Here is a 142,766-nt window from a genome sequence, read left to right on the forward strand (position 1 = left end):
GGATTGAAGACACAGTTGCAGCTGTCTTTGGCTATAGGTAATGTTGGTTTCTCATTTGCGCTTCCCTGCATTTGCCACATTTTGTACACTACGCATGTGTTATTTTCATCATCAGAAAAAGAAAGTGATTAAAAGAAATCTGGTGGGGGGGGGGGGGAGCGGGGAGGGAGAGGGGGAAAAATGAAAAATGAGGAGTTGACTCCAGGAGCCCAAGTGGAAAGCGAGTGTTTTGAGAATGATGAGGTCAACGAATGCAGAAGTGTGCTTTACACAATTGATGTATGTGTGGATTGTGCTAAGTTGTATGAATTGCATGAGCCCCAATAAAATGATTTTAAAACATTATGGTATGCACCAGCATAGGTCACCATCAGTACAAGAGAACCTTCCACAGAATTTCAAACTCTCATGGAATCCAGGCTTCCGGGAGTCCTTGAGGTGAAAGGAAACCCAGCACTACTGCCCTGAGATAATGTTTAAATCGTCAACCCCGAACATTCACCCCGTGTCTTCTTTAAAACAAATGATCCTGACATTTTATTAGGGAATAAAAAGGGGAAAAAATCTCTGTCCGGAGAATTTTGTGCTTTAAAAATCTTATCTATCCAGGATCAAATTGACAACAAAAACTCAAGGGTCAGCTATGATGCCGAGTGGGCACGAGCGAGCGAGTGTTAATGGGGGAAGAACAACTGGGAAGGGGAGGCCGAGCACACCTGCACAGCTTGAAGAACGCAGTCACTGAGCTGGGTGTTTGAAAATTGTTGAATTGGTTTAGGTTCTCTGTGTGGACTTCCTTCCAACCACAACTTACAGGAGGCTCCAGTGGGCTGAGCCTTTCTGCGGCTGCCTGCCTTTCAATGCCACACCTTGTTCTTGACGGCCTCTCAGGAGAGGGCTCAAAAAGAAGCTGTCACCTCACGGAGCCATTTTCCCGAGGGCCTGGCGCCCACTGTGGCCTGGCTTTCCTGAAATCAATAAGGCTCTTTTCTTCAATGCTGTTGTTTTGTTTTTTTCCCTTTGAAGAACCAAATTCCTTTCACAATGGCCACAGTAAAAGTCTGCGTGCTGGTTTACGTGAGCCAATATTCGTTGAAGAGCTCTCTGGCAGGAGAACAGTGCTATACGGTTGAACAGCTGACCCGTGTGGTGTTTAATAAGCACCTATTATGTTAGACGCAATATGCATGGCAGGGATGGCGAAGTACACAGAGAGGATTTGCTGCCTTCGGGGAGCTTATGTTGGTGGAGAGAAACAATCATTACCAGATACCAAGCAGAAGGGGATCAACTTGACAATCGATGGGTCGCCATAGCATGGCAGGGACCCAGAGTTTGGCCAAGGGCTTTGTGGAGGATACCCGGTTTAAGCTGCATTTTAGAAGGAAAAAGCTTGATATGAGACCAAAGACTTCCTGGCTGCAAACACTGTGTGAAAACAGGCGGCCCTTTAAAAAATACCGTGTGGAAAAGAAGCCAGGGTGTACAGACTAACTCCCAATGGAACTGCATCCTAAAGACCCGAAGGGTGAAGAATTGGAGCCCACTTGGATTTTTGCTGTGTTTCACAGGATAATCGTTCAGAGGGGACCCTGGGGCCGGGAGGTAGTTAGAACCTGTAACCATAAAAAGGAAGGAGGTGGGCTGACTATGGCGATGCTTGGAATCCCGGGCTGTGACTGAATTGTGGGGTACAGAGAGGAAATGAATCCAAAGTTTCCCAACCAGTAAGACTAGGAGGCTGGCATTCCCATCAAGCCAAGAGCAGAGGCTGTCTTTAAAGCTGTCTGAGGTGCATTCAGTGTTTAGGGCAGGTGGAGACTGGCACAACTGTCCTGTGCAGGTGTAAGTCACAGAACCCACTCCGGGAGGGAAAGGTTCTTCTTAAAGGGGCCAAGGCAGGCTGAGAGAGGTGGTAGGGGGACGACGAGCTAGAACAGAATTGAGAATGGAAACATCCATGTCGCATGCAGCTGAGCTCGTCCGGTCAGACCGAGTCGTGGCTCCTCCTGCTGTCCGGGTGACCCTAGCTGGAAGGTGATGCTGTGTGGCCACTGCGCAGGGTCCCGTGGAGCGCTCCCGTCAGCGACTGCAATGGCCTCTGTGCTAACTCCGCAGCCACAGGCTGCAGCGGCACCCTCCCTCCCTCCCTCCCTCAGAAAGGTGACCACTTTAGAGCCAAGCCTCTAGGACGTTCCACACAGCTGTGGACAGGAAGACTGGGTTTAAAATGTGATTTCTGCTGATGGTCACTACTGCCAATAGCAATTTAAAACAGTTCTCAACCTGTGGGTCGCGACCCGGGGGGGGGGTGTCTAACGACCCTTTCACGGGGGTCGCCTGATTCATAAAGTAACAAAATGACAGTGATGAAGTAGCAATGGAAATCATTTTACGGTTGGGGGGGGTCACCGCATGAACTGTGTGAAAGGCGGGCGGCATAGGGAGGTTGAGAACCACGGAGTTAAAAGCTTGCCTGGCAACATTCAATACAAATGCTCCTTAACTTTAGAACAAAGGCCTGTTGAAGGGGAATTTCACCACCTGCGGGGCCACTTGAAGCACTGGCAGGCCAGCGGCTGGGGGTCAGTCATGGTGCTCAGTGCTTCATGCTGGGTGCCCTCTTCAGAATGGCTCCTTTGGCTGTCCCATCAGCTCTGTTGTCTGCTGGACACCCCCCCCCCCAGGTTTCAGAAGAGGGTGTGCTAGAGGGCGGGGTTCAGCAAACATCGGCCCTTTCAGTGTGCGCCTGTGGCTCTGAAATAAACCTGTGATGAGTTCGTGTGTTTGTAAAAACATACTCATGGCCCTCAAATCGTTTTTAAATTGATCAGAGGGGCAGGATCGGCTTTCACCTGCAAGGTCTGCCGACCCTGCTGTATAGGGTTTGCAAGGCTGTGAGTTTTCGGCCAGACCTTTCATCTGCATGGAGCACCTCTGGGTGGATTTGAACGACCGAATCTTTGGTTTGTGGCTAAAGACTAAAGGTGTTTGAGCCACAAGGGGCAACTGCATTGTTTGAATTGCGGAGAATTCTGAACGCACAATGCATTTTAAGTGTATTTCCTGATACTGCCCCCCTCACCAGGACCGCCCTTGGATGAGCTGGACAAGAGCTGTTCTGGGGCTAGGCCCAGGCCCACGGGCTGCAGAGATGCAGACCCCAGAGATGCTTCCCGGCACGTTGAGTCTCTGGCCCCGGCAGCCCACCGGTCCTGCTCCCGGCCTCACCACATGGAATGGCCGCGCTGGGTCCTCAAAGCCAAGGCTCTGGTATTCATTCCACGGCCACACGGCTCCTGTCCCGGAGAACTGGCTTACACACAGCAAGAGCTTAAAAAATCCAAAATAATTTTATTCACTTTCCCAGACTTTTGCTTCCACGAGGTGTTTAGCAAACATGCTAAGGCGACAGAAGTCTCGCTGGTCACGACATGCGACGCTGACCGTGGGGCTGCTGGCAGCGGCAGCGAGCACGCCCACCGAGTCACGGCCCCACAGCGTGAGGGGGGTTGGCGGGGAACGCACGGGACCACCCAGCAATCGGCAACCTGAGGTAGGTCTCTTTACGGTACAAGAAACTTCTATGCCGGTGTGAGACACTGATTAGCTAGAGCTGCTCTAAGTCGTACACCTTAGAGAGGGAGGGGGAGGGGGGGAGACAGACAGACAGCAGCAAGAAAGAAAAAAACGGACCCACAGCATCTTGACCCGTCACTGAGCTGTGGAGGTGTGGGCACCGACAAATGAAAAAGTACCACCAAGGGGGCCGCAGGCAGCCGGGGTTGCAGCCTGCAGGTCAAGGCGCCGAGGGCTCTGTGCAGTAGCCAGCGGAGAGCCTGAGGCAGTGGGGCTGGGGGCACGGAGTCTGGTTTAGAGACGGCAGCGGGGCGGCAGAGGCAGGAAGGAAAGGCCCTCGCGCCCATCTCTGTGCTGCTCCTTCCGGGGGCAGCGTTACCCGGGGTCTGGGGCCTCGCCCCCTGCTCTCCTGATGAACAGGGCAGAAAGCAGGAGCCCTGAGAGTTCACGGCGCTCGGCATGGGCTTCACCAGCCTGGGCCCTGAGGGGCTGCCGAGGGCCACGTCTTCCTCGTGGACACCCCGAACCCCTGGCACCGTGAAACCCCCAGCTCGGGAGGACATGGCGCTGCCTTTCCTGTGATCTCAGCACCACTGGGCCACGGGTATAGCCAACTGTCCAGCCACGAGAAAGAGAGAGAGAGAGAGAGAAAGAGAGAGAGAGAGAGAGAGAAGTAGCGCTGCTATCGCTCAGTGCTCATTTTAATATAAAACAAACGGCTCACTCCCTCTACTGTGAGTGTAGGCTCTGTACAGTGACATAGAGATAGAGCTACGTATAAAGCTTCATTATAGGCCTCTGATACATTTTATAATAACGGTTCCCTGAACCTTTTGGGGTGCAATTAAGAACAAAAACTAAATTCTGTGTACATGAGTTGGGAATAAATGCCATAATCAAAATAGGACTCTCCCTAAAAGTGAAACACACAAGCCAACCCTGAACTGCCGTGCGAGGGAAAGCCAGGCTGGGACCAGGCTGTGGCTAGAGGCCACACTGAGGGGCCTGCCGCGGGCACAGCCGCCAGCGAGGGTGGCGGGTCTCGGCCGAGGGTCCTGGGCGGGGGCTCAGCCCTTGACAGCAACCTTGTTATCCGCGGCAGCAAACATGGCGTAGAACCTGGAGCTGTCGTTGGAGAGAAGGACCGATGGGGTGTCGAACTCCACCACCTGCAAGAGACGGGGAGTCGCATGAAGGCGGGGCATTGAGGAAGGCTGGCCGTCGGGGTGACCAGCCAGCAGACCCTGCCCACATGGCTTTCCCAAATGGTCTCATGAGCCACCGGGGTCGAAGGGAGAGGCCAGCCCCAAGCATGTCTGCTGTAAAGGCATGAATAACCAGGTCCTACAAGCTGGAGGGGGAAAGACACTCTCCAGGGACAGCTTCTTCAGGTGGCGATGGGGTCTATGCACGGCACAGCGGGAACAGTAGCTGCTGCGGTGGCTGTCATCACGCACAGAAGACCAGTGAATCCTGGTAAAAGACTTGCGTGTCGTCAAATCCAGGGCAGGCACAGGGAGGGGACACCCACTATGTACCAACGGCTGCAGTACTGCCGAGGATGCAGAGGTGGGCACCGGCCCTCAGCGAGGTCATGCACACTAACTGGGTAGCTAGGACACGCACAATGTTTCCTGCCAGACGGGACAAGCCCCACACCAAACTCACTGCCACCCAGTCCGCCCGACTCCTCGTGACCCTACACGACAGGGCCCGCCCCCGCCCCTGTGGGTTTCTGAGACGCAGACTCTTAACTCTTCACCTGGGTAGAAAGCCTCCTCTTTCTTCCGTGGAGTGGCTCGTGGCTTCAAACTGCTAACCTCATGGTTAGCAGCCAATGCGTAACCCCGTATCCCCCAGAGGGCCCCTTCCTATGAGACAGACAGGCTAGGAGAGCACTGAGATCAAGTTCAGAGGCTGGATGGTGATTTACAGCCCACAGCCCCGGCAGTTTGGGGAGGTTGGCTGGGGCACAGGCAGCTGGGAAGAGGACCACTACAGGGCTGCAGAAGGCAGAGAGCGGGCGGCAGCGGGGGCCTGGGAGTGTTCTCAGCCGCCTCTAGCTACTCTCCTGTGTGTAAATGAATCACCGAGAACCAGGGGATGTCAAAAAGCTCACAGAAAAATGGAATTAAGAGACAATGGGATGCTCTCATGAACTTTCTGGAGCTCCCTGGTTCTAAGGGTGTAGGGGATCTCAGAGTGAAATCAGAGTGTGTCTGCAGAGAAGAAAGCAAGAGCCCAGTAAGCACGCTTCTGGCCCAGTCTCTTGATTGACAAGGCTGTCTGGGACAGAGCTGCCGCGCCGCTTGTCCGAATGCTCAGAAACACTCAGCTCCTCCCTGCTCGGGGCCAGCTTTCCTCCTGGAAAAGGCCACCTGCCACGCCAGGGTCCCTCCCGGGCTCCGTACCTGTCCCTGGGCCAGCACCATAATCCTGTCGGAGCCCAGAACTGTGTGTAGGCGGTGAGCAATCGTCAGCATGGTGCACTCTGCAAATGCTTCTCGGATGGTCTCCTGAATCAGTAAGTCTGTCTCTGAGTCCATGGCCGCAGTGGCCTCATCCAGGATCAGTATCTGTCCAGGCAGAGGAGAACGCTGTTGGTAGCTGCCCGGAGCCCCTGCGCTCTCAGAATGAGGCGCTGCCCGGCTTGGCACTTCTTCACGTGTGAGTCTAGTCAAACAGTGTTAGCAGGAGAGGGAGGGACTGCTTGGCTCCTGATGCATTCTGGTAATTCCAGGCTTTACTAAGCATCGTTACTTAGACGCTATCCTGTGCGTGGCTTTGTAGACACATGCCTATGTGAGAGGGCCATTTCACTTATAATTGATACAGCCAAAGGTCTGTCTCCATTTCTAAGAGAACGAAAGGAGGGTCCTTGTAGAAGACTGACTTATTAAGACAATTGTCCCCACCATGGCTGGGCAGAGCCAGCGAGCCTCCTGGAGGACCTGGTGGATGACTGGGTGCCTGTGACCGTTTAGCACTTTTCTCTAAGTCCAAGGTCGCTAGGACTACATGTTCACTGGCCGGAAACAAACGAAGTCCTTGGGAATGAGAGGCTCCAGGGAGTGTTAAAGAGAAACCCCCTCACACCCAGATCCTGCTGGAGAAGAAGCTAACGTGCCGCGGGCGTGCTCTAAGGGAGCGCCTCCTGGGTCAGAGCCAGTGCCTCACCTTGCAGTGCCTCACCTTGCAGTGCCTCACCTTGTAGTGCCTCACCTTGCAGTGCCTCACCTTACAGTGCCGGAGCAAGGCTCTGGCCACACATAAGAGCTGCCGCTCCCCCACCGAGAAGTTGTCCCCATTCTCCATCACTTCAGACTCAAGTCTCAGAGGTAGCTGAGTAATCTGGGGAGAGGAAAGGGGAGATCAGACCACGAGTCCTAAACCGACTTGGCCTACTTCCCCCTTCTTAGGAAAAAAAACAAACCCCAAACCTCGGAGCTTCCCCCAGCCGTGAAAGAGCTGTGTGCAGCAGTCCGTCAGCCGGGGTGAAGCGGAGGTCTCTGATTTTGCAGCACCTGCCCCGGCCCCCACCTCCAGGCGATGTCACCCACTTTGGGAAACTGACCGGAAGGGTAAAAGGCTCAGTTTTGTCAAAAATGCAAGGGCGGGAAAATGAATTACTCTCGGAGAGAAAGGAGTGACCAGCCACGCCCGCGTGGTGAAGATGTGATGCTGTGCCTTGCTGCTGGCTGGTGCGAGGGCAGGAGTCCTCTGACTCGTGGTGGGCGGGCGTGCAGAGCAGAGGTGCTCCACCATCACCTCTTCCAGAAGCAGAGCACCAGGACTGTCTTCCCGGGAGCCTTCGGGTGGAGTCGAGCTAGTCACCTTGTCTAGCAGCTGTGCCCGTCTCAGTCCGCATCCCGGGACCCACTCCTCCTATGTCAGTGCCTACCGCCAACAGCCTATCCTGCTAGCTTCACCCCACCCAAACACAATGAGATGCGATCATTTTTATGCCCCCAGATCCTACCGGGTAGTGGCCCCAACTTTCAACTCTGAGTCTGAGCATGCTATAGAAGACAGGGCGAGTGCAATCACTCTCCCTGGAAGGCCAAGCTGCAGACCCACGCTGTCCTCATCAGATGTGAAAGTGATTCATCAAGTAAGCTCATTAAGAGGAGACCCAATAGAGAAGAGATAAAAATCAGAGCAGATCTGATCAACCAGGGCAGAGAGGCTGGCACCACGCTCCGCCCGGCGGGACCAAGCCGAGGTCCCTCAAGAACGGTCTATGGGCACGCCCTGAGTTTTCTGCAGGCCCAACACATTCCCTGTCCTTTGCACATGGGTGGCCGTTTCACAAGCGTGCTATCCTGTGGCTAATAAACTGAAATTACGGCGTTACTGACAGCTGGGCCAGCTCAATGCTGGCTCCCAGTGTGCCACAGAGAAAAGCCACTTTGCAGGGCGGTAATCGTTGTGAAAGCACATGACCAGGTCTTTCTTCCGCGGCACCACGGCGTCGCTTCAAGCCACCCACCTTGGGGTTGGTAATCGGGTGCAAACTGCTCTTGCCACCCAGTGGTGTCCGAACCCCAAACCCAAGCTAACTGCCACAGGATGGCTCTGGTGCACAGCGACGCTACAGGGCAGGGTTGAGCGGCCCCTGTGAGTTTCACACACCGTCACTCTTTACGGAAGGAGAAAGCTTGTCTTTCACCTGCCAGGAACTGACCTTGCAGTGAGTCAGTCGCCCCGCGAATAACCCACAATGCCCTGAGGGCTCCAGCAGATGGTCATCATAAGGCTGGGGACAGATCAACGTCTGCAGCACGTCTGAAATGCCCGACGCCTGCTCCAGTGCACCTCAGCAGACATGCTGGAGACCAGGACAGCAGGCCAGAGCCTGCACCTCCCTGCGCTCCCCACCTGGCCGGTCCTGCCAGCTCAGCTCGAAGGTTCACTTACACACTCTTTCATGTGTGTCCTCTCTAGGGCGTCCCAAATCTGGTCCTCTGTGTACTGGCTGAAGGGGTCCAGGTTGTATCTAGGGAGAGGAAAACGTAGCAGGAATTTCTTAGTGGCCCAACATTTACATTACCTGTACAGCCACCACCGCTGTCTCTGAGGTAAAAGCGGAAAGATGCAGGGGCAGGGAAGACACCAAGCCCACAAGGTCACGGATGGTCCCATCCCCCAGAGCCATGGTGGGGTGAACGCTGAAGTGGAGGGCTGGCCCACACGAGAATATCTCAGGACAGGGCCTGGGCGCTGTTCTTCTTCACAAAACTTCACTTATTCTAATGAATGTGTGCTACTGCTGTGGTACCAACAATACGTTACAGAAAACTTAGTTAAGACAAAGACAAAGCCCACTGGCCATTGCGTGGGTTCTGACTGGTAGCAGCTCTGCACAGGGTGTCTGAGACTGAAAATCCTTACGGGAGCAGGCAGCCTCATCTGGCCTCCAAGCAGCAGCTGGTGGGTCTGAACCCCTCGACTGTGCGGTCACAGGCGAGGGAGTAACCCACAGCACCACCAGGGCTCCTGGAAATACAAATTAAGACAAACCCCAAACCACATTAACCAGACCACAAGAAATAAGCAGTTAGCATTTTGGAATGATTACCCTCTCCAGATTTGTTAAGTGTGTACACATGTTAAAACACACCTCTCTGGACACACAAGCGTACAGAAAGTGCCCTCTCTTGTCTTACTGCACCAGGTGTGAGCCCTGGCATCAGACAGGAGCGGGCAGCAGCCGGTCTGCCCTGGGAGGGAGCAGCCCCGGCAGAGATGAGGAGAGCGTAGGGCACGGGAGGGAATCTCCTGGTGCAGCAGACCTTTTGGGGGGAGGACTGTGGTCAAGAGCAAAGAAGCAGATTTAGGAATTTCTGAAAATGCTAAAAAATCAACCAAACTCACCACCATCAAGTCAATTCTGACCCAGAGTGACCCCGTGGGGCAGGGGAGAACCAGGCCGGGGATGGGGGTGTTCCCGGACTGTGAATCCTTATGGGAGTAGAAAGCCTCATCTATCTTGCACAAATGTCCGAAGACAGGAGAAAAAGATGCTTGCAGTGGAGGGTGAAGGGGTGGTGGTGAACCAGGTGCAGAGGTGTTTGTGTAGGTACGCTGCTGCGTCTTGCTCTGGGGCTAGTCACCTGAGAGGCAGTAGGTGTCATCTGCTTGGTGATTCAGAGACAGGGAGACAGCAGCTTTGAAAAATGACTGCCAAGTGCTGACGAAGGAAGCCACTGTCTTTGAGGGGCTGCAGGGTGACAGGGGTTTGTGACAGGCGCTGAGGGCATGCTCCCTGGGCAGTGCTCGGGGGTGCAAGCAGTGCTGGGCCACATGTGGCTTCGCATCTAGGCTTACAAAGTCTGGGCCTGGAGCACACCAGCAGGTCGTGCCCACAGGAAGAGCAGGCTGCCCATGGCCCTGGGCACATCCTATGTGTCAACTAGGAAACTCCCAGGAGACTCTAAGCATGGGTTGTCCGTGCCCTGGGGTCACCTTTGCTCAGTGCTTTCTCTGCTCGTGGGGGGCCCACCTCCAAACTGTCTGGTGTCTGATGCCCCCCCAGCAGGACCTGGCTCAGGGTGAGCACGGGTATGTGGAGCAGGTGTGACACTGGCTGCCATCACGCTCACCCCAGCCAACCCATCTCTCCCTGCACACTGGCCAGGTTGCTGTCTGGACCTTACCCACCACGGGGCGTCTGCCGCACACAGCATCACCCGGCCTGGTACTTTCTGAGGAAATAAAAGAACGCATTTCCCCAACCCTGACTTGACTTCCTCGCAGGGTGTGCACTTTGCACTGGCCAGCTGAGCGCTGTGGAGGGAGAGAGCATGCACAGAGGGATCAGGCAGGCTGGGCATGGACTCACACTGCCTCACGCCCCAGCTTCCCCTACAAATGGGCGTAAAGTGACACAGAGCGGTGAGTGGCTGCAAATGCTAAAGAATGTGTCTGCAGAGCCGACGCAATGGCAAACCCGCAACCCAAACTCAGGGCCATGGAGCCATTCCGACTGGGAGCGACCCTAGGGCAGGGTCGAGCAGCCCCTGTGATGGAACTGTTTCTGGGAGCAGAACGCCTCCTCTTCCTCACGTGCATGATGGACACACCCACTCACCGGTCCTTTTGCCAAGGCACACACAGACCCGCGAGATGCCAGGTCCTAATGTTTGACTTGCACATCCGATGCGTTTTCCAAGTGGGTACAGTCCTCACCGAGGGGCTGAATGCCAGGACGGGGCAGTTCTGGTAACACCCTATCCATGGGAGGTGGGGAGGCGCTGTCGGGAGGGCAGTGGTCTGACGGGGTTGAATGCATCAGGTGACAGACCACGGGGAAGGTCTCACGGGAAGACCACCTGTTGCTAATGAAGACGCCAACCCCAAGAGTGCGCTGTGCTTTCCTGGCCCCTCCCTCTTGTCCCTCTTCCTCTGCACATGCCTTTGACTGTCCTCCTTCCCGGCTCCTGCCAAGGACGACTTTCCACAAGGACACACCAGCAGAGGAGAAGCCCGTGCCCTCCATATCTAGTCAAAGACTAGACGGAGAATCCCACTGTTGCCTGCTGGAATAAAGATGGGGGGTGGGGGGCATTCCTGCTGGGGCAAGGTCAGCAAGGTCATCACGAGTGGCACTGCACGCCTCCAGGATACAACCTCCTGCCTGTGGGCTCTGCCTGTGGCAAGGGACTGCCTCACACTTTAGATGAGAAATGCCACCATTTGGGTGTTAACAGGGGTCTCACTTCTGAACCGCAACCCTTGGGGGTCTTAAAAATGCTTTCTGATATTACAATGATCGTTATTTTAATAGCACCATCCCTTTAACAGCTCCTTATGAGCTTTTTAACAAGGTTTTCTGCAGGTGTAGACTCAGCAGAAGTAGGAGCAGGCTGGACATTCAATGCCCCACCCGCTCCCCAGGCCTCCCTGCCCCTTCAAGGGCCCCAGGGGCCCCAGCAGAGAAACGGAATGGGTTCCAGGTACCCAGAAATCTTCACAATCACAGGTAGGTGCTGAGCATATACATCAAGGCAGACGACTGAGCTCAGCAGGGAGCTCAACGAAGCAGAGGAAAGACAGGACCCCATGAGAGAACCCGGACGGCCTGGGTCTAAGCCAGACAGAACCGCGTGCAAAGTTAAGCACCGACTGCATCCAGCGTTGGAAGAATGGGGGAAGTGCAGTCAGAACATGCGGGCACTATTTCGTTACAGTCTCAATGCGGCCTCTTTCTGCTGTCTTTATGAAAGCCCATTCCACTCAAACGCACAGCCGCCTGCCAGGCAACGCCGGCTCACAGCTGCCCCGCAGGACAAGGGAGGAGAGAGCCCTGTCTTTCTCCATGAGAACAGCTGGCGGTTTGGGACCTCTGACCTTGGGGTCCGCAGGGCAGGACACCCCTGGGGTACTGGGAAGTCTACAGGACACAGCCACATGGGGGCCCCGCAGAGCTCCTGGAGGAGGGAGAGAGCAAGCAGCTATTTCCACTCTGGGCACCTCCTCCATGGCCGTGTGGGACTCAGACGATCGCTGAGGAGGAAGGCTTGCTTCATGTTCAACTGCTGGACCTGACTGCTTCAGTCCCCGCACACCAAGTGCGGTCCCTATAGCACGGGCGAATTGACATGTGACATGCCCAAGCCCTTCCATTGGCGGCTGCTAAGCGGACTCTGGCCGAGGAACACGGCCCCAGAGGGCTTTCCAGGCTAGAGCGTTTACGAAGCAGAATGCCCACAGTGCCCACCGAGGAGCCAACAAGCTCTCGGCGAGCGGTCAAGTGCTTGCCGACGAGCCACTAGGCTCCTTCAGGTTAGCGGCTGTCACTGCTGTTCCTCTTTAGAGTCCCAGTGTCTGGCTGAAAGGAGTTTTCAACCAGTGTTGGTGTTCATCGAGGGCTCTTTAACTGGAAGCTTCCGAGCTGCCCCAGGGCCACAGGGACTCAAGATTCTGAGGAAGGAACAGACACCAGGGTAGTTCAGAGAGGCAACCAAGGGATCTTGAGATGCCAAGAATCTGTTTCTGGACTCTGGAGCAGCTGCCTCCCCCGGGAGGTGTTTGGGGCCCAGCATTAGCTACAGAGCCTGGCGGTGGGGACTCGGTCGTTTTTGCTTCCTTTGGGAGCTGAGAGCTAGAGAAAGTGCCCTGAATGGGCAGTTCCAAAGGTCCAGAGGACTTCTGGACAGGTAAGACAAGAGGACTACTGCTTGCTGATGAACAGATGCCAAGCAGAGCCGCCCAGGTGCCGGGAGGAGACCTATCACCCCCAGAGAGGCCGAGACTCGGACAAATGCTGAGGGGTGGCCAAGGGCAAGGCGTTCCCCGAGGCAAGGAGAGAGGAGCCGCGCCAGGCAGCAGACTAGCCACAGGACGGACGGAAAGCACCCGCTGGGGGCTGGTTGGTGCAGAGAAGGGATGGATTTCCTGGGTGTGTGAGGAGAAACAGAAAGGCCCACTGCCAGTGTTTAAGTTCAGGGTGAGGCAGAAGCTCACCTTCAGGGCAAAAGTGAGGGTGTGGTGGGCGGGGGCTGGGGGGAGGAGGATTAGACACAGCCCTGCAGGCCCTAGAACTGACTCAGCTGGTGGGGAGGGATGCGGCTATCTAAGGAGACTGCAGCCCCAAAGGGTCTGGTGTTGAGTTGAGATTGTGTGCGTGTGTGCGAACGCTGGATCACCTGTGCAAATCCATATCTCACTGCCTTCTCTGGGCTTGGTTGACTTGGGTTAAACTTGCTTCCCCACTACGCGTTTCCCTCTGGTTCTAACTGCTTGTTGGCACTGCCAGGTGAAGGTGAGCCCTGCCCGGCGCTGTGAGGGCCGAGAGGCAGGCCCACACGTAGTGCTCCCAGCAGGGAGCGGGAGGAGCAGCCGAGGGTGCTGTCCATGCTGTGGGGTAGTCACTGCACACGCTGGTCTTCTGGGAAGAGCGAAAGAACTCCTACAGCAGGATCTGAGCAAGCTCACGCAGGGGGCCAGCAGGTTTATTTCTTAAACCTGTGCCTGCAGTTGGTTTCAGAAGCCCAAAAGCCAGCAGAAAAGGAACCTTGCCTGTTCTCCAAACTCTCCCAGCTCCCCAGCCAGCGGCGCTGCTTGCTTAGTTAGTCACAGGGCCGCAGGCGTGTCCACAGAGCAGCACACTCTTCTCTGGAGGGATCAGAGGCCCCAGGATGGGTCCCTCCCAGGACATCCTACAGACAACACCCCCCCCCCCCGACCCCCCAAGCTGGTCAACGCCAAACCGCTCACGCTGGAAGTCCTGACTCAAAACCCAAGAGTTCTCGGTGAGCATTTTAACATGACAGTGGAGGCTTCTGGGTGGCAGCATTTCCAAGCAGGGCAATCTGAAGTTTGCACAGGCCTGGTTTCTGGATCCTCCTCCAGCCAGTGATGACAACAAACAAGATGATCCACGGGTCTCTGGTCTTGAGCTACAAATGCCAAGGCGGATTTTCTTCCCGGAGATATCCCGGGGCGTCTAAAAATAGAGCTGGTGTTTGGAAAGGAAGAACGGGCTTGGCAACGGCGACACATGACTTAATTTTAGACTGGCGTCCTCAGCGGCCTCTTCTCTGGCCTTGGAATCTCCCTGCCCAGAGGGAGTGTCTACCATGGCCAGCGGATCTTGTCTCCCTGTGCAAACCTGCTGGGGTTTCCTGAGAGCCGCCAGAGCACACAGCTTGCACACTGGCAGGCCAGAGATGCAGGTGAGGGTGCAGTCCATCTGCCAAGCTTCTTCAACCAGGGGAGGAGGGGGCCTCGCAGGACTTAGCTCTAAAGGTGAGTGCAAACACTGGTCGTGGGCATTCCCAATGATGTCATTACCAATAGCTTTTGAAATTCCTAAAGGAGAAAACCCTAGTATCAAACGACAGTACTCTTTTCAGAGTGGTAAAACCTTCCTAAGGGAAAGAGAGAAATCATTTTCAGGTAAGTGCCATTGTTGACCCTGGTTTTATTTTCAAAGGAGGCACTGACTGGACACGGGCACACAGTACAGGCGTCCATCAGCGCCAGGGGCAGAGCTCCAGGCTAAGGGTGGCCTGAACCCAAGGCTAATCTGTTGCTGGTGCATCGATGCCCGCTCCCGGTGGGTTTGTGTGTGTGTCAGAGAGACACATGCCCCATGGGGTTTCCGACGGCTGGTGTTACACAGAGGATCCCCAACCTTTCTTCCAGGGCCTCCTCCAGGTAGGATGAAGTGTAGGAAAGGATGATACGATCAAACACATCTGCTGTCCAGCTACTAGTTCAACGGGCCCAGCAGAGAACTTTGCCTTTGGCATCGTGTAGCGAGAAGAATCTCTCAGCAGGCAGCACCTTGGGCACAGATGCTAGGCTCCGAGACGGCATGAGCAGTGCTGCCGTCTGGTTTGCAGGCTTCCACTAGAACTGGCAGCGTTTAGCAGACCCAGGAGGAGGCTGGAAACGACGGAGGAAAGGGCCACGACTGCTGGTAGAATGCTTGCGCTTGTGTGTCACGCCAACGGTTTGTGTTCAACAGGGAAGGGCTTGTGGATCCCATGCACGCAGTGTGCCACAGAAGAAAGGCCTGGTGCTCCACTTCTGTTAAGATTTTCAGTTCCACACCGACAATGTGTGGGCTCATCATGAGTTTGAGCCCACTCGAGGGCCACAGGGTTGGTGTTTGGGTCTATGCTCGGAGGAATCTTTCTTTGGTCTTTGGAAGGACGCCCAAGACTAGTGCAGGTACGTGCTTTGTCTCTCTTCCCTGCTCACCGACTGTGTGAAGCCCGGAAGGGGCTGCACCTCCTGGCATTCAGCTCTGGGGTTTGATCTAGATTTAATAGTAGCTCCAGTTTCCAGCGGAGGAACAGGTGACTGAGGAGTAGAGGACTGAGGACAAGCAAGGGCCCCCTTCCCTGTTTGTCAGCTGGCGGGGTGGACGGAGGAGCCGCCTCTCACCACTGCAGGGGGAAGAACACGGGGCCCTGCGACCACACGGCCCAGAGGCCACTCCTGGGCAGCTCCCCACGCCGTGGCCACACCAGGCCTCCAATGAAGGCCGGTGCCATGAAGTGCCCAGGTATGGGAAACAGATTTCTCCCAAGTTGTCTCCCCCAAATATATGCCAAACTTAGCTGCTTGCTACACATGGTGAATGACCATACACCTCCTTAAGGGTTATCAGTCATCTAGAGCAATTAGACTGTACAGTCTGTCCCACTCCCTTCTGATAAGGATAATAGTAGATTGTTTCCCTGAAGGAGAACCCAGGGAGCCCACTCAAGGGTAACCAAGGTTAGGCCGCCATCATGAATCTAGGGTCTGCCCTTGTCACATGTATGCCCTTGTCCCTCCCCTTCCTATTATGTGTACACCCCCAGCTCATCCCTTTCCTGTTACCCTTATGCCTATTATACAACCCCTTCCTTTGACGTATGTCTTTACCTGTAATTAGGGGGCATGCACGCCCCCAAAGCTATATGAGCCTGGGTTAGCAATGAATCGCCTTCTCTCTCCTGCCCCCATGACCTGTGCTGTGCACGGACCTGGCTGTTGAGATCATGACTGTCCAGGAGGTGAGCATGCTACCAAGAAATGTGTCTGACTTCTTTATTTTACTATCTCTCCCTACTCTCTATGACGTTACTATAATCTTTACATAGCTCAACCGTACAATTGCACCTATCGAACCATGATTAATTGTGGGGGACTGGCTTCCCCAACACCAGGGCCTCACCTGACTGTGCCGCAGAACAGCACGGGCTCCTGGGGGATGATGGAGAGCTTGGTTCTGAGGTCGGCCAGGCCGATGTCACTGATGCGCACCCCGTCGACTTTGATGCAGCCTCCAGATAACTCCACCAGCCGGAAGAGGGCCATCCCCAGAGAGGATTTCCCTGAAAAGGCAGAAAATCAACTCAAGTTAGCAAATCAAACACTGGTTTGTTCTCAGGGAAGAAACCTGCTACCATTCTCCTACTCCTCAGCCAGTAATTCTGACAGCTTCACGGCTCATGATGCTTCCGAGACTCAGCATCTGTCCCCATGGTGCTCTACACGACGCCGCCCTCCAGAGACAGAGTCCGCTCCTTGTTTTATATAGAATAGCTAAGAAGCAATGTATTTGCTTATTATTACCGATCTTATTCTCCTTCCCTACACTTTATCCAGCCTTGAGGACGCCCCGGCTGGCACAAGTAGTTAGTTGCTCCACTGCTGACTACCCAGAGACGCCCAGGAAGGAAGGCCTGGTGATCTACTCTGTAAAACCCGCTGTTGCCGGGAGGGTGGAGGGCGGGGGGCAGTTGGAAAGGGGGAACCGATTACAAGGATCTACATGTGACCTCCTCCCTGGGGGGGGATGGACAACAGGAAAGTGGGTGAAGGGAGATGTGTAACAGGTCAAGGTATGACAAAATAATTTATAAATTATCAAGAGTTCATGAGGGACGGGGGAGCGGGGAGGGAGGGGGAAAATGAGGAGCCGATGTCAGGGGCTTAAGTGGAGAGCAAATGTTTTGAGAATGATGAGGGCAGTGAATGTACAAATGTCCTTTACACAATTGATGTATGTGTGGATTGTGATGGGTTGTATGAGCCCCTAATAAAACGATTTAAAAAAAACAAAACAAAAAAACCAGCTGCTGGAAACCCTAACAGGCTAGGCAGGAGGGAGTCAAGGTAGCCAGACACCGAGAAGAGTGACTGCCCTCCACTACCAAGCACGTGCAGTTAAATCACACAGATGCAGCCCGCGGGAGCGCAAGGGTCTGCTGCAAAACGCCGTCTTTCCAGCATAGGGCCAGGCCCCAGAATGAAGGCTTCACCAGTCTGAGTTAGGAGGAAAGATCTCCCAAAAGGGAGCCAGGGGCCACCTAGGGGACAAGATGTCTCTCCGGCCTGATAGCTGGAGCAGAGAAGAAAGGGTTCACTGCCGCCCCCCAACCGCTGGAGAACAGAAAGAGTCATGGAGGCAAATGTGCTGTGGGGGGAGGAGGAAGACTCTTCTAAGCCGGCTTCCCAAGTTCCTGAGCGATTGTTTGCAGGTGGAGCAGTGGGGTTTGGGGATAAAGAGATTAGGCTCACAGCATTGTAGTGAGAGAAGCAGAACACATTTTCTTAACTGAGTCTTAAGAAGTCAGATAAGGACACAAGACCAATCTCCAAGAATCTCACTACTGCTATTTTTAGCACATTTCCTCGCAAGTCTTTCCCTTCCAGTTGAGAGGCCACAGTGACTTTGCTCTTCACTCAAGGTTATGTAGTGAGCACCCAGCCACTTACTAGAGTTCCGCAGATAAAATGTTAGTGGCTACAACATACGCCATCACGTGGATGTACTCTTGATCATTTAACCAGGACCCTAATGCTAGATAGGGAGTTTATTTAAAACCTACTCCTTGCCAGCCAGCTGTGCTTGTGGCTCACCTCTCAAATTTTACTGCTTCCTCAGATGGCTCCCTGACATAGCGACCCTAAAGGGGACAGGGTGGAACTGCCCCTGTGAGTTTCTGAGACTGTCTTTCTCCCAAGGAGCTGTTGGTGGTTTCAAACTGCCAACCTCTGCAGATCGCAGCCTAAAGTCTAACCACCACAGCACCCGGGTTCCTTCTGACCGAGTCCAAGAACACGCTCGTGTGACGACATGCAACAGAACATGGCCCAATCCAACAACTCCTACAATTAATCTCCCCCTTCTTTTCGAGTTGTTCCTCCCCCACGAACACAGGCTCACTGTCCCCCCCGCTAAGGGTGCTGTCTAGCCTTCCCAGCGGCTGATGTCACCTTGATTTCCAGTGGACAGATTTTAGAAGCGCACAGGCGCTCCTGGCACACACTCTTGACTAGTTCGGCTGACCCGTTGTTTTAAGACCTCAGCCTTTCTGCCTGTGGATGCCCGGGAGGCATCGTTCGGGTTCCCAGCTCCCCCTGCTGCCGTCAGCTCCAAGTCAGAGTCTCCGAAGGGCCGAGCAGCTGTGGAAACCTTTCAGCTGGAGCCCGAGCTTGGACACACAGATGGAGAGCCTGGGAGCTACTCGGAGCAACGGGGGAAGCTCATGGACTGTGGGCCGTGTGGTGATGAGACCCCCAAACACCAAGCCCTCTGGGGGGTTCCTCCTGCACTCCGCCGCCATGAATCAAGGCCACACAGGCGGACGGCGCAAGAGCTGTGGAACCAGTAAGGGCTGTCTCCCGAGAAGATTCCCATTTAACTGTGGGCGAGCTCTGTGCCGGCGGCAGCAAGGCCGGTGCTACCGCCTGCGCGATTCTCACCAGCAATAGGGGAAAACCGACGTGTCCGAGGTCATGGCTGGTGGGGCCGACGCGAGAAGAGGGGCTCGCTTCTCTGACTTTTGCTGACCATGACTCTGTGGCTGAGACTGCCATTCAGAAATACCATCCTGCGGAGGACCACGACTGTGAAGGGGGGTTAGGCCCATGGAAGCACGGGACAGGCAAGGTCTCTTCCAAACAAAGAGGCCACCACGGATCTGGACACCTCACTCGGTGGTGGCCGAGGAGGTGGTTTGGTGGGAATGACAACTCTGGTCGGGCGGAAACGTCTGTGAACGTGGCTTTGGTGGCAGTCGGGGTGGTTATAACGGATTTGGTAACGATGGAAGCAGTGTTGGAGCTGGTGGAAGCTACAGAGGTTTTGGCCATTCCAACAATCACTCTTGCAATTTTGGACCAATGAAGGGAGGAAACTCTGGAGGCAGAAGCTCCGGGCCCTCAGGTGGTGAAGGTCCAAACTCTGCCAAACCACGAAAGCCAGGTGGCGATGGCAGTTCAAGCGGCCCAAGCAGCTGTGGCAAACGGTACTCCTGACTCCTGGAGAGGAGAGTGGAGAAGGGCAGGGAAGCTTCCAGGTGACCACAGACTTGTGTATCTGGCCAACCTCAGTGGTGGCTAGGCCTAACTGCTACAAAGAAGACGGGTTTTAGACAATTCTCCCGCATATGCACAAGGGAACCTGAGGACGGTCTCCGTGACTGATCTGTGGGAAGTGGGAAGCATCCCTACACAGGGCTTTAATGTAGTGCCCCCCCCTGGTTTAATACCCTGCTGTTGAATGCTCAATGTGATGGCCTCATCATGATGCTTCATCAACGTCTTTAAAAATCAAAGACCTCAGAAGAAGGTGTTTATGTCTGTTTCAGGCTTGAAGATGATCTCAGAACAATAATTCTTTTCTTTTGGGGGAGGGATGGCTCATCCAGCCTTAATGACTCCAGAAAGTCTGGATTCCATCAGCATTGAGTCCTTTGCTGCATTTTCCAACCTTTTAATCACAGATGTCTAATTTCTGACCCTTCAATGAAGGCCTGTCTTCCATTTGCTGAAAGACCCTGGCAAAGACCCTCACGGAGAGCCCCATGCGGTCTCTGGGGGGCCTGCGAGTACCTAGTCCTGTCCCACCTCCACAGTCACCTTCCAGCTGTGGGGCACACATCTGTCAAAACTAAGTCTGACAACACGTGTCTTCCCAATGCAGCGAATCACATCCACCTGCCAGGTTAGGTTCGGGAACCTGGGTCAATGAATGCAGTCATTCAGGATGGGGGCCCCGGTGAAGGGCCCCCTCCCCAGGCATGAGAAGGTGACACTGCCTCAGGCTTGAGGTATTCCTTGCAAAGGAAGGCGGGAGGTACTTCATTAACCAAGCTGTTCCACTTCAACCAGCACTGCCAAGGTCGGGGTCACGTGGACAGGGTGCCTCAGAGTCCTCTGGCCCCACGACTTTCTGCACCTATGGAATGTGTCAGCAAAAAAAGGCAAGCGTGCCCTCAGGGCGAGGCGAGGCCCTTGACCACGGCCATGGCATAGCCAGGACCTCTGAGGCTTGGAAGGAGTTGTGTTCAGATTGGAATTTAGATTTTTGTAAATGAAGTTATTCCTCATTATTTTATTTTCCTTCTGTATCTCTCATCTGTCATGACTCAGGGTTTAATATCTTGGCAAATATCTCAGCCTGTCTCATCTGAAAGAAACAGGAAGCAGGAAATGGTCTCTTCTTTTCCTCCTTTGTAGTTTTTTAAGCAAGTGGAAAGATATAAAGCCCTTTTAAAAACAAAACCAAAAAAATCTAGTGACATCCCAAACAGCAGATCTTTGATGCCAGGGAAACACCTAGCTCAGAAAAGGAATGCCAACAAGACTAGAGTCCACTGGTTGAGGTTAGGTTACATGGGGCAGTGAGAGACCATCTGGACTTTGAAATACAATTCAGAGAGGAAAAAAGGGGAAGAATACAACACTCAAGCCTTGACCTTGGACAGAGAAAGGGTAAAGAGCAATGGTCCTTAACCTTCCTCATGCCGCACCCCTTTTATCCAGTTCCTCATGTTGTGGTGACTCCCCAATCAAAACATTATTTTCGTTGCTACTTCATCACTGTGATTTTGCTACTGTCGTGAATCAGGCAGCCCCTGTGAAAGGGTCTTTCGACCCCTAAATGGGTCTTGACCCACAGGCTGAGAACCACTGGTCTAGAGTGAGCTGTCTCTCTGAGTCTGAGTGAAGGAGCACATGTTCTCTGCTTGTTTGCTACTGATCTTGGCCTGAGAACGACCGCTGCCTTTGAAGGAGCACAGCCGTTAGTTAGCGTGGCATTTGCTCTGGATAAGTCTGGGGCACCACTGCCAGCACGTCACAAAACAACTTAAACGCGGCACGGGCTTTGACTCAGCACGCACCAGGGCAGTGCAGGTGAAACCGACGACTGCCCAGCTGGGGCTGGTTCAACGCTAGCGGTGGCCCATCCATTAAATCGAGGGTATCGGATGCAGCACGGACGTCATGTCACAGAACATTAACTGACACGGGGGACCATGCATCGCTGAATGTGCAGGCCGAGCGAGGAACACTGAGTGCAAAACCCCCTCTCACAGATACGGGTGCCAGAAGGAAAGGCCTGAGAAACACCGCCATGCACCCAGCAGTTATGTCTGGGGCTGGAAGTGTGGGTGCTCCCCCCCACTGTCTCGTGCACTGACTGCGCTCTCTGTGCAGCGCACGGAGACTGCACTTTCACCTTCAGCAAAAGCACAACAGGTCATATCAACAGGGTTAAAAAAAACCCCAGAAACCTGGTTCCAGAGGGGTCCGGAGACACTAATCTAACATAGACCTCGATTCAAAGGCTAAAAGGGGTGTTCCAGGAACAGCAGGTCACGAAGCCCAGACTCAATTCAGACAAGTGCCCAGGTTTGCCGGCGTGCACGTGCGTACCTGACCCTGTCCGCCCCACGATGCCGATCTTCTCCTTTGGCTTGATGGTGAAGGACACTTTCTTCAGGACTAGCGGGAGGTTTTCCCTGTATCTCATCTCTGCGTCCTCGAAGGTCACCTCTCCTTCCTGGGGCCAGTCGGGCGAGGGGGCCTTGCCCTTAATTCTGGCAGGTGCTTCCAAGGAGAGTGTCTGGCGAGACAGAGTGGTAGGTTCAGACGGGCCACACAGACCCAGGGGCCTTGGCACCCTGTCCTCTTGCTGTGGGGGACTCCCTGGGCACTAAACGCATCCCCACTCGGCCAGACCGAGGGGGAGCACAGCGGCTACTGGGCAGCAGTTTTCAAACCGCCTTTTGTCCTGAGGGACCTTCCACAACCCGGCCGTGGCGGCTGACGGGAGACCCAAGTGGTGGCGGAGGGGGCATGAAGCATCCGCCTCTCCTCCGCCCGGCAGTGTTTACGGGAATCCTCTGAACCTTGCCACTTGGAACCACTGACTAGACCCGAAGGAAGGGCTCCAGGTCCTGACACAGACTGTCACCTCAGCTCTGCCGCCAGGAGCAGTGTGACCTGGACATGACATGTCCCCTCACCCCCATGGGGCTTTGCTCCTCAGCTGTAAGCTCTGGGGATTGAGTGGAAATCCGTTCCAGCTTTAAAATACATGGGTAATTTCTGTCACCAAGTTACACCTCACAAAGTTGGAAAATTCGCTGGCAACCAGCTCTGGGGCCCTGAGTCCTCTAGGGGATTAAGGGCTAAGGACTGCAGCTCCTGTGAAGCCCAGGGCTCCAAGCTGGAAGGAGGCTGTGGTGGGACCCACATCGGGTGGGCACGGGCCGAGGCAGCCAGTCCTTGGAGAGAAGACTGACTTGTCCAGTGTCCATTCACCACCACCTGTAACCACCCGCCTGTCTGTGGCAGCCTGGGAATCCCACTGGCAGTGGTATGCCAAACACTCCACACGCATCTGTGCGGGAGACACACACACACACACACACACACCACACACACCCCCAACACACGCACACACACCACCCCCACCCCCCTTTCAGAGACCAGGTCAGTGGACAGAGCTTCACACACAGACGAGAACAGCTATTGAGCCCATATACAGCTGCCTATTTTCCTGAAAAGAATCCCTCGTAGGTTTAAGATCTATCCTACAAACAAGGGGGTTCATAATTCAGACCAAACCTTCACTCGGAGTCAGAGCTGACTCAGAGGCAGGGAGTGTTTTCGCTTCAGTGAGGTCGGTAGGTTCCTGCTAGAAAACACTTTCAAGTCATAAACACTCAGTTTCCAACAGAAAGAACCGTGTTTCCAAGCCTGTAGGTCACCGACGTGGAAACGCAGAGTATCCGTGTAGGCGAGGTGACGAGTGCTGGGCAAGTCGCGGGCCAGGCCCCCAAATGGACCCACCCGTGAGGGCCACGTTTACCCTTTGCTTCTTCCTCTAAAGAAACTGCTTTCTGAGCTGGACCTCCAAAGCCAGCGCCTGGGGTCCCGGGGAAGGTGGGAGGAGCTGGACAAGCTCATTAGCAATGGAAGTGACTGGCTCTAAACCGGGAGGCGGTTTAGGAGAGGCCCTGGTGGTAGAGTGGCCACACACTGGGCTGCTATCCACAAGGTCAGTGGGTCGAAACCAGCGGCTGCTGGATGGCAGAAGACGAGGCTCCCTATTCGAGGGAGGAGTTAGCCTCAGAACCCACAGGGGCCGTCCTAGCCTGGCCTATAGGGAGGCTCGCCAAGAGGTGGAATCGAGTCAGTGGTCGTGAGTTTGGCCTTGTGGGGTCAAAGTTTACCATTAGCTATGGAGCTGGGATCATTTTGGAACACACAAGCCTGGTTTCCTCCTCTTCCTCGCCCTCCTCATAGCCCTCAGTTCCTGCATCACAACTTCCAGAGAGGAAGCTTGCCTTTGGGTTTTTGCTTGGTTCTCAGAAGGGTTTCTGAAAGCCACGTCTGCTTAGGAACTGAACTAGACCAATAACAACTAGCAACCAAAACCACATCCACTCGTGCAGCCGCTGAGTGCATGTGGATGTGTGTGGCTAGAGCAGGACTGTCTCTGTGGGTTTCTGAGGCTCTCCTTGTTTCCCGAAGCCTCCTCTTTCACGGGGGGAGCAGCTGGCTGGCGGTCTGAACTGCGGACAGTGTGGCAAGCAGCCTGACTGTGCCACGGTTCTAAATCATGTACAGAACACACCACATTTAGTCACATGATCCTGAACACTCATGGCAGGAAGCCAATGAACCATTTGCAATTCAGTGCTTCCCAAAGTGGAAGTTAGCTCCCTCCACCCCCACCCCCGGGGGTGTGGCATGATCCGGGGTACACATCATCCTGGATTATTGGCTATCGGAGAACGTTTTTACATTCTGGGCCGTTTCTTCCTGACAAGGGAGTGGTAGGCCAACTAAGTTTGGGAATCTACGGGTTAGATGAAATTCTCTTATCCAGTCCTCACATGCCCGAGAGATGAGGGCCCTTGCACGTCCTGCAGTGAAAGGGTGAAAGGACCCCAGAAGGACAGGGTCGGGCCCCCATCACCGGGACTGCTGGCAGTCTGACCTTAATGTAGTGGTTGATCCTCTCCACTGAGGTGAATCGTGCTTCTGTCTCAGATGCCAGTCTGACGGTGAACTGGAACAGCCCGGTTAACTGAGGAGGGAAAGGGGAAACCCGTGAGAGAATTTGTCACCCAAACGTGCCAGGCCCATCGCCTTCGTTGAGGGGACCATGACTCACTGCAGAACTGGGGTGAGATGAAGTCCCCTCATATGGCCTTTGCCCTTTGGTTCTCTGGAACAAACAGCTCGAGAGTGTTCCGGGGCTGCCACTGTTGTCCAGGCCCCAGAGGGACGGAGGAGGTAAATATTTATTGAGGCGGCCAGCCTCATCCTTCTGCCATGGAGCAGCTGGTGGGTGTGAACTGTCAACCTCCTGGCCTGACCCTCTGGGCCACCCGGCTCCCCCCGGCTGATGGGCATTTCCTGGGTGAGCTGTAATTAAGTTAGCCTGTGATTTTCTGTCTGGTCTTTGGCTGCAGCCTGCCAGTGGCTGGTAAGCACCTTGCAGGCACTGGTCAGTAGCAAGCAAGCTGAGGTGCAGTCTATGATGTCTATGAAGCGCCCTTGCCCAGGGGCCATGCCTTAACACTGACATCTTTCCCGTTCTGCCTGCCCCCACCAAACACAGACGGCCATTGCCAAACGGAGCGGGAACTGCTTCACAGGGGCAATGGTCAACACGGGAGGGAGGGAGGGACGGACGGACTCAGAGGCACTGGACCCCAGACACTAACCTGGATGGCATACGCCATGGCGAGGCCCGCATAGGCTGGGGGTATCTGCCCGTGCATGAGCACAACCATCAGCCCCGTGGTGGTGATCAGCGCGATGCTCATCAGATCCAGCCGCACGGCCAGCCATCTCATGGCACACGTGAACAGGAATAACGGGGCCTGGTTGTCATCCAGGAGCTCCTGGTACCTGTGAGGACGACAGACAGCCGGCCGATGGGCAAATGCAGTAGGTCCCATGCGAGCCTGCCCTGCGGAGGAGACGCTGATGAGCTTCCTGCTTGTCTCTGGGAGAGCGGCTCGGAGACGTCCGGAGAGCAGGTGGTCCAGGCTTTTCTCGGGGTAGGAAGCTTTCTAGCTTCACACTTTCAGAGAAACACGCTGAAAGGTAAAATATCTCACTGAACGATGCGAGGGAGGATGGCAAAGACCATGGAAGGATGCTTGTGCTCAGCCTTAGCAGATGGCTGAGGTCAGAAGCTATTTCCTCGAAAAAAGAGAGAAGCCAGAGAGGCAAACAGCAGAAACGGTCCCATCAAAATCAACCAAACGCCCTCCTATTCAGTCAATTCTGACTCACAGGCACCCTCTAGGACAGGGGGGCACTGTCCCTGTGGGTTCCCAAGGCTGTCATGTTATGGGACTCGTAAGCCTCGCCTTTCTCTCCAGGAGCAGCTGGTAGTTCTAAACTGCTGACCTCTTGGTTAGCCATGGTGCCACCCCCTCAGGTGGCACAGGAGAGAGTTGACAGTTCTGCAGACCAGTGGTGCCTGCTTCCTAGCACAGGCACGCAAACACCTGGGTGGTGAGCTCAATCCGAGCAAGAGAGGCTTAACAACTCCTGCCACTGAGGGAGCAAGGAGCCGGGCGGCACAGTGGTGAGGTGCTCGGTTGGTAACCAGGTCAGCAGCTTGAACCCAGCAGCCGCTCCGTGGGAGGAAGACGGGGTTTTCTACTTCACGAAGAGTTACAGTCTCGGAAACCCACAGGGGCAGTTCTAGTCCTATAGCAGGGTCGCTATGAGCCGGCACTGACGCGATGGCGGGGAGCTTGAGTCCTGGTGTACTGGAGGAGCTAGGCAAGAGGGGAGCTCCTGAGGAGACCCACTGTCACAGGGTCCTAGAGGGCAGCCCAGACCCACCAGAGGGCTCAGGATGCCTGCCACACACAGTTCCAGAGCAGGAAATCTTGCCAAGCAAGGGCCTCTTGCTAAAACAAAACAAACCTAGACCACCCCCCGACTCCCCACATAACCCCCCACATTCCAGTGATCTCATTCCCAGTTAACAGTGGGGTCTCATCCTGCCGCAGTAAAAGACACATGCTCAGCGCAGACCTATCACACACTGGGGACGCCACTTGGTTCTTCTGAAAGTGGAACTGTGGTTTCCTGAGTTGCTCGACATTTTCTGAAACACTAAGTTCTTGTTTTTGGCCACCCTTTTTGGCCACCCTCGTCTACATTGCCTTTTCAACTTAATTAATTTTTGGAAGGAGTAATATATGCACAGAGTAGAAGGTTTTTAAAAACATATAGAGACTTTATCAAGAAAGCCTGTTTTTCTTCCAACCATCTTTGAGCGACTCAGTCTTCCTCCTCCAAGAGCTAATTCTCAGCCAGTTCCTTTCGATTCCTTTCAGAGACACCATAAAGGTGAGACATGAGACAGGACCACGTCCATGTAGCTGTACTGTGCTTGCACACGACTGGATCACAGAGATTGCGTTCTGTCAGGACACAGTGGGCAGTCTCTGGGCCTTTTTTTTTGTTTTCAAAGTAACATCTGTATTGTTTGTTTCTAAACAGGCTAAAGACGCCTTTTACAGATTTGCCTATCCCACGGTTCATGTAACCAATGAAAGGGCATCTGGGTTACTCATTCCCTTGCTTATACATGATCTCCTCAAGGACTATCTATGTGTGTACGCTTTTCAAATAAACAACTTGTAACGGCTAAGTAAAACGCCAGGCTAATGTCAAGGACTACCTTTGACTATTTAAAAGGGGAAAAAAAAAAAAAAGCAAAACTCCATCAAACAGAGCCACTCAAGACTGACAACATGGATTCCAAACCTGAGTTTAAGAAGGAAGTCCTATCAGCAAGCAACACACGTAGTCAGAGACCATACCTGCCCTAAGGCACTAACACTCGTGACCTCTGAAGTGCTGCTGGCTCCCCTTGCAGCCACCCCCCCCCACCTCACTGACCTGTGGAGAAACTCCTGGCCCTTGTTGTAGGCGTGGATGGTGGCAAGGCCCTGGATGCTGGATGTGATGTGCGAGAGGAAAGGGGACTGCGTGAGATTGTCCAGGCGCTTCAGCTCCCGAATGAAAACCCTGGAGAGCAAACCAGTCTTGGCTCAGAGCGCTCGATCGATCAGCACCTCTGGCTTCACCCTCGCCCCAGGAGACAAGAAGACACCCTGCTTACCTGGAGACAACGTGGAGCACTGCAAAGAGGATGAGGAGGGGTCCCACTGCCACGAGTAACCAAGGGAAAACGCTGGCGATCATCCCGACGCAGAAGACAACTAAGATGACATTCTGGATGAACATCTCAGCCTGGAACGGCAGGCGCACGTCGACTGGAGGGCCACAAAGGAGAGGGGTCAGACCAGGGGGCCTCGGACAGGGGCCCAAAGTGAAAACCAACAGGCAGGGGCTCCACTCCGGCCACTGTCTATGAACATTTGGGTCAAGGACTCCACAGGAAAAAGCCTGAGCGGGGAATACAGAAAGTTCAAATTCTAATGGAAGGCAGGCTTTCTGGAACCGCTGCAGCTGGAGGACCCCCTGAAAACACTGCTGAGAGAAGCAACACACACTCCCCGAAGCCTTCTTCAAACCAGTGTAGCTTAGTTCGTAAAGCAGGTCTGCCCTGAGCACGACGCGCTTTAAAGAACTAAGTTTATGGAAGCCTTGGTGGCGTCGTGGGTTAAGCATTGAACTGCTACACCAAAAGGTCAGCAGTTTGAACCCAGCAGCCACTCCGAGGGAGGGCAATGATGTTCCCTGCTCCCATAACAACGTAGTCTTGGTCGGACACACAGGGGCAGGTCTGCTCGATCCTAACAGGTTGCTATGAGTCAGAATCAACTCAACAGCAGTGAATTTGAAAAAGAAAGTTGTTTTTTTAAAACTCTATATGGGCTCAAAAGGACAACAGCAAATTCAGAGATGAAATAAGAAGATCAGGGCACAGTGAGTGCACGTTAGTGGAGTGACAGTGGTCACAACCTCAGGAATGTCATCAATGTCCCGGAATTGTACATGCAGAAATGTTGAACTGGGGTATGTCCAGCTGTGTGTGTTTTCAACAGCAAGTCAAAACACGGAGAGAGAGAGAGACAGACTGACTTTTATTCCCATGCTGTCTCTACCCTCACTCTCAGGGCACCCTCTTCCAACACCTCCTCTTACAAAGCAGCGTGTGCCTGCTGTACAGTGTTGGGGAAATGAGTGCACAAGAAAGGAAACAGGAGCCACCTGTGCTACTGATCTCAACACACTGACTCAAGACACAGCTCTTCCTGGAACTCTAAGCAGATCCAGACGTTGAAAGGGGAGTGTGGGACCCTCTTCACTTAACCCCCTTTCATCATCTCACCCCCACCCCGCCCTACACACACCCTGATTTACACATTGTAGACATATACTGCCGAGAGTATTTTCATGCAAACCCCAGGCATGCCGATTACATTTTTAAAACTCTTTTAAAATAAGTTTTACTTTTGAAGAGTTTTCCACATTTACGAAAATTGTGCAGACAATGAGGAGTCCCTGTACAACTCCCTCCCCTCCCCTCTTATACCGCTTCTCCTTATTTGAACCTGGGCCTTCCTGTGGGAGTTGTTACCAATGAACCCGCGTTGAAATATTATTAACTCAAGGTCCCAGTTATTAAGGTGGGCACTTTGTGTTGCACAGGCCTGTGGGTTGTGACAAATGTTTCATGTCTACCGTCTGCCACCAGTGTCCTACAGAACAGCCTTCTGTTTGTTTGCCGTCCCTCCTTCCCCCAGTCCCTCGGCAGCTACCCATGGCTTCACGGTGTCTGGTGTCTGGTGTTTTCCAGGATGGCCTGTGGCTGGAACCAGTGAGCCTGGAGCTTTTCAGACGGGCTCCTTTTACTCAGTAATAAGGATAGAAGGGTTCTCTGTGTCCTTTTGTGTCTCCGTGGTTCATGTTTCTCTCCTCACTGAATCAAGCACCAGGTTCGGAACCACCAGTCTGTCCACTCACCTACTGAAGGACATCTTAGTCTCTTCCAATTTTTGGCAAACCATGAATCAGACTGCCTGAAACATCAGGCACTAGTTTTGACATGGGTGGCGTGTTTTCGTTTCACTTGGGTAAACACCACGGCCATTGGTTTTGTAATGACCTACCCCCTGTCTGCCTCCTACCCTTGTGAAGTCATCAGTCCTGCCCTGGAAAAGAGCGGCTCAATGCCCAGCTCCGTTACCTAACAGCTATGCGATCTTGGGCAAGCTACTTAACCTCCCTAGACATCAGCGTCCTCGTGCATTCCATGGCTGAAACAGTGCCCATTTCGTAAGGCCGCTGGGAGGATCAGGAGAACGCGTACAAACACTCAGAGGGCGCTTGCAACACACTAAGCCAGAAACGGATGCCAGGTGGCAATACTTGAAATCTGGGTCATGGGGAATATATACGTTCGGTGCCTGGCGGTGCCCAGGCAGCATCAGGGGCCTATAGAACCTGCCAGAGCTGTGGGCCTGGGAACCAGGGCACCGCCTAAAGCAACTATATGTGGGGGAACACCGGGACCCTTCTCCCCAGCACCCCATGACCCCATCTTATTTGCAGGCCCATTAACATTGAACAGAAACGTCATGCAAGGTGGAAATCTTGGGCCCTCCCTCAGCCAAAATGCAAGCTGAAGCAGAGACCAGGCCCAAGCTGAACTGCTCCTGCTGAGAAAAGGGGCTGCCAGAGAGGGGCCCAGGGCCTCTAAGCACTGATGGGGTCTACAGGCTCTTGTGGGGGAGGTCAGATGCTTGCAAACATCCTCCCTGAAGGCAATCTTGCCCCACCATAGGGGTGGGCCTGCTGCCTGCTGCTGGGGACAATGGATTATTTCCCCTGCGACCATTAGCTTGGTTCCTGTAGGTGGAGTTCACACCCTGCTGATCATGGTCTCTATCAGTTGAGACAGTCAAACTGGCTCTGTAACATCCAGTTAGGCTGCCATCCTGTATCTAGGACCCGCCCTTTTTGCCACACGCATACCCCCAATCCCTCCTCTTCCTATTGTGTGGATACCCCTAGATCACCCCCTCCCATACTGCATTACCTACAGCACCACCCCTTCCTATGACGTATGTCTTCCCCTGTAATTAGGGGGCTTGCAAGTCCCCAGAGAATATAAAAGCCTTGGTCAGCATTAAAGATATTCTCTCCACGTGGACCACCAAGCAGGGCTCAGGTGAGCATGCTACCATGAATTGTGTCTGACTCCATTATTTCAACATTTCTATCTCTCATGCTCTCTATAACTTTACTATAATCTTTACTTATTATCGCTGTACAATTGCGCCTACCGGAACCGTAACGATGTGTTAGGGGCTGGCTTCCCCTGGCAGGCTCGGGGAATTTCTTAGAATGCGGAGGGGGGTCCAGGAGCCCCAGATCATGACACAAGGAGAGTGACAAGTACCTTCATCCATGTCTTTGGAAAACCTGTTGAGAATCCTCCCCGTGGGAGTAGTGTCAAAAAACTTCATAGGGCTGCGAAGGATCTTCCGGAAGAGCTCATCGTGGAGCCGGGACGAGGCCTGCAGTGTGCCCTGAGGAACAGAGCACACGGGGATCAGGCCAGGGGCCTGGTCCTTCCCTGCAGGCCACCCCCAGAGCTCACAGTACAGGCCCACCGGGAGGGAGGTGGCGGACCGGGGAGTCTGACACATGGGATACAGGTCATCGCCAGGAGAATGCCTGTTGCAGGACCAAGCCCGGCAGTCACCAGGGCCTGTCCACCACATACCTTCACAAAGGCCACCCCCCGCACGGCTTTCAGGAGCAGCATGGCGGCCATGGAGAGGGCGTAGATGCTGGCGTAGTAGTGCATGAGAGGGTTGTCCTTCATGCTGTTGCTCACTACGGTCCTGTTCCCGACCAGGGTCACCGTGACGTTCTGTGGGAAGGCAGGGCACGGTTGAGACCGGGCTCCCGGGGCTGACCGCAGCCTCCACTTGCCCCACGGGTCTCAGAACAGCACCCCAGGACCTGGCTGCGGCAACTACGGGGCAGGCTCTGCCACCTCCTCCCGCTTTCTCTCCAGCCTGTGGAGGCCCCATTGGCAAGGAGCTCCACTGCCCAGCAGTGGGCGACGGTTCCTAATCTTTGGTCATTGCTCCTTTTGTTTGAAACCTCGAGCTAAATTGCCTTTGGTTAGGGTTTGCGCCAGTGTTAGGGTTCTGCTTGTCAGTAGGATTAATGTGAGGGCTAGCGTTAGCAGGAGTACCAGCCTAGGCCTAGTCGTAGGGTTACGGTTAGGTCGAGCTCTGGGGTTTGGAGTTAGGGTAGGTTTCTGTAAGAACAGCCAGAGGATCTGGAGAGAAGCCCACGTGCCCCAACAAGTGACTTCCCCGTGACAGGAGGCCTTACCCCACTTCCTTGCTTGATCCAGTAACTCAGCCACCAGGTGCTGAAGGCAGTGCTCCCCACATTCAGTATGAAAAGGGCTAGGATGACCAGGAAGACCAAGGGGCCGCCCGCAGCCTGGATGTAGGCGCCATAGACTGACCAGGGCAGCGAGCCCCGCCCCTTCTCCTCGGCCTGCACCAGCTGCCCTAGGGAGCGGAGAGAAACTCGAACTCAGCAGGCAAGGGCTACTCTGCCCAGAGCCAGCCACCCAGAGGGCAGCAGGCACAGAGAGCCTGTCGCTGCCCCGCACGTGGCTCTACACCAGGCGTCCACATGCGGCCCGCCAAGGACATTGATCTGGTCCACCTGGTGTTTTTGCCCCATTTGTTGTTGTTTTTTACTTCAAAATAAGATCTGTGCGGTGTGCATAGGAATTTGTTCATATTTTTTTTGAAACTATAGTCTAGCCCTCCAACGGGTCTGAGGGACAGTGAACTTGGCCCCCTGTTTAAAAAGTTGGAGGACCCCTGCTCTGCACCTTCCATCAGAAGCCCTTCCGTGCTTACTGAGCTCCAGAAACCAGGCCCAGGAGGAGGGCCCGGAGCAGCGACAAGGAGAAATTCCCTGCCGGGCAGACGCATGAACGCTCTCTCCTCACACGACGAGATGGGTTACACGCAATGCAATGACAAGGGTCCTCTGTGGGGCAGCTGGGGGGACATCTACAGTGAAAGTGAGGGCCAAGGACACGGGGTGCCTGGCTGTCCTGACTCCAGTATCTCATGACAAGCCTACGGCGGGGACAATTTCCAACACTAAGCACCCAGGGGCTGCAGCTCCCGGAGCTGTTGGGATCAACTTGGAAAGACCCAAGGTGAGCTTCAGGAAGGAGAGGTGCCCTTTGCCCCCCATCCCCTCCTTCTTCGCTCAAGATGACTCAGCCACAGTGATTTCTGCCCTCACCTGCCCTGTAGAGCCAAGAGAAGGCCCAGGGTTAAAGGTCATGCTTTCCCTGGTTAGTGTACACAAAGAAAGCACCTTTGCCTCTGGGTCTGCCCTGCCGTTCCAGACATGTCAGGCTGTGTTCTCCAGAACACACAGTGCCACCCAACACACCAAACACTAACTTATTGGGTGGCACCGATTCTGATAAGCGTTAATGGCCCCACTATACCCTCTGCAAAGGTCATTCGGTACCTTCCTCCGCCTTCACGGCTTTCTCCTTCTTCACGGACCCTGCTTTAGGACCCTTGTCTTGCGACTTCTGTGAGCCGCCGGCTTCCTTTTTGGAGTTAATCTAACAAGACAAACAGCAAACGATACAGTCACACCGTGATCAGATCCTCTCAGAACCACCCACAGATGCTGCAGGCGGCCCGGTGGGGTCCCGGGTACCCATTGGGCTGCCACGTGTCAAGCTGGCGGTCGGTCGGAAAACCACCAGCCACCCTGGGGAAGGAAGTCAGGGCTTTCGGAAACGCACAGGGGCAGTTCTACCCCGTCCCGTGGGGGCGCTGAGTTCGCGCTGACTCGATGGCAGTGAGTTTGGCTTTGGTAGGTGCTACAGCCCTTACTGAAAGGCCCCACACGCAACTCTCCAAACAAGCCAGCCACCCTCCTTCCTCCACTTGCTCCGCTCCCTCGGCCTGAGGTCTGCGGTCCCGTCTCAGTGCACTGCTTCAGACCCTCTCAGCCCCCAAACCTGCGGCCTTGGTTCTGTAGGGACCCCTGCACATGCCCACTAGGGCGGGGCCATTGCCACCCCTCCCACTTCACTCAGAGAGAGAGCTGATCCCACCCCACGGGAGAAGAAACCTTCTGGGCGGGGTTTTTCCAGCCTTCAGGGGCTCCCTTCCTGGGGCCCGCCCCGTCCCTCCCCTCCCTGGAGCTCTGACACCCTCCCAACTGCACACACTACAAGCTCCCTGAGGCATGGCCGCATGCTGGAGAGAGACTGAACCAGCTTCCTCAACCCTGACTGTCTGTCCTCACTCAGATGGCTCCTGCCTCTGTCCTGTGCAGGGGAAGCCTTCGAGGGCCCCGGCCCAGGATCGGCTCACTCCCTCCTCACTGCCTCCCAGCACCTGGGCTGGCACCTCTGTAACAGCACAAAACCATGTGGGTGACCTGGGGCTACAGTTTCTCCTACAGGTGAGAACGCCCAAGCTCAGGTTCATGGCTTCCACCCACACAGAGTCTAACACAGAGGACTGTCGGTCCATATCGGACTTCCTCTGACAGCCAGCACGCGGAACCTAGTCCATCCCTCCCTCTCCAGGGTGCGTTTCACATCTTTGGATGGGAACTCCGTTAGCAGAACACTACACTTAGCAATCTGGCCCAGGCTCCCATCTGGCTTCCCAAGCAGGCACCTCTCCCGTCCACACACAACAGCCACTTTCAACCGACAGTTAAGAAAACAGGATGACACCCAGAGACTGACATAAAAGTCCCTGACACAGTCTCCAATGACTGCCTGCTTCCACCCCTTTCAGATTTCAGCAGGAGCCGGGAGCCAAGAGAAGAGTCCCTAGCTTCCCCCTAGTGCGCTCCCAGGACCACAGAACAGAAAGTGAACTAGGGGCGCAGGGGCAAGAAGGACAAGTCCCCTCTCCTCCCCCTGCTTGCCGCTTAGAACGGAGACTCCACCCCCGACTTACGTCTTACCTCAACCGGGGGCGTCTCTCCCAGCAGCAGGTGATTAAAAATGGCTGCGTAGTCCCCGTTGATGTTCATCAGTTCCTCGTGGGAGCCTCTCTCAGTGATACAGCCCTCTTTCACGAAGATCACTTCATCGCAGTCTACCAGGTACTGCGGGCAGGCGGGGACGGCACGCAGACGCACTGAACTCTCTTTCCAGTCCAGTGCTTCCCACCTGCGCCCAGGGGGCCTCCCAGGTACCCTGGCAAAATCTGGGGACATTCTTGGGTGCTGCCACTTGGGGGCAGACGTTACTGGCACTTGTTGTAACCCTCCATCAGTGCACAGGCCAGCCCACCCAGCCGCACCCCAATAAAGAATGACCCTGCTCCAAATGTCAACGTCAGCAGTGTGTGACGGGGATGTGAGAGCAACCACCGGGTGAGGCCACGGCCGTGCTCTGGGGCAGAAAGGGGGTGCTTAGCCCCCCCCCAAACTTGTCAACATACGCAAATGGGCGACAACTTCCTTGAGCTGCTCTTCAAGGAATGAAATGAGGGGAAAGGACTTGCTTCCCCACGGCAGGGAGCGATGTGAGCACGAGGCTTTCCAAACCATCCCAGCCTCGGCCTCCCCTCCCTGCCCTTACTTGATGATTTAGATGCAGGAGCTACCAGGTTCCCCTAAAGCCCCTAGTTTCAGATGACCAGCTGGTCTACTGACACAGCACGGCGGGCACCCTGGGGGAGCAGCAGCCTACCTGTAACTGGTGGGTAATGAACAGAACTGTCTTGGCCTTGAGATGCTTCCGGATAGCACCATTGAAGATGTGGTTGCCCACGTGGGCGTCTAAGGCACTGAGGGGGTCGTCCAGGATGTAGATGCTCCTGTCACTGTACAAGGCCCGGGCAAGGCTGATCCTCTGGCGCTGCCCACCACTCAGGTTGGCTCCTCGCTCGCCGATCTATGGGAGCCCAGGGTGCGTGGTGAGGGGCCGGCGCACGCCACCCCAGTCATCTCTCTCAAATAACGTCCTTCTGCTAAATTCCCAGCCTGGACAGTCCACCCTGACGGTCCCTCCAGGACCTACTCTGGAACTGCGGGAGGCAGTATGACGCACGACCCTCTAACAGCATCTGGTCACCAGCCAATCGCACACCTGGCCCTGCCACTGTCCTTGCTGCCTCCTTCCAACGGAGCAGAGCAAGGTATTTTTTCAGAACACCAAGCTGCCAGGTGCTCCCCTTGTGTACCACTCTTCAAGAGTCGTTTATGCCCTCCACCACGGAACCTGTGTGCTCAAACACAGCAGGCTCTTTCCCACTTAGCCTCCCCAGCGGTTCTCAGCCTCCGTAGCGCCCCCCCCCCCCCCGGGACGGGAGCGGAGCAGCACACACAGCTTTGTGTCCTGCCATTTCCGTGCTGGGTCCTGCTCAGTTCTGTGACGCCTCCCCCAACCTCTCCTCCACGAACACTCCACAGAAGAGGGACTCCTGTTCAGCCCACGTTTGTTTGCTCTTCGCCTCCTCTTCACGGCCCTAGTCCTTCTACACTCATGCCAAGCCGATACGGGCATGCAGAGAGCGTCTGATAAGTGCTGACTGAATGACGGGTGAGCAGATACAGCTGTTCAAGGCTAATTGGTTCTGCCTTCCCAAAATTCTTACCCTTAAAAAAGACATGCAATAAACTCAGGATGCGCAACCTCTCTATGCATCGGATGACCTCCAGTGCTTGTTCACACGGCTTGCTGCTTCCTGGACATGCCTGGGGCATCTGATTCCGTCTGTCTAAGACAGACTCTAAGAATCTACCTTTTTAACAAGCTCACAGGTAATTCTGATGCTGATCTGGGGACCACAATTTCAGAGCCTCTGCACTACTACTACCCATTCACCGAATCTAGTTTGAGGGATTTAACGGAAGTCAGTTGGTAAAATGCCAGCCCCAGAGTCTCCCAGGGCAGCTCATGGGAGCCAAGTTTCAACACTGAGGAGCATAAACTAGTTCCCAAAACATGCCTCTAGACACGGGTGCAGGGCAGAGAGAAAACCAAAGAGGGCACCATTCTAATGCATCTTCCTTCCTGCTGAAGGAGGGCTCTCTGCAGATGCCCGAGCAAGCAAAGAAGGCTGGCAGAGCGAGACTCAGGGGGTGGGGTGGGGCGCGGGAGGCTTAACGTGCACACACCTGACCTTGTCGTGTGAAGAACACACAGAGGGAAAAATAGGAATTCTGAATCAACAAAGGTGCTTTTATTTAAAACTCGTAGGACATTCAAAATACTGGTAGGTAAAAAACGTTCGCGCTGACATCCCTGCCCTGGGGAGCAGATGATTCTTAAATAAAATCCTAACGAAAACAAAATGTTGTGTGGAACTTTCTTTAAACTGTTTCAGATTTCTCTGGTGAGGGTCCAAGCACACCCTGCCGCCCACCTCCCAGGGCCGCCCGGAGCCCGCCTGTACCTCCGTCAGGTCGCTGTTGGGGAGGATAGCCAGGTCAGGCCTCAGGCAGCAGCTGCTCAGCACAGTGTTGTATCTGGGAGGGACACAGAGACTTAGCATGAGGGACGCAGGTGGAGGAGAGTCTGCTGACCTGGGTGGCCTTGCGTCTCACACGGCCCTGACGGGGGGCGTGTCACACATCGAACATTCCTTGCCTTTCTTCATCAAACTCCTTCCCAAAAAGGATGTTGTCTCTCAGCGTGGCGTTGAGGATCCAGGCCTGCTGGGCCACGTACGCGAAAGTCCCGTTGACTGCAATGCTGCCCTCTAGAAGGGTCATCTAGGGAGACAGACACTAGCCAGTGACGCCATCACGCACAGCCACCACCTGGTGCCCAGGGTGCCCCACATCCCACAATGGAGTCTGGAGGGTTGTCAGCGATTTCCTGGGATGCTTTTTGGACCTAAATCCAGACCCTGCAGCTACAGAGAAAAATCAAAGAGAAAAATCAAAGTTCTCCTCCTGTGTGGTGCGAGCCCAGCACAACCTAAGGCCCACAGGAATTCCCCAACCTGCCAGCTTTTCTCGATAGCAGACTGGTTTAACTACGGGAAGCACAAACAGGAATTCCCTTTTGGAATTCCCCCGCGGAGAAATGGAAGGACTAAGGCTGACCATTGCCGAAAGATGAGGGCTCGTCCCTTGATCGACAGAAGTGATCCAGGGGGTTGGCCAGACCGGCCACTTCTGTACAATGAGGAGAGAAGTCAGGGGTGGAGGGGGAAATGCCGGGTTATAGCCCCTGCATTTGCAGTCCCCGCATGGATATGAACCCTTTCGTGGTTGGGGACTTCGTAGACATTTGTCTTGGGTTATGGAGGTGATCTACAGCTTCAAAACAAAGATCTATTAACTAGCTTGTATAGTACTTGCACATCCAAGCGTGTCCTAACACACCCGCCCCTACACACACACACACACACACACACACCTGCCGCAGGACATAACTGGTCAACATGCTGATGGTGCATTTCAGAGTGTCCGAATCCTTCCAGAACGGAGCCTTCCTGGCTGCTGCCACCCGGACAGTGCACAGACAGCACTGCCCCAAACCAGCTTCTCCTTCCCGTGATGGGACACAGGGCAAAGCCACACTCCGATGTCAACCTGACCATGTCCCAGTCACGTCCGAATTAAGGAGTCTCTGAGATTGCTGAGCACTTCAAGGGGACCTCCTTCCTTCTTTCCTTCCTTCCTTCCTTCTTTCCTTCCGCCTACTGTCTCATGTCAGTGGCCTTCACATCTGACTGATGGTCAGACATCACCCAGAAAGCGGTGAGTTTTTTAAAAAGACCCATCTCAGAAAGAAGGTGAGGATACAGCTTCCTCAGCTTACCTCAGGCTCCCCGGCTCTTGGGAGAGCCAAACTCCTACCGAATGAACAGTGGCTGCAGAACAAGACCAGAAACGGCCCAAAGTCTGAATGAGTGTAAAAATGCACTCCCAGCCGCCCCTCTTTGATGCTGGTGAAGAAGCTAAGAACTTCACCTGTCAGACAGTGCCAGCAGTCTCATGTTGACTCTCCCCCAACCACCTACGTCAAGCTTCATTTGAAGTCATGTTTCAAAGCCATTGGAAGTACCTTACTTTCCCCCCAATTATTTAGTCCGAAAACAAAGGAAAGGAGAACCTGTCTTGGAGGATCCTTGGCTGTGGCCCACAACTCTCAACAGAAGGGCCCTGACCTGGGCCCCTCCCTCTCTACACACCCCTCCTTGCCTTGGGCTGTGCAGGCCTGTCTACACGGCCTACTCCCCACCTCCGAGCATGACCGTGAACTCCTAGAGGGCAGATTCTGCTTCCCCTTTAGCTCTGAGCCCTCTCTACACTGAGTGTGACACACACAGCACTCGGTAAACGCACACTGGCTAAAAGCCGGGGCGTGGGAAGCACGTGGCTCCAGCTGGGCTGTCCCTCACTCAACCCAGGCCGTCCGCCAGACCTGGTGCTGGGAAGAGTAGGAGTGAGGTGAGGGGGCACGCCATGCAGGCCAAGGATTCGTTTGGTCTCTGCCTGGCCCGATTTCATCTTTGCGGAGACTCTTGCTAACCGACTCCAGAAGCAGCAGCAGGATAGTTCGCAAATCTTACCTGGCCTAAAATGGCTGAAATGAGCGAGGTTTTTCCACTTCCCACGCTGCCGCAGATTCCAACCAGCTTGCCCTGGACGAAGCACAGAGAGGGGTCATTCAGAGAGATCCGAGCCTGACTCTGGCCCAAACCAGGGTGAGTTCATGGGACCATTTAATCTCCTGGCTTTTAAGAGGAGCCCCCAGGAAACGGGTTTGTTCTTAAGTCCCCTGGTTAGATGCTGAAGGGGTCTGTTTGGAGTTGGAGCTGGCCAGATTTGCGATGCAATCCAAAATTACCCAGTGCCCCCTGAAGGAGCTTGGCTGAAATGACAAAGCACATCTGCCGACTCTGGCAACAGGTTACCTCTTGGATTTCCAGGTCGATGCCGTACAGCGTCCTCTGGAGGCGGAGGCTCCCCGGGTGGCTGTGCCTGCCCTCCTCCTCCTCAGGACTCGGCCGCTCGTCGCTGTCCAGCAGAAGGTGGCCCCTCTGCTCGGCCAGCACCGCCTGGTGCTCTGCGTGTGACAGCTGCCGCCCCTTCTCCTTCTTGGCCCTGGAAGCCCTCTTGTCTCTCTCCTGTCTGGGGGTCAGCTTGGGCGAGCTCTGGGTACTGTTATGGGAGGGGTCCCAGGCCAAAGTGGCCTTCTTCATCTCGATCTTGACGTGCGGGCTGGAGGGCTTTTTCTTGATCCTGTGAACCTCTTCCATGACAAACAAACTCTGGCGGGGTTGAGAGAGGGGTGCAGCGATGAGCACTGGGTCAGGAGGGGGGAGATAGCCGAGGGCGCACGCTCACGCAGTTCACAAGTCGAAGGGGACGGCAGCCCAGTGAGGGGCCTGGGAGGGAGGGGACACCCTGAGGCCCTGGCTCTCTCGGTCTGCACTCCCATGACAAGTGACATGCTCGCCTCCTAGCCTCACGTGGTCATTTAACTTCCAAATGGTCTACGGCCACTTCCTCTCACTGAGGAGGGAAGTGAACCACCACACGACAGCCTAAGTTTGTGCAGAGACCCTTAGAACCCCAAAGACTGCTCACAGTCCCCACGAGACCAGAGTGAAGGTATCGCTCCTGTGCTCAGCCTGGAAATCAAAGCCTGGTCCCTCTCTGAACAGATTTCCAGGATGAGCAGGGTAGCCGAGTTAACCGCTTGTCGAGAGGGCAGTCTGGACATTCTTGAAGGAGTCGAAGCAGGTTTCTTTTCAATGTTCTTTGAGTTTGGGAACAGAAAGAAGTCGAAAGGGGCAAATCCAGTGCTGGATGGTGGATGCGGTAAGGTTGGCCAGCAAAACGTGCAAAGGCCAGCCCTTGCCACCCTTGAAGAATGAGCTGGGGCACGCTGAGATACAACCAAATTCCTGGTACACTCTGTCAAGCTTTTTTCTCACCAGCACCTTTTTTGATTGTCTTAAAATGTCTTCGTGGCAAGATATGACAAAATAACGATGTATAAATTACCAAGGGCATATGAGGGAGGGGGGAATGGGGAGGGAGGGGGAAAAAAAAGAGGACCTGATGCAAGGGGCTTAAGTGGAGAGCAAATGCCTTGAGAATGATTGGGGCAGGGAATGTATGGATGTGCTTTATACAATTGATGTATGTATATGTATGGATTGTGGTAAGAGTTGTATGAGTCCCTAATAAAATGTAAAAGAAGAAAATGTCTTCGTAATCAGTCTGTGATCATTCTGTGCGCTTGGAGAAAATCTATCAAGATGACCCCTGTGGGATCCCCTTTGCGATAACCTTCTGAGCTGACTCCTGTGCCTTGAATTCATTGCCAAGGTCACCTTGACCTTCCTTAACATGCTGGATCTACCTGAGAATGTGTTGTTTATGCAAAGCAGCAGTCTCGCATGCTTGCTGCGAAGCATCCATGGTCTGGGTGGATGTCCATGTTGAGTTTTGTCCCCAAATGTCATCTATTAACCCTGAACTCAAAATCACTCTTTCCCCCCATGGCACAGGAAGTCATCTCCTGTTTTTGAACAGATGAAGACAAGTGTATTCTGTAAGAACTTGCCTGCAGCCATCCACCGGCCACAGAGACCTGAGCCAACGATGTTTGTTTGAAATAAATAATTCTTGTTCGGCATAAACCCATGCTCCTATGAACTGGAACCCTAATGACAATACACTGCTTAAGCTCATATGAAAAAAAATTAATTAAAAGAAAATTTTAAATAGCATCAGAATGTCTCCGGGGGGGGGGGGGAGGAAGCAACTCCCCACCCCCACCCCAAGGTCAGAATCTTGCTGATTTACTGAGAAGCCCCAATTAAAAAGTTTAGGAGCCTCTAAATGTTAATTATGAACAGGGAGAAAAAAATAATCCCTTTCCCCATGAGCAAACCCTATTTCCTGAACCAGTGGTTCTCAACTTTCGTAATGCCGCACCCCTTTAATACAGTTTCTCATATTGTGGTGACCCCCCAACCATAAAGTTATTCCCATTGCTACTTCCTGTCATTTTGCTGCTGTGATGAATCGGGTGACCCCTGTAAAAGGGTCGTTTGACCCCCCCAAAGGGGCTGAGACCCACAGGTTGAGAACCGCTGCCCTGGACACTGCATTTCTAAGCCTGTTCTTTTCCTCACTGGCTCGCTCATCCCTTCTTAATCCTCGACCTTCTCACAAGTGGCACTGCTGCTTAAGTTTCCAGGTAATCTGCTGATAAGCCTTCTGTTTACTTCCTGTTCAGACCTTTCCTTGGAGACTGAGCCAAATCTTGTGACCACCGCCTCAGAGCAAAACCACACACTCACAGGATTCCCATCACTACTCTCCCCAAAGCATGAACAAAGGACTTCCAAGCCCCAACAAAGATTCGCAGAGCAATGCTGGTGCCTCCTCGCTAGCAAGGCTCCCCACCCCACCCCCAGCTCCCAGCAAGATGCCCCAAAAGGTGATGCAGAAGAAGGCACCACCATACGTGAACTGACATCTATGTGGAACTGCACATGCTGGGGTCAGATTAAGCACAGGACGCCGGCTATCAAAATGGTTCTCTCATTCACAACAAGAATCGAACCAGGATAGAGGTGCAGAGCAGCCAGAGGGCCTGACTGACTGCGTATGGGTTTGTCAAACAACCTGCAGAGGCCCTGTTACATAAGAATTCCAGATCCACAGCAATGGCACTTTAGTATAAATATGCCCCATAAGATGTTTGACTGGGCGCCTGGGTGTTCCTTTGCTAAACTGAGCCATTCTACATTGGAGGTAGCTTCGCATGGACGGCTACAAGTTATCATCCTCCTAGAAATCTTAGATTCCTCTTCCCACCCCTCACTTATACTGCAAAATAGACTCCCCGGGCAAGTCAAATAAGAGAAAAGACGATCAGATTCCGAACTGCACATCACAAAGGGTAAGGGGGTCAGGCGAAGCAGAGTGGCAGAGAGTAGAAACAGCAGTTCTCCGACTGGATGAGGCTCTCTGTCCCCCCAGGAACTGACAGGAGAATGGATGCTTCTCAGGGATGGCCCCCTCCTGCCCCCAAGGCTGCCTTTCCTTAGATGATCCCCCAGGATTGAGGCAAACTGGTGTGCATGGCCTCGGATACATTCCTAATGAACAGTCCCCTCCCCGATCCCTGGCCAATCTAAGCAAGACAGTCGTCACTCCAGCGAATAAGCCAGTGAAGGTAATGAGAAGAAATGTTTAGTGTGGGAGAGGGATTAAGCAACAATACTTTCTCTGTTGGATTAAGTATCTACTTCACACACACACACACACACACACACACACACACACACACAGACACACACACACACACACACACACACACCCCACCCCCCAAGAAGAACAGGCGAGGATGGGACTGCAGTCTCCTGGGGGTTGTGCTTCTACATGGACCCTGAAGCTTCCTGACTAGCAGGGGAGCCAAGCTGGGACCAGGCAGCCTCTAGTGCAAGCCCTCGGCCTGCGCTATGGGAAGGGAAGAGAAACGCAGAAGATTCGGAGACACGGGGAGAAAACAAACCGGACTATAGACGCACGCGTATGCTTTCAGCCAAAAGGTCACCAACCCACTCGCTAATAAGACACAGACGCACACGGGGAAAGCACGGGGGTGGGAATTTAGGACATGAAAAAGTGCCTTCTGAAGTCTCCACTGGCTATTTGGGAGCGGGGGAGGCAGGGCTTTGATCACAGTGGTTCTTGGCCCCTGAGCAAGCCCTGGGCCGAGGGTGGGGTCAGTAGTGTGGAAGATGATATCAGATTAGTCGCCTGGCGAACGAACTGTAACCAAGTAGATCTAAGTAGGTCCCGAGATCCCATTCCAAATTCTTCTTAAAAAGGAAAATCCAATGTGTGCTTTGTGAGTCTTTCAGGTGACAATGTTAATCCTGCAAACACCTGGGCGTCAAGCCCGCAGGTGGCCAGCACTAGTCTCCCCAGGCGGAAGCAGGAGCCGCAGGAGTAGGCCTAAGCAGGGCATTCTGGAGAATTCCCAGGCCACGCAGGTGCTGGAGCCCCTTGTTCTGGGCTTGTTTCTAATGCATTAGTCATCTTCTCCTTTTCACTCCCTCCCTCCCAAATACAGTCCCCTCTCTAGCGTGGATCTCTGTTTTTCTAAAAAGGAGAATAATCAACTAAACACACCTGCAAGGGACTCCACCCACATAAAGATGGATGCTCACTTCACTGAACTCTGGACCATGATCTGCTTCATGACCATCCCCATGCCACTGCATCGTGAGTGGCAACCACAGGACAGGAGAAGGAAGAATATCGAGAAGGACTTCGCATAGAGACCAATCCAAAGGGCAGTCAGAGACGGAGGAGGGGCAACAGTGTCAGTCGCCTGGCAGTTCTGATGGTCTAGGATCAAACCACCCCAAGGGTCAGTAGGCCAGGACATGTCTACGCTGGTCTAGGCTGAAGGCTGCCTGGAGCCCAGAACCCGGCGTGTGTGCAGTCCCTTCTCCTCCACTGCCCCCCCCCTTCTGGACAACTTGCCAAGGGTTGAAGGGCAAACAAAACAGCAGCCAGCCTTGGGGGGGGGGGCGGCACACAGACAAGTTGGTTCTGCCAGGGACCCTCCTGGCACTGGTGTGGGGAAGGAGCCACTCACCTTAAATCTGTCGGCCGCAACAGATGCTTCTGAGAGGGATTTTACTGAGAACGGCGTCACTTTCAAAGCAAAAGTCATAGAATTGAAGACAGTCACTACCGTGAAAGCCTGACAACAGAAACAAGGAGGAAGTCGAGTCTGATGAGGCCACACCACAGTTCACTACAAGCTTGCTTTCGGCTGCTACTTAACTGTCAAGCGTCACTCTAACCCGGATACTTTGCTTTTTAAAGGGGAGGTTACATGAGGAGCCCTGGTGATGGAGTGTTTATGCAGTGGGCTGCTAACAGAAAGGTCAGCAATTGGAAATCGGGAGCCGCCCCCACGGGAGAAAGATGAGGCTTTCTACACCCATAAAGGTTTATAGCTAGCTAATGGCAAGGAATACAAAAACAAAGAAAATGTTCTAAAATCGATTATGGTGGTGATTTTTTGTGCAATGCTTCTTAATATGGCTGAACCATAAAATTGTACAGTTTGTGAATTATATGCCAATAAAGCTGTTAAAAAATCCACAGGGTCAGTTCTGTCTTGTCCTACAGGGGCCCTGTGAGTTGGAATCACCTCAATGGCAGCGAGTCTCATAGCTTACATGAGAACTTCAATAAAATTCTCAGTAAATCTGAATTAAGAGATTATCTGAACTTTTAGAATTAAATCCAAACTTGGAAGAACTAAAACAACAGCGGCTACTTGCCCCTAAGGATGGAATCCTCCCTCTTCCATTAGTTGGCTCAATCTCACCACTGAAAAGTAGTACCTTCCAACTCTTGGGAGAGTCCCCAAATCCCTTAGGAGCAGGGGTTGGAGCATCACCAGCCCGGAGGGCCACTGACCTGTGCTGCCGTCAGATCGAAGCCCAGTGCCATGTGGGCCGAGAAGGTAACCACGCTGGCGATCACCACCACAATGGGGGCCACGCCCACAGTGATGCTCTGGAAGTAGCCCGCCTTCTCCAAGATGCTGCGCTCCTCCTCCCGGATTCCTAGGGGCAGAGAGAAAGCCAAGTCAGGGGACACTTGTGGACTGCTCCACTGGTCACCACCTAGGTCTCTGGAGGTCTTCAGCCACAGTGAAGTTTTTGGGTTTTTTAAATCATTTTATTGGGGGCTCGTGCAATGCTTATCACAATCCATCCATACATCCATTGGGTCAAGCACATTTGTACATTTGTTGTCCTCGTCATTCTTAAAACACTTGAGCCCTTGGTCTCACAGTGAAGTTTTAAATCAACCCCATGGCACTTAGGAAGCACTCTTTTTGAGTAGGGGTGGCTGCTGGTGCAGACAGGAGCACTGGTACACAAGCCGGGGGCTAGGGGTGTTTCAATGAGTCAAGTCACTCCATCTCTATGGGGGAAATTACCACCACCTGCTTCTTTCTCATTCTTCTTCCAAGTTTTGTTTCTGGTTCTTTTAAAAAAAATCATTTCATTGAGGGCTTGTACAACTTTAAAAAATCATTTTATTGGGGGCTCGTACAACTTCCATCCCAATCCATACGTACATTGTGTCGAGCACATTTGTCGGACAATTCTTAGCACAATCCACACATACATTCATTGTATCAAGCACATTTTTACATTTGTTGCCCTTGCCCTCATCATTCTCAAAACATTTGCTTTCTATTTGAGCCCTTGGTATCAGCTCCTCATTCCCCCCTCCCTCCCCACTCCCGCCAGTTTTGGGGTTGTTTTTTTTTTAATATAATGTTTAGAGCTGCAGTTCTCAACCTGTGGGTTGTGACCCCTTTGGGAATCGAATGACCCTTTCACAGGGGTCACCCGACTCATAACAGTAGCAAAATCACAGTGATGAAGTAGCAACAAAAATAATTTTATGGTGGGGGGGTCCCCACAACAGGAGGAACTGTCTGAAAGGGCGGCGGCATTAGGAAGGTTGAGAACTAGCTTAGAGGGAATGAGCATCCTGGATGCACTTGCACTTGGCAGCCTGCTTGCCTGGTTGTTGCTTATTTTCCGCTTGGAGGATTACAGGAGAGGCTACCATAGCCAAGGGAGACAGGAGGAGAGAACATCTCCCCAAATTGCTCACTGCAAGTTGGCCCTGGGATGGAGGCTCCACATAGAAAGCAGAAGGGGTGGCGGGAAGAAGAAATTGTACGAGAGCCAACTTCCACAGAAGGAACGATCAGAGAAACAACAAGGTACTGGAGACCGTGGAGTAGGAAGTGAGACAACTCACGTAGTGAACCATCTTCAAACCTAAGAGCACCGCTTCTGAGTGCTACCCCCACCCCCACCGCATCAACACTGGCGAGGACATTGGGAACTATCTTCAGAGCTGGGCCCTAAGATTTATTAAAACAAACTTGCTCACTGATTTTAAATGGCACCTGACATACTCTTTTCACATTTAAACACCCAAGCAAAGGTACCACAGCCAAGGGCTGAAAGGCGAACAGAATCTCAGATCCGACAACTAGGACTTCTAAAAGCCTGAGGGGACCATCAGCAGTCAGTGTGTCAACAGCCATGAATCATCCATTTGTTTCTTAGCAGCGGCAACTGAGTCAACACAGGAAGCTGGACACCCGTGAAGGTGCCCTGCCCCGTAAACTACAAAGCCCTAGCTGGGGCTTCTGGAGGGTGGGTCAGTAAGCAGAGTAGAGCAGCGGGTCCCTGGATCCGAACCTGACATATTTCTCCCTATTATGATGGTAAGGTATCTGCATCATGAAATCTGCCATTTATAAGTGCAGATTTTTAGCAAGGTTACACTCATGCTCTTGTGTAATCAGTACCAGCTAGCAATGTACAGATTTTTACAATCACTCCAGACAGTAAGTCCACACCCATTAAACAAAACCTCTATCACCTCCCCCTCTCACAGGTCCTCACCCACTCTCAGGGAGTCGATTCCTACGCATCGCCGCGCTAGCGATGGGGTTTCCAGGCTGTCACTTCACAGGAGGACAGTGCCTCCTCTCTCTCAAGAGTAGTTTGAACTGCCGGTCTTGTGGTCCACAGACCAATGCTGACCCAATAGCCCCACTGTACTTGAATTCTCTGCCTCTGTGAGCCTGCTTGCTCTACAAGTGCCGCGTAAGTGGGACCAGACAATCATTTTTCTTTTGTGCCCAGTTTATTTCACTCAGCATCCTGTTCTCTAAGTCCATCCGTGTCATCTCATGTATCAAGAATTTCAGTCTGTGAGTGGCTGCTTCATGTCCCATTGCACAGGTAGGCTCGTTTGGTTTCCACCTTTTGCCCACGAGTTTTTCCACAGCAATGATTCAGTCAGCTCACTATCAGGTTATGGTTAGTTAATAACCCGTTTCTTTGAATTAAGGTCCAATGACCCTTGATGATGTATTATTTAATATCCTTTACTGGGCACGCTGATGTCTGCATCAAATGCATGCATCAGGACAAGGCAAGGGCGCGAGCACCTTGACTCAGGCCAACAAGCCCCTCGTGCGTGGCAGCGCCAGCAGCACAGAGCAGCTGGCGCGTGTTTCCTCCAGCACGCTCCCCGGCCAGGGCCACAGGCCCGTCTCCACGGCATCTGAAATCACAGCAGCTCCGGGCACGGGAGGTGCACCTGGAGCCCTCGGACGCTCTTTTTAGTGACGCCCTCACAGCTAGGCCAGGAAACCAAGGGCCCGTGAGCGCACAAAGAGACGGCTTTGAAAATAGAATGGATTATTTCTAACCTGTCCTTGTGGCCTTGGGAGTTTCTTAGGCCACTTGTGAAATGGGGACACAGGCTTAAGTCTCTGAGAAGCCCTTCCCAATCAGGAGTCTACGGGGTGACAACCCTATGACACGAGGGTCCCCAGGGTCCCACCCCACTCGTGCGTGTGGGATCTTCAACACTCACTTTGGATGCTCTGAGAAAAGGCTTTGACCCAGGCATACATTTTAATAAATTTAATGTAAGTGAGGATTTCATTCATCTTCTGGACTCGGTCATCGGTGGCCACCACACATTTCCTCCGGAAGTATGCCGTGAACCGCGATGCAAACATCTGAGAAGACAAGGGACGCCCTGCCAGTGAGAGCGCATCCGAATTGGAGGAACTGTCTGGCCGTTCTACAATGAACCTCAAATTCTGTCTCCCGGGTCAGGCCAAGATTCCATCTGACAGTCTCACGGTGCTGTTCTCAAGCAAAAGTGGTCTTCGCTAAGCTCTGCCCAACATCGCTAATTGAACTCTCACAGCTTGGTGAGGCCACGAAACCAGACCAGGTCTCCTATTACCTGCAGGGAGTGGGTCCTTCCACCAGGGGCGCAGGCGAGCCAGTCGGCTAAGTGTCCGGAGCACCTGCAGGCCGCCTCCTTGGGGCAGACTCTTTTCCAATCTCAGGGGGGCCCACAGCTTTCCCTCACCCACTTCCCCTCAGAGCAAAATTCTGCCTGTGTGACTGAGCGCTTGTTCCAGACTTTTCTGAGCCTGGTCCCTGCTTTGAAGACATTTCCAACAGGGATATGGCTGCCCGGGTGATGCCTGCCAGAGCTCAGTGGAAGTAACTGCTCTCCCAGGGAGAAGCTGTCGTCCAGAGAAAGGGGGGAGGCCGACTTACTTACCATGGCTGGATAAAAGAGGACAAAGACAGCCGATCCCAGGAAGCCCGTGGGTCCCAGAATAATTACAGTATAAATCATGCCCAAGATGGCAACGACGGGCCCGCCAGCCAACAAGCTGCCAACGGCAGCTGCCTCAAACATCCTCTGGCCGTCATTGGAGCAAACGTTGATGAGCTGTGGGAACACGGAGGGTGGTGAGAGGGACCTTCAAGGATGCGGGCCACGCGTCCCCAGCTGAGGAAGGACCAGGCAGGGTCCCAGGGGAAGAGCGAGCTGGAGCTCTCGTCTCGCTGTCTGCCCTGAAGCATCACCGGAACGCACCTCGCCCAGAGACTTCTCCTTCATGTTCTTTAACTTCAGGATCTTCTTGAAGGCCATGGTGAGGATGGCCCCTCGCAGCCGGATAGCAGTTCGGTAATTCAGAGCCCAAGTCAAGGCCAGCGACCAAGACCGCACGACATCTGTCAGCAAGAGGCCCAGGACTAACAGCAAGCTGTACCACAGGTTAGACTCGGTTTCCTGGGTGTACTCCAGGAGGCGGTTCACCATGAAGGCCTACAGGGAGAGACACACCCCACTGTCAGTGTCTCCACAGCACCCACACATGGCCACGGTTTTGTGTTAAGTTAGAAAGAGTAGGCCGTGCCACCGTCCAGCGGTGAGTGAGTGGGCAGGAGAAGGACAGCCACTTGGGAAGACAGCTGTTCCGACAGCCTGTCTGCGGTGATGCCACTCAGGGTGTTTCATGGGAAAGGGGGTAGATCCAATGGGAAACTCTGTCCTGTACGGACTCCATCAAAATAACTGGTACTCTTTCTAATGTAACATAAACCTGTCCACGCGCCGAAAGTGCACTCTTAACTCTTGGCCATCAAAAGTATGTATTTGACCTTTATTCGGAATCTTCTGCACACACCGCTAACCATTCTTTAAGTGAAATGAAGACCCTTTTTTGGGGGGTGGGGATCATTTCAAACGTGCTTATTTGAGAAGAAGGAACAGTGTACCTACAGTTGTACGGGGAAGAGGGAGAAGTGCATTTGCAAAACCTTCCTGAAAATAAACATCGGCAGTTTAATGGCACAGAAAGGAGCAAACAAAGCAGACTATCCAAAAATCCAGACACCCGCCCCTCGGCCCCCCTTCCCACCCACTCCCGTCCCTCCCAAGAACAAAAACATGTTACCTCAGGTAGCATATGTCTAACACCACCTGCAGAGAGGGAAGCAGCCAGCCCCCAAGAACCACCGATTGCCACCTCCAGCTCTGAGGTCCTGCAGCGCCGGAGCACACACTCGCACAAGGCACATTCAGCAACAGGATTAAATACCAGCAAGTGGGAGCAACGTACTTTTATTGAAAAATCAAAAAACGAATAAATGAAAGTACCATCTCACAGACACTGTACAGCAGGAGGCGTATTGCGGGAACATACAGAGTGGAGTTACACAGGGCTCGCCATCTAACAGGTCAGCCGGCCTCCAACACTTGTTGGCCCGGCACACCGTGCAAATACAGAATGAGAACCAACATCTGTCTGCAGAGTCCGAAGGAGTACATCAAGCTGAGAGCACTGAATTGGTTAGGGCTCCTGGAGTCACAATGATGCTGCAGCGGAGTACACTCTCTAGGAATAAAGACTTTGCTGCCAAGGAAAGAGAATTAAAAAAAAAAAAAAAAAGCAAAACAAAACTGAGAAGGCCCCCAGTGAGGCCCACCAGCTGAAGTCGCAGGGGCTAGAGGGGCTGTGAGGAAAAGCTTTGGACAGAATGCAGAACTAACTCCGGCCCCGAGGAGAAACCCCACTGGCCCCCTGCAGAGTCCTTGCAGCTAAAATGGATTTCTCCAAAAAATAAAACAAAGCAAACCGTGAACCAAAGAGAGCCAAACCGATCCACCCCACCCCCGCCCAAAGGAAGGAGAAAAAAAATGAACTCAAGGAGAAACCCGCCCACCCAGTCTACCCGGGTTCCTGATAGGCAAGGCTACCCTGCAGTGGTAGCCAGTGCCCCGTGACAGGCACAACTGGAGGCCCGCAGCAAGTGTCCTGAGGCAGCTAATGCTGCGTTCCAGGACCCGGACACTCTCTGGGTTAGCTGGTATTTCAATGTCCTCCTGAGAGTAAATCAATATCGCATGTCCACTAGATCCTAGGAGATCCCCAATCAAGTGTATGTCAAGTCCCAGAAGGTAACCTGTTCAGATAGATTTCCGATTCAAAGGACTCCTGTGTTGTGGCCCACCTCCCCCCGCCCCCGCCCCCCCGGGTTTTAGGCTTATACCCATTGTTTGGGTTGCCACTGCACACACTTGGGTTCTTGGTTTCCTAGCAAGAAGAGTGGCTTCTTTTCCAGTATGCAATCCAAAATGGGGAACTGAGTCCGTGAACAGCAGGGCCTCAGCCCCCTTTTTTCTCACGCAGGACGGCCGTGCCGTAAAGCATTTTCTCACACACCACGGCACTGCCCGGCCAGGCTCCAAGGGAAGGTGCGGAAGAACAGCAGGTTGTTGGTCTGGGTTCCTTCCTTCCTTCCTTCCTTCCTTCCTTCCTTCCCGGACCGTTAGTGTGCCCCTTTTGTGTCTGTTTGTTTTCAGCGTGGGGGTAATAGCGTCAGCCCCTCCCAGGGGGAAGGAGCGTGGGAAGGCAAAAGGCATAATGAACGTTCACACTAGGCAAGATTGTGGGGTGCAGGGTGGGGTGGGGTGAGAGGAAACATCAGATTAAAGAATTTCTAACACACAAGGCCTTTTGTTTTGTTTTTTTTTTAAAAAAAGGTAAAAAGAACCAAAACAAAACAAAACAAAAAAACAACAACCCAATCACATTTCAAACCATTTTGTATGAAATAGAGGGAGGGGGAGAAAAAAGGGTTTGCATGAAAAATCCAACCAAAACTTAACTTTAAAAAGATAGAGGTTTATCATTTAAATGTAACAAACTGGGAGAAAATGTGAGGTTCTCCGCATAGCTGTCTGGCTGTGGAAAGCATTCCCAGTGAATAAACATTACCTTACCTGAACTCGGCGAGAGATTCTGCCCAGCTTGACTCTCTCATTCTGACCGCAGAATACAGCCATCCTGAAAATTCTAAAGAACAGCTTCTGTCACTGGTCCCACTACAGAGACTCCCCCCAGAGCCAGATGCTGACAGCACCAAGCAAGCTGCAGCTGGAGGGAGGTTCGGAAGGGTGGAGGGGAACTTACCTCTCTACAGGGCTTTGCACTGTTCTTTCCCCCAAAAGCCTTTGGGAAAGTTAGCATTCACCAGGAGAGTGCACTGCGGGAAGCAGCCTTCTCAGGCAGATCTCCAGGTGGATGCTAATTCTTTACACACAAATTAGAGGTCAGGCCTGGTCTCAGAACTGTCCTAATCCATTAGGGAGGCTCTCGCCAAAGCACCTCTCTGAAGTACAGCAGTCTGGCTGCTCACCGCAGGCCGGGGCCATATGTAGAGAGCTGGGACCTCCACGGCCATTACTGTGACCCCTGGGTGCCCTGGCCCCAGAGGGTCCTTTGGATCCCTTTGATGCTTGCATGCCGGGCCTTGGCTGGCCAGCAGGATTTTAAAAACCAAAAAAAAAAAACAAAAACCGAACAGTGATGCTATCTTTGGGGGGCGGGAGTGTGTGTGCATCTTGTCTGTAAGAACAGACTAAGCCAGTCAGAAAGTCGGGCCAAGCTAGGAAGTCTGAAATGAATGTCTCCTGGAGAGGCTTTGGGTCCTGAAAGCAGGTGAGCTCACTGCCAGTCCGAATCTCCAAGCCAGCCTGGCTCTTCAATTCCCAACCCAAAAGCCATGTTTGCAGGTCAGAACTTCCAAATGGGGGCGGGGTAGGGAAGGTGTGTGCACTGCCCATGGTCAGTCAGCCACTTCTGCCACTGGTCTAGGGTGGGGTCTCCTGAAGGAAGGCTGGCCTAGAGTGCTCTTCCCCAAGAGGGTGGAGAGCAGCACACTGCTGGGGCCCTATTAAAGGAAGTCTCCCCGCTTTCTCTGGTCTCTCTGTGGCTTCCCCAGAGTGATGGGGATGGGCAGATGCTCAGGGAGGTGACTGGAAAGCTACCAAGCTAAATACGTGTGGGTAGTTGAGGTCGGTTCCCCCAGTCAAAATCAAAACCCCAACAATTCCTAGATTTCTTCTCCCACCTTTTATTTTTTAAAGGGGGACGGGGGGGGGGGGGGAGCCAGTGAATTTCTTGCGCTGACCAAATGGAATCAAGAAAGCTCATTATCACCGAATCAAGACAGCCTGGGTCCCTCCCCCCCACCCCCACCCAAGAGCGGGTTGTAGTGAAACAATGACAGAAGCTCTTCTTGGGGGAAGCTGGTCCTAAGAAGATGTTTGGGCAATCCCATCACAGAACATTCACTTACACGGTCCCTCTCGCGTCAAAGTTACACAAGAAAGCATGTTAGTGAGGTCAAGTAACATAGAAGCCCAATATCAGAAAAGGCGTGTTCAGGAGAGTAAATAAATAAAGGCCTGGACTTTTAAAAGAGCATCAAACATTAAAAACCAAACCAACCAAACAAACAAAAAAAACCCCAACGAAAAGAACACCCTGAGATTTCATTTTTTTACCTAATTACCATACTTACCCGCACAGGGAAACGGCACCGTCTGAGCAGTGCCCTGCTCCCATGTCCACACACACGTGTAGGGAACAGAGTTCACCAGAGCCTCCCGCGAAAGGCACAACAGCGAGCGTAAGAAACTAGTGCCCGCCGCAGTGTGACCATGAAAAGGCTCTCAGCTCCGCTTCGGTGTGCACACTGCGGAGACACCACGCTGCCCCGACCCTGCCGCACAGTTTACACTGTAAACCACGGCTTCGAGGACTCCGGCTCAGACCCTGAAGAGCTCAGCATGACTCTAGCCTCCCCGGCGCTCCTGTGCGCAGATCCAGCCACTGCCATGAGGTCACTGCTCTGCCCGCTTAGACGTGCTGGTCAATCGGTACGTCACCACGGCCAGCTCGCCAGCTTGCCCTCGCCCCTCACACCACTGCCAACACACGGCCGTCCCCGCCAAGACTGTCATCTCATGACAACATACAACAGGAGAGCTCAGCACGCTGCTCCGGGGGAAGCAAGCCGGTGCCATGTCGCGACCATCCACACTTGCCCGCTTCTCCTTCCAGCGGCTGGCAAACTACCAATCACGCCAGAGGCAACTGCTCCCTCTCAACAGACCTGGAGGCACCACCACGGCTGCCAACTAGCCCAAAGCTAGGAGCTCACGCATGCACGCACACATACACCCCCCCCCCACTAAAAAAAAAAATCAACAACCCTGCAACAGAACACGAGTGTTAGAACTGACCAAAGTCGGACCCCTGGAGACGGTCAGAAAGGATGGTTAGAACTTACTGGTCCACTGAAGCCAGCCAGCTGCGTGATCATCAGGCACACGATGGACAGGATGAGCCTGGTGCGACAGAAGATCCACACAACCCTTCGGAGGGAAGCAGCGTCTGGCCCAACTTCCTTCAGCTCTTCTTGCCACAGTCTCTCTAGTCTTAACAAGGGCACATGTCCTCGTTATACATCTCCCGGATGGACAGGCATGCCCCAGCTGCCCTCCTGCCGTCGCCTGTGGAACCACTCAAGACAAGGTCTCCTCAAATTATACACAGACTCTCCACCTGCGCCGGCCTGGGGAAGAAAGGCCCTTCTGGGAGAATTACCTATTTACTCGGTACAGGGGGCCTCTCGGAAGTCAAAGGATGAGAGCAAAGGTGTTTTTTTTCCCTTCCACCCAGAAAAACAATGGAAAACTGTGCCTCAGTGGAAACAGGTTGGGGGCTAAGAACTTCCTCTCTCGAGGTGGCCCACCCCTTGCTGAAGGACCCTGTGGCAAAGTGTGAAGTTGCAAGCTAGCATTTTAATCATGACAATCAGCTACCACAAAAATGTATTCTGTCACAAGGCAGCAACATAATCTCCCTGCGGACTCAGGAAGAGAAGCGGGGCTGAGAGAGAGAGAGAAAGCCCGTGGTTAAAATAGGATCAAGGCGGAAACAGAAGATCAAGCAGAAGAGCACAGAGAAAGCCATCCCTCGGCGTCCCTCCCACCACTGGACAGCTCCGAGGACACCCAAGCCGTGGCCTTCCCGCTGCTGGACCCGCACTCCTAGCTCAGGCCCTAGGTATCCGGTATGTGGGAGCGGAGGGCGGAGCAGAGACGCCTACCTTCTGCAGTTCACCTCGGAAGACTCGTACTTGGACAGAGGCCACACATCCTCCATCAGGAGCTCCCCCTTCTTGTGGGCCACACGGGCCAGCGAAGAGAGCCAGGAGAAGGTCATACAGGAGAAGAGCCCAGCATTGTCCACAGGGTGCTGGTGCCTGAGGAGAGGAACCCGAAGGGCAGCTCCCACCACCGAGCTGCTCAGGAAACCCCCCTGACGAAAGCCAGGTCTCCCTAAGTGCTCTGACCTCGGCGCCCAGAGTCTCCCCGAGGGTACCCTGAGCCAGGAGAGCCCGACTTACTTGGAAGTGGTCCGGATGGGCTTCAGCGCACTCAGGCCGTGATGGTACTTTCCCTTGGGATGGTCCTCGTCCAGGATTCTCAGATGAGAGTGTGTGGAGACATCCAGGGAGAGGCCCTCAGCTCGGGCCGCGGTCTCCAAGGCATCCTGGTATTCCAACTGCATTAACAGACAGGGAGAGAGGCGGGGCCACAGCCCAGGAACGTTAGAGAAACGGGGACAGGCAAGCCACGCGATGGAACAGCTCCCACTACACGCCAGGCTCACCTTCCAGGAGGGATCAGGGGGCTGGGAGGTTCAACACGAGCATTGGATGAGGAGGACTCGCTACGGCTCATTAAACAAGTGTCTGACAGTTTATGCTGCCATCACCACTATCTTTCCGCTTCCTTTTCCCAGTGTGGACTGAGGGCGCGGGGCTTTACTGCCGACTGCGTGTCCTTGTTTGTGTCCGTTTCTATGTCAGGAGGCACACAATCAGCCCCAGCAGAACAGTCCTGCCAAAGACTGACGTGTGCACCGGCTCCTGTGCCTCTCTGCTCATCCGCAACACATACCCACACCCCCGCCCCGGCTGCTGAACACAGGGTTCCCTTCCTGCTGCAGACGCAGACGCAGCTACACACGCCGCTCTTTCCTCCGCAAGCAGTGAACTTCACATGCCAGGACGGCGTCCAGCGATTACCATGAGACAGCGCGAAGACACAGATCCCCACAGCAAGGCTGGGAGAACGTGTCCGCAGCCTGTGTGTTTTCTTTGGAATAAACCTGCCCGTACATACATCGATTAGACTTCCAGCAGTAGCATGCCTTGACTCGTCCACATACATGTACTGAGAGAGCAAATGTGGCAAACTGAGAGCAAACTGGTAGCTGGGAAATCAGAGTGAGCAGTAAATAGGAATTCCTTGCACTGTTCTAGAAACTTGCCTGTTAAGGTCAAAACTGAAAGTTGAAGACTAGTTATTTCTATCAACAAAACTGAAGCGAGCCTGCAGACTGAGAAACTATTTTCAGACCCATGCATCAGGTAAAAGCCTATCTAAATAAAATACATATATACAAACCCCTAACTGTTATCAACAAAAAGACAAACCACCTGATGAAGTTAAAAACTGAACTTGTAAAGAGGACATTTTCATAGTGACCACAAAGAACGGAGCAGAACTACACCAGAGGGTTTCCAAAAGAACATCTTTCTGAAAGCAGTCTGCTCCATCTTTGTCCCATGAACAGCAGGCAGGTTGAAACCACAGATTTTCTGTGAGCAGCTCAGTGCTTACACAGGTCTCACACGGGGGCTTCCTCATTAGCCAACAAATCAACTCCAACTCACAGCGACCTTATACAGGGTTTCCAAGGCTGGAAAGCTTCATAGCAACAGACAGCCTCATCTCTCTCTCATGGTGCAGCTGAGGGGTTTGAACAGCCAACCTGTGGTTATCATTCCAACGCTTATCTGATAGCACCACCAAACCTCTTTCATTAGCCATCAAAACCTACTCACCACCATTCAATTGATTCTGACTCATCCAAACCTTGCAGGACGGGGCAGAACTTCCCCCTTGGGTTTCTGAGACTAAATCTTTACGGCAGGAGACAGCCTCGTTGTTCTTCAGCGGAGCGGCTGGTGGGTGTGAACCACTGGCCTTGCAGCTGGCAGCTCAGCGTGTAGCCCACTGCACCACCACCCCTATTCAACAGGTTCCATTCATTAGCCACTAGAGCAGTGGTTCTCAGCCTTGCTCATGCCACGACCCTGTAAGACAGTTCTTCATGTTGTGGTGAGCCCCCACAACCATAAAATTATTTTTGTTGCTACTTCATAACTTTAATGTTGCTACTGTTATGAATCGGACAACCCCTGTGGATCATTCGACCCCCAAAGGGGTCGTGACCCCAAGTTGAGAACCGCTGCACTAGAAGCATGTAAATCAAAACCACAAGGAGATATCACATCACCCCAATTAAGGCAATGCTGAACAACAACAAACCCAGGAAATGAAGTTTGGAGAAACTGGATCTGTGACCAGCCCTCATCCATTGCTGGTGGGAACAGAAAATGGTGGGAAAGTTTGGGGGCTCCTGAGAGAGCTGAACCCAGAACTACCATATGACCTAGTTATCCTGACTCCTAGCTAGGCACGTACCCAGAAGAAATGATGGTAGTAGACTATTCTGAAACATGATGATGAATATGTAAATTATGTGCCAATAAAACTGTTAGGGAAAAAAGGAAAAGGAAATTTTAACCTAAAAAAAAAGAGATATTGGATTCTATTGGCTAGAATTTTGTTGAAAATTGTTGCCTCTGTTCTTAAGGCATATTGGTCTGTAGTTTTCTATTCTGGTAATGTCTTTGCTTACTTTGGGTTATCACGGTTATATTGCTTCATGGAATGAGTTTGGTGGTGTGTTGTCCTTTTCTATATCTTGGAATAGTTTGTGTAGTATTACATGCTTAATAGAATTCTCCAGTAAAGGCACTGGATCTCGGGGGAAAAAAAATGATAACAGAGGCGCAACATGAAGAATGTGCTCAATCCATAGCACTGACCGTAAAGGTGGAAGTTGTGCTGGCAGATGTTTTGATGTGCACATTTCCATCACAATAAAACAGAGATGGTCTCTAATAGAGACTAACTATTCTGGTCAGAGCATGCAAGATAGAAAGGCAGGTAAGAAGGTAGAAAGAAGAGACGACGGGATCATCGCAGTGCAGTAACCTTGGCTTCACATGAACTGAGTTCACTAGTTAGGAGAGCTTTATAACCACCCTTTGACATTATTACAGCACGTTTGACTAGTAAACACTAGTTAGAATGCTTGCAAGGCAATGGGATACTAGCATTAAAGTGAAATCTTTGCATCTGCATTCACTTGTTCTTTCTGTGTACACCGGTGCCTACTTGCCCACCTTGTGTAAGACTGTGCCGATGCTGGAAGAAGACTTAAGTTGACCCCTATGTGCCTTATTGATGATGCAGAGGCATTCGACTGTGTGGATCTTAATTATGGGCAACACCGCAAAGAACGGGAATTCCAGAACACTGAGCTGTGCTCATGAGAAACCTTACTGTGGTGGTGGTGGTGGTGGTGGTAGTGGTGGTAGCAACCCCATAGCAACCGTATGCACAACAGAGCGGAAACTACTCCCCAGCCCTGCACCAGCCGCACAACTGTTCCTATTCAGAGGCCAAAAGGCACTTGCTTGAACAGAACAAGGAGGTACTCTTCATTTCAGATGTTAGAAATGGTGTGTGTCACGGGTAGTCTTTCACCATAATTACTCCATTGTTAGAAAAATAAACAGAAAAGAATTCTCTTGCTTCAATAAAATCACTTTTCTTCCAGAACTAACATGGTCACGGGCAGAATTTCCCCACAGCTGCCGGTCACGGTGAAGAATGGGGATTCAGAACACAAGACAAGCAAGTTACCGGACCACTTGAAGCTTCCATTGACCATTTTTAAGGGGCCCGTGGCACTGTGGGTTAGGTGTTGGGCTGCTAACCTACCACAGGGTTAGCTGTTCAAATCCATCGGCTTTTCCGAGGGTGAACGATGAGGCTGTCTGCTCCAGAAAGATGTGTCGTTTCAGAAACCCTATCCAGGATCACTATGGCTCAGAACTGACTCAATGGCAGTGGGGTTTACTCATTTTTTACAATTGTCTACGCATCTACGACTCAAGAGCTGAGCGGAATGAATGGGATAATGACATTTAGCAAAACACTGAGTATATAAAAACATGTACTCAAAACCTCAAACTCACTGCCATCAAGTCCACGCTGACACACAGGGACCCATAGGACAGGGGAGAACTACTGCTCCTGTGAGTGTCCAAGACTGCAACTCTTCACGGGAGGAGAAAGCCCGTCTTTCTCCCAGAGCTGCTGGGGCTTCCAACATCAAACTTTGTGATTAGCTACCCCAAACGTAACCACACCAGCACCACAGCTCCCTAATAAGCATTTAATACATATTAATGACTTATGGATTGAACTGTGTCCACCAAAAACATGTGTTGCCAATATCAACTTCTCTACCTGTCAGGGTATTTGTGGGGCTACTAACTGCAAGGTCACCAGTTTGAAACCACCAGCTACTCCATGGGAGAAAGATGAGGCTTTCTGGTCTGGGAAATCCACGGGGCGGGGGAGGGGGGAGTTCTACTCATAAGTGGGAGTCACCGTGATGGCGCTGAGTTTGGTCTTGGCATCTGTATATGTCATCTTATCTGCGAACAATGGTGTCTCTCATATTAATGAGGCACATCCGTGTAGAGTGTGCCTTACACAGAAAGACTTTTGAGACATAAAAAGAGCTGGTTAGAGAGAGAAAAACATGCACACCAGAAGACCCTGTGCATTTTTCCAAACTTATTTGGACTTACCATCCTTTTAAGACAAAAAAAATTACTTCTTCTCTGGAGGTTGGTCAACAGAAAAGTGGGTGAAGGGAGACGCTGGACAGTGTAAGATATGACAAAATAATAATGACTTATAAATTATCAAGGGTTCATGAGGGAGGGGGGAGCGGGTACGACGACTAATGAGGAGCTGATGCCAGGAGCTCAAGTGGAAAGCAAATGCTTTGAGAATGATGATGGCAAAAAATGTGCAATTGTGCTTGACACAATGGATGTATGTATGGATTGTGATAAGTGTTGTACGAGCCCCCAATAAAATGATTAAATAAATTTTATGCATAAATTTGTATGCATAAAAAAGAAAAAAATGAATTAGCCCTCCCATCCCAAAGTAATGAAAAACTTTTGTACTATAGGCCATAATCCAGCATAAAGTATAGGCATCTGCTTTTGCAGCCCCCTGGATGGTTCCAGTGGAATCACCCATTGTGGGAAACATTGCCATATCGGGTTTCCAAAGCTGTACATCTTTATGGGAACAGATCGCCTCATCGTGCTCCCACAGAGTGGCTGGTGGGTTTGAACCTGAGCCACTGACTTTGAGGTTAGCTGTCCAAACCTTATGTGACAGTGGCACTAGATATTTGAGAGTCTGCTTCCATAAAGAGCACAGCTTTGGAAACCTGATGGGCAGTTCTGCTCAGCACCGGAGGGTCACTGTGAGTTGGAACTGCCTTGAAGGCAGGCAGCGGGCTGGGTCTGGTGCTTCTCTGCTCAGGGCTCCAGGAGCACAGGTTGCCCAGCCCTTGTCTGTACCCCTGGCCCTTAGCACAGCAAGGGGCGTGGCACCCAGCATTCAAATGTCAACTCAAAGAACTTCCTGGTGCCACCTGGTCTGCATCCTTACCCTGGGATCACCTCAAGATAAACCACTGAGCTGATCTCCTGAACCACTCTACCTCTGCCCAGTGGTTAATAAGTAATGACAGCGTTATTGAAGATCAAGCCCCACCACTAAGGCGGATAGCTCCCGGCTATGGCTCAACCCACTGACAGAATCAGGCAGTATTTCATTCCATTGAGCGGAAGGTCATCATGAGGGGCGGGGTCGAGGAGAGATGAAGAGCTTAGAGGACGACTTGAATGAAGGGGAAGAAAGTAACCCACCTGAGGGAGAAGAGAAATCAAATAAGTGGGTGGGGGTGGGGATAAAAGAACCTTGGAAGGGAGGAGTTGTTGTTGAGTGGTTTAAATTATTTGATACAAACAAATGATCTGAAAATGAACAGCTCTACCCAATCCACAGTTTACAAAAAGAAAAGAAAGTCGTGAGTTTGTTAACACCATCGAGCTCCTAGCACGGAAACACCAGCCCGGCCACTCCATAATCCTGGGTTACAATACGCATTGGGCTACTGCTGCCACAGCTTTAGTCCTGCTAGCCCGAAGTACTGATTTCACCCACCTGAGCTACCGCTGCCTGTGACCCTGCAATGAACAGAGGAAGCTCGGACAACCCTCCTTGTCCATCGTCAAATCTCACAACTGTAAAGGCAACCTGTTCAAGGTGGTAGGAAAGTTTACCCAAGTTAATTTGATAAGCATCGCTCGTACGACGCGCCAGGCACTGTTGTAAATGTGTTTCAGATATTACCTCATTTAACGCTGTGAACGACCCTGAGGTGGTGGGTGTCAGGGGTTCCGGGGTCGGCTCCTACTCACTGCACCCGAAGTGCAGCGCTGCGCCACACTGCCGATCCTGGTCACCCCCGAAGTCAGTATATCTGAGCCCACGGAGGTAGCCGCCGTGTTAATGACCCATCTCTCCGAGGGTCTTCCTCTTGTCTCTTACCAAGCACGATGTGCTTCTCCAACAGCTGGTCTCTCCTGACCAAGTGTCCAAAGCATGAAACACCAAGTCTCCCCGTCTTCGCTTCAAAGGCGCATGCTGGCTGTCCAAGACCGAATTGCCTGTCCCTCTGGGAGTCAGAGGCATTTTCAGCTCAATGCATCCATTCTTCCCGGGTCTTCTGTATTCCCGTTCCAGCTTTCATATGCATATGAAGTAATCACACACATCATGGCTCGGGTCAGGCACCCCTGGTCCTTGGGGTGGTATCTTTGCAGAAGTCTGTTGTGGCAGACCTGCCCAATGCAATATCATCAGGGGAGCCCGCCCTCACAAAGCATCCCAGGCCCGGCAGGCCCAACAGCGATAATATATAAAGATTATAATAAAGTCATAGAGAATAAGAGAGACTGCAATAAAGGAGTTGGACACATTTTATGGTGGAATGCTCACCTCAGCCCCGCTTGGTGGTCCATGTGGGGATGTGGAAGGTGGGAATGGCAGGAGAGAGGGAGCAGGGAAGGAGGGCAAGGGGAGAGGGGACAGGGGAGAGAGTGACTGGGGGAGAGGGGCAAGGGCCAGAGCAGAGAGGAACCAGGGACCAGGGGAGAGAGGGAAGGATTTATTACTAACCAAGGCTTATATATCGTTTGGAAACATGCAAACCCCCAAATTACAGGTAAAGACATTTGGCCTGTTCTCCGGCTCTCCATGGAAACCATTACTATCCTTATCAGTAGGGTGTGAGCCCCACCTACAGTGGACCAGCCAGTAGTCTCATGGCTGAACATCTTCAGAGAGAATCTCTCAGAACATCTGACCTCCCACCATGTGCTGGCAAACAGCCTCTAATGTTTGACCGGGCATCTTTGGAGAAGACAAGGCTGGGGAAAAGGCTTTCTTTATCCCACATATCAGTTGACTTCCTGACTGCCGCTTCATGAGTTTTGATTATGACTCCTACCGAAAAGAAATCCTTTGACACCTTTAATCTTCGATCCATTTGTCCATGATGGAGGACTGTTTTCTTTACACGGAGTTCTAAGCATCCTGCAGGTTGTATTTTGGGGTCTTCATCAAGTCCCCTTCACTTTCGGCAAGTTGGTGAGGCTGTGTCACCTGCATATAGCAGCCTGTGAATGAGCCTTCCTCCACACAGAGGGCGAAGGGGGTGGAAGGGTGCAAACCGCCCTGAGGCACACCTGTCCTGATTTTAAACCAGGCAGCATTCCTTCACTGGGTTCAACTAAGTTAAGTGTCCTGTAGGCAGGCTCAGCGGGAGCCCAGTGCTTCCCGAGGACAGTCATAGCTGATGATGCCTGTGCATCAAGAAAGCACACGCAAACATCTCTCTGCTTTCGGCCAAGCTCCCCTTGACGTCAGCAATGGCATCCCTGTCCCCCATGGGTGACCTTGTTGATACGTGCAATGCGAGAGGCATGGCTTTTAGCATCACAGCAACACACAAGCCACCACAGTGTGACAAACAACCCCCCCCCTTCTGGTTGGCAGCAAGCCCACAAAACCGCCCCTTTGGTTTTCTGACTGCAACGTTCACGAGAGTGCAAAGCCCCATCTTTCCCACGGGAGGGCGGGGGGTTTCAAACTGCAGACCTTGACCAAGTGACTTGCAGGTAGAGGCTCTATAAGATAAGGTACTATGATTATCCCAATTTTACTGCTAAGGAAAGATCACAGCTGTGATTAAGCAAAGGCAGGGATTTAAACCCAAGCTCAGAAGCTATTACTCCCAATCACTTTACCGTCCACTTTTGTTTTAAAATAAACATTCACCTACCGCTGTGCAAGGTGACCTTAGCTGGACCTTTCTGAGACTCCTCTGCTTCCTTCTCCGGAGAGGAGAAACGACTCTCTGAACTTATTTCATTACAATAAATGGTAGCTTCCAATTATGGGATTAGAATACAAGTTCCAATTATGGGATTAGAATACAAGAATGAAAATGAACTATTTCCTTAACTGTGAAAGTGTACTTCCCTAATTGTTTGAAAACCGAAGTTGAACAGATGGGGGAAGACAGCTAGATTACAGACCTGCATGTAAAGAGAAAACAAAACCATCTCTCTAGTAACATGTGCATAGCTGCGCAGCCCCCCAACCCTTCCAGCAACAGAGCTGGAGACCAACTTCCTCCTTTCCCCTGGGCTGCCCAAGGAAGCGCGCCTGGCCAGTCATGTCAGAGATCGAGAATGGCTGTGTTGGAAGGTCAAGATGAATTCATCCCACACGTGCACAGCTGTAAAAGCAATTCCCTCCATTCAAAAACCCAACGACTAGAGAATGATGCGTGCAGACCGTGGAAGATACATAACAGGGTACGGAAAGCTTACTACCTTATCAAACTAGCATTAAGGGAAAGGAACACACTAAGGAAGGGACCAGGAAACCAATAAATATATTTTGAAAGGTGGGCTTTTATTGAAAAATATTTTTTCCTGAGCGCTGGGGGAGGAGGGGCGGGAGAGGTGGGGGGCTCGTGAGTGAAGAAGAGCCCTCAGTGAATCACTCCCTTTCTATGAGCTGGAGCTAGTGTGGGGAGTGACACTTCTTTCTTAAATCCTTTTATTGGGGGCTCATACAACTCATCACAATCCATACATACATCAATTGTGTAAAGCACATCTGTACATTCATTGCCCTCATCATGCTCAAAACATTTGCTCTCCACCTAAGTCCCTGGCATCAGCTCATTTATCCCCCCTCCCCTTTCCCCGCTCCCTCATGAACCCTTGATAATTTAAAAGTCATTATTATTTTGTCATATCTTGCCCTGTCTGACATCTCCCTTCACCCACTTCTCTGTTGTCCGTCCCCCAGGGAGGAAGTCACATGTAGATCCTTGTAATCGGTTTCCCCTTTCCAACCCACCTTCCCTCTACCCTCCCAGTATCACCACTCACACCACTGGTCCTGATGGGATCATCTGCCCTGGATTCCCTGTTTCCAGTCCCTATCTGTACTAGTGTACATCTTCTGGTCTAGCCAGGTTTGTAAGATAGAATTGGGATCATGATAGTGGGGGAGGAGGAAACATTTAGGAACTAGAGGAAAGTTGTATGTTTCATCGTTGCTACATCGCACCCTGACTGGCTCATCTCCCCGAGACCCTTCTGTAAGAGGATGTCCAGTGGCCTACAAATGGGCTTTGGGTCTCCACTCCGCACTCCCTCTCACTCACTATATGATTTTTTGTTCTGATGATACCTGATCCCTTCGACACCTCGTGATCGCACAGGCTGGTGTGCTTCTTCCATGTGGGCTTTGTTGCTTCGTGGCTCTTCCACCCAAACCTCCCCAAGTCCCCGTAAACAGGGCATGTGTAACACCACAGAGGAGACTGGTCAGCTTTCATCCCGCCACCACTCCTGCTCTTTGAAGCAGAAGCAGAGAAGCAGAAGCCCCAAGGACTTTGGAAGGGCACATTCAAGATCTCTGAAGTGGTGAGGGCTGCCAAGACTGCATATGTCATAGACTGTGGTGGGGAGACTCGGGAGCAGCACTGAGACCAAAAGGACCTCCTTGTCACCTGGCCTGAGACTATGGGACTCTGGGACAGAGGGACAGGCAGGCTGGCTTACTGGTCTGTAGAGGTAAAGGCCAAGGGACGATGTGTTGACAGGCTGAGATCCGGAGAGACTTGGCTGCTTGGCCACCCTGTGCACTGAAGAGTGCTTCACAGCGCCCTCAGCCTCTCCCCTACAAGCACTCCTTGTAACATCCAACAATGTCTCCCAACCTTGCCCAGTGCCCCCTGGGAGGACAGCCTCACTCCCAGTTGAGAACGACTGAGCTACATTACAATACAGGAGTCACTCACCAAGAATTAATTGGTCTCCAGTGCCAACTACGCTGAGGTAACCCAAGACATCTGAAGAGCCATTCACATAACGATTCATCTGTGGTGATCCAAGGGGTGTACTCTAACTTACAATGCTTCGAATTCATCTTTTAAGTGACTTTTTAAGAACATCCTTCTAAGGAGATGCTTTATTTTTTAATTACTCATAAAGCAAATGAAGGCCCCTGGTGGGGGCAGGGGGTAGGCTTTGGGTGACAAGCACCAAGGTCAGGGGTCCAGACCCACCAGCCGCTGTCCTGGACACCCTGGGGAGGGTTGCTGCGACTTGACGACAGTGGGGAGGTAAGACAAGGGGAACACACACGTCTCTGCCGCCCCTCTCGTGGGGTACAGTGACGAGAAGGCTCCCTGCTGCTGAGAGCAAGGGCCACACAGAGGGGCATGACCGCAGGCAAGTCATCCTGCAAGGGAAATGAAGAGGTGGCTGGAAGGCACTGAGCGGTGGATTTCTGGTTTGTTTTTTTCTCCAGTGAGGCCGGGAGAGAAGAGCAAGGGCCCTAGGAGCAGGTGGGACAAGAAGGGAATTCAGATCACGTGAGAGTCAAACAAAGGTGAGGAAAGCACATACAGGTGACAACCCAGGAGGAAGAGGAAGACAGGGTTCAATCCCTAAGGCAGTGGGTTCCCAATCTTCCCAGTGCCACAACCCTTTCATACAGCGACTTCTCACGTGGTGGGGACCCCCCCCAACCATAACGTTATTTTCATCGCTACTTCATCACTGTCATTTTGCTACTGTGATGAATCAGGTGACCCCTGTGAAAGGGTCGTTCGACCCCCAAAAGGGTGGCGCCCACAGGTTGGGAAGCGCTGCCCTAAGGCATCAGAGGTTCTTGTACAAGACTTGAGACAACAAGCACTTGTTCCACCAGGCACATTAACATCACCCTGATTCACTGGTGACAATCAGGGCACCCACTGCACCTTACAATGCACCCTGGTGGCCCAGTGGGGTTATACACTGAGCTGCTAACCCCAAAGCTCAAACCCACCAGCCGCCACTAGGGAGAAATATGAAGCTTTCTATTCCTGTAAGGAGTTGGTCTCGGAAACCCACAGGCAGTTCTATCCTATCCTATAGGGTCTCTATGAGTTGGACTGGACTCGACGGTAATGAGTTTGTTTTTTAGGGTTCTGTTCACACCTTACAGGCTCATCTCATACAAAACAGATAGGCAGAGGGGAAGGCTTGCTGATGGGGAACCACAGGCCTCTGGGACAGGATCTCAGGCAGCAGGCAAAAGCCCAGCTCCAGGCTGCACAGTCAGACAGCAGTGTAGCCTGTCCATGCCTCAGGGCTGAGGACCCATCCAAGTTGATCCTGAGCACAGAGGTGGCAGACTCGGCTCCCAGCTTCCAGGGAATGTAAGGTACAGCTCCCCTGCAGGGCACTTCCCTCCAAGGGCACAGCACCAGAAGGGGAGGGCCTCAGATCCCCCCTCTGCCTACTTCACAGGATCCCAACACAAACACAGAATGGGCAGCCTCTGCTTACAAAGCCTCCTGATCCAAGTAAAGCCCGTTCCGAAATGTACAGAGACAACATTTTAGGAGACTGTTTTACAGTCATCTTGATGGTTACTGGGCACCGGTACAGGTCTCAAGAAAGCCCAGATACATTTAAAAAAAAAAAAGTTAAAAAAGAGGTTAGAGTTTACTCTTAAATCTAAGAACCTGCCATGGGTGGGTCAGGGAGCCTGCTAACCTCAGCCCTACCTCACAGCAGCTGAGCTTCCTGGGCCCAAGAACAGCTTGTGTTTCTGGTCACCCACTGGTAGCTGTGCCGTTAGTCCTCCCATGCCGAGGGCCAGCTGCTACAGTTCACGGGGGGTGGGGGGAGACTAAAGCAGCCCCACTGTGGTAAACACAGGGGGTTCTCTACGGTTCACACCCTCGGTTACTCCACAATCAGCAGGGATTCGACAGCTTCCAGTTGCGCCCGATGCCAAACACCAAGGGACGTTTTCAAAGTTCTACTGCAGGGGGAGCCTGGGGTGACAGATGTCCATAACACGATGAAGTTTCAGATATTCCAAATGAGCAGGGACTAAGGCTTACAGGAAACGCTTGCCCCCCCCCCCCCCCCCCCCGGTTGAAAGGCTGGGACAGACTATTCCAGGAGATGCAGTGCTGAGTCAGTCAGCTCTGGCTAAGCGATACAGGGAACTGAACTAGCCCAAGGTAGGGCCAGGCCTTGCTTGGTAGGTTGAATATGCAGCCGTGGCTGAGAACCACTAATTTAGAGAAGGGAGTTGTGGATGTTGATCTTTTGCATTTGACATCCCTTCAAAACAAGATTTTCAGGCTTCGGAATAATAATTTTTTAAAAAGCCAACATATAATTCTGGAAGAAATCTTTAGTGCCCAGCACACTGTGTCCATGAGAATGCTAAGTACAGGTAGAGCAATTCCATCATGTGGCCCGCCCCTCCACCACACAGCATGCACGCAGTGGGCAGGTGAGCTGTTTTTCTACCACGAGAACGCAACACTTAAGAAAGCTATGCCAACCCTATAAAACAGCATCCCTATTGTTAAGCTCCTGGGATTTTTAAAAAGTCAAATAACCATAACCATTCACTTAATCCATGCTGTGAAGCTCATCTCTAAAAGCTAGATGATTATAGACTGTAACTGTTGACAGCAGTGGCCCAGTCTTTCCCTTAGAGAGCTGCCCATGGTTTCAGAAACCCACAGGGAGTCTCTGTGAGTCAGCAGTGACTGCTGGCAGTGAGATTGTAATACGCTAATGACTGTAACACTTCAAAATCCCATTGCTATCGAGTCGATGCAGACTCAGGGCAACCCTATGGGGCAGAGTAGAACTGCCCCTGTAGGTTTCATAAACTGTAACTCTGCATAGGAATAGAAAACCTCATCTTTCTCCCGAGGGTCAGCTGGAGGTTTCGGACTGCTGACCTTGTGCTTCGTAGACCAGCATGTATACCACTATGCCATTAGGGCTCTTTAAATAACCAATGTCGGGCAAGTTCCACTTCTGAAACAAGGCAAGCATATCCGGAACTCCATGTTTAAGTAGAAGCAGAAGCTGTGTACTGGTCAGTACTGTGTGTCTACGGCCAGTGCAGGCTTCCTTCTGTTGCCCGGCACACGGTTTGGGCTAATGGGCCACAGGGCCACAATGCTTCCAGGAAGCCAAGAGCCACCCACCTATGGAAACACTACCCCCAGCAGGAGCACCAGCTCTGTCCCTGCCTGTTGAGTGACATGTGTCTCCCAGGCCTCACCCATAGGGTGGTGAGACTGGATGGGACATAGCAGTCAGGCCCAGCATTCTCTAAACTGCACATGCTCATGAACCTGTCTTGCTTTCTGCCGCTATAAGTAGACTTTGGTAGAACAGAGCTGAAGTTTTCTTCTGATATCTAACATGTGAGTTAAGGAAGATTTCTGTGAACAAATTCAGGAAAGAATTTCAAATACATGTAAGCATCTAATTATCTAGTCTTAACTCTAAACACGGGGCGGAAAAGAAATGGATGGATGATTAACTCTGTTAATTAGCAGACTTCGGCACACCAAATTAACTTCACGTTAATCTGCAATTCTGCTACTGACAGGGTCGCCCTCTGCCGAGATTTCTGGTAGCCCAGCATTTTACATCTACCCTGGTTATTGTGATTAAGGGCGAGAGAATGACGGCGTGGCTTTAACGAAAGCATGAGCAGAATCTGCTGACAGCCAAACCAAGAAACCATCTGTATCGCTGAGTGCGAAGGAGCGTGGCCTAGAAGACGTGCTCACAACAGCTTGCAAAATAGGGAGGCACTTCCCTTTAGTGAGAAAGCTCTCACGACACACCAACAACACTTTCTCCCTGCAGTGGGGTTTCCTAGGGAGGTGGCAGCAACCTCGCAGCACACAGCAGCCTGAGGGCTCCGGAGCCAGGCAGTAGGCCAGCCCCAGGAGCCTGGCCGCTGTGGGGGCCGTTGCCAGGCAGGAAAGCCACCAGGAGGCCCCCACCAATGACAGCGCTGTTGTTATTGCCACCGAAGAGCTCCGGGCTGCTATTGGAGACTAGAGCCTGGCTTGCTGCCAGCAGCCAGATCCGACCAAGCAATGCTTAAGAGACCAACCAGCTGAGCCCTATACAACAGCTTTACGGATAGAGCGGGGGTGGGGGTGGGGGGGTGTTCTTCACTTCTCCTGACGCTGATAGTCCAGAGAGCCCGCTGAGTCACAGATCAGGAGAAAAATCACGCAGACACTGCAAATAGAAGTCTCCTTCCTACTGGCAAAGTCGCCTCGGGGCAATCTTGCCTTTGGAAACACCAGGGCACAGACAAACCCACAGTCCTCCACGAAAAGCTTTCAGAGGCTACTTCTCTGACAGCGTCGAGTCCTGGACAAAATTGTTTCAGACGACAATAGCTGTTTCTGGACAGAGGGACTGCTTTTGAGGCGGATTGATCTCTTTCAGCTCTGGGTCTTCTGCACGCAGCAAACTTCTCTCAGGAGTCCGCACTTCTTTCATGACCAGAGAGTTCACAGCCTGCTTCCTGGTGAGAGATTAGCCCCATGCCCTGGATGGCTTGGTAATCAAAGCAGCCCACACCACCAATTAAGAAAACTCCAACCAAGGTTCAAGGGTCAATCTAACAAGGACGTGACAGCCTGGTCGGTCGGCAGTTCAACACCACCTCGGGAGAGAGACGAGGCTTTCTCCTCCTTTAAAGGAGTCCCAGTCTCAGAAACCCACAAGAGTAGGTGTCGCTACCCTATAGGGTCCCTCCAAATCGGAACTGACTCAATAGTAGTGGGTTCCTTCAAGGTAAGTCAAGGTCACAGGAGCTTGTGAACACTTAGCTTTGTTACTTTTCTGAGAGGCAAACTCTTCTGACTTGGTGGACAGGAAATTGCTGTGGCACACTTTTGCAAGAAAGGGCTCAGAGCAGGGTGGAAACAACGGCAATGAACTTTAGCTGACTTCTGCCTCTCTTCCAATCTTCCTCTTTTGCTGCAGACTAGATTAGACATGTTAGTGGAAAACAGTCACCAATAGCCTGGCCAGAGAACAACAGGAAAACAACCATCACAATTTAAAAAACAAAAGCTTGCAAAACCATCAGCCAGCTGGCTAGGTCTTGCTTTAAAAAAAAAATAAGTTAAAGAAACTAAAAACCACTCTTTAGCCTGTTATCCAAGATCACACATATCTGTCACTCACTTACCTACCCCTACAGCTGTGACTTTATGTCCTCTGTGTTTAAAGGAGGCCTGCTGCCCTTGGGGATTCAGACTTGGAAGGCTGGCTGCCACGGATGGCAGTTCAAGCCCACTAGAGGACCCCGGGGAGAAAGAGGAGGCTTTCTGCTCCTGTAAAGATTTCATCTCAGAAACCCAAGGGGCACATCTACTCTGCCCTACAGGGTCGCTCCGAGTGGGAATCCACTCAATGGCCGTGAGTGAATGACGCTGAAAGCCAACTAGTCTATGCACACAATTCTAACAAGCACGTTCCTCCTCTCACCAAATTACCTAGTCTTCAAGTTTCCAGTCAACTACTACCTCCTCCTGAAGTCTTCCCTGAAGCCAAAGATGGCAGCAGCCCCTTCTTATTTTTGCCCATAGTATCTAAAGTACCGCCAAGCATAGACTCAAGTTTCAAGTCTACTGAGAGCAGGCCCGGCACATGTGTCTCCATGGCGGCAGACCACCTACCTAGTCCCGTGCTGTGTGTGCCAGTGACCAGGGCACCATGGAGACTGCAAAGATGTCTGCTGAACAAATGAATGAGGAAACACTGCATCTCAAAAACAGGGGACAAAATATTAATTCATAAAGTATCAAGGGTTCATGAGGAGGGGGGCGGGGAGGGGGAAAAATGAGGAGCTGATACCAAGGGCTCAAGTAGAAAGAATGTTTTGAGAACAATGATGGCAACAAATGTACAAATGTGCTTGACACAATGGATGTATGTATGGATTGTGATAAAGAGTTGTACAAGCCCCCAATAAAATGATTTTAAAAAACCACAGAGGGTTCCGGAGCCACGCGATTTCTACACACATCTATGAGACAGATATGGGAAGGGGAACCGGGTCTGGAGAATCATGCCTCATGCATGTAAATCTTCCAAGTTCCTGGAAATAGCGCCAGCCTCACCCCAGCCAGGGCAAGTCCTTAGGCTGAGAGAACTAATGGCCACAGAGTTTGCCAAGCACCACGCTGTAGATGGCAGCCACAGCATCAGCTCCACTGCTGAGGGGCTGGTTTGCGAAGGCAGCCGTTTGACCCCCATGAGGCACACGTCAAATATCGGAGGACTGGTTATAGAGATGCTTCCCAAAGCGTCAGTGACGGCGAAGCTGCATTCTCTGCGTCTTTGCTTGCCACTTGGGGCCAAAGGCAGGAAATAACACCGATCTGTTCCTTGGGGCTTTGCTTCTGACCAGTTTTGACACAGTTTCACGTTGCCTTGTTAACTGGCCCTCTAGGGGCATTAGTAGTGAGAAAGAACCTTGCTTCCCAACTAAGAGCCACAGGTAGATACTTGTCAGTTGTCACTTGTCCAGGTACTTTTGGGATAGGTAATGGGCACACCAGCTTCCAGGAAGTTGGGTCCCAGATTGCCCCCAATGTAGATATTGGGTGTAGGCAGAAAGGGCAGGTAAGATCATGAGACAAAACTGCAGTCTCTACTGAACTTGCTCCTTGATTTCAAGGGGAAGAAACTTTATGGACTGGCTTCCCAACTACTTAAATTATTAAATTTTATTTCCTCTCTGAATGAGAAGATTTTTGAGTCATCCGGCTAGTTACCTTGGTCAGCACATCAAAAACATGACACAAATTCAAGGTCTAAGACACTTTGCTCTGTGGCAGGTCATATGCAAGGAGACTCTCAGTGGCACCTGGATTTAAAACTGCAGTCGAGCCCCAACGCATCCACTTGAACGTGTGTTCAAACCTGTTGCATAAAACCCAAGGGGGTACTGTTTGGCTCAAGGTTGAGTGAAACAAAAAATAGCGACTAAGTTAAAAGAAATTTTTTAAGTAGAGAAAGTTCAAAGGGTAGAATAATACGGGCAAAATCAAGAAAACAAAACTCAGATTTTAAAGCTTCGGAAGTAAAGAGGTTCTGTCATATGGAAGAAACTTGCCTTGCTGGCTACCCTAATAACCGAGGGGACAAAAGGCACAGCACGATGCTAATTCCAGTCCCTCTCCATCCGGACAGGAGACGCTTGTTGCTGCCACTCCAAACCCAATGCCAGTTCTACTCAAACACACTGGCAAAGGCCCTGTCCCCAGAAATGGGCACCCTGTCGGGTTCCAACTCTTCCCTGCTCTACGTGCTATTTTGGGGGCGCATGCTCACTCCCGGCTGTCTACTCGCTATCTTTGGGGGAGCATGCTCGCTCCCGGCTGTCTACTTGCTATCTTTGGGGGAGCATGCTCGCTCCCGGCTGTCTACTCGCTATCTTTGGGGGAGCATGCTCGCACACGCGTGCATTCTCGATCTCTCAGTCTCGGCTTCATCCATCCACATGGACGCACCAATGGCCCCAACAAGGCTTTCCCTCCTACTAATGCTCTCACTAGGAGCTCGGAGGTGTGGTGGCTACATGGTTGCCTGCTAACTGCAAGGACCACAGTTCGGAACCATCTGCTGTTGACAAGGCTTTCTACTCCTGTAAATAGTCTCAGAAACTCACAGGGGGTACTCCAACCCCTTATCACTATGAGTCAGCATCAACTTGGTGGCCGGAGTTTTGTTTAGAATCTTGGAATGTTCTGATACTTGTACTTGAATGCACTTCAAATCGACAGGTTTAAAATCAAGCTTATTTTGACCCCCCCAAATGGGTTCCTTCTCTTCCCATATATACTCGCTAATTTTATAAAACAGGAGCCCTGGTGGTGTCCTGGTTACTCGCATGGTCGGCAGTTTGAAACCACCAGCAGCTCTGAGGGACAAAGCCTGGGCTTTCTACTCCCATAAACAGTCTCGGGAACCCACAGGGGTCGCTATGAGTCAGCACTGACTCAGGGGCCACGAGAATAGTTTACAATCACCAACCCGAGGCATTCCAAGGCTGCCCAGCTGCTTCCCCTTCCAGCTGTGCCCCTCAGTTTCTCCCCTCTCCCAGTCTCCCCAAAGCTGAGCCCTTGTGTCTCTCCTGTGGGCCGGCATCAGGGCCTGCACATGTCCTCTCCCCAGCCCAGGAGCCCCAGCATCGCCAGTCGATAAAAATCAAGTCATAAAAATTCCTCCTTGGTTCAGCATGGCTAGTCATTGAAAAATGCTAATTAAAACCCAAATGAGCTAACCCTACAAGCCTGTCAGAAGTGCTGTGATTAAAAACCCGCAGAGAAGTGGCATCAGGTCCTCTGTCACCGCTGGTGGGAATGGTGGGAACTGGTAGAGCCACTCTGGAAGGCAGTGCTGCCGTTTCTAACAGAGTGAAACGTGCCCTACCATGCAACCCAGACTGCTCTTGTGGGCGGCTAACTTCAAGACCAGAGTTCAAAGCCAGGAGAAGGATGGGACTGTCTACTCTGGACAGGTAGTCTCAGAGACCCACAGACAGGGGCAGTTCTACCCTGTCCTACAGGGCGGCTACAAGTCGTACCCGACCCCAGGGCAATGAGTCTGTGAGTTTTCATTATCAGAGAAGTGAAATCTTGTGTTCACACAGCATCCCATACATGAACGTTCACAGCCACTTTATTTATAGTATTCCCTTAACTGGGCAAAAACCCGACATCCTTCATGGGTGAATGATTAAACAAACTGAGGTAACATCTATAACGTGGACCAAATGGACTCAGCAATACAAACAAACGGATTCATGCCACACACTGGGCGGCTCCCAAGGGAATCATGCAGAAGGAAAGAGCCAATCTCAAAAAGGGCCATCCTGTGCAATTCCACATCGGTAACATCCACAAAACGACCAGATGAGTGGGGGGAGGTAACGGGACTGTTCTCCACGGGGGAATAGGTGCACAGAAGTCACACACAACCCCCCCACCCCATACACACAGAGGCTGATAGATCCTATCAATGCCAATAGCCAGAATGTGCTACTGAGCTACAGCTGTGCAGAACGTTACCACTAGGGCAGGGGGGGTGGGGACAGCGGTTTGGGGTCTCTGTATCATTTCCCACAGATGCACACTAAACCTACAGTTGCCTCAAGATGACACGTCAAAATACAAAAACCCTTCTCAGGAACGGTTCATGGGTCCTCGAGGCCCATAATGAAAGAACTTCTTAGCAGCACGCAGAATACGCTTTGACTTAACCGCCTCCTTTCCGCGCCCTGCGCTCCGGACAATTCATCCCGACACTGACCTGTTGAGCACTGGCTCTGTGCCAGGCACCATGGTCAACACTCAATCCGCAGTGGCTCAGGTCCTCCTTGCACTGAGACATGGCAATCCTCAGGCCCTATCGCCGTAATTGCTTATGAGCCCTGGGCTCATGCCTGGGGCTATGACCGGATTTTGGAGTGCATTCTCTGTGATGGAATTAAGGTGAGGGCAAGGCCTGACCTTAGTAGAGAGCTGTGACCCAAGGCAGACACTTTGTTTCCTTAGGGACCCCTTCAAGGCTACTTTACTAGAAGGTGTGATGTACGGCACAGTGATTTCCTCCGGCTTATGAGCCACACCTCCATCCATCAAAGCCATCCTCGGTGTGAAGGGCCCTCAGAGACACAGAGAGAAATCCCGGCACCACCGGAAGAGCACACCCAAGGTCTCTGTCTGCAGTGGCCGAGGCTGCAGGACCGGGTGCACCAGACTGTGGCACGGGGGCCCTGCTCCTCATCTGTGAGACAGAGGGACAGGCGAGCTGCCTTCCTGGCCTGCGAGGACCAAAGCCAGAGACCACATGGATGCGAGGCTGAGGAGAGGTGGTGCTGTGACCAGTGTCGAGCCAGTCCCTTCTCTAACAACCCCCCTTTATTTTGAGTCTTGTCCGTGAGTTCTGAGTGGCCATCGTGACTGACCCAGCGTAGGTGAAGAGGGGTGTGGGGGGCACAGGTGGTGTCGGAACAGGTAAAGAAGGATGGACCATGGAGACATGTCTGACCCCTGCCTTGTGGCACTAGGGAAGCCAGGGTACATCAGCTATGGCCTCCCATGCCACGTACTGCAAATATATTCCACCTCGACTTAGAGACCACAGGGGCACTGGGCACGAGTGACAGCTGACGAGCTGTGGGATGACATGGTTGTGTGTGGCCAATGCAACCAATCATGGAACCCAGTATTTATGCAGAGTGGCCTGGGAGGAAGGGCCGGTGGCAGTACAGGTAAAGAACCATGGGGCGAGGAGGCCTGTCTGACCACTGCCTCGTGGGCTTAGGGAGGAGGCCAGAGGTTGGGTATGTCCCTCTCCACGCCTGGAACTCAAGCAGCTCCCGTCTACAGATGACTGTGAAGGCATGGGCGACCTAAAGAACTTACGCCAGGCCCACGGCTGGATCTTCACTTCTGCTGTCTGGGGAAACCTCCTCAGCACGAACCTCCGAACTCAAAATTCAAACTCATATGCACTGCCATCAAGCTGGTGCTGACTCACAGGCGGTAGTGACATCTGTTGTCAACTTAAGACAATGTAGAGTGGAGGGGTGGAGTTTAGCCTGTCACTCAGGTCGAAGCTCGATGACCTCATTTGGAGGCACTAAGGAGATAAATAGCTCGCTGGAGGAAGGACACACACTCTCCCTGTGAGACATTCCTGTGGACACGCCACATGGAGCTACAATGATATAGCCAGAGCCCTGGAGCTGGAGGAAGCAGGTGGAGACGCACACCAGCCCAAGATGCTTTTGCCACCACTGGATCCACAAGACTTTGCACCCCCTGCCCTGTGATCTTCCTGCATTCGTAATCATTGCATGTGTTGCATGAAGCTGAAGATGAATTTATAGATTGGTATCAGACATATGGGCCAACATCAGACTTATGGACTTGATCTGGACTGAGCTGGGAAGTTGTCTTAATATACAATTACTCTCTATAGAAAGCTCTTTCTTTTTTCAACATTTTATTAGGGACTCATACAACTCTTATCACAATCCATACATACATCAATTGTTAAAGCACATCTGTACATTCTTTGCCCTCATCATTTTCAAAGCATTTGCTCTCCACTTAAGCCCTTTGCATCAGGTCCTCTTTTTTAGCCCCTCCCTCCCCACTCTCCCTTCCCTCATAAACCCTTGATAATTTATAAATTATTGTTTTGTCATCTTGCCCTGTCCGATGTCTCCCTTCACCCCCTTTTCTGTTGTCTGTCCCCCAGGGAGGAGGTCACATGTAGATCCTTGTAATCGGTTCCCTCTTAGAAAGCTCTTTCTTATACACGAATGAGTGTCAATGAATTTGTTTCTCTGGTCTACCGGGACTAACATACACGGCAACCCTACATTGTCCCTGTGGGTTGCCAAGGGTGTGGGCCTGATGGAATGTCAGGACCCTCTCCCACAGGGCGGCAGGGAGATGAGCACCACTGACATTTCTGTCAGCAGCTGAGCTCTTACCCACTGCACCACTGGGGATCTTGAAGTCATTGAAACCCCAAACCAAACACACTAGCATGAGTAAATTCCGAGTCACGGCACCCTGTAGGATGCAAAAGCAACCCATCAGGTTTAGGTTTGAACCACTGACCTTTCAGGTGGCAGCCCAAACGCTGAACCAACTGCGCCCCAGAGCGCCTTGAGGGCCCTAATCCACCACCACCACTGTCAACAAGTCACAGCCAACTCATGCTGACTCTATGGTGCAAGGCTGCCGACATTGTAAATCTTCCCCGGGCAGGCAGTCTCAACTTACTCCCGTGGTGCAGCCGGTGGGTTTGAACTGCCGGCCTGCAGGTTAACAGCCCAAAGCATGATCCGCTATGCCACCAGAGCTCAGCATCAACTCTTAAAGGTGACTTAAAGCCACTCCAGAGGCACAGCTTCTTTCGGAGTACACCTCAAGGAAGAAAATGAGGTGTGAGCTAACAGTGCAGCTGATGAGAAAGGACACTTTTACTGACCGGGCGGCTTCTCCTGTACTTGGATTCCGCGAGTTCTGCGGGCGGCTGTGCGGCAGGGCAGCTGCTGGAGTTGACGTTCCGGTACCCAGGGCTAGGGATGATATACTCTTTCCCTATGTCAATGTCCTTCATCTTTCCCAGAGCAGGTACCAGGGCTCACAGACGCTGGGTCTCCCTTCGGAAATTCTGCAATTAAAAATTCAGTAAGAATAGCTCTTCCAAAAAAAAAAGGTTAAAACTGCTGTGAGCAAAATTTACAGAGAAAGGCTTGTAGAAAAAAAAAAACAGCTCTTCCACTAAATCCCGCTGCTTCATCCACTCGAGTTGGGGGTTAAAAATTGGTAAAGGCATAACTTTCTACAACTAGATGTACAAACTTTTGCTTTTTCCAAAAAAAAAAAAAATTTTGGTGCATTTCATTGTTGAAAGGGGAAAAAAAGCGGCAACACACATTCACTATGATAGGATCAAGAAGTTACTTCCAACCACCTCAAGGGGGGGGCGGGGAGGAGAGTGGGGGCAGTTTAGGGAAAAATGAACCACAATTACCTCCAACTGGAGTTTAAAGCCCAATGTGAAACGCATTAGACAGGTGTTTAACAAAGCCCCGGAAACCATTCCAATTTGTACCAAACATTAAAAATGCCATGATATTTAAACTGATACCCATTCTAATAAGTTGTCCTAAAGGATACTTTATTTATGAAAGTCTATAAAATATAAATATTATGTATTTATCACTATCTCTGCATTTTTATAGTTAGCTCCATGAAGTTACGTGGCTAAAATATGAAAAAGATATTCGACTTGAAAATGTCCTAAAGTTAGAAGTGCTGAAGGCTGCCCAATGCTGTGAATGTACAGCTTGAAGGTGAACTGTATACTTTAAAGGGCTGAGGCTGATGGGATGTAAGTGTGATTTCAATAAGGCTGTAACAAAAAACACAAAGCCAAAATGTTTTCCACCCTGTGCTCCTAAACAACAAATAAACCAAACTCCCTGCCGGGAGTCCATGCTGACTGACAGCAACCCCCTGTGGGTTTCCGAGCCTGTCACTGTTTAGGAGAGTCTTTCTCCCTCGCAGTTGCGGGTGGTTAAACTGCCAACCATGTACATCGCAGCCTACCTATACCGCCAGGCTCCCTGGACTTGAAGGCTTACCTACGGTACCTTCTTCTGGCATCTCTGTTCTTGGTTGGTCTCCGGCATCAACTCTGGCCACATTCTAAAGATGTACACACCCACCTCTCTAAAACACTCCCCTCACTCTAAGACTGGGCGAAGCTTCCCCCCAAAGCTGTGCGAACAACTCACTAGACATTAAGCAAGTGTAGCTTTGGGGAGCTATAAATCCCCAGCCCAGACTTAGGTACTATGTCTCAGTACTACGTAGGTGGTACAAATATCTGAAAGCTACAACTTATCTGTTAAGACTTCAGGAAAAATAAGAACACTTACTACTCCTCAGAAAAGGGCCAATCTCACCATGAGGCCTGAAGTACCAGTACCATCATGAACTGGATATTGTCTGCCCCACGGGATCATAAAGTTGGACGTGCGCAGCCACACTCCATTGTTAAATGAAAGTGGTATATACGAGATCGGGCCAACACAGGTCCTTAAGGAGCAAGTAAGCTACATGAAGAAGCGGCCCAAATGCTCAGTCTCCACTCCTGTTACACTGCCTCCTTTCTCCCAGTCTGCACCTACGGTCTCCTGGGGAGTTCCTTACCATACTTTAAATGAAGACCGAAAATGTCATGCTTGGTTTACGGATGGCTCTGCACGATATGCAGGTGCCACTCGTAAGTGGACAGCAGCAGCACTGCAGTCCCTTTCTGGGATCTCCCTAAAGGACAGTGGTGAAGGGAAATCTTCCCAATGGGCAGAACTTCGAGCAGTGCACCTGGCTGTTCAGTTTGCATATCAGGAAAAGTGGCCAGATGTGAGATTATATACTGATTCATGGGCTGTGGCTAATGGCATGGCTGGATGGTCAGGGAATTGGAAGGACCATGATTGGAAAATTGGTGACAAGGAGGTGTGGGGAAGAGTTATGTGGATGGACCTCTCTGAATGGGCCAAGAAAGTAAAGTTAATTGTATCTCACGTGAACGCTCACCAAAGGATTACCTCTGAAGAGGAGGACTTTAATAATCAAGTGGATAAGATGACACGCACTGTGGAGACTGGTCCTCCTCTTTGCTCTGCCACTCCTGTTATTGCCCAATGGGCACATGAACAAAGTGGACATGGTGGCAGGGATGGAGGTTATGCATGGGCACAGCAACATGGACTTCCACTCACCAAGGCTGACTTGGCCACTGCCACTGCTGAGTGCCCCATTTGCCAGCAGCAGAAACCAACGTTAAGTCCAAGATATGAGACAATTCCTCGGAGAGATCAACCAGCAACTTGGTGGCAGGTTGATTACATAGGACCACTTCCATCATGGAGGGGACAGCGTTTTGTTCTTACTGGAATAGACACCTACTCTGGATAGGGATTTGCCTTCCCTGCACATGATGCTTCTGCCAAAACTACTATTCGTGGACTTACACAATGCCTCATCCACCGGCATGGCATCCCACATAATATTGCTTCAGATCAAGGAACTCACTTCACAGCAAATGCAGTGCGGCAATGGGCCCATTCCCATGGAATCCACTGGTCGTATCATGTTCCTCATCATCCTGAAGCTGCCGGCTTGATAGAATGATGGAATGGGCTCCTAAAGACACAATTATGGCACCAACTAGGTGGCAACAACTTGCGAGGCTGGGGCAATGTTCTCCAGGAAGCTGTATACGCTCTAAACCAGCGGTCAATATATGGTGCTGTGTCTCCAATGGCCAGAATTCATGGGTCCAGGAACCAAGGGGTGGAAGCTGGAGTGGCACCACTCATTATTACTCCCAGTGATCCCCTTGCGGCATTTTTGCTTCCTGTCCCAGCAACCCTGTGTTCTTCAGGCCTGGAGGTTCTGATTCCGAAGGAAGGAACTCTCCCACCTGGAAACACAGCACAGACTCCACTGAACTGGCAGCTGAGAATGCCCCCTGGGCACTTTGGACTTCTCATGCCTTTGGATCAACAGGTCAGGAAGGGTGTCACTGCACTAATTGGTGTGATTGATCCTGATTACCAAAGAGAAACTGGACTGGTGCTACATAATGGAGGTAAAGAAGAATATGTCTGGAATCCAGGAGATCCCATAGGCCGACTCTTAGTGTTACCATGCCCTGTTATTAAAGTAAATGGTAAGTTTCAGCAACCCAATCCTGACAGGGCGTATAATGACCCAGATCCCCCAGGAATGAAGGTCTGGGTCACCCCACCAGGCCAAAAACCACAGCCAGCCAAGGTGTTTGCTGAGGGCAAAGGTAATACAGAATGGGTAGTAGTAGAAGGTAGTTCTACCTATCAATTACGACGTGATCAATTGCAAAAGCGAGGTTTGTAATTGTCAATGTATTTTCTTTTTATGTGCTTATTGTGTATCGTTCCTTTGTTCAGGTATTATATATCAGATACAATTGGACTCAGTATGTTTTCATTTATATGTATGACAGATGATTGATGATAAGTATACGTGTGATTTCATCAATGTCCGGAAATTATATAAGTATATATGGCTAAAGAATTGTGTACAGGTGCCAGGTTGGCAAGGGGTGAACTGAGATAGTTTATTGTACCAGCCTGGCAGATAAACACAAGTGGGAGTAACTGAAGGGCGGAGAGAGAAATGGCTCGCTCTTTAATCATCAGACCAGTGTGCAGCTGCCTTGCTTGTTCTGTGCCTCAATTTAAAGGGCACACTACCTGTGGGACACCTAGCCTGTGGACTGTGTCGCTGTAAGTTGAGGTCCCTTTAAGACCACACGATTGAAATTTACATCTCCGGAGCTGAGGACGGACTGTTGGTGACCTGGCTGATGGATGGTGACCTGCCTTGCTGTGCTGGGATAACCTAGCTCTCTCTCTCTACAGGACTTACCTGACTGCCCTCAAGACTTGAAGGACTGCCAGTGTCTCACAACTCTCTCATGGGAGTGAGTTGCACTGAGCCATTTGTACTGCTTTATAATTTAACTGTTCATTTCTTGTATTATATATCTATCTGTTTATAATTTAACTGTTCATTTCTTGTATTATATATCTATTTATCTGTATATAATTTAACAGTTCATTTCTTGTGTTATATAGCTAACTATCTTTATAAATAAACAATATATATATAATTATCAGCAATCTGGTTTTATCTCTCTGGAGAACCTGTCTAACACATTTCCCTACTCCAGACCCAATGCCAGTGCAGAGAAAGCTTGGCTTCTTGCCTTGCAGACGCCTAAGTTATGTAAATTAAAAAGTCACCTTGTCCAATGACAAACGGCATCATGACCAACAGTGGCTTACCAAGCAGTCCGGGAAACCTCACTAATGTCAGCAGATCAAACCCACGGGTCACCCTTCAGGGCAGAGTTGTAGCCATCGGCTTCTGCAAACATGACAGCCCTGGAGACCCTGGGGGACAGCTCTCCTGGCTCTAAGGCGGCTAAGACTTCACTCAACTGTGGCTCTGTCAGTGTCAAGCTGCCGATCTGAGTAACCCTTCTTGTAACGGGCATCATGAAAGTCCACCCTTCCTGGTCAATGGTTCCCTAGCTCAGCCCTGTATTGGAAGAAGAAAAGATTAGCCTTACTTTGTAGAAGGGAAGGGGGAGGGAGGTTTGCAAAGGAGGAAACCACATCAGAATATAAATCAGGGAAAATGCCATCACCTCTGGTGTCTAAGAACCCATGATAATCACACTTTTTTTTGGTCAATCGTTTTATTTCAAAGGATACCATGGAATCAGCAGAGTAAATGAGCAGAGTGGGAGGATGCGATGCCCTCCCATGGGTTGGTGCCAATTGGGGTTGGTATGGTAAGCGAATGCTAAACCTTTGGGCAATAACTCGGGCTATTCCATGGACAAAAGGTGTGGGGAGTGGTTTCCCATCACTTCTCCAACCGGTTTCTTTAATTTCCTAGGCAAAGGGGCACAGCAGTGACCATCCAGGTCCCCAGGAGGCACAAAGTTGCCATCTCTTGCCCGCGAATGTAAGCTGGGTACCACTACCTGTTTATCAGGGATATAGGACTGGGCAGCAAGAACTGGGGCACCCTACAGATCTTGGAAAGAAACATAGCCCAAATCTGAAACAAGCCTTTCTTTTTGAGTTTGCAGTTCCTTATGTCCCCCCTTAAAATTGTTAAGTGGGAGAAGTCCCCACGAAGAGCCCAGGCTCTGAGACTAAGAGAGGTCAGGCCACTCACTGAGGGAGCTGCATTAGCAAGACAGGCCTTCAGACCTGCTCCCTCAAGAACGTGCAGACTACACAGCATTGGGGGACCAGGGGAGGGCGAGAGCTGTATGTAACTGGCCAGACTGGGGTTTCCAAATTGCCTTGATTACCATCTTCATAGGTTTCTGAGACGCCAGGCATCCCACGCCCTACCACCCAGCAGGTGCACAGGAACCGGAAGCTAAAAGGATACTTAGTAACCAGGAGGGGCTCTGCACTATTACTGACCACTCCACCTGGAACCCACTTGTTGCGCCCGCAAGTTCCTTACCCCTTGCACGGACTCTGGCTCCCGCGGAGCTCACTACAACCTTCCAAACTTGTTTAAAACCCGAAAGTCATGAAAGTCATTCCTGAGGCCGTGCGGCCCCCGCTGTCCCCGGAGAAGCCGAAATGACCGCGTCAAAGAAATCCAGAGCGACATGCATGACAGTTGGGTGAGGAAAGAGGCCAGGGCACGTATCATCCTGGACTCGGCCCCGGGCTTTGCGGTGCGTGCTGATGTCACGCACCTCCACGGACACATGGGCAAAAGCAGACAGAAGGATGACTTCTAGGTTGCTGGCAGCACAGCGTCCCCGGCCTGCGGCTCGAGCCACGGTGCGCTGGGCCCCCCACCCCGAACCGTGAGGCGGGGGCTTCACCGGCGCGCCCTCCCCGCAGGGCGTGCCCGCGGCCCGTTGGAGCCGCGCGCCGCGACACTGACCTCCGCGGAGGGGCTGCGGGCGCGGCGCCCCCTGGCGGCTACATCCGGGAACGCAGCCAGCGCGCCGGACCCGCCGGCCTCAGCCCGCCCGCCTTCCCACGCGAGGCTCGCGCCCCGGGCTCCCACGGCGCGGGGGATCTGAGAGGACGGAGCGTACAGAGAGGCCGGGCTCCATTTCCCAGACCTCTGGCTTCCCCTGAACAGATAGTATCTCCTGCCCCATCCCGAGGAAACACACAGGCGCGAGCCTGGTGACAACCCACAGAGACTGAAGGGGTCCCGCGGTAGCCGCTCCCTACCTGCGCCCCAGGTCCCGCGGAGCCGCGTCAGCCGCTCGACCACGCTCCCGAGCATCAGCCCCTGAGCAAAACAAGCCTTTATAGCGGCATCGGGCGCCACACTGCGCAGGCGCGCGACACAAAGACTCCCAGTGGCCGAAGGGAATTGTAGTTCACGTTCCGGGAGTCTACCGCTCCAGCCTGTGCAAAAGAACTACATGTCCCAGAAGCACCGCGGGAGCCCTGGAGCGGGTGCGGCTAAGCTTCTTTTCCACTGCGCGCGGGGCTCTGCCCTGTCCTTCGCTGTGCCTCCGAAAGTCTGTCTGGAATTTTCTCCGGGGTCGTATTCCTGTGGACAGCCGGGAAGGGCGACGGGAGCCCTGTGAACTCGGACAAAGTTTTCACGGCGGTGCGCGGCACAGATGCACCAGAAAACGCCGTGAAGGTCATCGGAGCCTGCGCCTGCCTTGAAGAACGAACGTCCAGACACCCGGCCACCCTCAAACGTTCTCTTCCGTGACCCTGGGGTTTGTCGGCTGCTTGCTCGTGATCAGACCCTGCATTCTGCGCACACAGAGCCTCGCTCGCGTTTATCTCCAAGTGCTCACCATGTAATGTTGTGCCGCCTAGTTTCTAGATAATGAAATGCCAGCATCACAGTTTTAAAAGTAGTACGAGCCTTATAAATAATCTTCCAAACCATTCCTTTCTTTAAAAAAGAAAGAAAGGAAGGTACCTAGAAAGGTTGGTGGGAGAAAGATGAGGTTTTCTACTCCCTTAAAAAGAGTTCGTCTCTCCTCGGACAGTGTAAGACACGACAAAATAATAATTTATAAATTATCAAGGGAGGGGGGAAATGAGGAGCTGATACCAAGGGCTCAAGCAGAAAGCAAATGTTTTGAGAATGATGATGGCAATAAATGTACAAATGTGCTTGACACAATGGATGGATGTGTGGATTGTGATGAGAGCTGTACGAGCCCCAATAAAATTATTTTTAAAAGAAAAAAACATCATCTCTAGCCAGTCAGGGTGCAGTATAGCACCGACAAAACGTACAACTTTTCACTATCATGACCTTAGTTCTACCTTACAAATCTGACTGGACCAGAACATTTAAACTGCTAAGATAGAGACCCTGAAACACAGGAAATCCAGGACAGATAAACTCCTCAGGACCAATATTAAGAATAGAGATACCAGGAGGGGAAGGGGAAGGTGGAGGGAGAAAGGGGGAATCATTCACAAGGATTGACATAACCCCCCCCCCCCAGGGGGACAAACAATAGAAAAGATGAGACATAATGGTCAGTGTAAGATGAAAATAATAATTTATAATTCATCAAGGGTTCATGAGGGAGGGAGAGTGGGAGAGGGAGGGGGAAAGGAGTTGATATCAAAGGCTCAACTAGAAAGAAAATGCTTTGAAAATGATGGCAACATATGTACAAATGTGCTTGACATGATGGATGAATGTATGGATTGTGATGAGAGCTGTACGAGCCCCCAGTAAAAGTATTTAACAAAAAATGTTTTAAAAGAGTTCACCTCAGAAACCCACAGGGGCAGTTCTACTCTGCCCTACCGGGTTGCTATGAGTCAGAATTGACTCTAGGGCAATTATTTTCTTCGTTTTAGATTGATTACTTTATTTCTCTTTGTGAGTAATCTATACCTTCAACCGCCTCATAATAGAAAGGCCACGCAGTGCTGGAGGTGTAGTGTCTTATGCTTTGGGCTGCTAACTGCAAGGTCAGCCGTTCAAACCCACCATCCATTCCTGTTCCCATACAGAGTTACAAGAAACCCACGGGGGCAGTCCTACCTGATGGCAGGGAGTTTTTCACTCTCTGTTGACTGTTTACCTATGTTATTGTTGTTAGGTGCTAGCAACCTGGTTCTGACTCATAGTGACCTTATTTGTAAAGGTGAACCTGAGGTACAGGGAGACAGACAGACATAACTTTCAGGACCAGAGAGAGCAGAAACAGAGACAGCTTTATTAAGGGGGAAGCTCCCTAGGCCAACAGGTCAGGGAAGTCGTGCTCAGCAGCCAGGGGCCCGGGTTTTTAAAGGGGTGCTGGAATGTGGGGTGCTGGAATGTGTGGCAATTAGCATATGGGGTCTGGACACTGAGAATTGCTTGTGGGCTCCTTGAGGCTTTCTTTGAACCTGGAGCATCTAGGTTTAAAAAGATTTCCTGATGATCTTATCTGGCGCCTTCTGCTGCTGACCTCTGAGATGTTCAGGGAAGCGGGACCCAGACCTGCTTCAGCTCAGCCCAATTATTCCAGCCCTTTTAGTGTTAAAGGGGCATCGAGATCTGATCTGACTACTTCCTGGGCGACAGGGGAAAGGCTATGGGCTGGAATGGTCTGGACCAGCATTGGCAGGTAGGGGGCTGTAAGGATGTAACAAGAGTTGGTTAGCATTTAGATTGGACATGTCGTTCATTCATTCTTGAAGGAACTTAAAAGGACAAGGGGTTAAAAGCATGACCCAGGACAGAACGGGGCTTGCGAACCAGGAGGTGGTTGCCGCATTGCCCCAGCGGCGACTTTTGATCTCTTCAGCCATGTTTTTTTTTTTTTAACACTTTTACATTTTGCTCAACTACCCCCAGCTTATTAATATAGTAGCGCTTTTTTTAAAAGAAACCTGCACGTACCTTCCTAGTCAGCTGTTAGCAGATCTAATGCATCGTGGTTTTGAAGGGTTACCTGTTCCATGGACGAAGCGGTCCCTGCAAGGAGGTGAGAGACAGGTGGGGTCTATAACAGGCTGGAGTTGTTTGTTAAAGTTCTGTGTTTGGAGCATGCTGTGCTCTAATGCTCTCCTAGAAATGTTTGTTGTTAGGGAGGAGGCAAAACTAAGGTTTACCTGGACAGGTAGGAATACAACTATGCTTCGCCTTACTAGCCCTGATTTATTATCATGATAACGGCACTCGAGCTGTCACTGCAGGGAGGCTAGAGACCGGGATGGATTGGAAATGCTGCTCTTCTCGACCTTTGGGTGGGAGTAACTATGCTTGTTTAGCTGAAGTTGGTGGTTGGAGGTCTTTTATGACCCAGTGTCTATCTAGAGTTAAACCCTGAGTGGTGGGGGTGAGGCACAGGCTTAAATACATAACCGTGGAATGATTGTGCCTTGGCGGGAGAGAGAAGTTAAGGAATTGGGCTGTCTTAGGAGGGGCTGCCTAGAACTGTCTTAGGAGGGGCTTCAGGTAAAGGCAAATGAATGCTGACAAGCTGGGTTAAGGGGGATGGTGAAAAAGGCATAGTGGAGAGGGGAATGTGGGACAAAAGAGTATAGGGGTCAGAAACTACCGGGTGTATGGGGATAACAGCTTCGTTAATGAGGTGCAGGCCCTGGACCAAGCAATACGTACCGTTTGGTTTCTTTACTGGTAACAAGGAGGCCTGTAGGGCGGGTTCCTCCAGGTCAGGTGAAAGAAGGGAAGGAGCAGAGGTGCCGTGAGACAGAAGTAAGGGGTAAGGAGGCTCTTAACGTATTTTAAATGTTTTCTTCCTAACAGATGGACTGGGCACGAAGGGATTATAAGGAAGGAATGAGTAAAGGGCTAGTACACCTGGGGCAGGTAGGCTTGCCGTCAATATCCATGTCCAAGATTGAGGAAGGACTGCTGAGCCCTGAAAATGAGGGCAGGCCAGAAAAGATAGCTTGGTGAGGGTGATGGGGGGGTGTCCCGTCAGGGTCTCCTCAGACTTCGGCCAATCCCAGCAGAGTCAACGGCGGGTCAGGAATTGGAAGGACAGTCGGATTTCCAGTGTTCGCTTTGACCGCACGCTGGGCAGGGTTTGGTTGGAGCTCTGGGCCTGGGGCACTCCTGTGACCAGTGCTCTTCTCTGCACCGGAAGCAGGCTCCAGGTGGCGGTCTTTGTTCCCATACACCTTGCCCTGTGCTGCCCCTCTGGGGCCACAGTGCTGCTACTAAGGCTTGGGTTTGAAAATGTACCTTCTGCTGGAACCAGGCTTCATGGGCTGACTCTGTCTGCTCCTCATGGCTGTTAAAAACCCTGAATGCCCATATTGACTAACTCTCCGACCGGGGTTTGATGGCCTTCTGCTTTTTAAGCCTTTTAATGTAAAGCATCAGTTAAGTGGCTTAAGAGGTGGCTGGACTTTTGTCAGGCTTTTGAGTGACCTCCCTCAAAAGTTCATTAAAATTGAACTCTATATGGGAAATGGCCTGAAGCCCAGCCAGGATACACTGAAGCATTTTGTTGCGGCAGGCACATCCATCCCTGCCTGCTTGCATGTTAACTTGATAACTTTAACCAGTTTTTTGTCTGGGAACTGCTTAGATCAGGGTCGATTAAATGAACCTGGTCAGAGTGCTGCTGAACAGTGAGAACACCACATTCCCTCTTATCTGCGTTCAGGGTAGAGGAAAGAGTGGCCAAAATACCATGCCAGGACAAATCATGAGCTTGAGTTAAATATCGAAACTCCTTAATGTGGATGGTGGGTTATTAGAAAGGAGCCTCAACGCTTTTGAATCGGAGATAAATCAGCGAGAGAGAAGGGAACATGAACCGGACCACTCCTGCAGCCCCGACCACTTTCCGGAGCGGACAAGGGAGAAGGGGGCTTCTGCGATCGCGTGTGCTTGCTAACTGATGAGGCGCGTGCTAACTTGGTGTGTGCAAACTCGGGTTCCTCTGGGTGGCCAGAAAAGGGAGAGGGGAGACAAGGTGCTCCGGCAGGTGTGAAAAGGTAAACACCAGAGGGGCGTGCAGAAGCAGGAGGAGAGGAGGAATTTTCTCTAGTCTAAAGGACTTGGGAAGGGGAGCAGGAAACACAAAGAAAGGGACAGGAGCACAGAGAAAAGAAGGCTTGGTTGTACAGCATCTCAGACTATTTGTGAGTTTACTGGCAGAAATTGTCGAGATTTCAGAGGATATTGAAATCAAAAGTGCAGCAGGTGATTAACGTTACTTCCTGGAACTTTCTGACCCCTCCCTCCTGCCGATCTCAGGGCAGCAACCATAGATCGGGCTTTTGGTGAGCCTGGGATTTTCGCAGCTGCTTCCCTATCTGGGAGAGGTCTGTCAGAGGCTGTGGGTGTTGGCTCAGAGGAGGTTGAGCAGGGAGGGAGCCGGGAAGGGAGAGAGAGAGAGAGACTCTAGGGAGCCTAAAGGGTCTGACAGCCTGTGTTCCCAGTATTTGAGGTCTTCAGCTGGGAGGTGGGGTTGAAGGCATTGGTTCACCCCATTGGCTGAATTAAACCACCTGGCCTAGTTTGGACCCACCCAGGTATACCGCCCACCTGGCTCAGGCTTGATATGGCACAAACCCCTTAGCCTTTATGGCTGTCTGAAGCTCGCCTGATTCTCTGCATCAACCTCCTGCAGTGGGTATCTTCAGACATGGAGAGGGACACCCTGGTCCCTGTTTCTCGCTACCTAACATTTTTCCACTGAAGGGGTATGGACCCAAATATTTGGGGACTGGGTGGTGACATCTCTAGCTACTTCCTGCTGGCACAAGGGGCACAAAGTGGAGCTTTGGGTCCACACCCTTCCTACTCTGTTGAAAGGGGTTGCCAACTCAGGGCCCACAATGTATGAGGTTGGGGTGGTCCAGGAGCTGGTGATCATGGGGCTAGCACACTTGGCTCAGAGGTATTAGAAATCTGGGGACTTCTGGAAGAAACAAAACAGGTGGACAGTTAGGTAAGGCAGGGCAGAGCTGTGAGATGGCAGTGCCCTTGGAGGTGGGGGTCAGTGTCATGGGAAGTTTACGAAAGAATCTTAGGACTGCCAGGCATGGGTGCTAGTTCACTTTAAACACAGGAATGGTGTGAAAGCATTTACTGGCTTAAAGACTGTGGTGGGTCGGAGGCAGGGATTTCTGTGGAGCACTTATCTGTCCTGGGGTGGCAGCGAAGCACCCCCCAGCAGCTCTCAGGGGTACTTGTCTGCATGCTCTACTTCTGAGGAGTCTGGGTGCAACAGTTTCCACTGTTTCACCCATGAATGATGCCCAGGGCCCAGGGAAGAAGGTGAGGACAGGATAGGCAACCCCAGTATCTAGAACCAAATGTACTGACCTTCCTGCCATATGCATTGCTTGCCGGAGGTTCCAGACCCATACCAGCTGTCTCCTGCTGCTTCGCTGGCCAGGCCAATCTTCAATGAGCAGCTGCCCACTGGCCTATGGGCGCCTTCCCTCCTGGTTATATGACATAGAACAAAGAGCAGCCTAATGGCCAGTTTGTTTGCAGTGGTGGCATGGTCTGGGGGTGAGGGTGTGGTTCCATTTAGGGCAGTTCTGTGCCCACAAGCCAGGGTCTGGAAACACATAGCATTTGGCATTTTGCTCCCGGGTCTGGGAAACCTGGGAGGTGGTTGGATGGGCAGTGGTTAGCAAATGCAGCCAGTACCTGGGCATGTCTGATGTCCTTCCTTCTCTCTTGAACCCGAGCCTGCACCTCCTTCTATTCCCTATTGTAAAAGGTGGAATTAGCACTAGCAACCATCTCTTTAAAGGTAACTCCTTCAGGCTTCTGCAGTAACTTCTGGAGCTTTTTCTGAATGTCTGGTGCAGCCTGTATGAGAAGTTTAGCCCTTAGTAAGACTTGCCCTTTGTAGGAATCCATGTCTACAACAGTGTAATTCATTAGGACCTCCTTTGGCCACTCTAAGAAGCCTATGGGGCTTTACTCAGGCCCCTGGTGAATAGCTATCACTTTGGATAATCAATGACTTTTTGTCTACCTGATTTCAGTCCACTTTGATACACACCAGAAAATGTTTCTGTGCCTACCCGTTCTTGGAATCATAACAAACTCGAGCAGGGTCAGTAGACAGCACAGCTGTTTCACCTACTGAGTACTTCTCATTCATCACATGTAAACTGTCTGCAAACTTCCTAGCACATTTTAGCATTTGTTCTTTCTCACAGTCTGTCATAGTCTGTCCCAGGATGACCATGACATCCTTCCAAGTCAGATCATAGGCTAGGGTGAGTGCCGGAAGCTCTCTGTGTACTGTTCGGGCTTGTCAGAGTAACTGTCCAGGTCACTTTTAATATGCTTGAGTTCAATTAGGGTGAAAGGCCTGTGGACTGCCAGAGACCAAACTCCCCAGCTGTCTCTACTAAGGGTAGAACATTGGCAGGTTCATCTGTTTCCCCAGCCTCTACAGATTCTGGGTCTGAAGGTGGAGTGTTCAGGACTGGGTGTATAGTAGGCTTCAGCTTCAGGGCCCCTTAGGGGGTCCTGGGTACATGGGGAACGAAGGTCTTTACTGTTTCTCAAAAGGAAAAGGCTTTAATGTGAGGGAATTCCTCCCAGGTTCCCATCACTTTGCAGAAACGTCCTAGCTGAATTAGGGTTGGAAAGGAAAGTGTCATCCTTTGTCCAGAATTCCCTGTCACCTAGAATGTACCGCGACCAGATGGAATTGCAAAACGAAATCATCTTTTGTTGCTCCAGTGTCTCCGGGTCAATTCTATCCCAATTAGACAGGATGCACCAAAGTGAGGTTCCCGTCAACACCGATCTGCCAATCCCCATGAAGAAAACCCAATCAGCAGAGAAGTCAAGAGGGCTTGATGCTTCGAGGTCATGACTGCAGTTCCAGTGTGCTACTAGGGTGCCATGAAACTGGGGCCTCACACAGGTGGCCCTGCTCGAGGGAGGAGGTCAGGGACCCAGTCTTCTCTGGAAAACTAAGGTCCCGACTGTTTATAGACAGCAAGTGAGGTAGGCCACTGCTTGGAGTGGCTCCCAATAGTCTTCAAAGGCGACCACTGGCACAAGCACTCTTCCGAACCTTTGAAGGGGAGGAGAGACCAATCAGTCGGTTCAGGGAACATTCTGGGGAAATCGGGATCCTTGGCTGGACACATACTGCCACAGTGGAGCTGTAGCAGGAATGTGCTGAAGGCAAGTATTTCTGAACAGGCATTGGAGACGAATAGTCAGCAGTTACTCAGAAGCCTGTCTTCCGAATGCTTTTGGTCAAAGATTCAACAATGGAAAACCAGGCGGTAGGAAAAAAACAAACCAGCACACTGTCAAGAAACCACAGCCAACACCAACCAGGACCAAGCAGCTTGTTTATAAGACCAAGAGAAAACAAAGGGAAGGGAAGGGAAGGAATGTCCATGGGGAAAACCCAGAAGGACCGCCGGGGGACTAGGTGGGGCTAGTCCTTGGGCCAGGTGAGCCAACCCATGAAGTACTGCCCTCCTCCCCCTCCCCTCCAACATGGTTGGAGCACTGGGCATCATCTTGTCCAGTGTCACATGCTTTGCTGTCCTACAAAAAAAAATGGCAGTGGACACTGGGTGGCACCATCTTGCTGGGGAGCAGAGTCACATGGTCAGGAAGATGGTGGCTACCACATGCAGCTTAGTCAAAAGTAGGCAAGGGACAAACAATAGGAACCAGATTCCTGCAGAGACCAACAGGGTTTACACGTGCGCATGTGTGGCAGTGTAGCTATCTGGGACACAAGGTGGGCTACTGAAAATCAAAAGGGCTTTGGGGGCTGAAATTTCCTGACACTGCATGTTGCAGTGTTTTGATCATAGGGATGGAGGAAGTGAGGCTTACCCCAGGGAGTGAGGATGGGGGAAACATGCAAGGGCCCGGCAGCACAGATAGACATGCAGCCCCACATGAAAATAGAAGCACAGATAGACAGACAGACACAAGGAGACGGAATTCCTACTATACAATACATGTGGCCCCCTAGCAGGTCCCAGCAACATCTGCAAAGAGAAATGTCCAGGCTGGTGTCTTTACAATCATGAGCAGTGCATTTTTAAAGTCCGACTGATTCACTGTTCCCTCAGTCTCCTGAGGGTGGTGAGGGGAAAATCTAGAGGTGCCTGACAAGTTGGTGAGGCCAGAATGGGGGTCCGCTCCAGGAAAATATCCTGAGCCAGGCTTATCTTGAGATATACTCTAATAGCTATATACATCTCTGAATCATGGAGCCACAATGTTAGGTTTCAAGGGGGGGAAATGTCTTGGTTCTTGGCTTTGCATGAGAAAGAATTCATGCTGAAGCCTGGTTTGTGAGCTAAGTGAGTTTTTTTATACATGATGGAAGAAGTTTCAGGTTTTACAGTCAGTGAACACGGGCTGCACACACACACACACACAACACATATGTGTTAGTCTGAGGCCAGAGAGATCCTGAGGCACTGCCCAGTAGAAGGGTGAAGAAGATGGAAAAAGGGGGAAAAAAAGGGCGGGGGGGCGGGGAAGATGGCGACAGAGTAACACATACCAGAGGGACTGCAGAATTCAGCCCAGGAGTGTTGCTTAGAGGGGGATTCAACACTACTGGAATGCAGGAGGAGCATCATAAAGATAAGTAGGCACAGACCCATGGGGCTTTAAGGGGCTGGGGGCTTTTGACTTACCTCAGTGGAAGCGGGCTGGGGCTTGACCTTGGCCCCACCACTGCCTCTGCCAGAGCTGGGACCATTTGGAGCCTGTAGGGTGGCTTGGTCTCACAAAGCCACAGTTTGCCACCACCCACCTTGGGGCAGGGACTGGACCGTTGCCGCCCCATGGGCAGGGATGGGGTTCAGTTACATTGTTGCTCTTGTTTCCATCTCCTCTGACCACCCCCTTGGTCTTGGAAGGCTGCACTTGGGACTTTTTCTCAACACAGCCACAGCTTTCCACTGCCACCTCAGAGCAGGAACTAAACCTTTACAGCTCCACTGGTGGGGATTGGGACTCACCTACATTGTTGTGTTTGCTTCCATCTTTTCACTATATCCCCCCATCCCCTGCACCCCACAGGTTCAGCGGGCTTACTTTTTATTGTCTCCAATTTGTTTCTTTCTTGTTCTCTTACACACTACTGATAACCTCCAGACCACTCCCTTTAGTCTAGGGCATTTACACCTGCGCCACACCCGGCTAGGTGAGCTCCACCCTGTATAGCTAGCCCAAGGTTGGAGAAGGCCCTGCTGACCTCTACCAGGGGATACTCTGCTCAACATCTTACAGGGAAATTCCTGCCTGTGTGTCTGGGGTCCTAAGGTAGCTCGGCCAACATTCCTCAACATTCCAAGCTGCTGCAGGAACCTCTGCCCAACCTCTGAAACACCAAAAAAGGCAACCCACCAGCCTTCTGGGTCACTCCCCTGAGAGGGAAGCCACAGAAGGATAAAGTGGTAGGTTAATTCCATAGTGAAATAAACTGTAGGCAGTTCGAAGAAGCATTCTTACAAGTCTCCCAGAGAGAGCCAGTGCTCTTCGACTCCCTGGAAAATGGCACCTGGCCCCTCTAAAACAATGTAATGCAAACAGCCATCAGCCCCAATGACCTCAACAAAAAAATGAGAGAAATAAAAGGCAATGGAAGAAGATGTCCTGAACATAAGGACATGCATAGAAGAAGCAGACATTGAGCTACCACAGAAAGAAGTTTTCAGAATGCTACTTGGAGTCCTACAGGCTATGAGGGAAACAATACAGAAAAAGGATGAAATGATAGAGGAGATAAAAGCCATAAACCAAAGGGAAATATAGGAGCTCAGGGAGGAGATAACAAAAGCCAGTAGCAGAAACATGGACCTAGAGAATCAAGTGGAGGAAGCAGAGAACCACATAAATTACTTCGAGGACAGCCAAGCAGATTTTAACAAACACGAACAAAAATGTAATAAGATCATCAGAGAAACTGAAGAAAACTTAAGAACTATGATGCTGTGAAGCGGAACAACATTAGAATTATTGGCTTACTGGAGGAAGACACAACAAAGAAGTCATCTGCAACAATAGTGAGAGAATTCTTGGAGAAAAACTTCCCCAGCTTAATGAATGAAAACCAGGCAACCTTTCAGGAGGCTGATAGAACACCAGCTAGACTGAATCCCAAGATGTAGTCTGAACCACCCTAAGTAGGGCCCACTCCCTTCTGATAAGGATAGTGATTTTTTTTCCCTTGAAGGAGAGCCCAAAGGCAAGGTCAGGACCCCTCAAGGATGATGAAGATTAGGCTACTATACTGAGCCTAGGGTCTGCCCATCTTGCCACATATGTACCACTCCTTTTATTATTGTGTGTACACCCCTAGGTCATCCCCCTCTTATTGCTTGTATTGCCTATGTTACAACCCCTTCTTATGAGGTAGATCATTATCTGTAATCAGGAGGCTTGCATTCCCCCAAAGACATATAAGCTTTGGTTAGAAATAAATCAGAGCTCTCATCTGCCCTCTCATCTCCCACCTCCATGTGTGTACCACCAAGAGGAGCTGAGGTGAGCATGCTACTGTGAAATGTGTCTGACTTCTTTATTTCACTCTCCTATACTCTATGACTTTACTATAATTTTTATATATCATTGTGCCTATCGGATCCATGATATAGTTGTGAGGGGCTGGTTTCCCCTACAGATAAGCCATGGACTTCCAACCTGAAAGATAGCCTGTCAGGGGTGGGGTGTAGGGGGTGGGATTTTTCAAGTTCAGCTAAATTGGAGAGATAATGTTGTGGTAAAATTTCTCTTAGAAGGATTAATGCCAGACTAGTCCAAAAGCATTGGAGATTAAAGATGTCCCCAATGTCCAACTCTTAAAAGATGCTACTCTGCTTCATTTGTCCCACACTCCTTTCTTGAGAACTCTCTTGTCCCTGGATTCTGTGATTTGCTACAGCATCCCACAAACAGAAACTCACAAAACTTTAAGGAAATCTCTCACATGGTGGTGGGTGCCATTCAGTCCCAGATCTGAAGGTCGGGCAGAGATGAGTCAGATGCAAGGTCCAGAATCAGAAGCCAAAAATGATTCCAAATCACAGCAGGTCTTCTTGCTTTCAATCAGGAAATAGAGGTCTGGCTTTCCAAATGAGGGGATGTGTGTTAGAACTGTACAGTGGTACCAGTATGTATACCCCATCCAAAGAGAACAAAAGATGTTGTCTTAAGCCATGCCTTCTACTAAGGTAGAGTCTTAAAGAGGCCCCCAAGGAAGCAAACACCAGTTACCTATCCGTTTGTCCTAATGTGGTGGCGTGTGTGTGTTGCTGTGATGCTGGAAGCTATGTCCCTGCTATTTCAAATGCCATCAGAGTCATCCAAAGTGAACAGGCATTAGCAGAACTTTCACCCTGAGAACAGACAACAAAGAAGGAATCCGCTGTCCATTCTGGAGGAAGTGCCCGCAGCAAACCTTATGCATAGCTTCAAAACCTTGTCAGGTACTGACAGCCTAATGAAGAGATGAAACTATTGTTGGAGATCGTGCCAGAGGATGGGCCCTACGGGTGGGAGACTGAGAAGAAGCAGCTTTCTCAGAGTGAATTCGATCACAGTGACATGAATGGGGTAAAGCTGAGTGGAGCCTTCAGAATCTTTATTTGCTGATGGGGCAAGACTCAAGGTAAGGAGAAATAGCAGCAAAATTCTGCTAATAAGAATTTGAAGTGTGCCTAACAGGAATATAGGAAAATTGGAAATTATAAAAAATTAAATGGAATGCACAAAGATTGATATCCTAGGCCTTAGTGAGAGTAGTGGTTAAGCTTTGTCTGCGATCTCATGGTCAGCAGTTCGAAACCATCACCAGCTCCAAGGAAGACAGACTGGGCTTTCTACTCCTGTAAATAGTACCAGACTCAGAAAGCCACAGGGGTTGCTATGAGTCAGCATTGACTCGACGTCAGTGAGTTAGCTGAAATGGACTAGTATTGAACATTTAAAAGCAGAAAATCAATGATTAACTACGATAGGAATGCCACAGCAAGAATGGTGTTGCATTCAATGCCAAAAAGGACATTGTAAAATCAATATTGATGTACAGTGCTGTCTGAGATAGGATTATATCTATCTGCCTCCAAGGAAATCCAATCAATACAACTCTTATTCAATTTATGCACCAACCAGAAAAGTCAGTGGTGAAGAAATTGAAAAATTTCTGCCAATATAGTCAGTCATAAATGAATCAAATATGCAATCAAGTTGGCTTGATAATTACTTGTGGCTGGAATGCAAAAGTTGGGAAAGAAGAGAAATGACCAATAGTTAGGCAATATGGTCTTGGTGATAAAAATGAAGCTGGAGATTGCATGATAGAGTCTTCCAAGACCAACAACTTGTCCATAGCAAATTCAGATTTTCAACAATACTAAAGGGTACTGTGTTAGTCTGGATACTTTAGAGAAACAAATCCACAGAAACTCATGTATAAGAGAGAGTTTTATATAAAGGTTAAGTGCACATCAAGAAAACATCCTAACTCAGTGCTGTCCAAGCCCACAAGTCCAGCATTAACCCATATGTCTGACAACAATCCACAAAGTCTTCCTCCATCTTGCAAAACACACACTATGATGCCGACTGCAGGAGGAAAGCTGAATCAGTGAACATGTAAGCATCTCAGCGCTGGCAAGGCTCTCCACACGACTGCTCCAGCACCCAGGGCCGCATTTGGGTAGGTCCATGCAGCCTTTCCTTGGGCATGTCTTGCAGGAAATGAGCCTTGCCAGTTGAAGCATGGAAGTGGCTAAGGCAGCGGAACCCTGGTCTGACCATCACAAAGCAAGAGACTTGAGAACTAGAAAGGTGAGGGTCACTGAGCCATTTATCTCTCCACCCTTCAATGAACTCCACATATTTTTATCGGCCAGGTTGGCACAATAAACTACCTCAGCTACAAATGAAGGCTTCTTCAGATGAAACACATAGGAATAAAATAGACTACATCTGTGGAAATATGGAAATGCTCAATATCAGCAACTAAAACCAGACCAGGGCTGACTATGGAACAGAGCATCAGATGCTCAGGTGTAAGTCCAGGTTAAAGCTGAAGAAAATGATAACAAATCCACCAGGTGTCCATGGGATCAGGTATCCGGCAACAAGAACACAAAATCATAACATGTGAATGAGGGGGTGTGCGGAGTGGGGAGCCAAAGACCATCTGTAGGCAACTGAACATCCCCTTACAGAAGGGTCATGGGGAGGAGACAAGCCAGTCAGGGTGTAGTTTAGCAATGATGAAACATAGTTTTCCTCTACTTCTTAAATGCTTCCTCCCCCACGTTATCATGATCCCAATTCTCTCTTACAAATCCAGCTAGACAAGAGCATGTACACTGGTACAGATAGGAACTGGAAACACAGGGAATCCAGGATAAATTATCCCTTCAGGACCAGTGCTGAGAGTGGAGATCCTGGGAGGGTGGAGGAAAGGAGGGGTAGAAAGGGGGAACTGAACACAAGGATCTTCATACAACCTCCTCCTTGGGGGATGGACAACAGAAAAGTGGGTGAAGGGAGACATCGGACAGTGTAAGATATGACAAAATAATAATTTATAAATTATCAAGGGTTCATGGGGGGAGGGAAAAATGAGGAGCTGATGCCAGGGGCTTAGGTGGAGAACAAATGTTTTGAGAATGATGAGGGCAATGAATGACAAATGTGCTTTACACAATTGATGTATGTATGACTTGGGATAGAGTTGTATGAGCCCCTAATAAAATGATTTTTAAAAGATATGACAAACAATTAATAATTTATAAATTATCAAGGGCTCAAGGGGGAGGGTGGGAAATGAGGAGCTGATACCCAGGACTCAAGTAGAACGTAAATATTTTGAGAATGATAATGGCAACAAATGTACCAATGTGCTTGACACAATGAATGCATGTATGGATTGTGAGAAGAGCTGTATGAGTCGCCAATAAAATGGTTAAAATATAATTTAAAAAAATCTACAAGAGCCCAAATAGAACCTTGAGTCTATCCCACCTGAATTTAGAGAACCTCTCAAGAACAGAGTTGATGTATTAAACACTAATGACAGAAGACCTGATGTGCTGTGGTGGAAGGACATTGAAAGCCTCATTCATGAAGGTCATTAAATAGGAAATAAATAAAAGATTAAAGTGAATGTCAGAAGAAACTCTGAAACTTCTTCTTAATAGTAGAGTAGCTAAAACAAATGGAAGAAATGATTACGTGTGGGATATAAGAAGACTTTTCCCCAACTTTGTTTCCCCCAAAGATATGCCAAATATTAGAGGCTGTTTGCCAGTACATGGTAGGAGGTCAGATGCTCAGAGATATTCTCCCTGAAGGCATTCAGCCATAAGACGATTGGTTGTCCAACTGTAGGTGCACTCATACCCTACTGATAAGGATAGTAGTTGTTTCCATGGGGAGCTTAGAATAGGTCAGACCTGCTCAGTGACATCCAAAGTTACACTGCCATCCTGAATCTAGGATCTACCCATCTTGTCACATGCCTACACCCAATTCCTACCCTTCCTATTTTGTGTATACACATAAATATACCCCTCTTATTACTATATTACCTATAGTGCAACCCTTTCCTGTGACCTATTATCAGGGGGCTTTCATGCCCCCAAAAGATATATAAGCCTTGGTTAGAAATAAATCTCTCTTTCTCTTGGTCCCCCCCCCCTGGCTCCTCTCTCCTCTGGCCATTGCCCCTGACCCCCAGTCACTCTCTCCCCCTGTCTGCCTTCCCTGTTCCCTCTCTCCTGCCATTCCCACCTTTTACATCCCACATGGACCATCAAAGGGGGCTGAGGTAAACATGCTACCATGAATTGTGTCTGACTCCTTTATTCACTCTCTCTTCTATCTCTTATTCTCTATGACTTTATTATAATCTTTACTTATTATCGCCATACAATTGGGCCTGCCAGGCCTGTGATGATTTGTTAGGGGCTGGCTCCCCTGACAATTACGTCAAAGAGCTGAATAGAAAATTTCAAAGAACAACTTGAGAAGACAAAGTAAAATATCATTATGAACTCTGAAAAGACCTAAACTTTGAAAACTAAAAAGAAAGAACATATTCTGCATACCTTAAACTGAAAGAACTCAAGAAAATATTCTATAGGCTAAATATTAAATGATACAGGAATCATCAAATGAAGATGGACCTTGGCTCAAATCAGAGAATGCCATACAAACCTTTACTTGTGTTTTATTGACTATGCCAAGGCATTCCACTCTGTGTATCGTAGCAAACTATGGATAACCTTGAGAAGAATGAGAATTCCAGAACATTTAATTGTGCTCATGAGGAACCTGTACATAGATCATTGAGAGAACAGAACAAGGTAGTACAGCATGGTTTACAATCTGGCAAGGTGTGCATCAGGGTTGTATCCTGTCACCACAGTTATTCAATCTGTATGCCGAGGAAATCATCAGAGATGCTGAATTATATGAAGAAGGATGTAACATCAGGATGGAGGAAGACTCATTACCCTATGATATGATACAAGATACAACATTGCTTGCTAAAAGTGCAGAGGAATTGAAGTGCTTGCTGATGAAGATCAAGGGTTGCAGCCTTCAGTATGGATTAAGACTCAGTGTAAAGAAAACCCAAGGAAACTTCTGGGAAGATGGTGATGGAGTAACATATACCAGAGCGACTGCAGAATTCAGCCCAGAAGAGTTGCTTAGAGGAAAATTCAACACTGATGGACCACAGGAGGAGCATTATAAAGATAAGTAGGCACAGACCCAGAAGGTTTTGAAGGGCTGGGGGCTTTGGGCTTACCACAGTGGAGGCCAGCTGGGGCTTGACCTTAGCCCCGCCACTATCTCTGCCAGAGTCCGGACCATTTGGAGCCCGCTCAGTGGATTAATCCCAACACAGCCACTGCTTGCCTCCACCTTGGGGCAGGAACTAAACCCTTGCAACTCCACAGGCAGGTATTGGGACTCAACTACATTGTTGCTTTTGTTTCCCTCTCTTCTCTCGATTCCCCCACAGTATCAGAGGGCTGTGCAGGGTCTTTTTCTCAACACAGCCACAGCTTGCCAATGCCCCCTCGGGGCAGGGACTAAACCCTTGCAGCTCCACAGGCAGGGATTGGGGCTCAGCTGCATTGTTATTTTTGTTTCCCTCTCTTCTCTCTATTCCCCCACAGCCTTGGAAAGCTACACAGCCACGGAGGGCGGCACAGCCACAGCTTACCACTGCCACCTCGGAATAGGGACTAAACCCTTGCTGCTCCACAGGAAGGGATTGGGGGTCAGCTGCATTATTACTTTTGTTTCCCTCTCTTCTTTATATCCCCACACAGTCTCATCAGGCTTAGTTTTTAATTTGTATTCTCCTCTTTGTCCTTCTCCCAAACTCTCACACTCCATTGCGGACCTCCAGACCACTCCCCTTAGCCTAGGGCAATTATGCCTGCGCCATACCCAGCTAGGTGACCTCCACTAAGTGCAGCTAGCCTGAGGCTGGGGAAAGCCCTGCCAATCTTCACCAGGGGATACTCTGCCCAAATTCTTACTTGAGAATTCCTGCCTGTGTGCCAAGGGGCTTAAGGAAGCTTGGCCAACACTCATCAACGTTCCAAGCTGCTGCAGGAACATTAGAATTATTGGCTTACTGGAGGAAGACACAACAAAGAATTCATCTGCAACAATAGTGAGAGAATTCTTGGAGGAAAACTTCCCCAGCTTAATGAATGAAAACCAGGCAACCATTCAGGAGGCTGAAAGAACACCATCTAGACTGAATCCCAAGAAGAAGTCACCGAGGCACATAATAGTTAAAATATCCAACTTTGAGGAAAAGGAGAAAATCATGAGAGCAGGTAGGGAAAAACAAGGAATCATATATAAAGGTTCCCAAATAAGAATATGCTCAGACCTATCAGCAGAAACTATGAAGAGGAAAGAGTGGAGCAACATATTCCAAAATTGAAGGAAAACAATGCAAATCCAAGAATACTCTACCCAGCCAAACTATCGATCAAGATAGATGGAGAAGTAAGAGTCTTCCCAGACAAGGAAAAACTCAAAGAATATGTTAGAAGAAACCCAACCCTACAAAAGATCCTTGCCGACCCAGTATGGGTAGAACACTCACCAAGCATAAATTAGAGACCGCCATAATGAACAACCGCACCTAGAGGGCAACAAAGAGAAAACAACCCTCAAGGTAGCACTGGCTTAAGGATGGAAAGAAGCCAAGAATGATGCACACATACAACACACTAATGAGAAAGGAAGGTAGGAAAACACCCAACACAATAGGTACAAGATGACACCACAGAGTCTGTACATGGAGATAATAATCCTGAATATCCATTGATTGAACTCAAGCATTAAAAGACTGAGACTAGGAGACTGGCTTAGAAAACACAACCTATCAACTTGCTGCCTAAAGGAGACACATCTTAAGGCTACAGACAAAAGTAGGCTGAGAATCAAAGGCTGGAGAAAGGCATACCAAATGAACTGCAATTTAAAAAAAGCAGTAGTTGCAATCTTGCAATCCTAATCTCAGATAAAATTGACCTCAAAGTGCAAACCATAAAAACAGATAAGGAGGGACACTATATAATGCTCAAAGGAATGGTAGACAAAGAACCATGAAGCACTGTAAACATATATCCCCCGAATGAGAGATGCATTGAATGTGTCAACCAAACACTCCTAAAGATTAAAAAGGAAATCACAGCCTCAACAATCATAGTGGGTGACTTCAATACACTACTCTCTGAGAAAGATAGATCACAGGAAAGAAAACTCAACAAGGCAGGTAGGGAACTAAACACTACAATTAGACCATTTGACCTGATAGACATTTTCAGTGCTTTTCATCCAAATACAAAGAATTTCAAATTCTTTTCAAGCCCGCATGGCACATATTCAAAGATTGACCACGTGTTGGGGGATAGGGCGAATCTACACAAATTTAATCACATTGATATCATACAGAGCTCTCTCTCTGACCACTGTGCCATAGGCTGGAAATCAACAAAAGGAAGACAAAGAAAACAAGAGAAAACAATTGGAGGATGAATAACTCTCTACTGCATAAGGAGTGTGTACAAATGAAACTGGGAAATTTCTAGAAACCAATGAGAATGAGCACACAACGTACCAAAACTCATGGGACACGGCAAAGGCAGTTGTTATCAGAGGAAGTTTCATAGCAATACATGCATATCTGAGAAAGGAAGAGAGACTCGTGATTGATATGATGGCACAAAGTTTACAACAACTAGAGTAGAGTCAGCAGGACAATTCTACTAATAGCAGAAAAATAAGAAATTATAAAAATCAGGGCTGAGATTCAGGGGAGGGAAAATAAGAAAACTTTGGGGGAAGATTAATGCTGCTAAAAGTTGCTTCTTTGAAAGAATAAATAGAATTGACAGATCGCTGTCAAACCTAACCAAAGAAAGGAAGGAACAAATTTCAATAGCAAGACTAAGGGATAAAAGGGAAAACATTACAACAGCCCCTAATGAAATTAAAAGGATAATTACACAGTACTAAGAAGGATTGTACTTCAATGAATTCAACAACTTGGAAAACTTGGACAAATTCTTGGAAAAACAATCCCTCCCTAGACTATCCTCAGTGGATGTCGAGAATCTCAACACACCCATAGCAATAGAAGAAATAGAAAAGCTTATCAAGGGATTACCAACCAAAAAATCCCCTGGATCAGATGGCTTCACTGGAGAATTCTACCAAGTGTTTAGGGAAGAACTAACACCAATCCTACACAAACTCTTCCAGAAAATAGAAAAAGATGGCAAACTCCTGAACTCCTTCTATGAAGTTAGTATAACTCTGATACCAAAACTGGGCAAGGATCCCACAAGAATCGAGAACTACTGACCAATATCCCCAATGAACATTGATGCAAAAATCCTTAACAAAATACTAGCCATCAGAATACAAAAGTATATAAAACAAATAATTCACCACGACTAAGTGGGATTCATACCAGGGATGTAGGGATGGTTAAACATATGAAAGACCATTAGTATTATTCATCACATTGACATGAAAAACTATAAGAACCACATGATAATATCGATAGATACAGAAAAAGCATTTGACAACAACCAGCACCAATTCCTTTTTAAGACTCTTGAGAAGATAGGAATGGAAGGAAAACTCAAGACAATGCAAGCCATATATGAAAAACCAACAGCCAACGTGGTAGTCAATGGAAAAAAGACTAACACAATCCCACTGAAAAAGGGGACCAGCCAAGGATGCTCCTTGTCCCTACTCTTATTTAATATAGTGCTGGAGGTTTTAGCCAACAGCAAAAGACAAAGAAAAGACATGAAAGGTATTTGTCTGGGGAAGGAAGAGGTGAAACTATCGTTATTTGCAGATGACATGATTCTATATATGGGAAAGCCCAAAAGTTCCACAAGGGGAGTACTGGAAGCAATAGAGGTGTTTGGCAGAGTGGCACGATACAAGATCAACAAACAGAAGTTCACCGGACTGTTATACACATCAGATAAGACCACAGAAGAGGAGATCAAAATGGTGGTACCCTTCACAATAGCCAAACACAAATTGAAATATCTAGGGTTATACCTGATTAAATGAACAAAAGATCTATATGGGAAAAACTACAGAACACTATTACAAGAAACCAAGAGCGACCTCAACAAATGGAAGAATATTCCATGCTCATCGAATGGAAGACTCAATATAGTCAAGAGGTCAGTTCTGCCAAAGGCACTATATAAGTTTAATGCAATCCCAATACAATTACCCTCATATTTTTTCAAAGAAATGGAAAAACTGATTATCAACTTCATATGGAGAGGGTAGAAGCCCAGAATTAGCAGAGAACTCCTCAAGAAGAAGGACATAGTGGGAGGGCTTGCTTTACCTGACTTTAGCACATACTATACAGCCACAGCTGTCAAAACCGCATGGCACTGGTACAATTACAGATACTCAAACCAATGGAAAAGAACTGAAAACCCAGAAATAAAATCATCAGCATACAGACAACTGATCTGTGATAAGGGCCCAAGAAATATTCAATGGGAATCAGATGCCCTCTTTAACGTGTGGTGCTGGAAAAAAAATTGATATTTACCTGCAGAAAAATGAAGCAAGACCTTCATCTCACTCTGTGCAAAAAAATAAACTTAAGGTGGATCAAAGACCTTGAAGTTAAATCCCAAACGATTAGGGCCATCAATGAGGAAATTGAGAACTTTGGCACAGGGAATACATAGCTATCAGAAATAGGAAGGACACAAACACAGAGGAGACACAAATTGACCAATGGGATACACTGAAGATAAAACACCTGTGTACACTGAAATAATTCATCAAGAGAGTAATAAGAGAGCCCACGGCCTGGGAAAACATCTTTGGCAATGACACATCAGACAGAGGCCTTATTAGTAAAATATACTCTGCTAGCTTCCAAAAACAAAAACTAATTTCCCACTGAAGAGGTGGGCAAAGGACCTGAACCGAAGTTTTACAGGGGCAGAAATCCAAATGTCCAACAAACATATAAGAAAATGTTCCCAATTTTTACCCATAATGGAAATGCAAATAAAAAGAACAATGAGGTACCACCTAGCACCCTCAAAGATAGCTCAATTCAAAAAATCAGAAAACAGCAATTGTTGGAGGGGCTGTGGGGAGACAGGAACTCTCATCCACTGCTGGTAGACCTGTAAGTATGTACAGCCACTACGGAAATCAATCTGGCAATATCTAAAACAGATTGAAATCGAGTTACCATAAAACCCAGCAATCCTCCTACTGGGCATATACCCAGAAGAGGCAAGAAATAAACCAAGGCCAGACAAATTTCCATCAGCTGACGAGTGGATTAAAAAGCTGTGGTATATACATACAATGGAGTACTACTATGAATCGCTAAAAAGCAGTGATGAACGTATGAAGCATATCACTGCATGGGAAGAACTGGAGGAAATCATGCTAAGTGAAGTAAGCCAAGCACAAAAGGACAAGTACAACATGAGTCGGCCGAGGTAAGCTTTAAAAAAAATGCAAAAGGGGCACGGGGGAAAAAATACTTCATAAAAACATTCCTGGGGTGAGGACCACGTAGTATGGCAGGGACCAGACCAAATCCAGGGATACATATAGTAACCAACTAAAAGGGAGGTGTGGAAAGGGGAAAAAAATAATAAAAAGGGAATGGGTAGCAGAGGCACAAGGCACTAACCCACCCAAGGGGAGGGTATTGTTTATATCTCCACAGGGAAAGAGGGACCAGACTTCAACCCTGTGCTCCAAGATGTGAATGCAACATGCCGGCGTGGAGTAGGGAACCAGTGGAGATTGGGGGGCCGGACCCCAATCCCAGCTACTACGTGGACACCTGCCCCTCCCCCCATAAAAATTAATTTCAAAGGAGGGTGTTGAATCTGCAGCTCCAGGAGAGGGTCATTTCTTGTTGGAGCACACGGGAGCAGATGAAGGGGGCGGAGGAGAGAGTGGAGCACATCCTGGCCCACCAGGCCTTGAGGACAATGTTCCCGCTTAGAGCAGCCAGTCCACAGAGAGGACCACATAGCCAGCCCCACTATGAGACATGACGTCCCTCACTGACCCATAGCCCCACAGGGAACAACACCAGAGACACAGTGTGGGAATTGCGCCCATCCGATCCCATCACACCGAGGCAAAACACTAAGGGGGTGCAACAGAACAGCAAGGGAAAGGAGCGGTGAGGTCCCCAGGGAATGCTGAAGGTGGACTTTGGGGCCAGGGCATGGTGCCCCAACAGACTGGACTGGAAAACATTCCTAAAGGCTAAAAAAATATGGTCCTTGAACTAACTACAAGCTTTTCTCTCTTGTTGTATTTTGTTTTGTTTGTCATTGGTTTGTTTTTGTTAGTGTTGTTCTTTTGTTGTGTATCTTTGCTTGGTTTTGCTCTGTTTTGTTTTGTGCATGTTATTATCTCCGAAGATCTGTCTAAATAAGATAGGCTGGATTAACAATCTGGAGGAGAAAACAACAGGATCAACAGTCCAGGGGGGGGGGGAGGTAATGGGAGAGGAGGAGGTGGGGGAAAGGCAGTGGTGCTATCAAACCCAGAGACAAGGGAACAACAAGTGATCCAAATCGGTGAGGAGGTGGGTGTAGGATGCCTGGTAGGGCATGATCCAGGGTAATGTAACCAAGAAGAATTACTGAAACCCAAATGAAGACTGAGCATGATAGTGGGACAAGAGGAAAGTCAAAGGAAAGAGCTAGCAGGCAAAGGACATTTATAGAGGTCTAAATAAAGGCATGTACATATGCAAATATATTTATAAATGAGTATAGAGAAATAGATCTATGTGTATATATTTATAGGTTTAGTATTAAGGTGGCGGAAGGACATTGGGCCTCCACACATGTACTCCCTCAATGCAAGAATACGTTCATCTATTAAATTGGTATTCTATGATGCTCACCTTGCCAACACAATCGCTGAAGACAAAGTGGGTGAATAAGTAAAGGTGGTGAAGAAAGTTGATGGTGCCCGGCTATCAAAAGATATAGCATCTGGGGTCTTAAAAGCTTGAAGGTAAACAAGCGGCCATCTAGCTCAGAAGCAATAAAACGCACATGGAAGAAGCACACCAGCCTGTGTGATCACGAGGTGTCAAAAGGATCAGATATCAGGCATCATCAGAACAAAAAGTCATATCATAGTGAAGGTGGCGGGAGTGCAGAGTGGAGAACCAAAGCCCATTTGCGAGGAGAAAAGCCAGTCAGGCTGCAATGTAGCAATGATGAAACATACAACTTTCCTCTAGTTCCTAAATGCTTCCTCCTCCCCAACTATCATGATCCCAATTCTACCTTACAAATATGCCTGGACCAAAGGATGTACACTGGTACAGATAGGAACTAGAAACACAGGGAATCTAGGGTGGATGATCCCTTCAGGACCAGTGGTGAGAGTGGTGATACTGGGAGGGTAAAGGGAGGGTGGGTTGGAAAGGTGGAACTGATTACAAGGATCTACAAGTGACCTCCTCCTGGGGGACAGACAACAGAAGAGAGGGTGAGGGGAGATATCAGACAGGGCAAGATATGACAAAATAATAATTTATAAATTATCAAGGGTTCATGAGGGAGGGAGGAGCGGGGAGGGAGGGGGAAATGAGGAACTGATACCGGGGTCTTAGATGGAGAGCTAATGGTTTGAGAATGATAAGAGAAATGAATGTACAAATGTGCTTTACACAATTGATGTGTGTATGGATTGTGATAAGAGTTGTATGAGCCCCTAAGAAAACGATTTAATAAATAAATAAATACATTAAAAAAGAAAGGAAAATCCAAATCCTCACAACTGGACCAATAGGTAACATCATGATAAATGGAGAAAAGGTTGAAGTTGTCAAGGATTTTGTCTTCCTTGACTCCACAATCAATGCTCATGGACAAAGCAGTCAAGAGATCAGAACACGATAGCATTAGGTAAATCTGCCGCACAAGATCTCCTTAGAGTATTAGAAAGCAAGGTTGTTAATTTGAGGACTAAGGTGCACCTGACCTAATCCATAGTGTCCCCAATTGCCTCATATGGGTGTGAAAGTTAGACATTGACAAAGGAAGACCGAAGAATTGATCCCTTGACTGTGTAGTCAGGGAAGAATATTGAAAGTACCATGGGCTGCTATAAAGGGCGAACTGATCTGTTTGGATGAAGTATGTCCAGAGGGCTCTTTAAGAGGCATATGGAATTCAAGACTTGACCGCACTTGGTCTTAACTTAGACATGTCCTTCGGACACGTTGCCAGGAAGGAACAGACGCTGGAGAAAGAGGGCAGCATCCAAGAGGAGATCTAGCCCCTAGCACGGGTCCCGTAGGAGCAATTGTACAGCAATAATAAGTAAAGATCAATGTAAGTCATAGAGAGCATGAGCGATAGGAGATTGAAGTAATGGAGTCAGACACATTCCATGGTAGCAATGCTCACCTCAGCCTCACTTAGTGGTCCAAGTGGAGAGAGAGAGAGAGATATTTATTGCTAACGAAGGCTTTTATATTCTCTGGGGACATGCAAGCCCCCTAATTACAGGTGAAGACATATGTCACAGGAAAGGGTTGTGCTGTAGGGAGGGGGGTGATCTAGGGGTATACACACAATAGGAAGAGGAGGGATTGGGGGTATACATGTGACAAGATGGGCTATACTAGATTCAGGATGGCAGCCGAACTTTGGTTGTCACTGAGCCAGTTTGACCTGTTCCCTGGCTCAACTATAGAGACCATTATCGGTAGGGTGTGAACTCCACCTACAGGAACCCAATCAATGACTGCAAACCTTTAGGGAGAAGTAGCCCATTGTCCTCAGGAGCAGGGAGCAGGCCTACCTGTGGTGGGACCAGACAAGTAGTCTGGCAAGTGACTGCCTTCAGGGAAGTAACTTGACAATTATTTACCATTAGCTGCAAGCAGTGTCCTATTTGGGGGAGATGATTTAGGAGAAATCTTTCTTTTTCCCACAGCAAAGTGGCTGCAACACTGGGGTCAAGCAAGGGAGCATTTGTGAGGATGGGTCAGAGCCAGAACCGACTAGATGGCACCTAACAATACAAGGAAATCAAGGGTGTGGCTTGGGTCCCGCCTTTCAGTAAATTCAGATCTTAATCCCATCCTAATTCTGTCCATGAGTAGAGAATGCCCTTCAGAATGAGATTATAGCAACAAGCGTAGACTTCAGAATGATAAACTATCACAAAGAATTGTGGTTAGAAGGGCCATATTGATTGATTAAAACTCAACGTTATCTCGTATTCGAAAGTCACGCCAACATCTCCAAGGACCGCTTTGAGATATAACGCAATAATGAAATCTGTTTAGTCTTGTCAAGCCAGCATTTAACATGCTAGTTTAAGCATGAAACAACATAACCTTTTCTTCCCAGAAACTTCACTTCATTTCACTTCTTGAAGTGAGAGTGTCCTTCAGAAACTGCTTTGAGAAACATTGGTCAAAGTCAAAATGTTGGTGTGAGGTCACTTTCTGGGAAGGGATTCTTAAATGATAGAGTCACGTTGAGTAGACGGCCCAATCACCCCAATCAGGATCTCACTGAGTAGGCTGAGGCAAAAAGGAATGTTGTGTTCACAGGAACTGGAGTGGCTTCAAGACAGATAATTCACGTCTAGAAGATTCCTTTCAGGCTGAGGCAACCTTGACAACTTTAGGTTAGTCAGGAGAGCAAGAATTATAAAGAAAACTAGGATTAAGGCCAAATGTGCAACGGTTTCTCTTGCGATTTTATTTATTGCTTAGACTGAGCAAAGCACTATTCATACACTAAACCTCCTGCTAGACAGGTTTGATCCTGCCAGGGTGAGAGATGATTCTAGAATAAAGAAAGTAGTATTGCTTTCCTGATGACTCTGGTCCACTTAACCATACCATGTCGGATTTCCACCTTGAACCAAATGATTGCACACCTCAGGCTTCTCAGGACCTGTGATCGCCTGAGCACAGGGTCGTATTTCAACATTACTTTCCAAGGCTGTTCAACACACAGAGCGCGTCCGAATAGAGGCAAACTCACATTCTGCAAAAGCCAAGCAGGTAACATTAAAAAATGGAAGGAGGACAAATCTGAGACAATAGGGTGTGTTGGAGGCTGCGGTGACCAGAAAGTGTAGACTCAATTCAAATGGTCTGCCTACTGGGTAGCTCTGGCAGATGGCAGCTTAGTTGAAATGTGAGCTTGGGTTCACGAAATCTAATTGTTCGGATGAAGCTGGAAACCAAGCTTTTAAATGTCAGCAACTTATTTCTTAAAAGCACTAAAGCTAAAACCAACCCATTGCCTTGGGGCCAATTCTGACTCACACTGACCCTATAGGATAGGTAGAATTATGCTCCATAGGGCTCTGTAAATCCTTACAGATCATCGCCTCTCTCCTATAGACAGCTTGGGGGTTCCAACACTGATTTTGGGTTTGCAACTGAGCACTTAACCGTCACTCTACCGGGACTCCTAAACAACAACAACAAACACATCACATCGGACAAAGAAAAAAAAAAACGAAAAAAGGTGAGTCTAGCAAAAGCCAACATCGACGCATAAGCCCACAGCACATGACACTTCTTAAGAATCCTGTGGGATACTAGCACCGAGGGAAATAGAACTGGGACGTATTCCCTGACTGATACGGAGGGAATCTGGAAGACTAGTGTTCCATGGCAGGAAGACCGCCGCTCTGGTAGTTGGAGATATGGTCCAAGTACATTTTCCTGCGGTAATCTATCATTTCCACAGTTTTTCCTTTAAAGCTGTGCTGCCTTAAAGTGAGCACATGGTTGATTCTGTCTCCCCATAGAAGCAAACATTCCTACTTGGCTCTATTTCTTCCCACCATGGCATCCAATCTCTCTCATACCTTCCTCCAATAGCAGATGGGTTTAGGGGGACTTTATCCTGCATGCCTGGATTAAAAACATTTGCTCTAAGCCTGAATTTTTGGCTATATTAATTGGATCATGAAGTTTTGCCTTGACAGCTTTTAATGTATAGAAAATAACCATGTCACCCATGTGACTTTTGAATTTTATATATAAAACACAAGGGGGATTTGGGAGGGAGGTCAGAAGCTGACAGACATCCTCCCTGAAAGCAGTCGCTGCCAGACTGCTGTCTCGCCCCACCACAGGGGTGGGCCTGCTCCCTGCTGCTGGGGACAATGGATTATTTCTCCCTGAAGCTTGCAACCTTTAGCTTGGTTCCTATAGTGGGGTTTATACCCTACTGATAATGGTTCCTACAGAGATCCAGAGAACAGGTCAAAGTTAAGCTGTCACCCTAAATCTAGGATCCACCCATCTTGTCACATGTATACCCCCAATCCCTCCTCTTCCTATTGCGTGTATGTCCCTAGACCACGCCCTCTCACTACTGTATAACATAGTGCAACCCATTCCTGTGACGTATGTCTTTACCTGTAATTAAGGGGCTTGCACGCCCCCAAAGGTATATAAGCCTGGGTTAGCAATAGAAGCCCAGTTTGCTGGTCTCCCCCCACCCCACCCCTCTCTCCTCAGCTGCCTCTCCTCTTTTGGTTCCCTTTCCTTTTGTCCTCCTTCCCTTCCCCCCTCTCTCCACATGGACCACCAAGCGGGGCTGAGGTGAGCAATGCTACCATGAAATGTGTCTGACCCCATTATTGCAATATCTCTTCTATCTCATGCTCTCAATGACTTTAATATAATATTTATATATCTCCACCATATGATTGTGCTTACTGAACCCATGATTAGTGGTGGGGGCTGGTACCCCCAACTCATACCACAGAATCCTATCAACTGCTACTGAAAACAGTATTACACTACCATTTTGCCCCTGTCCCAACCCTTCATCCCGCATTCACTAGACTTGGCTCCAATTAGTTATTTATCAAACAATTTTATTGGGGGCTTATACAACTCTTATCACAATCCATCCATCCATCAACTGTATCAAGCACATTTGTACATTTGTTGCCCTCATCATTCTCAAAACATTTGCTTTCCACTTGAGCCCTTAGTATCAGCTCCTCATTTCCCCCTCCCTTCCTACCCCCTAGTCTCTCATGAACCCTTGACAATTTATAAATTATTATTTTGTCTTGTCTTACACTGTCTAACATCTCCCTTCACGCACTTTTCCCCCAGGGAGGAGGCCATAGGTAGATCCCTGTAATCGCTTCCCCTTTTCTACCCCACCTTCCCTCCACCCTCCCAGGTATGGCTACTCACACCACTGGTCCTGAAGGGATAATAAGCCCTGAGTTTCCTGTGTTTCCAGTTCCTATCTGTACCAGTGTACATCCTCTGGTCTAGCCGGACTTGTAAGGTAGAATTGGGGTCATGATAGTTGGGTGGGGTGGGAGGAAGCATTCAGGAACTAGAGGAAAGTTATATGTTTCATCCTTGCTACACTGTACCCTGACTGGCTTGTCTCCTCCCCACAACCCTTCTGTAAGGGATGTCCAGTTGCCAACAGATGGGTCTTGGTCTCCAATCTGCAATCCCCCTCATTCACAATGATAAGATTTTTTATTCTTCAATGCCTGATACCTGATCCCTTCAACACCTCGTGATCACACAGGTTGGTGTGCTTTTTCCAGGTGGGCTTTATTGTTTCTCAGTTAGATGGCGGCTTGTTTACCTTCAAGCCTTTAAGACCCCAGACGCTATATCTTTTGATAGCCGGGCACCATCAGCTTTCTTCACCACATTTGCTTGTTCACCTGCTTTGTCTTCAGCGGTTGTGTTGGGAAGGTGAGCATCATGAAATGCCGGGTTAGTAGAACTAAGTGTTCTTGCATTGAGTGAGTTCTTAAGTGGAGGCCCAATGTCCATCTGCTACCTCATTACTAAACCTATTAATATACGCACATAGGTCTATTTCCCCATCATCATATGTAAATATATTTGCATATGGACATGCCTGTATTTAGATCTCTATAAATGCCCTTTGCCTCCTAGTTCTTTCTTCTATTTCCTTTTACTTTCCACTATCACGCTCAGCCTTCATTTGGGTTTCAGTAATTCCTTTTGGTTGCATTGCTCTTGCTCAATCCCTACCAGGCCTCCTACAGCCTCCTCACCACTGGTTTTGGGTCACTTGTTCCCTTGTCCCTGGGTTAGTCAACACCACTTCCTTCCCCCACCTCCAGAGCTCCCATGTCCCCCAACCCTCACCCCAACCATCAGTCCCATTGTTTTCTCCTGCAGCTTGTTTATCATTTATCTTATCTAGATAGACCTGCAGAGATAATAATATGCACACAAAAAAGGACAGAGCAAAACAAATCAACAAAAGAAAACAAAATGACAATAACAGCAAAAAAATGGCAACAACAACATAAAAGCCTGTAATAAATAGTTTCAGGTCTGTTTGTTGACCTTTAGGAGTGTTTTCCAATAGACTCTGATGGGATGACACACCCTGGCCCCAAAGTCTATTTTTGGTATTCCCTGGGGACTTCCTTGTTCTGCCCCCCTTGCTGTTCTGTTGCACGCACTGAGTGTTTTGCCTCGGTGTGGTGGTGGGGCTCCAATTATTAAACACACACATTCAAAAGGTAGAAGCTGCTTGGAGTGAAGGGGTGAAAGAGAACTCTCTGAATTTTCTCCATGGTTTCCAAAAAATACATCTAAAATTACTCTTAAAGATATTTTTCAAAGCACTTTATAAGACAATACAATAATCCACGAAGGAGAGACAGCTGGTGACAGGCTTGGTGAAGATTACAGCCGAGGACACCATAGAGCAGCGATTCTCAGCCTGTGGGTCACAACCCGTTTGGGAGGTCGAACGACCTTTTCACAGAGGTCGCCTACTACATCCTGCATACCAGATATTTACATTACGATTCATAACAGAGCAACATGACAGTGTTGAAGTAGCAACGAAAATAGTTTTATGGTTGGGGGGTCACCACAACATGAGGAACTGTATGAAAAGGTCACGGCCTGAGGAAGGTTGAGAATCACTGATCTAATGCACTTAGAAACGTACATTGCACCGTGATGTTCCAACAGATGACCTCAGGCCAGACTAAGGCCGGTCAGAGGGTGGCGGGAATGCCCTCAGGGAAAGTGTTCTGGGGAGCGTTCTGCTTACCTGTGGTGCTGTGAGCATGTCTAGTTCAAGAGCAGCGGTACTGCGTCACCTGGCAGCAGGGTGGAATAAGTGCGTGTACCACCTGGTAGCAAGGATAACAGGACATGCCTTTCTCGGCCATGTGCTGGAGGGACTTAAAATGGCCTTCAATACTGCTCCAGCCTCGAGGACTTCCACGTCCTCCTCTTCAAACAGGTTCCTGTTGGAGACTCCGGCCTAGCCAAGGACTAGGGTCGGGGTATTTCTCCTGTGACAGTCTCTTGTCACCAGGGGTGCTTGCCAGAGAGGTGAGTAATGCTACCTGACACCTGTATTATTCAAAGCTTGGCCTCAAGGTGTGGCCTGTGGCCTTTTAAGGTCAACAGCATCACTAAGTGTCCAGAGGAGAGCCAAGCAGAAGAAAATGGAAAGAGGTTGGCCCCATGAGAGAGGATTCCTCTTCGGCCTGATTCTCCACCTTGTGCTTCAAGGTAAGCGAGGATGAGAGCAAGAGCAAAAGCAGCCTGTACATTCAGGCCAAGTTTTGTTATGCCCAGACAGCCAGAGGCTGGATGTTTGTGCGCCTAAGAAACGGTACCATCGTGTTGCACCTCTTCCGAAGGGCCTAGCAATTAGTCCATTGTCTCTATCTATCTGCATCTCTACTTTCCATACTTATGTTGACCTCTTCTCCTCTCTCTCTCTCTCTCTCTCTCTCTCTCTCTCTCTCTCTCTCTCTCTCTCTCGGCACGCGTAGTTCTATCTCCATAGTTCCTGCATATCAACTGTTTATAAAGAAGAAGAAAACCATTCTGTCTCAGCTTCCTTGAAGCCAAATGAAATGAGCCAGAGAAGATGCTGAGGGGAAAGAGGTGGAAAAGATCGACAGTGAAAGAGGGAAACGCTCCCATTATGATTTTTGCCAATTCTCAGTGTTTCTCTTGTGCACTGTAGAGAAGTAGTCATGAAGGACAGTATGAGAGCCGAAGGAATAAAAAGACTCTGCCAGGAGATGCCATCAGCTCCTTCTCGGTTTTGGCTCTAAGACTGGCTCAAGACCGGACAGGCATTTGGTGTTAGCTGGGTCCTGAGGGACCCTCACTTTAAAAGAGGGTCAGGGTGAGGACTGGGTTTTTAAAGAGCCTGGTCAGACCACGACTAAACATGCATGGAATTGCAAACCCAAGCTTCTTCCTTAAGGTCCACATTTTTCATGCTACTTCCCGCCCCGCGGATTTATGATCACCTGTGATTTACGAATGCAGTGAGGAGACTATGATTGCAGAATTTGTCAGTGACATTACCCTGACGGCTCAAGGACGTTGGTGAACAAGGGAAGGCCATTGAGTGGCGGTGGGGAGGGTTGTGGTGAGCTTGTCAAAGACATGACAGGACGCGGTAAAGTGGTGGCCAGGGCTGAGTTTGCATTCACATTTGGACAAGTTTTGCATGGGGGCAGAGACAATGGACTCGGGGACTGAGCCCGGACTCAGCTCACCTCATCAACTTCCACCATTTGCATACCAGACCAGTCCATCCTCCCTGGCCCAGAAGAGGGAGGCTCACGTGTTTCTGTAGGTGCCCACTGTGTACTTGCAGAACCGCCCTCCCCCCCAGGCTCCAGCCCCGCCACGCACTCCTCCCGAGCCCCCGTCCCATCCCACAGGCTTGCTGCCCTCTACAGGAAGAGGGGACGCCTTCATCATCAACTGCTCAGGGTTTGACCGGCATGGAGTGGACCCTGCTGCCTTCCAAGCCGTGTTCGCCAGAAAGGCCTTCCGACCCGTCCTCAACTACAGCAGCCCCACTCATGTCAACGTCTCCTTCACCCTTTCTGCCATCCTCGAAGTGGTGAGTCCTGACCCAACGAGGGAGCCTCTAGGGGTGAGCAGTGGGGCACCTGATGGGATTGCATAAAATGCAAGCTTCATCCAGCGGGGTGGCAAGACACGAAGAGAAATGTTCCCGTGACACTTCGCTAGGTAAAATGTGCCCCTTTGGGAAATACTCCATAAGAAACCCATTTCCGACAAGCCAGACAGGGTGCGATGTAGCAATGGTGAAAAATACAACTTTCCTCTAGTTCCTAAATGCTTCCTCCCCACCGACGCCCCCCCCCCCCACCCTACTATCATGGTCCCAATTCTACCTTGCAAGTCTGGCTAGACCAGAGGATGGACACTGGTACAGATAGGAACAAAAACACAGGGACCAGTGGTATAAGTGGTGATAGTGGGAACGTAGAGGGAGGGTGGGTTGGAAAGGGGGACCCGATTACAAGGATCTATAGGCGACCTCCTCTCTGGGGGACAGACAACAGAAAAGTGGGTGAAGGGAGACATCGGACAGGACAAGATATAACAAAATAATAATTTATAAATTATCAAGGGTTCATGAGGGAGAGGGGAGCTGGGAGGGAGGGGGAAAAATGAGGAGCTGATATCAGGGGCTTAAGTGCAGAGCAAATGTTTTCAGAATGATGAGGGCAATGAATGTACAAATGTGCTTTACAAAATTGATGTATATATGGATTGTGATAAGAGTTGTGTGAGCCCATAATAAAATGATTAAAAAAAGAGTTGTATGGGCTCCTAATAAAATTATATATATATAATTTTTCCATATATATATGAAAAAAACTCATTTCCAGTGGGCTCCTCAGAGTGGTGTGTGTGTGTGTTCATTCACATTTTCCAAAAATCCTGGGTTGTCTTGTCCTACATGTTGTAGTGGTTTGTGACTGTGAACTTGAATTGTCCTGTGGAATAGCCTTGGAAGTGCGTAAGAGAGGGAGCATGGCATTAATGCTCTTGGATGGAAATTGTTTGTTTGTTTGTTTTTCAGGATGCCCACCTTCAGCTGATGACCTCATTCCTGTGGCTAAATGTGGTATGGTGGGCTCGGTGTCCCCTTGACTTTATGCACTCCTCTTCCACCCCTGGGCTCAGTTTTGTAGGTGACATTGGCTAACGTTGAGAATGCGCACAAGTTAGACCAGTCCAAACCGTTTCAGACCGATGCTGAGAGCACAAATGTCTAGATCATGCTGCCAGTTTCCAAAGGCGGAGATGAGACCGGGAAACTAGACAGACCAAGATAAGGGAAGCCAGTATTTAAGTGGCTCCTTCCCAAGGCATTCATAGCCACAGGCTCCCTTGAAAACAGAGAGAGAAGTTGAGGCAAGTAAGCTCTTTGTTCGTGATCCCATGACAGCCATGACTAAGAGAGGGCGTGGGAGAATAAAGAACTGGGGTGGAGGGGGGACAGGGTGGTAATGTGGAAAGTGCAGGAGATCGAGCGAGACTCAAGCAAGTTCCTTCCATCTGTGTATCCCATGCCCTGGTCTCCTGTAGGTCTGGTACAATCCCTTCATCACGTGGAACCCAGAGGCGTGTGGAGGCATCAGGAAGCTTAGCATAGCCGCTGAGAACCTGTGGCTTCCAGACATCTTCATCGAAGAGTTGTGAGTATCAGGCCACGAAAAGCAAGGAGGCCAGCCCACCGGGGAAGGGTACGATGAAACCCCTGGGGGCCATGCCAAGCCTCAACTTAGAAAAGAACACAATCTGACTTCACTCGCTTGCACAACTCCCAGAATCCAGTGTTAGGTGGAAGCAGGGAGTCATATGAGCAAAGGCGGCGTGCCAGAGCGTAGTGACCTGGGAGCAGAGAAAGGCCAGATCAGATGGGAAATGCTTTCGGCCTTCCTCCACTTTCTTCTCACATGCAGCATGGACGTGGATCAGACGCCTCCAGGTCTCATGGTGTATGTCAACAATGAAGGTCGAATCAAGTACGACAAGCCAATGAAGGTGGTCAGCATCTGTAAACTGGACATCTTCTATTTCCCTTTTGACCAACAGAATTGTACGCTTACCTTTGAGTCTTTTGTCTACACAGGTGAGTAAGGCTCCTTACACACCTGTTGTTCACGTGTCAACCATCTGGTTACTCAGCATTTCATATTTATGACAATGGTAAAAAAAAGTCTACTATCCATCTATTTTATGCATTAACAACATATGTCTGGCAACCATGAACACTGAGGTGTAAGATGAGAGTGACATTAGCTCTGACAGTTAAGGGTCTGGGTCAACTTGGCTGGGCGATGCTTCTCAGTGGTTTGGCAGCCGTGTAGTGATGTCATTGGACAGTTATCTAATGATGTGGTCATTCTCCATTTTAGCAGAATGCTAGTTTTTGCACAATGACCTGGTTTGGGGAACCTGACCAGGTCGATAAGTGAGGAGTGGGCATAGTTGCCTCTTGAGAAGCCAAGGAAAGATTATGAACGAGGAAAGGACAGAAAACGGAACCAGTGAGGGAATCAAATTTAAGTACTGTAGAGCCTTAAAACCAAATCACATTCACTGCCATCCAGGAGCCTGGGACTCAGAGTGACCCTAGAGGACAGGGTAGAACTGCCCTGAGACTGTCATTCTTTATGGGAGTAGAGAGCCATGTCTTTCTGTAGAGGAAACGTGGTGAGAAATCCAGTAGTCTGGACCAGGGAGGTGGGAAGACAGGAGAGCCTGAGTGGTCTTGGTCTCCTTCGCAGTGGAGAACATGGTCCTGGACATGGAGAAGGACGTGCAGGAGATTTCAAACACATCGCTGAGCCTCATTCGGAGCCATGGGGAGTGGATGCTTCTGGGTATCCACCAAAGAGCAAAGAAGATGGTTGTGGGCACCAACCAGTATGACCAGATCATTTTTCATGTGAGCTGCAGGGCCCTGGTTGTGGTCCTCTCCTAAGACTCATGGCTTAGGTCAACCATTGGAAGTTAAGCTCTTCCACCAGAAAGTCAGTTCCACAAAGAGCCGAGATTTTAGTCCCACCGCCTTCTGACTCATCTCCAGAACTTATAATAGAAGCTGGCAAATGGTTGGCACTCACTAAATCTTGTTGGATCAATCTTCCCTTGACGGAAGAAACCAAGATCATATGTCCCTGGTTCACGGTGATGGTCAACCTCCTGGGGCGAACAGAACTTTCAGTGGACAGGAACCTTAATGGTTTTGTTTTAAGATAGTGGAGGAAGTAATGAACTATTCGCCTTAAGGATATGATGACTCCAAATCCTCCTGATCCCCAGATGTCTGTCAGTGCCTTGCCTTTTTCCCCACTGAGCCATCAACAAAGTCACTAAAGATGAGATGGTGGGGAAGAAAGCAAGCCCTGTCTGCAGACAGGGAGCGGCCTGCAGGGGTACTCATCCGACTCCAGGAGTACCTAAGTAAGGAGAGAAAGTGTAATTGCAGAAAATTGGCACTGCGGGCCAAGAAGGAATCAGATGCATTCTTCTATAAGGAGCATGGCCGAGTCAAAGCTGGGGCGAGTAAAGTGCCTTAGGAGGGAGAGATAGGGAAAGAGAGGTGGTGATCCTTGCTACACAATTGGGTCTGGTTCAAATCCCAATTCTTGCACTTATACCTAGAGAGTCAGCTGCCCAGCTACTCATTTGTCACTGGTCACTCTTTCCCCCCACCAGGTGGCCATCCGGCGCAGGCCCAGTCTCTACGTCATCAACCTGCTGGTGCCCAGTAGCTTTCTGGTTGCCATCGACGCCCTCAGCTTCTACCTGCCGGCAGAGAGCGGGAACCGAGCCCCGTTCAAGATAACGCTTCTGCTGGGCTACAACGTCTTCCTGATCATGATGAATGACTTACTCCCCACCAGTGGCACCCCCCTCATCAGTATGCTCCCTCTAACCTTTAGGAAGTGACATGGGGCACGGCAAAGTGAATGAGTTCCAGGAAGGGGACGTATTGGACGTACTGTGCTTGCCAGGGAGGGTTGGGCAGGGTTGGGGTGGGGACTCAGTGGTGTCTGTGGCCCCCACACTGGCCTGCCTCCACCCCAGGTGTCTACTTTGCCCTGTGTCTGTCCCTGATGGTGCTCAGCCTGCTCGAGACGGTCTTCATCACCTACCTGCTGCACCTGGCCACCACCGAGCCTCCACCCATGCCTGAGTGGCTCCACTCCCTACTGCTGGTCTGCACCTGCCCCAGCAAGTGCTGCCCCACTGCACCCCACACAGAACAGAAGGGCCTGGCTCTCACGCCCACCCAGCTACCTGGTAAGCAGGTGGAAGCCAGCACTGCCCTCACCCCCTCTTCCAACACCTCCCCTCCTCTGCTCCTGCTTCCTGCCCCTCTGAGGGTAGCCTTCCCAGCCATGGATGAGGCTCTCTCTGTCCTCTCCACAGGCCTGATGGAGCCAGGGATGTTAGCGGGGAAGGTGCCCTGCCCTGGACAGGCAGAGCCAAAGGAGCACAATGAATCAACAAGGGCTCAGCAGGAACACGAGGCCCAGAAGCAACACTTGGTTGGCGTGTGGGTACAGTTCAGCCACATGATGGACAACCTGCTTTTCCGCCTCTACCTGCTCTTCCTGGTGTCCTCCATCCTCACCATCACCGTCCTCTGGATCACCTAAGCAGATGCTCACCTGCAAACTCTACCTGGAGCATCCCCTGGCCTCCAGACACCACTCAGGTTCTTGGGCCAGTCTAATTTTTCACCCAAACAGCTCTAGCAACTATTCTGTCCTTCGGTCAGTCCCTCCGTGCATGTTCAGAGCAGACCTGGGTAGTGTCACACACCCTTAAAGTTAGGACCTGCTCCTGCAGCCCCTCCTTCCTCCTCAGTTCTCCCATCAGTCCTCCTCTCTGCTGCCTCAGGAATCAGGTTCCCACAAGAGTTCTTTGCTTGAATCACCCCCAATAAACCACTAGGCAGAAAGCTGTCTCTTTCATGCCTTCTATTATGGAGTCAACCGCTTTGGGATTGCAGTACACCAACTCCTGTGAACAAAGAAAACCCAGGAGCACAGGAAGGGATTGTATTAGAGCTTAAATTCCGAGTACAATGCTTGCAGAAGGCTAAGGTTAGCAGGGGAAAATCCCAAATCCATTTACATTCTCCATTAAATTTCTTGTGACTATGAACCAGGGATGTGAACAGGCTTTCCCTTGGACAGAGTGCACTGAAGAATGTCTGAGTAACCCAGGGAGGAGCCGTCCCCCTTAGGTGCTTGCCTGGGTATGCCTTGGTGGAGAGTGCTCTTCTGATGCCCAGGGTCATGAGTCATGCCCGGCTGCCTTGGTAGGAAGGCCCTGCGCCAATCTTGTGAGTTCTTTTTCTAGTATCATGCGCGTGTCCCAGTCATGGCCCAGCTCTCACTTCTGAAGATCTGCCAAGAACTGTGACTTATTTATCTGCCCCCATCATGCTGTTGTGAGTTTCCTTTGCTCACCCAGGTTCTTCACAAGCCTCTGAACTTATCCCCTCGGACGCCATTCTGATCTTGTGTTAATGGCCTCCTTCACCCAAGTGATGTCTCCTTGTCTTTGACTCCTCTTTTGTCTGGTTTAAGACTTCAATGTCTTTTTATTTATTTATTTTTAATAAGCCATATGGAGCCATGTTACGGGAAGCCAGCCCCTAACACATCATTACGGGTCCGGTAGGCGCAATTGTACAGCGATAATAAGTAAAGCTTATAGTAAAGTTATAGAGAGCATGAGAGATAGACGAGAAATGTTGAAATAAATGGAGTCAGACACAATTCATGGTAGCATGCTCACCTCAGCCCCTCTTGGTGGTCCATGTGGTGGGAGAGAGAGAGATTTTAAATGCTAGCCCAGGCTTTTATATTCTCTGGGGACCTGCAAGTCCCCTAATTACAGGTGAAGACATACATCACAGGAAGGGGTTGTGCTGTAGGTAAAACAGTAATGAGAGGGGGTGGTCTAGGGAAATACACGCAATAGGAAGAGGGGGGGTTGGGAGTATACATGTGACAAGATGGGCGGATCCTAGATTTAGGATGGCAGCCTAACCTTGGTCATCCTTGGACAGGTTTGACCTCTCTGGGATCCCCTACAAGGAAACAGACTACTACCTTATCAGAAGGGAGTGGACCCTACTTGTCGTGGGATAAACAGTGGTGCTTGCTCTAGATGGCTGAGAACCCTTAGGGAGAATGACCCCTGATCTACCCCTGTGGACCTCCAAGTATATAGTCATTCGCAAGCAGCTAAGTTTAGCATATATTTGGGGGGAGACAGCTTGGGAGAAATCCTTCTGTTTCCCACAGAGCCGTGCCCTAAAAAAATTTTTTTTAATCTTGAGACAGAGAGTTTTATCATACAAACTTCTCATTTCCCAAAGAAAGAAAGAAAGGTGTTCTGTTTTGTTTTGTGGTAAGTCTGTGAGACAGTATGTGGAAGTAGAGGGTGGAGAGAAAGGGGACCAGAATTTATTACAAGGAAGGAATTATCATGATATAGAGATTACCCTGGACTTGAGTTTCAGAAATGAATAACCTGACAGAACTAGGCCTCTTTCTCAGGAAGAGTGGAGTCTTTGGTTACAGGGAGGTCTGACGTGTGACTCATTCAACATTAAACCTTAGAGTGCTCACAGGATGCTGTGTTACCATTAACAGTGCCTGTACGGCAATTTCAGTTGGATCAGCTCCAATTTCAGTTGGATAAAATCATGCTATGAAAAGAGCCTTAGAGAAACACATTTGAAAACGGCTCCCACTTTCCCTGGAAGAAGTTAAACTGCCTCCATCAGAACTGGACGAGGTCTGCTTCTTAGCATTTGCCTTGTGATTTTGAAAGGCTTCACCTACTGGCTAAACCCTTCAGCTACCTGGGGGCCAGCAGCGGTTCCATGATATCTTCGTACATGGGCCCTCTGGCCTGACTTGTCCAAGGCCCTAGGTTCAAAGCAGCGCAGATATGAGAGCCACTTAAGCCCACCTCAAACATAACCTTTGCCTTTAGCAGTGATTTCCCTTCCTTTCTTCCATCTAGTCTGCTTTCTATGTGAAACCTACCCTTCCCCCGCTACAGCAGATTAGCACAAAGAGTCACAATCTGGTTCAGTAAACATTATTCTTCTGGCGCCTCCTCCTCTTCGCTCTTCCTCAAGCTCTTCTGGCCCCCTCCCTCTCCCACGAGATGCTCAAGGCACGGCAACCTTGCCGGTGTCCATGAGAGGTACTGCTGCTGTCGTGGGTGCTTTCAAGCTGACTCTGACTCGTGGGGACCCTGTGGGACAGAGGAGACTTGTTCCACTGGGTCCCTAAGGCTGATGTGGCAGTTACATCATCTCCTGTCAACTTGAGCAAAAGGGTGGGGTCTAGCCTGTCGATCAGGTCATAGTCAATGAGGCCTCTGTGTGGGCATGACCTTCTCCTGAGGATTCTGGGAACTCCTGCCTTCCTCCCTGGAGGCGGGACACATACTCTCTCTGCTTGACATATTCCTTATGACAAGCCACACGGAGCCATGCTGATGGAAGCCAAGGCCCTGGAGCTGGAGGAGCCACGTGGAGACCCGCACCAGCACTGAGATGCTTCCACTGCCACTGGATCCACCACTGGCCGGTGATCTTCCTGCATTCGGCATCATTGCATGTGCTGCATGATTCTAAAGAGGAATTTATGGACTACGATCGGACATAGGGGCTAATATTGGGCTTATGGACTTGATCTGGACTGGGCTGGGATGTTTTCTCGATATTCAATTGTTCTTTGATATCATGCTCTCTCTTTTACACATATGAGTATCTCTGAATTTATTTCTCTAGTCCACCCAGACTAACACAACTGTGATCTTTACAGGCATAGAACCCCTAGCCCTTTCCCCCACAGAACACCCCCCTTTTCGGTTAGCAGCCAAAGGCTGCATCTTTGTGCCACCAGGATTCTTCATATGGACCTGTCCAAGGCCCCACCTACATGCTCACTGTCCCTGCAACAGAAGCTTCCAGCTTCATGCTGAGCTACCAGGACCTTGCTCTGGGACTCAGGGTGGGGTCCACAGGAACCTGGTGTATGGAGGCCAAACATGCCCTGCCCCTTCACTCAGGCCTGTGGCCCCTGAACTAGAACTAAACTTGTGTCCCTCCCTCCTCCTTTCACAAGGCATCCTCAGGAGGCCTGGGGTTCCTCACTTTCCAGAACCCTGGCAGGCACCTTGCTCTACCTTGCTACGGGCTTCTGAAGCCTGCCCGCAGCATGCTACCTGCACCTACACAATCTGGGCTCAACGCCCATGCCTTGGCATTCACCTAAGCAACTTAGGGACATTCACTTAAAATAAAATTTAAAAGGAAGTCTCAAAACACACAGTTGGGTCTTCAGAAGGTGGATCTTCAAAAAAGACACAGTAATGGTCATCATAACCACCAAGAACTACTATGGAATCATTACCGGGGCAGGTATTTTCCCAAGTGCTTTGTAGGAATTGACACGTTTAAGCCCGACAGCTATCCCATGAAGTAGGAGCTCCAGACCCATAAGCTCTTGCAGTCAAATGTGTTTGCTTTGTATTCACGAACTTTGTACTCTAATGAAACCCTCACCCCTCCCCCACTCCTGGATTGCCCCTCTCCCTCCTGTGGGTCTGGGTTAGTCTGGGTAGACTAGGGAAACAAATCCATAGAAACTCCTATGTCTATAAGAGAGAGTTTTATATAAAGGGCAATTGTACATTAGGAAAGCATCCCAACTCAGTCCAGTCCAAGCCCATAAGTTTGATATTAGCCCATATGTCCGATACCATTCTATAAAGTCCTCTTCAGATTCACGAAACACAGGCAATGATGCCAAATGTAGGACAATCACAGGTCAGTGGGTGGGAAGTCTTCTGGATCCAGCAGCATTGTAAGCATCTCAGCGCTGGCAGGGATCTCCACATGGCTCCTGCAGTTCCCATGGCACGGGGTCTTAGTGTAGTGACATCTGTCTTGTCAGTAGAGTGTCTCTCAGGGAGTGAGCCATGAGAGAGAGTCTCTCTTGCTTCTAAGGAGGAAATTCAGGAATTCCCAGAATTCTCAGGAGAAGGCCATGCCCACACAGAGACCTCATTGACTTTGATCTGATTGATAGACTAGACTCCACCCTTCATTGTTAACCCTCTCACATCCCCATTTGTCACCAGATTATGTAACTATCACAGGAACCCCATCTTCTACTTCCCTCAAGTCAACGCCCGTCAACCACCCAGCCTATTTGTAATGGAGTTCAACTTCTTAATACGGAGCCTACTGGTGAAGGGAAGGAGGGGGCAGGCCCATCCAGGAGGAAGTATCCAGGCTGCATGGTAACAAGGGGGAGAACAGTGAGGGAGACTGGCTGCCTGCAGGTTGATTCTAACCGACAATGACCCCATGAGTGTTGGAACAGAACTATGCTCCATCGGGTTTTCAACAGCTGATTTCCAAAAGTCAATCACCAGACTTTTCTTCTGGGAACCTCTGGGTGAACCCAAGCCTCCACCCTCAGGTTGGCAGTCAGGCACGTTACATGTTTGTACCACCCAGTGAGAAGTCCCACTGCCAACAAGTCACTTCCAACTCGCCCTCTACAGGCTTACAGGCTGTAAATCTTACAGGCTGTAAATCTTACAGGCTGCAAATCTTGATGGGAACAGATAGCCTCATCTTCTTCCTCGGGTCAGTTGGTGGGTTTGAACTGCTGACCTTGTGTCTAGCAGTCCAAGTTTTACTTAGTAAGTAGTTACCTGAACTAAGATGTTTCTTAACCCATCTCAAGCACTTACTTCATTTGTCTGAGATGCAAGGCTCACCAATGTAGAGAGTAATGTAGGTCCTGGGAGGACCCCGTGCACTTTAACAACGCTGACAGAAGCAAAGAGACCCAGTGTCTCTGCTAAAAAACTCTCTGTGATTCTTACATGGCTGGTTATAAAACATAAGCATCGGAAACCTACAAACCAGGTTATCTTATCGTTGCTCTGTTTCCAAATGATCTCGAATTCATCATTTAAGGAGGGTTTTATTTTGTGTTTCTCTGTGTGTGCGCGCGCGCATGCATGCGTGCGCATGTGTGCGTGTGTGTGAGATGATAAACTGATTGTGGGTGCTCAATCCTTTTGAGGACAGAATTTTTGTTGCCCTCAAATTTCCTATCTTCTAAAATATGGTTAGGACTTACCAGATCCATTTGCTATCTTTCGCGCTCTTGAGTTGATTCCATTCTCCGCCCCCTCCCTCCCACCAACATGCTCTTATCAATATCCGTGTCTTAGGACTTAGGAAAGATGGAGTAGAGCAAGATGGTAGAAGAGTTACCACGACGCCTGCCATACATGGAAGTGTTCACTGTTGCAAGCACTCACCAGCAAGCAGATGGGCACCTGGGATACCTGGATCGCACACCCGATTCCCCCGAAAGGTGCAAGCCAATTACCTTTGTGTGTTGAGGGGTATGTGTGTGTGGGGTGGGGGTGGGAGTAGGGGTGTATTCAAGTCCCTGGGAGACAGGCCTCTCCTTCATCCAGATCTGCAGCCTCCTTGGCCTTCCAGGCTCAGATGCCAAAGAGCCGGGCATTGGTGCAAGCCATGGGGAGACTAGGGCAGGTCTTGAAGGCCTTCTCTTCTTCTGTGATGACCGGGCTCTCCTTCCTGGAGACATTTCGGATGGGCATCACAGGTCCAGTCAGCTGCGTGGCCCGTTTGAGTTCCTCCGCAGAGTTGTCTGCCTTCTTGGGGGGCCTCAGGGCTTCCTGGGGGAGAGGATGCACATTGGCCTGAGGGACTCGGTGGGCTTGTTCCACCTCCTGGGGTGCAGATCATGAGGGCCACCTTCTTGTGGATGCCGGCCACCCTCGGGCTCTTCCAGGTCAAATCCTGCACCAGCACGGACTTTGGTGTGATAGATAGTGGGGCAGCGCACGATGGGCCGGATGGGGCCACCTCTGAGCTATGCGGTGGCCTTGGCGCCTTAGGCCTTGAGCCTGAGGATCTCTCCCCCCCATCTCCCAACTGGTTGACCCACATAGTCACACACCGCTGCCAGTGCTTATGAGAGTGGGGTCTTAGGATCATGCCATTCCAGCTGGGCACCAGGGCTGCCCAGGGACCTGCTCCAAGTGGACAGGACAAGAGGAAAGAGAGCGGTGCACCGTGAGCATCTTCGTGCCTCAATCTCTCACCGCATAAAAGACATTGGTTCTGGTAAAAGAATCGGAAGGAAGAACCACTGAACAGAGGAAGTCTTGTTCGGGGCTGTTGGGGCAAAGAAAGTAATAGATGGAGAAGAGATCGACTAACTCCATCATTTGGTGTTTTCAAGGATGACCCCCTTTGTGTAGCATCAGATTCCCAGGTCTCAGGAAAGCATAGCCCTCGTTCGGCTAGTCCATACTCTTTGCTAAGGACCTCGGCATAGAGCTGCCAAACAGCATGCTTGGTCCAACTTGCTCCCTGCCTGGAAGCTGCAAAGTCAAGCTGATGCTTTCCTGTGCTCTCTCTGGCCACCGCCTCTCCCCTGGGAAAGATCACCTGACAGTAGCAGTATTCAAAACGAGGAACGAAGGCGTGGTCCAAGCTTCTTTAAGCTCAAGAGTTTTGGGGTTCCTGGTGAAGCCCCAAAGAAGAGTCCAAGAGAAGAAGATGGACAGAGGGTGCCCTCTTCTGAGCGGACACCTCCTCTGCCTCATGATCAGCCTTCTGGTTCCAGGTAAGATGGGGCGGTAACAGGGACGACAGAGGGAGGGGGGCTGCAGGACACCCAGGTGGTCCCTTGTACCATTTAGAGAGCATTCAGAGGTAATGTGGTCAATATTCCTCCACAGTGTCTGTCTTGCCTTCCTACTGGTGGTAGGAAGATATTTACTGTCTGCATAGGTACCTGTCAAAATGTCCTGTTCTGTCACCATCTCTCCAATTCCCTCTTGTCATTGACTTCCTCTGTCCCTTCAACCACATCCCTGGTCTAACCCTCACCTTCTTTCTCCCGTTGATATGAAGAGTAAGAATGCTGTAAGAATGGTATTAGTTTTAAACATACTCTGAAGAATCAAATAAGATATTAAGAGTGTGAGGATCAACCTGAGATCAAAAGGAGCTTAAGTCCCATGAGGAGATATCTGTTCCCAGGCTGGGTACATCTTGTCGACTTTATGGAAAGAGAGGAGGATGCTCCTGAAGAGGCAGAGACAACGTCCAGACAAAGATGATAATGGGGCTAAGAATCTGCTCAGGTGTCCCATAAGGTGCCCTGACCATGGCCAAGACACACCTGCTTAGACCTGGCTATGTGATTGGCTTATGGCCATTTACTCGGTGACAGGCTGCTTGATCTTGATGCTGAAAATTACCCTCAAGATATCTGAGGTCACTAAATCTGAGAAGAGCAAAAATGAATACAAGGCAAGCTCCCATTCAGCACACCTACAACATGCTTCTCCTAACTACGTACTAATTATAGCTGTTTAATGATTCTATCTCTTGATAAAACGGTGTTCCCCTTTCAGTAGATGGACTTCTTTGAGGAGGAGATTGGGCTGCAAGTTTTAGGGCCCTGCTAAGTGTTGTCAGTCCTAGATGGACTTAAGAGGTTTGTGTTGGATACACTTAAGGATACTCCTTGACCAAGGGACTTAAGTGGAGAGCAAATTTTTGAGACTGCTGGGGGCAACGAATGTACAAATGTGCTTGACACAATTGATGTCTGTACGGATTGTGATAAGAGTTGTATGAGCCCCCAATAAAATTATTTTTAAAAAATAAAGGAGACTCCTTGAAGACTCTTTGGAACCAAAGCCAAGTTTGCATACAGATTGGAGCAGAATTTGCCTAAGGATGAAACAATGGAAGGGAGGATAGAGGACTGACCCAGCTCACTCCATCAGCTCCCACCATTTGCTTACCAGCCCAGCCTATCCTCCTGATCCCGGCAGGAAGGGTTTTACTCAGGAAGAAGGGGTTTCCCTGCTTCTCCCAGTGCCCTCCTGTGTTCTCTCTGTGGTCCCCACCTCCTCCCAGGCTCTAGCTTTGTCATTTCTCACAGAGGCAGTGCAGAGGGCCCTGGTCCCATCTCACAGGCTTCCTGCCCTCTACAGGAAGAGGGGACACTTTCATGATCAACTGCTCAGGGTTTGACCGGCATGGAGTGGACCCTGCCGCCTTCCAAGCTGTGTTTGCCAGAAAGGCCTTCCGTCCCGTCTTCAACTACAGCAGCCCCACGCATGTCAACGTCTCCTTCACCCTTTCTGCCATCCTAGAAGTGGTGAGACCCGCCTCCCCCTCCCCCCGTAGGCATAGGCTGCTCATACAGAGCAGCAACCCTCTGCCCCATCAACCCAGCATGGTGCTGGTCCAGACATGAGCAATGGACCCACTGGATGGATTTCTACAAGGAAGTGCTTCATCCTGTGGGGTGAGGAGGCCTAAAGAGGAAGGCTGCAGTAATGTTTTGACATGTCCTTGAATCTTTCCCTTTCTTGAAGATTCCAGGAAAAATATTATCCGCCCCCACACCAAAAAATTTTTGTTGTTGTTGTTGTTTTGTTACAAAAAACCTCAATTGTCCTTAACCTCCTGGGGAACAAGTAAGAAAGGGGTAGTCCAGAGTCTAGATTTCTGTCCAGCACAATACATGAGCAGATGCTTGTGAGGATGTGAAGTGGGCTGGGTCTAAGTCTTTCTGCACTGATCATCCTGGATGGGATTTCTTTGTTAGGATGCCCAGCTCCAGCTGCTGACATCATTCCTGTGGATGGATTTGGTAAGGCAGACTCAACTACCCCATTCCCACTTGCATTTGAAATTCTCAAGTGGAAGAGTTCGAAGGGGCTTCAGGCTTTTCTAGTCCAACCCTTTCGTAGATGGACACATCTTCCTTTCTGATACAGTATATGAACTTCATCCACAACTGGATGGAGGAGCCCTGGGGGTGTAGTGTGGCTACGCGTTGGGCTGCTAATCACCGGGTTAGCAGTTTGAAACCACCAGCCACTCCAGGGGAGAAAGATGAGGTTTTCTACTCCCATAAAGATGCAGTCTCCGAAGCCCAAGGAGCAGTGCTGTCCTGTCCTGCAGGGATGCTACAAGTCCCATAGACTCCATGCCAGAGAGCTTGGTGTGAGAACGGAACTGGCAGCCCTCGTGTGTATCTAGAGTCACACATCTCCATAGACTGCCGTAGAAGGAGTAGCGATCCAAGACCATGGCCATGGCCATGGCCAAGGGGATGTGGAACAATCTAATGGATGTGCCTGGCTCCAGGTCATTTTAGTAGACCCTGAAGGTCAGCCTGGAAATAAGCCCATCAAGAGGGACTTAACTGGTGGCACCTTGCTAGCTAAGGAGGGGGAGACAGTTGTGACCACTTAAGACTCCAGTGGGCACAGGGTTCTCTGGGTTTAGATAAGAATGGAAAGATCAGGAGAGGCTGGCTGGACCGGCTCCATCCCCAATCCCCTTTCTTCCTCACTGCTCTGGCTGCAGATATGGGACAATCCATTCATCAACTGGAACCCGGAAGAGTGCGTTGGCATGGACAAGCTCACCATCTCAGCCGAACACCTGTGGCTCCCAGATATCTTCATCGTGGAATCGTGCGTAACTGGGCTGAGGGAAACCAAGGTGGAGTTCCTTTTGCAGGGGCAGTGTCGGTGCAGGGCACAGGGCCTCTCAGAGGTGGCGTCCGACAGGGGCACAGTCTGCAGTCATTCGTCTTCACGGCAAGAAGTAGTATAAGGAAGGCACTGGGAGATTAGACAAAGGGCCCAGAAGGAGAGCCCCGAAGCTGGCTAAGGCACCCACAGCACCCACCTCTCCCTCCTTTCCACCACACGCAGCATGGACGTCAATCAGACACCTCCTTCGCACCTCACCGCATACGTCAGCAGTGCGGGCCGAATCAAGTACGACAAGCCGATGCGGGTGACCAGCATCTGTAACCTGGACATCTTCTACTTCCCCTTTGACCAGCAGAACTGTACACTCACCTTCAGCTCGTTCCTGTACACCGGTGAGTGTGCCACCTTTGGGTAGCTACTTAAGACTCGGGAGAAGATAGTTGACGGGTACAGGGATTGTCAGGGAAGGGCTGAGGCCCCTGTTCCTCAATTTGGATGTCTACTTGCGCACTTTTAAAATTGCCAATCACTGCAGGTCCTCCCAGGGATTCCATTGTATTTGTGCCAAGATGAGACCCGGGCATTGTTAGTCTTTTTTTTAATATCTCCCCAGCTGGTGCTAACAGGAAGCCAGGATTGAAAATGAAGGCTTTAGATCTTGGGTGGCCTCTTGTACCAAATGTGGCCCACCTGACCCCGAGTTGCTGCCCGTCTATCATTTTGAGCACAAACCTTTTGACTTGGATAGTTACCGAACTTAAGCCAGTCAACAAAATGCCACCAGATGGCCCGTGGCAGGTTTAAATAAGTTCATCCTTACCGGGGGCAAGTCCGTAATTTAAAATGCTGAGCTATTCATGTGGGATTCCACTAACACAGCTGCATCCAACTGGGGAACGGGGAAGAAAAGGAAGAAGGAGTCCAAATGCTCTTGGCTCATGCTGGCGTCATCCCCCAGATTCCCATCAAAATGTTGACTCACTCTAGTTTGTAGCAACCACAGCCACAGATTAAAGCTGTGGCCCACATACAGATGCGTTGCTGGTCCTGTGACCCACCTCTGAATAAACCCTGGATGCCCTGCTTGGAAAGGAGAGGAGGGAAGCATTTGTTGGAGAAGCTGAATGTGGGTGGAATCAAATGGGATGGGTGGGACGCCTGGGAGCGCTTCTGGACGGAGCTAACCAGCTCTCCCTTGCAGTGGAAAGCTTGCTGCTGGGCATGGAAAAGGAAGTGTGGGAGATCACAGACACGTCTCGTGACATCATTCAGACCCAGGGAGAATGGGAGCTGTTGGGCATCAACAAAGCCAGCCCAAAGATGTCGGTGGGCAGCAACCTTTATGACCAGCTCGTGTTCTATGTGAGTCCAGGGTTTCCTGGTTGACCTCTGGTCCCTGTTGCGCTGTGATTTTCTTCTCTATTGAACGAAGGCTCTTGGGACCGTACAAAGAAGCAGGTAGGAGCTGAAGCATCTGCTTCCCGCTCCTTCCTCGACTCAAGCCAAACACCACACCCATTGCTGCCAGGGGGTTGGGGGGGACAGTTCAACTCGCTGTGGCTGCAAGTATCACAGAGTAGAACTGCCCCACAGGATTTTCTTTGCTGGGGTCCTCATGGAAGAAGATAGCTAAACCTTTCTTTCTCTGCCTTGCCGGGGGGAGCTGTCTGCCAACCTTTAAGTTAGTAGTAGAGCAGGGGTCATTTGTACCAACCCGGACCTGATCCACACCAACCGCACCTGATCCACACCAACCAGACCTGATCCACACCAACCGGACCTGATCCACACCAACCCAGACCTGATCCACACCAACCGGACCTGATCCACACCAACCGGACCTGATCCACACCAACAGGACCTGATCCACACCAACAGGACCTGATCCACACCAACAGGACCTGATCCACACCAACAGGACCTGATCCACACCAACCGGACCTGATCCACACCAACCAGACCTGATCCACACCAACCGGACCTGATCCACACCAACCGGACCTGATCCACACCAACCGGACCTGATCCACACCAACAGGACCTGATCCACACCAACAGGACCTGATCCACACCAACAGGACCTGATCCACACCAACCGGACCTGATCCATACTACTTGTTTTCCTCTCAGCAGTTTCATAGACATGTGAACGGCCTACCCTACAGTTGGGTGGCTTACATCGATTTCAAAGAGCTGTGCCTTCACTCTTGGGCTCATTCTTATAAGCTCCTGGGCGCTATTGCACCGAGTGGAGGGGCACTCACTTGATGCCCCCAACGACTCTACTTACCTCTGGAGAGTCTACAGTCACTTGCTGTTCCCAGCAGGTTATCAATAACAATTAGACAACAAATTGGGGCATTTCTGGAAAAGGGGACGTGTGTTAGCTAATGGGACTCTCCCAGCACCAGCCTGTGGGACAGGAGGAAGGATCAAAGATATGAATTGAGCCCTTTGGTATCCATTCATTTGCCCTTTTCTGCACTCTGTCTCCCCCACCAGGTGGCCATCCGGCGCAGGCCCAGTCTCTACGTCATCAACCTGCTGGTGCCCAGTAGCTTTCTGGTTGCCATCGACGCCCTCAGCTTCTACCTGCCGGCAGAGAGCGGGAACCGAGCCCCGTTCAAGATAACGCTTCTGCTGGGCTACAACGTCTTCTTGCTCATGATGAATGACTTACTCCCTGCCAGTGGCACCCCCCTCATCAGTATGCTTCCTCTAACCTTTAGGAAGTGACATGGGGCACGGCAAAGTGAATGAGTTCCGGGAAGGGGACGTATTGGACGTACTGTGCTTGCCAGGGAGGGTTGGGCAGGGTTGGGGTGGGGACTCAGTGGTGTCTGTGGCCCCCACACTGGCCTGCCTCCACCCCAGGTGTCTACTTTGCCCTGTGTCTGTCCCTGATGGTGCTCAGCCTGCTCGAGACAGTCTTCATCACCTACCTGCTGCACCTGGCCACCACCGAGCCTCCACCCATGCCTGAGTGGCTCCACTCCCTGCTGCTGGTCTGCACCTGCCCCAGCAAGTGCTGCCCCACTGCACCCCACACAGAACAGAAGGGCCTGGCTCTCGCACCCACCCAGCTGCCTGGTAAGCAGGTGGAAGCCAGCACTGCCCTCACCCCCTCTTCCAACACCTCCCCTCCTCTGCTCCTGCTTCCTGCCCCTCTGAGGGTGGCCTTCCCGCCATGGACGAGGCTCTCTCTGTCCTCTCCACAGGCCTGATGGAGCCCGTGGAGTTGGTGGGGAAGATGCCCAGCCCTAGACAGACAGAGCCAAAGGAGTCGGCAAGGACCCCACAGAAACCCGAGACCCAGAAACCTGAGACCCAGAAACAGCACCTGATCGACCAATGGGTACAGTTCAGCCACATGATGGACACCCTGCTCTTCCGCCTCTACCTGCTCTTCCTGGTCTCCTCCATCCTCACCGTCATCGTCCTCTGGACCACCTAGGTAAACTTCTTCCTACAAATCACATCCTGAAGTTTCTCCTCGTCTAGGGCCTTCCCTCAGCTGAGTCACGTATCCTTAGTGATGACCATATCCCCGTCTATATTCCAGAAAACTCCAAGAGAACACTACCAAGTACTTTCAGGATAGCCCAGGACAATGCCCTGACATCTCTAGTACCACAGTCTTACTCCTGCACATGTATGATTAAAAATAAATCAATAAATAACAATAATAATTTAAGGAGAACATGTATTCAGCCTTAAAAGGGACAAAGATAACGCAAAACACAGACATATCATCCAGATGAGGGAGGCCATTAGCAAGAGGTCCTAATGATATCCTACACCTGCCCATTTAGTCTCCCTGAGCTGCTACCTGTCCTGACTCCCTTAGCAATGGAGAGCCAGGTTAGTCAAGTCTCTCTCTGCTTGATCACCCCAATAAGCAACTTTCACACATGTATTAAACGCCAACTCACTGCCCCTGAGTCAATACTGACTCACAGTGACCCTATATGACAGGGGAGAACGTTTCTGTGAGTTTTTGAGACTGCAGCTCTTTCTGGGAGTAGAAATCTGCCTCTTTCTCCCACAGTGCTGCTGGTGGTTTTGAACTGCCAGCCTTGTAACCACAGCCCACCTTGTAACCACTAAGCCAGCAGGGCCCCCACACATGCTGTGACAGAGCCATAAACCCCACCCCGGCACGGGGCACACCCTCCTGAGGAAGCTTCAGCACTCTACCCTTTCAGGCTTTCAGACACGTTCCGAGTTCTCAAAGCAAAGATCAAGCCTCATTTGTAAGGAATGACTGTGTAATATCCATGAGTGCAAATGTTCCTTTCACTAAACCATTGTCTTTCCCCCGTCCTTTGCCCCTCTTGTTCCTGACATTGTTCTTTATGCCAAATAATAGATTGTATTGGGTTTGGGTTTGTTTTGGTTTGTTTCTGACCGCTTCCTCTAATTCTGGAGCATCAAGTAGAGTGGTCCTCCTGAAGGCATGTGCTTGGAGGAGAGCCTGGAAGATCCGTTAGGGCACCCAGTTAAAGGGTTCTGTGTCCATAAGGGACCACACAGGCATACAATGAAATGCTGCGCCGCCATTTAACGTGTGATCTAAGCTAATGCCTGGAACTAGCTCCATGATATACTAGAAAGGGTGAACAAGTTACAAAGCTACGTGCATACATAATTTCTGCTTAAAAAATACATAGTTAAATAGGCTAAGAAAAGAACTATAGATGGTTAGTCACCAAAACATTAGTAAACTTCATCCTGGATAATAGGATTGTGAATGACTGCTATTTACTTTTATATCCTTGACTGTGTTGTCAATAGGCATGTGCTAATTTGATTATTAAAAAATAAAGTTATTTTTTAAAGAGTTCTCTTTTAATAATAATGATACTTCACGCCTTTATCCAGAAATAATATCCTATAGAGAAATCTAACAGTTGGAAGCAGGTCCCTGAAGCAACACAGAAGTTTGACAGGGAAGAAGAAAAACACTAGACAAATCTCAAAGATATATTTCAATTCAAAATCAGCACCACTGAGCTAATTACAACGCATGGGAAATGCCCTGAGTCAGTCTAATAGGGCTGTTCTTTACAGGGGTTTCAACAACTGGTGTCTGGGTCATCATGTTCCCCTAGGGCAGCGGTTCTCAACCTTCCTCAGGCCGTGACCCTTTCATACAGTTCCTCGTGTGGCAGGGACCCCCCAACCACAAGCGGTTTTCTTGTTTCAAAAAGGTGAAATGTTCAATTGATGACAAACCTCAATCTGTCAATTTCCCAAACAGAAGAAAATGTCGATCCATAGTGCATTTGGAGTTTGTTCCACCATGCCAGACTGTTAATCAAGCTTTCTATTTAGAGGTTTTGAAAAGATTGTGATTTTTTAAAAAAAAAAGGCCTGATATGTGGCAGACGGGAACTGGTTTTGCCACCACGACAATTCACCTGCACATGAAGCCATCTCAGTGCACCAGTTTTTGGCAAAAAACATCATGCCTCTCTTGTCCCACTTGACTCACCTGACCTCACTCCACACTACTCCTTTTTGTTTCCTTGCATGAAGAGGGAGCTGAAAGGAGATTTGAAGATGTAGAAGGGATGAAGAAAATGAGGGAGGTGCTGTCGGCCATTCAAACAGATGAGTTGGAGAAATGTTTCCAGAACGGAATCACAGATTTGACAAATCCATTAAGTGTAATGGAGAGGACTTTGAAGGTTATAAGGTTGTTTTGTTTTTAAAAATTAAACACATAGCTTTGGGTGGAAAAATCCTTTTTTTGGGTGTGGTGGGGTTTTAACCCTCATAAACCAAACAATTATAAAGAACAAGAACGAAAGGATACACAACATTAAGGACCCTTGTTCAAGGTATAAACGTGCTATTGAACATAATGAAAAATACCCATAAAGTAAAGGGCTGGCACCTGCGAAAGCTACACCATTTATGCACATCAATGGGCTTTATCGAAAGAGAACCCACAGATCCATCAGATAAAGGGCAACTCTCCAAAATCTATAGAAAATTACAACATCTGAACAAGAAATTGCAAATAATCCAATTGAGAAATGGGCACAAGACACGATTAGACAATTTACCAAAGACAGCATCCAGATGAATAGATGTCCAAGTCCATTAGCAATAAGAGAGAGAAAATGCTTAATAATACCATTCTTATAATGAAAATCAAAGAAAAATAAATGTGGCATTTACACCAAAAGATAAGAATTTGATTATTACAAGGGGCACTGGGGGAAGGGGTGGGGTGGGTGCAGAGAGTAGGGGGAGGGGAAAGATTGGCTATTGAGGGAGGGAGCAGGGATGGGAAGGAAGAAAGAGAATGACATTCATGGAAGTGTTAATGGGATGTTATTGCTGATTCCCTTTGTTGAGATGGTCTGTGTAACTATATGCAGTGTACTTCTTAAAAAAAATAATAATAATAAAAAAAGAGAGCGTGAAGGCTCATAGGCTGTATGCCTCCATATGCATGACCCCTCGGGCCTACACATTGATCTGAGTGACTTAAAAAAGGGGGGGGGGTGATAAAATTAAAACTGAAATGGACGTGGAGTCTTCGGTGACATACAAGTTCATTTGAAGTGCGTTGGGGGGAAATGTTGGATGACTAGATGTATGAAAGAAAGCCAGTCAACCTCTGGTGGTGACCTCTTTATCCTTTTCTTGTATGTTTTATTTCTCCATATTTTCTGTCTTCATGAAGGTTCTCTGTTTGCAGAGACGCTCATAAATTGGCTCACTCAATTGTAGGGACTGGCAAGGCCAGAGACTGTAGGTCAGAGACAGCCTGGAGCTGCTCGTGTCCCAAACCCAGACAACAGAAAGAGTGGCAGCGCTCTGGTAAGGCATCTATTTATAGTATGGAGACAGAATGTTCCCTAATGAATGCTTCTTTTTTGGCTCACAAAGTCTTCAAAAGAGTGTCTGAAGTCCCTCCACATCATGGAGTGTAATCTACTTCCTGTAGGTCAACTGCAGAGGAGGGTGAGGGCCACCTGGGTAGTGATAACAGCATGCTTGGGTCATACAAAATTATCAACTTAAAATTAGCCTGCTCTAGTGGGTCACACTGGGAGCGCTGGGGGCGTAGTGGTTACATGTTGGACTGACAACCACACCACAAGGTCAGCAGTTGGAAACCATCAGACGCTCCTCAGGAGAAAGATGAGGCTTTCCACTCCTGTAAAGAGTGTCAGGAACCCACCGGGGCAGTTCTACCCTGTTTTACTGGGTTGTCGGGCATATTTGGCTAAACATTTAATGAACTCGCCCCTCAGGTGATGGCTGGAATTGCTTCTCTTTGGTGTGTGATGTGAGCTGGTATTGATGATGTCACAGGCCTTAGATGGTCCAAAGGCTGGATACTCCCCATCCCTGGTCAACTCATTACAGCAAACATAACTACTTCATGGCAGCATCTAGCTTAGTGCTTGACCAAAAAACTGAGCCCATTGCCTAGCCACACCGACACATTAAAATTAACCATCAAAATTAGCAACCTCTCTGCACAGGCCAGCCATCTTGAGTTCTTAGACATTTTGGTAAAAGGCATTTCTGCTGGCTGAAGCCTCTTGGTTCTCATTCTCTGGATCCGTTTTCCTTTCCATGTCTTACTCGAGGCCTGTGCTCTTAGCCAGAAATTCCTCCTTGAGTTTTGCCAAGATGTTAAAATGCGAGGGGTTACCCAGACCTTGAGAAATTTCAAATTTCTGAAGATCAGTTTTGCATCAATGAGCTTCCTTCCCCATTTCCACATTCATATTTCTGTGGGTTTTATTGTGCAGTTTTTTCAATCTCATAGGGACATGGCCTTCAGTTTTCTTTGCCTAAACTGTGATTTGTCATTGCCCTTTGCAAAAGACCACCAGATGGATACGTGCGGGTCAAGGTGCGTCTTGTGTTCTGAAACATGACTTGACAATAAAAAGACTACTTTTCATAGTCTGGACACCTCAGCAGGAATGAGGAGCATTTTACAATTTTGGAGGAAGTGCTTCGGTGTCTGGCTTTTTAAAATGTATGGGAAATATCTATTGTAATAATAACTTTATCTCCCTTTCCTCCAACCGATAGTGTGAACCTCTGTTAAGGGTGTACATTGGGAAGTTATGAACACTTAGTGGAAAACAGATCATGGGCTCTGGATGTACCAATCTCATCAAATGCTTGGTTGTTTTTCTACCTGCTTCAACGGTTATTTCTGACTTCCCATCCTGTCCTTCTGTTGGCAGTATGCAGTGGAATGACTATAACTTTTCCACAGAGTATCCATTGTTTATCATTGTTTATCAATTCAGGAAATAAGTTTACCAAGAAGAATTTCTCTATACTTATTTTTGGTACCCTATATATAAATCTGCTGATAAATCAACCTCTAGCATGTGGAAAAGCAAGGATGTTACTTTGAGGACTAAGGTGCACCTGACCCAAGCCATGGCATTTTCAATTGCCTCATATGCGTGTGAAAGTTGGACATTGATTAAGATCAGATATATGTGTTTGAATTGTGAAGAATGTAGAAAGTACCATGGACTGCCAAATGAACAAACAAATCTGTCTTGGAAGGAGTCCAGGCAGAATGTTCCTTAGAGGCAATGATGGTGAGACTTCATCTCATGTACTGTCAAGAGAGTATGGAGATTCTGTAAAGAGAGACCAATCCCTATTCATCTAATAAGCAAGGATCTGCCCTTGTAAGAAATGTTACAACATCCCCTCACAGAGGGGTCACAGGGAAGAGATGAGCCAGTCAGGGTGTAGTATAGCACCGATGAAACACACAACTTTCCTCTAGTTCTTTGGTGCTTCCTTCACCCCACTATCATGACTTCAGTTGTACATTACAAATCAGATTAGACCAGATCATGCACACTGCTACACATAAGAGCCTGAAACACAGGAAATCCAGGAGAGATAAACCCCTCAGGGTAGAAGAGTAGAGATACCAGGAGGATTAGGGGAGGGTGGGGGCAGAAAGGGGGAATCGATCACAATGATCAACCTACACCCTCTCCCAGGGGGATGAATAATGGAAAAGTGGGTGAGGGGCGATGGAGGATGATGTAAAATATGGAAAAATAATCTATAACTTATCAAGGGTTCATGAGGGAGGGAGAGCAGGGAAGTGAGGGGGAAGAAATGGGGAGCTGATATCAGGGGCTCAAGTGGGAAGAGAATGCTTTGAAAATGATGATGGCGGCATATGTGCAAATGTGCTTGACACGCTGGAGGAATGTATGGATTGTGATAAGAGATGTAAGAGCCCCCGATAAAAGTATTAAAAAACAACAACAAAGAAATGTTACAGTAAATTTTCCCTAGCATCAACTCAACATAAACAGAGCTTAATCAATGAAGAAATCAATCTGTACAAGACAACTTCTGAATTGCAGCTCAGAGTTAGATGGTGCCCACATAAACTCCTCATATTGACAGTGCCTTACATTCTGTGCCATTAGATAAAATATTGATGTTATCAGTGCAATCACCTTATACCCCAGGGGGATGATTGACAATGTTTTTCTTTTTTGCTTATTTTGTTCGTTCATCTTGGCGGCCTGGGGTTTTTGTTTGCTTTTTTTTTTTTTGGTTGTTGTTCTTGTTGATGTTTGTTTTTGTCATAAGATGACCACCAAAGTAAACCAGGGTTGTTCAGAACCCAGGGACAAGCAGATGGATTCTGGGGTCCTACTTAATTCTAGCCCCAACCCAAGAACAGTTTGTTCTTATAACATGACCCTGCTCAACACTCACCTTCATGAAGAGATCACTGAAGACAAGGGCGCTGCAGCAAAGTGTGGTGAAGAAAGCAGATGGTGCCTGGCTATCAAATGGAGTAGTTCCTGAGGCCTTAAAGGTATATATTCAAACAAGCAGTCATCCAAGTCAGGTGTCCAGTAAGTCTACAACGCAGCACACCAGCCTGTGTGATCGAAAAATAACTATAACAAAATCCAAATATGATGAAGGGGAAAGTATGAGAGCTTAATTTGTAGAAACTCAATTTGAAAGCTCAATTTGTAGAAGGCTCTGGAGGACAGTGGGAGCCCAAAACCCATCTGCAGAGCGTCTAGTCAGATGAAGCCTCTGGCAGCTCCCCTCTGGCCATAGGCCAGGGACCCAAACAGCTTCTCTATCAGACAGAGGTGATTGTCCGCTTGATGATGGTGGATGGAACCAGAGTAGAATATGATACTTGCATTCACACCTTGGGCACTAGGTAGGGAACCAATGGAGAGGTCTGGGGGGCTGGCCCAGTCCCAAATACTAAGTGGGCGTCTGCCCCTTCCCCCCTCCCCCCAAGAATTTATTTCAAAGGACAGCACTGAATCTACATCTCCGGGAGAGGGACATATCTGATCGGAGCACACGGGAGCAGATGAAAGGGGAGGAGGAGAGAGTAGAGCACATCCTGGCCCACCAGGCCTTGAGGACGATGACCCCAATTAAAGCAGCCAGTCCACAGAGAGAACCACGTGGCCAGCCCCACTATGAGACATGGTACCCCTCACTGACCCATGGACCTGCGGGGAACAGCACCGGAGACGGAGACACAGTGTGGGAATTGCGCCCAATCTGAGCCCGCCACAGGGAGACAAAGCACTGGGGGAGTGCAGCGGAACAGCAAGGGAATGGAGCGGCAAGGTCCCCAGGGAATGCTGAAGGTGGACTTTGGGGCCAGGGTGTGGTGCCCCAACAGACTGGACTGGAGAGCACTCCTAAAGGTCATCAAACGACCCTTGACCTAACCGCAAGCTTTTCTTTCTTGTTTTTTTTGTTATTGTTGTTGTTCTTTGTCAGTGGGTTGTTGTTGTTGTTTTGTATATTGTTGCTTGGTTTAAAAAAATGTGACACTTGGTCAGTTGACCTCCCTCTTGACCCAATCTGAATTTTCTCTAGGCTTAAATATTTCTCTCTTCTTCCACGACAGAAATTTCTTCACAGGTTTTTTTTTTAATATTATCGGTGGTCATTTCTTTCTTATTCTTTATCTTTATATTATTATTATTTCTGTTTCATTTTTTGTTTGTTTGTTATAGCTTATGTTAGGTCCCCCAGTTTATGAAGCACAGGAGTGGATACATCGAGACAATAGGTGATGTAATGGTTTATCGAGGACAGTGGGGTGCAGATGGGGGAGAGAGGGTGAAGGGAATTGGGGAGCAAACAATGAATTGGAGAGGGGAGGGAGCTCTAGAACTGATAGCGATGATGTATATACAACTCTTTTTAAAAGTGACTTAACTATGGAGGTGTATGATGTGTGAATCAAGAAAACTACTGGGGAAAAAAAGAAGTCAGATTTGACCAATGGTTATCATGGGCGAAGGAGAAAGAGTTTTTGCTTAGGGGGCTGAGTTAGTTAGTTTATTGTGCCAACCTGGCCAATAAACACATGTGGGGTTAATTGAAGGGTGGAGGGATAAATGACTCAGTGACCCTCGCCTTACTAGTTCTTGAGTCTCTTGCTTCCTGATGGTCAGACCAGGGTGCAGCTGCCTTAGCCAGTTCCCTGCTTTGGCTGGCAAGGCTGACTTCCTGCAAGACATCCCTGAGGAGAAGCCACATGGACCTACCCCGATGCAGCCCTGGGTGCTGGAGCAGCCGTGTGGAGACCCTTGCCAGTGCTGAGATGTTTACACATTCACTGACTCGGCTTTCCTCCTGCTGTCGGCTTCATTGCATCTGTTTTGTGAGATGGAGGAGGACTTTGTGGATTGGTGTTGGACTAATGGGTTAATGTTGGACTTGTGGTCTTGGACGGCACTGGGTTGGAATGTTTTTTTGATGTGCACTTAACCTCTATATAAAACTCTCTCTTATACATGTGTTTCTGTGGATTTGTTTCTCTAAAGGACCCAGACTCACACAGGAGCATTGAGTTATTGTTAATGATGGTGGAATGATTTGGAACGGGCTATCAATAATGGCTACACAGTACCAAGAGTATAATTAATGGCACTAAATTATATATTCAGAAGTTATTGAATTGGAGAATTTTTGTTGTGTATATTCCTGCCACAATTAAAAAATAAAAATAGCTTGGATACTGATGGTGGTAGCAATTGTACGATACTGCTATTGTGAGTGAACAATGGAACGATATGATATATGTGTTAACTGCCAACTTAAAATAATTATGACTTCTGTTATACCAATAACAATGAGTACAAGGAAGGAGAAAATTGTTCTAAAATTGAGTGTGATAATAATTGTACAACTCTTTTTTTAATTGTACAATTCTTCTTGATATGATTGAACTATTGATTTGTAGGATATGTGGAATCAGAGTCAATAAACCTGTTTTTGTTTGTTTGTTTTTAAGTGAATGCAGCTTTAAAACCATTATAAAAGAAAGAGAGAGAGACCCGTCCGGGGAAAAGGGCATTGTGCTTGGTAAAGTGGAGGGGCAGTGAAAAAGAGGAAGGCCCTCAATGAGATGGATGGGCACCATGACTGCAGCAGTGAGCTCAAGCACAGGAACAATTGTGAGGATGGCACGGGACCAGGCAGTGTTCCTTCAAT

The 142,766-nt window shown here is 49.9% G+C and overlaps 3 protein-coding genes across 7 annotated transcripts; 2 read left to right on the forward strand and 1 right to left on the reverse strand.

Annotated features, from left to right (window-relative positions):
- Window positions 1-3,334: 3,334 nt before the first annotated feature.
- Window positions 3,335-83,600, reverse strand: ABCC5 (ATP binding cassette subfamily C member 5). Of its 4 annotated transcripts, XM_075556118.1 has the most exons (30): window positions 83,482-83,600; window positions 77,127-77,312; window positions 55,005-55,162; window positions 54,705-54,860; window positions 53,883-54,030; window positions 48,835-49,068; window positions 48,514-48,687; window positions 47,806-47,953; window positions 44,800-44,948; window positions 43,964-44,071; window positions 39,246-39,602; window positions 38,901-38,972; window positions 36,965-37,089; window positions 36,771-36,843; window positions 35,063-35,266; window positions 34,330-34,473; window positions 32,860-32,959; window positions 31,684-31,868; window positions 31,061-31,210; window positions 30,734-30,863; window positions 27,485-27,638; window positions 27,262-27,390; window positions 25,056-25,242; window positions 24,323-24,412; window positions 21,748-21,937; window positions 16,253-16,412; window positions 8,497-8,575; window positions 6,817-6,930; window positions 5,991-6,155; window positions 3,335-4,748 (listed from the first exon to the last, which is right to left on the reverse strand). In XM_075556118.1, the coding sequence occupies exons 2-30, from the start codon at window positions 77,256-77,258 to the stop codon at window positions 4,647-4,649; spliced, it is 4,317 nt and encodes a 1,438-aa protein (XP_075412233.1). In that variant the 5' UTR covers window positions 77,259-77,312; window positions 83,482-83,600; the 3' UTR covers window positions 3,335-4,646. The 4 variants fall into 4 exon arrangements, with proteins under 4 accessions (XP_075412233.1, XP_075412236.1, XP_075412235.1 ...); XM_075556121.1 differs by lacking the exons at window positions 3,335-4,748; window positions 5,991-6,155; window positions 6,817-6,930; ... (20 more) ...; window positions 48,514-48,687; window positions 48,835-49,068 and adding exons at window positions 49,748-50,158; window positions 51,529-51,601; XM_075556120.1 differs by lacking the exons at window positions 3,335-4,748; window positions 5,991-6,155; window positions 6,817-6,930; ... (20 more) ...; window positions 48,514-48,687; window positions 48,835-49,068 and adding exons at window positions 49,748-51,094; window positions 51,529-51,601.
- A 30,662-nt stretch (window positions 83,601-114,262) lies between these two features.
- On the forward strand, window positions 114,263-120,277 carry LOC142454234 (5-hydroxytryptamine receptor 3C-like). Of its 2 annotated transcripts, XM_075555612.1 has the most exons (9): window positions 114,263-114,329; window positions 115,523-115,689; window positions 116,683-116,727; window positions 117,192-117,301; window positions 117,569-117,738; window positions 118,397-118,557; window positions 119,331-119,535; window positions 119,703-119,918; window positions 120,048-120,277. In XM_075555612.1, exons 1-9 carry the CDS (start codon window positions 114,263-114,265, stop codon window positions 120,275-120,277), a joined length of 1,371 nt encoding a protein of 456 aa, XP_075411727.1. The 2 variants fall into 2 exon arrangements, with proteins under 2 accessions (XP_075411727.1, XP_075411728.1); XM_075555613.1 differs by lacking the exon at window positions 116,683-116,727.
- Window positions 120,278-127,275: 6,998 nt separating this feature from the next.
- Window positions 127,276-133,701, forward strand: LOC142454671 (5-hydroxytryptamine receptor 3C-like). Its single transcript, XM_075555869.1, has 9 exons — window positions 127,276-127,342; window positions 128,727-128,893; window positions 129,347-129,391; window positions 130,114-130,223; window positions 130,467-130,639; window positions 131,449-131,609; window positions 132,750-132,954; window positions 133,122-133,337; window positions 133,466-133,701. The coding sequence occupies exons 1-9, from the start codon at window positions 127,276-127,278 to the stop codon at window positions 133,699-133,701; spliced, it is 1,380 nt and encodes a 459-aa protein (XP_075411984.1).
- The last annotated feature ends 9,065 nt before the right edge of the window (window positions 133,702-142,766 follow it).

The sequence above is a fragment of the Tenrec ecaudatus genome, chromosome 8, assembly GCF_050624435.1.
Source record: "Tenrec ecaudatus isolate mTenEca1 chromosome 8, mTenEca1.hap1, whole genome shotgun sequence".
Classification (NCBI taxonomy): domain Eukaryota; kingdom Metazoa; phylum Chordata; class Mammalia; order Afrosoricida; family Tenrecidae; genus Tenrec; species Tenrec ecaudatus.

Coding starts and splice junctions, on each gene's coding strand:
- ABCC5 (XM_075556118.1), bottom strand. CDS start 77,258: ATGAAGGACATTGACATAGGGAAAGAGTATATCATCCCTAGCCCTGGG. Junction 54,031..54,704: donor TCCGAGGTGAACTGCAGAAG/GTAGGCGTCTCT, acceptor GCCCTTGTTAAG/ACTAGAGAGACTGTGGCAAG. Junction 49,069..53,882: donor TGGCTGGCTTCAGTGGACCA/GTAAGTTCTAAC, acceptor CTCTCCCTGTAG/GCCTTCATGGTGAACCGCCT.
- LOC142454234 (XM_075555612.1), top strand. CDS start 114,263: ATGGAAAGAGGTTGGCCCCATGAGAGAGGATTCCTCTTCGGCCTGATT. Junction 115,690..116,682: donor TTTCTGCCATCCTCGAAGTG/GTGAGTCCTGAC, acceptor TTTGTTTTTCAG/GATGCCCACCTTCAGCTGAT. Junction 119,536..119,702: donor CAGTGGCACCCCCCTCATCA/GTATGCTCCCTC, acceptor CCTCCACCCCAG/GTGTCTACTTTGCCCTGTGT.
- LOC142454671 (XM_075555869.1), top strand. CDS start 127,276: ATGGACAGAGGGTGCCCTCTTCTGAGCGGACACCTCCTCTGCCTCATG. Junction 132,955..133,121: donor CAGTGGCACCCCCCTCATCA/GTATGCTTCCTC, acceptor CCTCCACCCCAG/GTGTCTACTTTGCCCTGTGT. Junction 133,338..133,465: donor CGCACCCACCCAGCTGCCTG/GTAAGCAGGTGG, acceptor TCCTCTCCACAG/GCCTGATGGAGCCCGTGGAG.